This window comes from Megascapheus bottae, chromosome 14 (assembly GCF_031878675.1).
Source record: "Megascapheus bottae isolate mThoBot1 chromosome 14, mThoBot2.hap1, whole genome shotgun sequence".
In the NCBI taxonomy this organism is placed as follows: Eukaryota; Metazoa; Chordata; class Mammalia; order Rodentia; family Geomyidae; genus Megascapheus; species Megascapheus bottae.
Window position 1 is genome coordinate 782,372 of NC_143522.1, and position 144,179 is coordinate 926,550.

Genomic DNA, 144,179 nt, shown 5'->3' on the forward strand with positions numbered 1-144,179 from the left:
GATGATCAGTCCCATGAGCACTTTTTAATAGTAGATATACCCTACAAAGTGCCTGGTCCAGCATCTAATAGGGCTCAGAAATGACAATTAATTGAGAAACAATAACAAAAAAGCCATTATAGTTTCTTTTCCTCTTATGTACAAAGCCAGACATTTAAAAGAGACATTCAGGGTTCTTCTCTTAAGATCACAATGTTGATCTACCATTTGGGAAGAGTAAAGTAGGCTTATTTTACCTAATATTTTGACAGCCTTGACTTGAAATAGTCCTAAACTGATGAACTATTGTTCCTTCTCTCCTTTAATTGTTCTTCCTTTTTATATCATGTGGTTACACCCGCATTTTCATTCCATTATGGAGACAATATATATGATAATGTTTGGAATTTGCACTGCAGAGGAATTTCCAACAAATAGCATGTTTAATGTTAGATTTCACAGAGTGGTGTTTTCTGGTTTTGTTTGTTTGTTTTTGTCTTTTACTTTTTATGGTGGTAGAGGGAAGGGGAAACAAGATTCTTTGGTGTAGGCAAGGCTGGCCTAATTGTTGTTGTGGTCTTCCTGCCTCTGCCTCTCAAATGCTGAGATTGCAGATATGCACTTCTGTACATGGCCCTGTTAATTTTTTCTTTAAAAAAAAAACTGCTTTGGAGCCGGGAGTTTGGCCTAGTGGTAGAGTGCCTAGCATGCACGAAGACCCGGGTTCGATTCCTTGGTACCACATACATAGAAAAAAGCCAGAAATGGTGCTGAGGCTCAAGTGGTAGAGCTCTAACCTTGAGAAAATCCAAGGACAGTGCTCAGGCCCTGAGCTCAAGCCCCCGACTGGCAAAAAAAAAAAACAAAACTGCTTTGTGTTCTTTATTCTCTCTTAATATTTTTGTTCTCCAGTCATACAAAGGAGTTACATTTTTTTTGACCTTCATTTCTTTTTATTGTAATTAGTAAAAGGGTTACATGATATTTGCCAGATAGAGGGTGCATTAATTCACATACATTGATACCCTTTCACATGTCTTGGTACCCATTACCCTCCCCCCCACACCCCCCACCCGTCTTGGTTTTCCCCCAGGAGTTACATTTTTTACAAAGTTTTTCATGTTGACAGGCACTAAAAAAACTAAAAAATAATCCCATTATGTACCTTTATGAAGAGGATAAGAATAAATTAGTTTATATTTTTGTTATGAGTAGTTAATATAATTAGTAAGCTGTATTCATTTTGTACTGTGTATATGCAGAACTTATTTTGGAAAGTTCTATTATGGAAAACTTAACTTACATGTAAATATAACAAGTGATTATTTGTACAAATAACTGGACTTATTTTCAAGGATAATTTAAGGCAATCTTCCCTCTAAGTTGCTAGAGCGAACAAATAAAAATAGAGGAGATCCTATTAAATTTGAAGTTTAGAAATTGTTTTAGTGTAAGCAGGTCCCTTGCAAAGTACTGAGATTTAAAATTCATTAGCTACCCTATATCTGCAAACCCTGTGCCTAACTCTTTTGCTGTATTCTAAAATATGAATGATCTTCCAGGGAACCCTCTTTGGAAACAAACAGCTGAAACTCTTTTTGTGTGCATGTGCGTATGTGTGTACATGTACTCAGACTTGAAATCGGGGCCTAGGCACTGTCACTGAGCACTTTTGCTGAAAGCTAGCACTCTAAGCCTTGAGCCACAGCTCCACTTCCAGCATTTTGTAGTTAGTTAGGGGTAACATCTCAATCTTTTCCTGCCCAGGTTGGCTTCAAATCTCAATCTTCAGATTTCAACCTCCTGAGTAGCTAGGATTACAGATATGAGCCACTGGCACCTGACTCTCTTTTGTTTTTCAATCTCCAAATCTGCTGTCAATTAAAGCATAAATCTTAATACAAAAACATTAAAATGTATGAATAAAGCTACTGCACATACTCTTAATACAGCTCTTTGCATCAATAGAGTCTTTCAGTATTTTGGGGTAAATACCTAGAAATGAGATTACCAGCCAGGATATAGGAGTACTGGTTGAACTATGCCCTCAACAGCATTCTAATTCTCCCATTCTAATAGGTGTTTTAGTGGTATTCCATTATGCTTTCATTCATCTCCTCAATACAATGTCATCACACAAAAGGATTTGAATATAATAAAGCCAAGGTAATATACCTTTTAACAGTTCTATACTCTAAACAGTTCAAGGGATTCCTATTAAACTATTCTTTGCAGCATGGTTTGTACTGTTTGAAAATAGGATTCTCCTTGACCTTGGGGTTTGTGCCCAGGACCTTGTACCTGCTACACACACTTGATGGAACATGAACTACCACCTTAGCCCTCATGTAAGATACTGATAGGTAAGACAAGGTGATCTTGGTGTCACATATCTTACTCCAGAGGCAAAGGCTAGAGGATCTAAAATTCAGGACCAGCCTGGGTTATAAAATGAGACCCTGTCACAAAAATAATGGAAGGATGAAGAGGTGAAGGAGACAATGGGGAAGGAAGAAAAAGAGGCTGGGCACTGGTGGCTCCCACCTGTAATCCTAGCTACTCAGGAGGCTGAGATCTGAGGATCATGTTTCAAAGCCAGCCCAGGTAGGAAAGTCCTTGAGACTCTTCTCTCCAATTAATCACAGAAAAAAGCCAGAAGTGGTGCTGTTACTCAAGTGGTAGTTTCAAACAAAAACAGGAGTCCAGCTTTCTTCCAGGGACAGTGTCTAGAGGACATCAAAATGCTTCAGCGATTGACATACCTCTGTAGGCTTTCCTACAACACAGCCTCTAACAAAACCAAGTTGTCCTGAACTCCTGGCAATAGAATTATTTACCTTTACACCAAAAAGATCAGGAAAGCACCAAAATCTGCCTGTGGTGTGTGCCCAGGCCAAATCCGGGGGGTTCGTGCTGTGAGACCTAAAGTCCTCATGCGATTCTGGAAAATGAAAAAAACATATCAGCAGTGCCTATGATGGTTCCATGTGCGCCAGATGTGTCCAGGACAGGATCAAACACACTTTCCTTATCGAGGAACAGAAAATCATCGTGAAAGTGTGGAAGGCACAAGCATAGAGTCAGAAAGCTAAATAAAAATAGGAACTGCTTATGTGTGCCTAGGATGCAAGAGGTCAATAAACTGCTAGCAAGGAAAGAAACTTTTTGATAAATAAAAAAGCTTTGCATAAAAAAGAAATAAGGGGTATACTGGGAGGAATTCCTCCCCCCTTCCCCATGCCTTGGGGCTTAAACTCAGAACCTGAGCACCCCAAGCTTCTTTGTTTAAGGCGAGAACTCTACCACCTAAGCCACAGGTTTCTTTTGGGCTTTTTGTTCCTCCTCCCTGGTTAACTGGAGTCTTGTGGAATTTTCTGTTCAGGCGGGCTTTGCACCACCATTCTGAAATCTTGGCCATCTGAGTAGCTAGGATTAGAAGTGTGAGCCACTGGTGCGTGGTTCACATGGAATCTTTTAAGGAATGATTATGTCTGCCTTATGAATGACTTAATCCACTCATTAATTAGTCATCCCTGAAGAGGATCTGTTATAACAAATTTTGTTATGTTTTTTTTGTCTCTATCTCCCCTCTCTCCTCTCCTCTCTCTAGTTAGATCTCTCTGTACACCTCTCTAGGAAGATTTCTCTCACCTTCTCAAGTAGCCTAAGATGAACTCAAATTTCTCATTCCTCCTGCCCCAGCCTCTCCAATGGTGAGATTTCAGGTGTGCAAAGTGCTGACTGGAGGTATGGTGGTAGAATGCCAGTCATGAGCAAAAAAGCTAAGAGCACAAAGGCGGGGCATGGTGGCTCACACCTAAAATCCTAGCTACTGGGGAGCCCAAGGTCTGAGGATCAAGGTTTAAAGCCAGCCCAGGCACGAAAGAACCTGAGTCTCTTATCTCCAACTAACCACTAGAAAATGGGAAGTGGGGCTTGTCTCCAGGGTAGGGAAGTAGCCTTGAGTTGAAGAGCTCAGGGACAACATTCCAGCCTAGGGGTAGGGGTAGGGCGATAGCCTTGAGCTGAAGAGCTTGGGGACTGTGCCCAGGATTAGTTCAAGTTCCATGACCCATAAAAAAAAAAAGAAAGGAAAAAAAAAAAGCTAAGAGCACAAGAATCCTGCCTCCCCCCCCCCCCCCACACACACACACTTCAAGCCCTAGTGCCAGTAGCTACAAAAATAAGAAGAACAAATACTGGCTCCGATTCAAAGCCTCAAGGTCCACTGTCACTTGGTCTTGTTGTTTGGGGCTTACAGCACAGTGCATCATGGTGGGAGAGTTTGGCAGAGAAGGTCTTTTCACTTTATGGTAGCTGAAAACCAAGGAATGGCCAAGGGCTCAGAGCTTCATAATGTTTACTTCAAGGTCAGTCCCAAGGACCACTTTCTAGTGCTAATCCCACCTGCCAAAGATGGTTTAATGGCAAAGGAAACCACAAGTATCCTGAGTTAAGCAAGATTTTAAGGTATAAAATCGATTGGTCATAGTAACATTACCAATTGATATTTTCAAAATAACATTTGTACAATGACTCAAAGTTTAGAATGCTGAGAAGTCCAAAAGTAAGGCATTGTGAGAGCCTTGTACTGTTTCAACTCTTGGTTAAAAGTGAAAGGGCAGCTGGGACAGATGAAAAGGATAAAGCCCTCATTCGTGTGGATCTACTTTCACAGGGAAGGATCCAGTACTTCAGAAGTGAGAACTTAACTCATTTGCATGAGACTTAATTCTTAAAAGTCTCCACTTTTATAATTCCAAAGTGAAATTATATTGGGATTCAAACTTCCACATTAGTTTTTGTGTGGACAAACATATCCAAACCAGCTGTTACCTAAAATACATATCAACACTAAGAAAATCTGGCCCAAAGGGGGCTGGGGAGAATGGAAATGACTTGAACAGAGGAGTTATTGAGATGGCAAATATGCATATGGAAAAATGTCAACATCAGATGTCATTTGAGAATTGCAATTAAAACTGAGATACTATTAAATTTATTACAATGCAAAAAAAAAAATCCTTTAGCCAGGCACTGATGGCTCACACTGAGCTTTGTGGCTCCAAGTGGTAGAGAGCTAGCCTTGAGCTGAAGAGCTCAGGGACAGTGCCCAGGCCCAGAGTTCAAGTCCCATGACCCACCAGGAAAAAAAGAAAAAAGCAAGCTAGCAAACAAAAATCTCAAACACAGAGAGGGACAAAGTGTCTCTGAGAAGGGGTTTGGAGTCTGGAGTGCCACCGACCTGGGTTCGAAGCGGACGCTGCAGCTCCGGGCTGTGGGCAGCCGCCCTGGCGTCCCCGGCTCCCTCCAGGCGTCAACGCGCCACCGGGGCGCGCCCGGGAAGCCCGTGGCGGGGAAGGACCGCCGCGCCGGCGCCCCCTGCCGGCCGCCCGCTCCCCGCGGCGCCGGCCCGCGCCCAACGCTCGGCCGGCCGCCCTTCTCCGCGGCCCAATGCCGCGCGTCCGCCCGGTCCTCGGCCTCCTGGCCGCCCTGGCCGCCTGCGGCGCCGTCGCCTTCATGGCCTACTGCGTCTACTTCGATCGGAAGCGGCGCGGCGACCCGGCGTTCAAACGCCACCTGCGGGACAGTGAGTGCGGCGGCGTGGCCGGGGGGCCCGGGCCCCGGGGCGGAGCGGGCCGCGGGATGGGCGGCCCAGGGGACCGCGGGCCCACGAGCCGTGTGTGTTTGCAGAGAGAAGAGCCCGGCAGCCCCCGGCCCAGGCGCGGGGCGCGCAGGTGAGGTGTGGCCCACTCGCTGGGAACTTTCTAGAAGTAGGGCCGCCGCCGGAAGTGCCTGCGGCCCGCGTGCCGCCGCCTTCGGTTTAGTGAAGAGAGCAGCCGGGCGGGCGCGGGGGCTCCCGGGCCGGGGATCCTCGCTACTCAGGGGGCAGGGAAATGAGCAGGTCTGGTTCCAGACGTCCAGCAAAAGCCGGAAGCGGAGCGTGGCCCGGGTGTGGCCCCGGTGTGAGAGGCCGGGGAAGAGCGCGGGGAGCCCCAGGTTCTGGTGCAGGCACTGGCTGTGGCCCATCTGCATCAGATGTCACCTGGGCCTTTGCTCAGGTCAGATCCGCACAGGATCTCATCCCTGGGCCAGCGCTTGTGACTCCGGTAGGCCCAGGGAATAGCCCTGAGTTTTAGGCCTTTGGAGCTTAAAACGTAGATTGTGGACATGAGATTTAACTCTGGGCTCTGTCTCCTCCGAAAGCGTACTCTAGACCCACATTTGACCTACAAGCCAGTGGCGCTGATGGCACCTCAGCTGGGGTGTTCGTGGTTCATAATCTCACTCCCTTTACCAATCTTCTATATCCTATAGGGAATTGCTACCCCCTTGGCTCATCTTGTTTGCTTAACAGACCTATTTTTCCATAAATATTTCCCTGTGTACTAATCCTTTACCCATTCCTTCATTTCTTTACGTATCCACGCTGTGCTATAGGCTTTCTATGCCCAACCAACCTCACTTTGACCCTACTGCCTTACATAACAATACTAACTGCAGAAGGGTTAGAAATGATCTATGTAAAGTTGCTTTCTGCAGCTGGCCTTCAGTAATTATTGTTGATATGTTTACCCTGTCATAATGCAGTTGAGTGTTGGGGACGTGGCTCATGTGGTAAAGCAAGTACAAAACCCTGAGTTCAACCCCCCCAGTATTGCACAAATAAATAAAGATCATTTGATATGTGTCCTGCAAATTTGTGTTGTGTATGCATTCTACATCAAACTTTACCAAACTTCTTCCACTCTCAAGTGCTCTTTTCTAAGAAACCTTTCCAGGATTCTTTATCCAGATGTAAAGTACTGACTTGCCCCCCAAAGACATTGGGGTTCTTGTTATTCCTGTATGTTAGGAATCACTTTCTCAGACTTATGGTGGTTTGGTTGGTTGCCTACTTCTTCCAGCTGCTCCTAGACCACCCTGCTATTTATAGTGCTCACTAAACCTCAATCCACTGAAGGAGACTGACTAGTATTGCTGATAGTTTAAGAGGCTAGAAAGACTCTTGAGTTTACCTGAAGGACCAGTCCTATGCATAGTTCGAAGGATGATGCCATTTTGTGGTCTTGGTTGCCTTTCTGAACCAAAGTGTTCTGATACTTACCAACTGTCAACCTTCCACCATGTCCTTTCTTGCTCTCCTGAGGTTTTCAATATAGAAACCTTACCAGTTTCCTGTCCCACCTAGTAGAGAGGTACCAAGCCCTAGGCCTAGACTATTTTTAATAAAATGATTATCTAGTAGCAGTGTTATAACCAAATGAACAGAGTCCCTGAAGGCCAGAGCTATCTCTGTAGCCCAATCAACAAGGATTGTTAATAACTTAGGCAAGAACATGCCTTTGCAACTTACAAAGCTGCCTTTACAATATTAGGTATAGCAGGATTTCTGCAGCATGTTTAGACTGAGTAAGAGTTATCACAAGCATCTCAACTGCATATACCATACTTTTGCTTTTTTTTTAAAATCTCAAAAACGTTAACTCTATCTTAGAAAACATTATAAAGAGCAATTGCGTTTGTCACTCATTATAGAAACTTGGTTCAAAATGTGCTCTTAACTAAGAATTGACTTTATCTAGAACTAAAGGCACTTCATTCATTACTCATTGTTAATGTCTTACGAATCTTTTAGTTGTGGGATCTAGCAACGAATGAAAAACTGCAAGAATGTTTTCTGCAAGAGGTACAGAAGGCAGAGCTTTGGTTATCTAGAGGTAAGTGTAATAATCATGTTATTGGCAGTAACTTACGTTCAAGAAATATAATTAGTATGTCAGATTTGGTATTTTGCTTCAGTTAAAAAGAAACTCAGTTTTTTCATCCGCCATATTATCCCACTAGAAGGAAATTTTGAATTACAAGACAGAAGTCACATACAACTCTTTCAGTCAAAAATGGACTGTGTTCCTATAGTCTAGGCATGCTATAGGTTATGCTAGATGAATTTAGGCAAGTACATTACTACAGTGTTCACAACACTGATGAAATCATGTAATGGTGTGTTTGAGAACTGATTTTTAAAACCCAAAATGTATCCTTAGTGTTAAAAAAAAAAAAACAAAAAAAACACATGCTTCCTTTTTAGGGGGTTGATCTTGGGGCCTGAATTGCCTTCAGCTCTTCTGTTCAAGGATCGTGCTCTAACACTTTGAGCCACATCTCCACTTTCCATTTTTGAATGGAGGAAAGACTCTTAATGAACTTTTCTGCCCAGGCTGACTTTGAACCTCAATGTTCATATCTCTAAATAGCTAGGATTACAGGAGTTAGCCATGAGTAGCTAACACAAACAACTATTTTAAGATCTACCTTAAGTATTTAAATTTAAATACTGATGCTGCAAGTTTTTAAATTATTAGAATAAAATTAAAATAAAATTTTTTACCTTTCCAACTTGAGCCATTCCCTTCTGCCACTAGCCTCAATTTTCATTACTTTACTGTCTGGTAGATAATGCAGTTTTACCTCTTATCCACAATGCTTGAGACCACAATCTGAAGTTAATTTTTTACAAAATTTTTAGTAGAGTAGTGTCTGGGCTTTGACTTACCATCTGAGGTTAAATGTAAAGTTTTCCTTTCTGGCCTTAGGTTGCCATTCAAATTTTGCGATTTGAAGCATTTTGCATTTTCAGAAGAAGGATGCTCAACCTGTAGTTCTATAGCCAATTTAGTTGTGTTTATGTCTGTGGAACAATAGGGCCAATAATTTTGACTGTAATGTCTGAAAGCCTATGTTGAGCTTATTGGTTAGTTAACCAACCAGCCAGTGCTGGTTCCCTTAGCACTTAGAAATCAAAGTTCACATGTCTTCTTTTAGATTACAATTTATGTTATACTAAATTTTGTTTCAAGCCTATAACACATGCCTGTAATCTCCACATTTGGGAAGTTAAAGCAAGAGCAACTCAAGTTTGAGACTAGTCTGAGCTATTATGCAATGAGATCCTGTCTCAAAAAAAAAAAAATCTAAATCTCTGATAAGAGTCTATCTCTTGTAGCTTAGCACACCAGGTACTTACCTATGAAATACTTCATCTCTAATATTTCACTGTACACAAAGAACAATCATGTTTTTTTAAAAAGACCACATTAAAAATCACAATAAACAACAGGAACATATCCAAGGCAAGTGTATTTCCCTAAACAATGAATACATAACTGTAATTTGCCCCATATGATATTGTTTGTATCAGTACTGGGGCTTGAATGTAAGTCTTCACACTTTCACTAAGGCTTTTTAAGTCTGTCATTCTATCACTTGATCTATACCTATACTTCTGGCTTTTTGATAGCTAATTGGAGAAATAAGAGTCGTACAGACTTTTATGTGCTCATCGGCCCTTATCCTGAGCTACTAGCTCCCAGCATTATATTCATACTACAGATTTGCCACTGAAACTCATTTTCTTTCATACCTATACTCAACTCTTCCTAAGAATTGTCTAGTCTTTAGTAAGATGCTTTAAATATTTAATGTTTTCTTGTAGCATGCAAATTTTGACAAATGCTAAATGTTACTTAAAATGTCCTACTGTTTCAGGCGAGGATGGAATGGGGGTGCAACACCTCAGCAATGCCCTTTCAATCTGTACTCAACCACAGCAGCTTCTCCATGTTTTCAAACGCACACTGCCTCCCCAAGTATTTCAGATGCTATTGCACAAAATCCCCCTTATCTGCCAGGTGAGTACACAGTCATATTTATGAAGTATACTTTGTGAGTTATAACAGTAACTATCATGTTGGGTTACATTACATAGGAATAGCAAAGTATGTTTGTGATTTGCCCAAAGTTCTAAATAACCATTAATAAGCCAATTGAATAAAAGGTATCTTTACCAAACTGCTTGGTATACTTATGCATCAATGAGAATTTCCTATAAATGCATTTGTTTCAGGACTTACTACCCAAAACATATAAATTTAACTCTGGTTTACTTTTAATTCAGCTGATCACACTTCATGGTTGAGAATAAACCATATATTGTTGGTCAGACTCAGAACCATTCATATTGGACTCTCTGATTTTGAACAAAGTGCAAAATAATACAGACTCCACTAGAGTCTAAATAGTCAACTCTTACAACACATCCCCAAGTCAGTCTCAGGTGGGATGTTTCCTGAAGATATAAAAATATAGCTAGGATAAGAATGTGTAATGCCCACTGACAAAAGAAGGGAAACAAGAAAAAGATCGTGAATTGAAATGATTAGCAAGTAACTGTTTTATGTATTTACCAGCAATTTGAGGCAAACATGAATGAACAGGAATGCTTGGAGGATGATTCTGATTGAAAACATTTCAACGTATCCACAGTCCAGTCAGAATACTGTGTCCTATACAGTATAAACAACTAACTGCTCAGTGATACTACCATTTATTTTACTTTTAGTAATAAAAATTCTTCTACCTTATACATGATTGGACACATATTTTACTTTAAAATTAACAGTCACGAATGAAGAAACAATGGTTTATTTTTCTAACCAAAGTGACCAAGCCATGAATCTTAAGGCCTCAACAAATATTGCATCTTATTATTTTTACTGAACAATGGCCCTCTATTTTGATAATTCCTGGGGAACAGTGACTTTGTCTCTCCAGTGGTTTCCATTTGCCAAGTAGCCATGACAGATGGCTTAACAGGGTGCTTACTGCTTTCAGAGGATTCTACGAGATGAATCCTCATTTCCAGTGCAACGGCTGTCGGCAATGTTTCATTGAAGTCCATCCACCGGGACTTCCCTATCGTGGCTGGCCCAGGAGTCCTGCTTTGGCTGCTAGGGCTTCATTCTGCTGAATGTGATATTCCTGAAATCTCATGGATATTCTTTGTGTCATTTTTAAATATTTCTGTAAGCAATGTTCTGAACAGGTGATCTAGAAATAAGGGGAGATCCAAAAGCAACACAAAAGTATCAATCTTTAAAATGCAGTTATTATAAAACCAGTGAGGTATGTTTTAAACACAAGCATATATATACACATAAGCATTATTAAGGGATAGCAAGTTAAGTACTATGGCTTAATTGTTGACAGTTTCATCCATTAGTAAGAATTAGTGTATAATAATTGTCTACCAACTTGAAGGCACTAAGAACAGTGGTAGGTCTTGGCTTTCATAAAGCTTCTGGACTGTAATTTCTCATAAAGCTTCTGGACTGTAATTTCTTCTTTATTTTTTTGGTCAGGTGTGGGGCTTGAACTCTGGGCCTCGATACATCCCTGAGCTCTTCAGCTCAAGGCTAGCGCTCTACCACTTTGAGCCACAGCAGTACTTCCTCTGGACTATATTTTCTACAGGCATGTTTCAATATGAGCTGAGAGCCTACATTATTACCCCCTCACTTCAATGGTTAAAATGTACACCTAGGAGCTGGGTGTCGTGGTACACACCTATGGTCCTAGCCATGCAGGTACTGGAAGTATGAGAATTATGGCCTTAAGTAAAAACACCACATCCTATATTAAAAATGACTAAATATACTACTTACTTTTTACTATTTATTTATTTATTTATTTATTGAGATGAGGTCTTAATTTGGTCTTGACCTTGCCATGTAGCCTAGATTTGCCTGGAACTTATGATCATCCTGTGTCAGCCTCCAGTGCTAAGATTACAGGTATGACCACACCTGACTTCATCTTACTTTCAAGAACATCACATTTAGCTTTTGTCCTATAGTTGTCAATTATTTAAAAAGGACTGATGATGGTTAGATACTAAGTTCTTGGCATAAATGTCACCAACATCTTCTACTGGAGAAGTTTGTCACTTTGAACAAATATACAAATGATGTGATGAGGACATTAAAAGTTAACACTTAAATAGGATTGGGGGGCCAGGAGTCTGGCCTAGTGGTTGAGTACTTGCCTAGCATGCATAAAGACCTGGGTTCAGTTCCTATAGAAAAAAGCCAGAAGTGGTGCTGTGGCTCAAGTGGTAGAGCTCTAGCTTTGAGAAAACCCAAGGACAGTGCTTAGGCCCTGAGCCCAAGCCCAGGACTGGAGAAAAAAGAACCAAAAAAAGATTGGGTTTTAAACTCTACCTATGTAGTTAAGTGCTACCACAATCTTAGCTTCCCCCCCCCCCCGAAATTAATCCAAGTTTTCAGGACCAGATAAAAGGCCACATCAAGTTTCTATAGACAAAACTAGGTTCTAATGGCTCATATCTATAATACTAACTACTCAGGAGGCTGAAAATTCAAAGCCAGTCTGGGCAGTAAAATTCATGAGATTTTTATCTCTAGTTAGCCATCAAAAAGCCAGAATTGGAGCTGTGCTCAAGTGATAGAGCTTTGAGCACAAAAGCTCAGAGACAAGGCCAGGCCCTGAGTTCAAGCCCCAGGCATGATTACACGTGCACGTGCACACACACACAAAGGTTCTTTAGCAGCCAGGAGCAGTGGTTTACACTTGTAATTCTATTTACTCAGAAGGCTAAGATCGAGGATCACTGTTCATAGCCAGCCCAGGCACTAAAGACCATGAGACTCTTATTTCCAATTAACCACCAGAAAACTGAAGTGGCACTGTGGATCATGGGATAGGATGGTAGCCTTGAGCTGAAGAGCTCAGGGACAATGCCCAGGCCCAGAGTTCAAGTCCCATAACTGACACACACACAAAAAGATTCTTTAGCCAGGCTATCATGGTTAGAAGATATTTACTTTTGAACAGTTAACTCAGCTGCCCAAACATTTTCTCTGAAATCTACCTTTATATATTATCATTATCACATCAGATTTGGCATCACTAAAACCAACAGAACAGTATGAGTTTGAAAGTTCCTCTGAAAACTAAGCATAGACATACCTTATAATCTAATAATATCACTGTTGGGTATCTACCCAGAATATTCCAACTAAGGATATAGAAAACTATGACATTTTCACAGCCATGTTCATTGTTGCACTATTCCCAATAGCTAAACTATAAAGGCAGCCCAGATGCCTAAAATGGATGAATAGATCAAGAAAATGCAACACAGACACATACACATACACAATGAAAATATACTCATCAGAAAGAACAATATTATGTCATTTGCAGGGAAATGGATAGATCTAGGAAAAAATGCTAAATGAAGTAACTCAGGCTCAGAGAGAAAAGCAGTTTTCTCTCATAGGTACAAGTTAGATCTAAAATATAAACATACATGAAATTATATACAAGGTTTTACTCAACTATTCATGAAAATTGACTAAAGGATGGTAACTCAAGAGAGAATCCCAATGGTGTAACTCCTTAAACCAACTAACGAACCCTTTAACAAAAGGAACATTAGGAAGCTGAAACATGGTTTGTTTGGGGTGGTGGTGAGGGAAGGACAAGAATAGAGAGAGGAAAAGTTGGCAAATAAAATCATTATATTCAAGGTATTGATAGGATAGGATTGGGAGAGATGAGGGAGAATGATGGAAGGGATGACACTGATCAAGGTACACTGTACACACAATCTGACTTGTTGAATTAACCCTTTGTACAACAATTTATAATAAAAAAAATTAAACCCATACCATGGCTCCTTGAACACCTAGTTACTCCAAGTACCAACACATAGCTGATAGCTTAGTAAGTCAAGTAAGTGCTTGGAGAGTTCTTATTGTGCATGACAAATCTTGGAAATTTTTCAGTGATCAACACTGTTCTTACCTCTTCAGGTTTTACTTCTCTTGTTGTGAAGTCTTTAACACAGTCCAAAAAGCAGGTCTCTGTAAGTTTATTGTAGGTTCCCAGGAATTCTTTAAACTACAAATGAATCAGAAAATATTCAGTTTTGAGAATGATGACTTGTAGCTTGGAAATCATAGTTTTTTCTTGTTTTTGTTTTGATATGGACTTATTATATAACCCAAGCCACGTTTCAACTTCAGGATTCTACTAACTCAGGCTTCTAATAATTACTTTTGAAAGTGATTTATAAATAACCACTAGTTCACATTTTCAGTAGTACCTTATACTTTATTTTTATTTTTCCAAGATTCCCTTAATTGTTATACTTTACCTGTTTTATCTGATCAGATTCTGGTATTTGTGCAGCCATATTCTTTTGATGCTTATTAGTCACCTAATTTAAAAAAGTTAAAAGAAATAAATGTTTACCTTTTAACATAAATTAACATTCATATTTTATAAATTTCTAACTATATAATCATATGCCATTTTTCTTTTTTGCAAGTCCTGGGATTTGAACTCAGGGCCTGAGTACTATCCCCAAGCTTCTATTGCTCAAGACTAGCAATCTACCACTTGAACCACAGTATCAAGTACCACTTTTAGCTTTTTCTGTTTATGTGGTACTGAGGAATTGAAGTCGGGGCTCCAAGCATGTTATGTAAGCACTCTACCACTAAGCTGCATTCCCAGCCCAAAATGGAGAGCCTTAGGCTTTTTTAAAATTTGTTTGTTTTATTTATCAGTCATAGGACTTGAACTCAGTGCCCAAGTACTGTCCCTGAACTTTTCCACTCAAAGCTACTGCTCTACCACTTTTAGCCACAGTGCTACTTCCTACATACAAGTTCCAATCTCAGATTTTTAGTAACAACAGTTTAGATTTTGTGATGGGACTCAGAGGTCCCTGTCTTAATTTGTGTGTGTGGCTTGAACTCAGGATCTGTGTGGTATCCCCTTTTTGATCAAGGCTAATGCTGTACCACTTGAGCCACAAATCTACTACCAGCTTCTTGATAGTTAACTGTAGATAAAAGCATCATGGACTTTTCAAAAACAATAACCACAGAAAATTATCAGGAACTTCTGAACATTTGGTACTTGTGATCTAACTTGTCAATTGAGAAGGGAAGACAAGTCAGAAAAATCTCTCTATATTACTGAGGTTTATACTTGTACATACTAAATGCAGGACTTCAGTTCTAGATATAAGATTGTGTATTACCGGTTTACTTATTCATCCTGGTTAGTTCTAGAAAGGTTGAACATCTCACTTAAAAGGCCCGCACAGGGGCCAAGAGCATGACCTAGCGGTAGCATGTTCCCCTAGCATGCATGAAGCCCTGGGTTCAATTCTCTGGAACCACATACACAGAAAAGGACAGAAGTAGAGCTGTGGCTCAAATGGCAGAGTACTAGCCTTGACCAAAAAGTGTCCAAGGATAGTGTCCAGGCCCCAAGGTCAAGCCCCAGGACTAACAAAAATAAATAAATAAAATAAATGGTTTAAAATAGAAACTAATTAGCATCTTGAAAGAACCTAACACTAACCATATACAATACATACATAGTATGTATTATAGTTTGAACTTGATAAGAAATACATAAAAATTAAACTGATCTGTACATCTTTCTTAATAGCTTGTCAGTTATCTAAAATGACCCTGCAAAGTAAAAACTTTGTGAAATTTATATGGAGTTGGAAACAAACAGAAAATTCAAGTTTAGGGCAATGTGTACAACACTATCATGAAAAATACTATTTAGATAAAACATTTAACCTACTGGTACCTGAATACTGTATACAGTTCTCCTTCCTGTGCATTTTCTCTTACCTTGTTTTTTTGGTCAGTCTTGGGGCTTAAGCTTGGGGCCTGGGTGCCATGAGCTCTTTCTTTAGCTCAAGGCTAGTACTCTGCTACTTCGAGCCACAGTGCTACTTCCAGTTTTCTGGTAGTTAACTGGAGATAAAGAGTCTCAAGAGGACTCTTCCGCTTGGGCTAGCTTTGAACTGTGATCCTCTCAGACCTTAGCCTCCTGAGTAATGAAGACAGCTGGTATGAGCCACCAGTACCCAGCCTCCCTGATCTTTTCTTCCTGTGAGTACACTGGTAGGAATTATTGACATTTTTAAAGAATCGTATGCAAGGGAAAGCATCAGTCCTTTAATTTGATTTGCTTGTCTCATTGTTGATATCATAGCCTATTGTTTTCTTTGAAGTAATGATTAATAAAAAAACTATAATTCATGGAAGTGGCGCTGTGGCTTAAGGGGTAGGGTAGTAGCCTTGAGCTGAATTGCTCAGAGACAGCACCCAGACCCAGAGTTCAAGCCCCATGACCAACAAAAGAAAAAGGAAAGCATAATCCATTTCATAGTAATAGGATACTTCAAAATCATTTATAATTTGAAATCCTAGCAGAATCCTATGATTCTAATTAACTGACAAATAGACATGCTAACTATGAAATAGTCAATGAATAATAATATCTCACTACAGAGGCACAATATTTAGGATTAAGCAGATTTCTGAGCAATTATGGAGTCTACAATAAAGTAGCACCAAGTGTTCAAGCACTAGAAGAAAAGAACTGTTAACCCAGAAATTATATCTACAAAAAATATCCTCATTCCTAAAGAGAAACGCAAGGTGTTTGCAAAGGAAGAAAAACTAAGAGAATCTGTTCTTCACAGACCTATATAAAACAATGGTTATTAAAGTTTTAAATAGAAAAGAAAAACTTGGGACCATCCAGGAGGAAATAAATTAACATGCTTCTTGAGTTTCCTAAATTACGTCAAGCTGTTGGAAAAATTCACACAATCACCTAATGTTATTTTAAATGTATGTAGACAAATTAAGGTAAATGGAACTAAGGTTTCTATATTTCACTTAAATACATTGTCACCTTTCGATTGTGACATACAAGCTGGGCAAGGTGGTTCACACCTATAATCCTAGCTACTCAGAAGGCTGAGATCTGAGGATCATAGTTTAAAGCCAGTCTGGGCACGAAAGTGAGACTCTTTATCTCCAGTTAACCACCAGAAAACCAGAAGTGGCGCTGTGACTCAAGTAGTAGAGTGCTAGAGTTGAGCTGAAGAACTCAGAGACAGTGCCTTGGTGCTAAGTTCAAGCCCCATGACGGACCAAACAAAACAAAGCAAAACTGTAAAATATATAGAATGAAAACTTCTACTTAGAACTGAAAAGAGAGAAAGATCAACAATAATAGCTGGAAATTTCAAAACTGCCCTCTTAACTGATAGAACATGGAAACAGAAAATTAGTACAGATATAGAAAAATCCAACATTATAGACCAATTATACACAAACCACATTTATTGTGTTTTGCACCTAATTCCAGAGTCTACACTTTTTATCAAGTGGCCATAGAATGTCTACCAAGAAAAATCTTTATCCTAGGTCATAAAACTAGACTGGATAAATACGCAAGAGCCAAAATCATCAGGTTCAAACCTTTTCTGATGCATGAGTTTCCTTTCTGTTCTGGAAATGAAGTTGTCCAGCCTTTGCTTGAGTCTCCAGCCAACCCTGATTTCTTGCCTGAAAAATGAGGACATTTAATATGACTGCTAAATAGTCCCTTCGATTTCTAATAGACCTTTTTGATGAAGTTCAAATTTATAGTTTTTTAAAAAAGCATATTCTTTTTAGTTACCAAATATATCAGGATTTTTGTTTTTCTTTCTTGCTAAGAAACAAACTTAGGGGCCTTGAACATAAGCATTCTACTACTGAACCCTTTCTCCTCTTCTGGTAAGGCAAGGTCCTATTATAATCTTATATACAAAATTCTATACTGGGGCTACAATGCCTTTTGTGTTTTTTGCTTCTTTTAAGTATTTCTGTTTAATGTGTTATAAGCTCTTTGGATTTTTCTCTTAAAATTTTAGCATGTCTAAGGACTTATTTATTTTGGGTAGTACTGAGTTGGAACTCACATCCTTGAATCTGCTAGGCAGATTCAACCATACCCACTTCTCTTTTGCTTTAGTTACTTTTTTGGATGTTTTTTGTTTCAAGCCCAGGCTTGAACTCCAGGCCTGGGCACTGTCCCTTTGCTTTTTCACTCAAAGCTGGTATTCAGTTCCACTTTCGGCTTTTTTGGTAGATTTATGGGAAAAAGTCTCATGGACTTTTCTGTCCCAACTGGCTTCAAACGGTAATCTTCCAGTCTCAGCCTCCTAAGTAGCTAGGATTACATGTATAAGCCACCAGTGCATCTCACTTTTCCTTCCAACCAGCTTCAGACCACCCTCTTCTTACTTATGCCTCCCAGGAAGAGATTACAGGTATATGCTACTACGAGGCTTGGCTTTGTTGGTTGCGTCAAGCTTTTGCTAACTGTTGTGCTCTGGCTGGCCTTCAACCACAATCCTCCTGATCTCCACAACCCTACTAGCTGGGCTTATCCACATATATCACATCGTTTTTGCCACTTACACGTATTGCTTCATATTTATTAAGCCAGATATTGTTTGCTCTTTTTTGAAAGAAGGTTTTAAATGACCTAGAACTTTATAGCTCCATCCTCCTGCTTCATAGGCATCTGCCATCATATCTGGCCTTGTATCTATTCTCTAATGCATCTAGTTCTTTTCCTAAATTGTTTTCCTTGAAAAAAGAAAAAAAATTCCATTTGCTGGAAAGGCCAGCAAAGGCCCCTGAAAAGCAATGTTTCCGGTGAATAGTCTCATACAAGGAGAATTTCTAGATATTTTTGAATATTGAAAAAGATGATGAAGAAATGGATATTCTCTGCTGGGCACTGGTGGCTTACACCTGTAATCCTAGCTCCTCAGGAAGCTGAGATCCCAGTTCAAAGCCAGCTTGGGCACAAAAGACTGTGAGGCTCTTAACTCCAATTAACTACCAGAAAACTGGAAGTGGAGCTGTGGATCAAGTGGCAGAGTGCTAGCCTTGAGCTGAAGAGCTCAGGACAATACCCAGGCCCAGAGTTCAAGTCCCATAACTAACAAAATAAAAAAAAAAATGGATGTTCTCCATTTCTTTTTTTTTAAAAAAATCTTATGCAAGGTACCAACTGTAAAGCCAAATTTTAACCGTGCTCAAACTTAGATTATGAGTGATCCTTGATGTTGCTGGCCAGTCCAGCTGCTCCTTTTCCCTTAGGATCAGCATTGTAATTGCTGATCTTGGGGTTCAAGCAAAGATCATGAATGGATGAAGCCACTGAGTGGTAAGTTAGGGAATTGAATACTGTGATAATCAACAAGTATCCCCACAGGTTACTTACCATAGAAAAGACCGAAAAAAGTCAGTTACCCTAAGTGGTTAAACGTGGCATTACACACACTGGGTCCTTCCATTATACAGGATGTATTGAGCTACATAGAATTACTTATATGGCATTCCTGCCAAAAATGCTCAATCTGATTCATCAAAAGTAATGATTGAAAAAAAATCCAAGAATAACCGACGACCACTGGTCTTTAAAATTTTTAAAAACAAAATGGGTTGAGAGTTGATCTAGATTATAAGACTAAAGAGTCAAGACAACTAAATATAAGGTGTAAACCTTGATTGGATCCTAAAGACATTCTGGTGGGAACTGGTGAAATGTAAATGTTGTGTTAGCTGTAATAATCTTAACTGAGGCTGTGTAATTGGAGGTCTTTCCTGCCAGGTCTGGTTTCAAAGGGATCTGGTTTCCTCAGATCTCAGCCTTCTGAGTAGCTAGGCTTATAGACCTGAACCACCAGCACCTGACTTTTTAAAAAATAAATCGTTAACCACCAGGTACAATTAGCAGATCAATAATAAAGAGAAAATATAACTGACATAATAAAAATGATTAGCTAGTAGAAACTTATCAAGATAACAAACAGTAACAATTATTTTTTGAAAGTCCTTTTAAAGTCCCTTGTAGCCCTAGACTTACAAAACAGACAGCTGAGATGTAAAAGAATATTAGTTTAGTTTTAACACCTGACTCCCCCCCACACCCGCTTTATTATTTTTTTAATGCTTTTTAGCGTGTTATAAAGGCAAAACTCCAAGTAGTGAGTTTCCTAAAATGAGCATAGAGAATGTGGGTGTTGGCTCTAGTACTGGAGGAAGGGTCAGAGGTCAGAAAGTGAACAGAGGTCTTCGGTGGAGGGTCCATGTCCGTCAGCTCAAGGTCATGTCTGCCAGCATGGATATCTTATAGTCGGTTACTCGCCATGTCCTAGAGGCTCAACTCCCAAGAGCCAGCGGGAGGTGCCGGAGGGCCTGCAGTCCCTCTCCTCCGCACAGCCTGGCTCCCCAAGGGGACCCGAACCCTCTCCCGGCCTGCACTCCCTCTCCTCCGCACAGCCTGGCTCCCCAAGGGGACCCGAACCCTCTCCCAGCCTGCACTCCCTTTCCTCCGCACAGCCTGGGGGGACCCGAACCCTCTCCCGGCCTGCAGTCCCTCTCCTCCACACAGCCTGGGGGGACCCGAACCCTCTCCCGGCCTGCACTCCCTCTCCTCCGCACAGCCTGGCTCCCCAAGGGGACCCGAACCCTCTCCCGGCCTGCACTCCCTCTCCTCCCCACAGCCTGGGGTGACCCGAACCCTCTCCCGGCCTGCACTCCCTCTCCTCCCCACAGCCTGGGGGGACCCGAACCCTCTCCCCGCCCGCAGCCCTCTTTCCCTCCCCGTTTCCCGGTCCCCCGGTGGATCTGAATCCTCTCCGGGCCTGCAGCCTGCGGTCCCCGACTGGATCCGAACCTTCTCCGGGACGAGCAGCCGCCGGCCCACCACATCCCAAGTGACACACGGTGGCCTTTCCGGGCGCGCCCCCCACCTCCCCGGGCACCCGGAATTCTAGTGCTAAAGGAGGGACCATACTTAAACACAAAGCTCTGGCATCAGCCGCCGGTACGCGGTCGAGAAGTGGCGAAGCCTGTCCAGTCCGGGGCCGACGGCAGGGGTCGGTCGGGCGGAGCTGCAGCCGAGAACACGTGGGTGCCGCGATGTCAAACGGCGCTTAAAACCCGTGCCGCCGATTCGTCAGAACACGGCCAAAATCTAGGGTTGGAGGAGGAGCCAGCACCCCCCCCCCCCCGCCAGTAAATTTAAAAATCCCTTCAGAATTAACTTTTGCGATTGAATGTTACGATAACGTCCTTTAGTCTCCACTACCTGTCGGAGGACGCGACGAATCTGTCGATACCTTCGGAAACCTAACTTACTTAATTCCAAATCGCTAACCGTCAGGGGAGCTGCAGTGTAAATAGTCTTTAATAAACCCGGGTAGTTTTACCGGCCAGAGAGGCAACGTTTACATCCGCGATGGGCTCTCGAGTTTTTATCCAATAATTGTAAGTCTTGCGGCGTGATGCGCTGCCTTTAAAATTAAGAGAGAGAGAGAGAGAGAGGAAAAAAAAGAACCTGACAGCTGCTTTACCTCCCGCATTTGTTTCCACCCGGAGTGGGATCGGAGCACACCCGGAACCGGGGGTCGGGTGAGGGTTTTATCTCGGTGCGCATGCGCGTAGCATCCCAAGGGCGGGCCGTGCGGTGGCGGAGCGGGAGCGGGGGCGGGGGCGGGGGCGGGGGCGGGGGGGGGGAGTGGGTGTGGACCGGCGGGCAACTGAAGCTGTTGTCAAATCAAACTCCCGGAGACGCGGCGGAGCCGGCTGCGGTAGTTCGACCTTTGCCTCTGGGCGCGCGTGTGAGGTCTTGTGGGGGTGGGGGGAGGCACACGGAATGAGCTGCTTGCGTGGGGCATTAAACAGCGTTCGGGCTGCGCCTGCCCGCCTCCCCCTTCCCCACCGCGGGCGCCTCGCCGGCAGGCGGGGCCGACGTCGGGGTTGGGGCGGTCACGTCGAGGTGGTGTGTCTCGCATCCTTCCCCTCTCCTCCCTTCGTAGGTGGGCTTCACCTCGACAGCTGCTTTCAGAGCTAGGTTTTAACGACCGTCGCGGAGCTCCTCTCCGCCCCGCCCCTCCTCCACCTCGTTGGCGGATCGACAGTATGAGAGGCTCCGAGGGCAGCTTCGAAAAGAAGAGGGTCGTGACGCTGCCGTCGAGGAAGCTTCGTGAGGTCGCGTCCCCGAGCCCGAGGGACGAGCTGCCCCGCGCGCCTCCGGCGTCGTCCGCCGGTGAACACCTTCCCGCTGGAACGGGGGCCAGCCTAGATGGAACCTCGGGTGGTACGTGATTCCGCGTTCCGCACTTTCTCACTCCCTTTCAGTGTTGTAAACAGCAGGCTCGCTCCTGCCTCCTTCCGCCCCCCTCTCCCTCCACATCCCGAGGATGGTTACTATTCAAATGTTCCAACCGAAGGTATGGCTCCTTTGCCTGATTCTTCCCTGGGAAAATGGCCAGGCAGTCTGCAGAATCTTGAATGGATGAAGTGAATGGAGCTTTTAAGATTTCCTACTGTACTTTCCTTCGTAGGTTTTTTGCTAATTTTGTTTTTCGTTTGCACCAGTGATAGTCCCATGTATGCAATTTTGTCCAGCAGAGCTTTTAACGAACGATTTTTGTTGTTTAGGGTGGTGTGTGTCTGTATGTGTGTGTGCATGCATGCTAGTACTGGTGCGGTGCTTGAACTCACAGCCTCATGTTCTTGCTTGGCTTTTCACTGAAAGTTGGCACTCTAGCATTTGAACCACACCACCACTTCTGGCTTTTTGCTGGTTAATTGGAGATACAGGTCTCTTGGACTTGGCCGCCCAGAACGACTTCAAACTTCTAGTTCTCAGCCTCCTGAGTTGTGAGGCACTAGCACCATAGTCTACTTTTATTTTCTTTCTTTTTCTTTTTTGATAATTCTATCTAGAGTGGCATAATTGAAAAGCACTATTTATTTGATGACTTCTATATTTCAAGCTACTCATCCTGTCTGAAACTCAGTAAAAATGAAGATGACGTACTTTACCCAATGTGCTGTAGATCATACTAATTATAATTATAGTGTAGAAGGTTCAAATTAATTAGTATGTGTGTAAAACAATTGCTCTAAAATGCTAGTTCTTTTGAGAAACAGTAGTGACATCATAGCAAATGTTAAGTCAGCTTTTTACATCATATATATAGTTTGTTTCTGATAAATTCCTTAGTTTGTCCACATTAAACTGAATTTTATTTTGTTTGCCAGTACTGGGCTTAGGCCCAGAGCCTGAGCTGCCCTTGGGTTTTCTCAAGGATAGAGCTCTACCATTTAAGCCACAGCACCACTTAGGGCTTTTTTTCTATGCATGTAGTATTCAGGAGTTGAACTCTGGTCTTTGTGTATGCCAGGCAAGCACTCTACCACTAGGCCAAACTCCTAGCTTCGGAAACTGAAATATTTTAAAACGTAGTATGTCCTTTTTATTTCCTTCTCCCCCATTCAATTTCTTTTGCATGTAAAATGATTTACAATTTGAATCTCAAATTAATATAGAAGTTTTGAATCATGCCTGTATAGTTCTTGAATCATGCCTAAATAGTTTCTATTTAAAAGAATCTTGTTTTTAAAACTATTCAGATTTATCCCTGTGCTTTCTTAGGTACATCAGATTTAACTTCTGGAAGAAATTATCACCAGCATCTGTTAGAAAATCCCACTGGAACACAAAATGTAAGCAAAGTAATTTTTTTAAATGTAGATAGTATTTATTCACTCATTTATGTAATTTCTTTTATTTTTTTTTTTTAGTATTTATTTTTTTCAGTTTATTTCAGGGCTATGTGATTTCTATGCCGGTATTTCTACCCCCTAGAGGGATATTCTACCCCTCAGTTCTGCAAAAGGATTTTGAACCATGTTAAAATTTTCAGTGTTATCAAATAAGGTGTGTTCTGAAAGTATGCTTGATTAGTAATATACCAATAAAGAAAACTTTATTCTTTTTGTTTACATACTGCATAGAAAGAGAAATATTTTAAATTGTGACTTGAATAGTGTTTATAATATTAAATATGTTTAATTTCGTGTGTGTGTGTATGTATGTGTGTATTCATTCATACTGGGGTTTGAACTCAAAGCGTTTTCTTAGATTTATCACTTGAGCGATATCTTTGCCTTCTTGATAATTAATTACTCAGAAGAATATCTTCAATTTGTCTGCCCAGACTAGCTTCATGATCCATAATTCTCAGATCTCAGCTTCCTGGTAGGTAGGATTACAGGTGTGAGCCACCAGTGCCCAACTCATTGGCTTTTTTTTTTTTTCTAAAGAAAATTGGCCTAGTGGTAGAGTGCTTGCCTGCCATGCACAAAGACTGAGGTTCAATTCCTCAGTACCATAAAAAAGCCAGAAGTGGTGCTGAGGCTCAAGTGGTAGAGCTCTAGCCTTGAGAAAGTCCAAGGACAGTGCTCAGGCCCTGAGCTAAGCCCAGAACTGGCAAAAAAAGAAAAGAATGGAAGAGAAAATAAAATTGGTACCTGTCATCAATGAACATCCTTGAAGAAGTTTCTGTTATGACTCCTTTCCCTCTCCTGCAATAGCAATAAAAGAACTAATGAGGAGTAACATTGAATGACCCCAGTAGGGTAAAAATCATGGTGTCTCATAAAGGCATGATGTCTCAGCAATAAATAGAATGTTCTACTTAAATTACAGTAAGCAGCAAATTGACATTTGAGTTTGAATTTCAGCATCATATTTGTCTACTTGTTTACTTATTCATTCATCTGATGGCACTGTACTCACTCATTGAACTAATCCTGGAGTAACTTCAAGGCAGTAAGCATTATCTAAACTACGAAAAATATAAAGCATACCCTCCCCTCTCAGAACACCAATATTCACATGACTAGTAAATGGTATTCAATGATTCTTGTAATTATAAATGCTTATGAATTTTCTCTCTTTTTCCTTTCATATCCCAAAGGGTTTTTCCAAAAATGCTGTAGTGCATGGGCTACCTTTGGATAAAATAGAAGAGAACAACAGACAAAAAGGTGAAAATAAAATTCATTTATTTGTTTGATTTGATTTTAAAAGTCCTTTGAAAAGTTGTATTCAATCAAGTACTGGTGGCTCATGCATGTAATCTTAGCTACTCAGGAGGCTACGATCTAAGGATCATATTTCGAAGCCAGCCTAGGCAGGAAAATCCATGAGATTCTTATCTCCAGTTAACCACCAAAAAATTGGAAGTGGCACTATGGCTTAAAGTGGTAGAATGCTAGCCGTGAGCACAAAAAGGCTCAAGGACAACGTGTAGACCCTGAGTTCAAGCTCTACAACTGACAAAAAAAGAAAAGGTTTTATTCATTTACAATTTTTAAGGAAATGTGCTTTATTTTGTTCTAAATGGTTTTGTCTAAAGTGTTTGATAAGGGTTTTATTTATTACTTATCTCTTAATGTGTGTATATGCCAGTACTGGCACTTAAACTCAGGGCCCCTTGCTCTAGCTCAGCTTTTTCATTCATGGCTGGTGCTATACCACTTGAGACTTGTCTCTAATTCTCCCTTTTTGATGGTCACCTAGAGATAATGACCTCTTGAGCTAGTCTGCCTGGACTGGTTGCAAATATCAGTCCTAAAGTCACTGGCACCCAACATCAGGGTTTTGTTTTGTTTTCATCATTATTATTTTTTAAGATAGCGTCTAAAAGACTTTCTTACTCTGTAGCCCAGCCAGAACTTCATCTTTAGGTCTTCCTGTCCCAGCCTTCTAAATGTTGAGATTTTAGGTATGTGCTCCTGCAAGATTTTTAAAAATTGTATTTAATTTCTAATGTTTATGGTTATGACTATATATTTTTATTAATTTATTCCTTGCCTTTGTTATTGGTGGTGGGGGTGGTGATGTTGGTGGCCCTGGTGGTCCTGGGGCTTGAACTTAGGCCCTGGACACTGTCTCTGAGCCTCTATGCTCAAGGCTAGCGCTCTACCACTTGAGCCACAGGCCCTCTTCAGATTTTTGAGTGATTAATTAGTCTCGTAGGGATTTTTCTGCCTGGGCTGGCTTCTAACTGTGATCCTTAGATCTTAGCCTATTCCTTGCCTCTTAAAATTGAGGAATAACATTACTAAATCTATAACTATTCTCTTACTTTAAAAAGTTGAGGATTTTGAGTAGCACGTTATAATTTATTTTTAGGAATCTGATATATTATGTCTTGATTTTACAGCAAATGACATCTTTATTTCTCAGTACACAGTGGGACAGAAAGATGCTCTAAGAACAGTTCTAAAGCAAAAGTAAGTTTTTTTTGGGGGGGGGTGGGGGCAGTCCTGGGGCTTGAACTCAGGGCCTGGACACTATCCTTGGACCCTTTTTACTCAAGGCTAGCACTCTGCCACTTGAGCCACAGCACCACGTCTGGCTTTTTCTGTGTATGTGGTTCTGGGGAATCAAACCCAGGGCTTCATGCATGCTAGGTATCCGTGCTAGGTAAGCACTCTACCATTAGGCTACGCTCCCAGCCCCCAAAGTAAGTTTTATTAACAGAAAATAGTGTGATCATAAATTGTGGTTAAGTCAGTCTCGTTTGTACTTCACACACAGGAATACTTCATTGTCACTCTGTGATGCAGTGTGTGGTGATAGGTATAAAGCATTTCTCCCGGGGTTGAGCATGCCTGAAGCGCTCAGTGGCAGTGAATGTTATAGGAGAAGTTCTGTTCTGGGAACTATACTACATTAATTCATCTAACAGAAAACACGATGAAAGAGAATCTATTACTATCTCAATTTTACAGTATATATTATTAGGTCATAGAATACTCAACGTATTGAAAAGATCTGTCACCATCCAAGTTTTGTAGAATTTCTAGAATGTGTGTGTATGTGTGCACGCACAAAATAATCTTTAATGAAGTAGTAAGTACATCATTTTGAAAGTATTATAGTACGAAAAGCTTATAACTGAAAGCTATCATTCCTTAACTACCAGATATAATCTCTAAAGACAGCCAGCCACTTTTAATTCTTTTTCTCTTCTGAGAAGGCTTTCATAATTAATATACCTATATTACTGGGGTTTTTTTTTTAGTTTCTTTTTTTGAGGGGGGAGAGACTTTATTCCTCTTTAATGCTTTTTTTAAAACTTGGCTTGTATTATACAGTAGGAGTTTTTACTGTTTATACTGTGTTCCAGTCAGTTTTACCACTAGTATCACACTCCCTGTCTCCCGGCCCTTAAACTGTTGTTGTTTCTTTTTTTTTTTTTTTTTAATATAAAATGTACTTATCCTACTGGATTTAGCTCTTAAATTACTTCTCCATGCTTCCTTCATTTTAGTTGTATATGTGTGCATGTGTGTGTATACATATACATACATATATAAGTATTTACTTTTTTTTTTTTTTTGCCAGTCCTAGGGCATGAACTAAGGGCCTGAGCTCTGTCCTTAGACTTTCTCAAGGTTAGAGCTCTACCACTTGAGCTAAACAGCTCAGCACCACTTAATAGCTTTTTCTATGTATGTGGTATTGAGGAATGGAACCTGGGTCTTCATGCATGCTAGGCAAGCCTACCACTAGGCCAAAGTCCAGGCTTCTATAAGTATTTGCATACATTAGTTTTGTTTGAGTACTTTTTTTGGAAAAATTTCAGGAACTAGATTATACTTATTCGGCATTCTGCTTCAGCACAAAGAAAAGTGTGAACCCAGTTACCAATGCCTGAAATTAGTTTTTTCAGGGGTATTTTTGTTTGTATTATTAGGGGTTTTTTGTTGTGTGTTTGTTTGTTTCTTGGTGGGTCATGGGGCTTGAACTCGGCCTGGGTGCTGTCCCTGAGCTCTTAAGCTCAAGCCTACTACTCCACCCCTGGGCCTGGGCACTCAAGGCTATCACCCTACCCTTAAGCCATAGCCCCACTTCTTGTTTTCTTAAGGTTAATTGGAGATAAGAGTCTCAGGTCCTTTTGTGCCCAGGCTGACTTTGAACCTAGTAGCTAGGATTACAGGCATGAGCCACCACTCCCGGCTGTATTATTAGGTTTTTTTCTTGGAATAAAATAATTAAGTCCAATATTTTTCAGAAACTTCAAAAAAAGATACAATTGTATTTATGTGTTTATCTTAAATTATTAGCCAAATCCATGTTTACATATATTGAAAGATCTATATACAGTGTTCAAGTATAATTTAGCCTGGGAATGTAGCAATATTCTTGTATAGAACTTACTATGCTCTTTGCATCGGTCCCTTCTTGCTTATTCTTCTGTAACCTGTGTAGTATGTCTAGTAATGTTCCCACTTTACAAATGAGTCCTAGGCAGTCTACTCAACATCCACAGCTCCATTAATAATTCCTGATCTGTTAATAAATTTCTATCCTTGGATCAAATGAAAAATCATGTGAGACCAACATTTAAAAGATCAACCATTTAATGATTTCATATTCATTTTTCACTCTCTTAAATTAACCACTCCTACCAACCACCTATACTTCTTTAATACTAATATAGAATAATAGATTATTAGAATGAAATAAAATGTTCATTGCAAAATAATTAGTCAAGGTGGAAATTGTTATTTAACATTAAAATAATTGTTATACAAGTGATGTAGACAGGGGTTACAGTTACATAACAAAATGCTATTTAACATGACAAAATAGCCATTTCTTTTAAAGCTAATTTGGAAGTCTTAACTGTAGAAGTAGATAAGAAAATGAAATGAATTATAAATATAAGAGAAGAGAAGCAAAGTTATTATGTGTAGAAAATATCCTGCACTTAGGACATTCAAAGTCACTAACTCCGAATTTTGTGGGTGTGTGGGGGGGGTGGGGGTATTGTGTGGCTTGAACTCTGGGTCTGGGCGTTGTCAGCTCAAGGCTACTGCTCTACCCCTTATGCCACAGCGCCACTTCCGATTTTCAAGTAGTTAATTGGAGGTAAGAGGATTTTATTGCCCGAACTGGCTTTGAGCCTTGATCCTACGATCTCAGCCTCCAGAGTAAGTAGGATTACAGACATGAGCCACTGTGCCCAGCTTAACTCAGAAATTTTTGCATAAAGTTTGGGAAGGTCTTTAGATAATCAGAATATTATCTGGTAATAAAACTTTAACAATATCATAATAACTTATCACCAAAAAAGGCATATTCATAACCGGAAATGTATAAACTTGCCAATGAAACTGACCAAGGTTAGGATGCATTAAGAGACTCTGTGTTCTTGGTGGAAAGACAGTGTACCATAAAAATTTAAATCTGTCTAAACTTACCTTAGGAACATGGGTGCTGTAGTGTATATAGTCCCAGCTACTTGGTAGACTGATGCTAAAGGATCATTTGAACCTGAGGATTCTAAGCCGGCCTAGGTGACATAGCATTACCCCATCTCTAAAAACAAACAAAATGAGCTTGTAAGTTTTGCCACAATAAACCTTGATTAAAGGGGTGGGTGGTAAGATAGTGGTGAATTGGAATCTGGCAAAGTGCCAGTCCTTTGTTAATTGCTATTTGGGGGGTTTTCAGCTTAACAGGGGAAAGAATATGTACATATATGCAGGAGTAAGTGACCACAACTGTGACAGGGAACAGGATCACATTCATTGTATTATTGTTCCATTCCAATTTTTAAATGTGGGAATGGCTAATTATCCAGCATCAGTTGTATGTATATAGAGGCAGTGAGTGCAAAAAGATGACACAAAGGAAGAGATCAACAAGAAGTGTTGTTGTTATATGTGTGTCAGTCCTAGGATTTGAACTCAGGGCCTGGGCACTGTCCCAGAGCTTTCTTGCTCCAGGCAAGCACTCTTATCACTAAAGCAACAACTCTAATTCCTATGTTTTTGGGTCTCAAGACTTTCCTGCTTGGGCTGGCTTTAAACCACAATCCTCAGATCTCAGCCTCTTGAGTAGCCAGCATCCAACAACCAGGATAGTGGGTCTTGGAAGAGAAGCTTATTGAATAAAGATTTACATTGCCACCTAGAGAAGTTGTAGTCAGTTGAATAGAAGACAGTTTGGAGGAAAGAGAAAAAGCTTGGAGTCTGCTGTGTGTGCAGCATTAGTCTGTTTATTGTCTCCTGACAGGTTTGGGGAGGGAGTAGGTCTCTACAGGAAGGTAGTACAGGGCTAGAGTATTATGTGTAGAAAAAGCCAAACAAGAAGTTAAACCTATTCAGTTATTTGTAAGAAATAAATTTTTAAATGGTGGAATGTACACTTACAGTGATTTTATGGAAGTGCAAATTGGAATAACACAGAACACAATGGTACAGTTTTGTAGTAGAGAGGAAAAGGTAAGAGAGAGATGCTAATCTGAGAATGTTCTAGTTTCAATGGGACTAAGCTCTAATTGTGTCACTTCAAAAATCTGGACTGAGTAAATCCAACCACCTCTGTAGATCTCTCTTCATGCAAAATTAGGAAATTTGGATGGATAAACTAATTTCCACCTCCATAGGCTATGACACTTCAGTAAATTGTGATGAAATAATTGACAAAACTTGATGACTCCATTAGATGTGAAAAGGGAAGCAAGCAAGTCAAGATAACTTCAGTATTTTGAGATTCACAGAGAAAAACGATGCTGTTAGCAAGAATGGAGAACTATCAAAAAAGGGGTACGTTTAAGAGTTCCATGTGCAATTAAAGATCAAGGAAAGGGGCTTGGTGCTAGTGTTTCATCCCTATAATCCTAGCTGCTTATGAAGCTGAGACCTGCAGGGTTAAGGTTCAAAGCCATCCCAGGCAGAAAAGTCTTGAAGACTCCATTTTCAGTTAACCAGAAAAAAATCTGGACTAGAGGTGTGATTCAAGTGGTTAGAGAGTCAGCTGTGAATAAATAAGCCGTGAGCCAGAGCATGAAGAACTGAGACCCTGGGTTTAGGGTATACATGCACACACACACAAAATCAAAGGAAGGAACCTAACAGAGGAAGATGGAATGTATTTCACTGCTACTTGTTTCATTTAGGCTTATATAGAAATTGTCCAGCTTTTTTGCCATTGGCCAAATAGAGAACAAGATTGGATAGTTTTTGTTGTTTTAAATGTTTAAATGCTTTTTTGTAAATATGTTGCTATTTACTAGACTCATTCCTCAATTTATTTACATGTATTGGTGCCTGAACTCAGGTCCTGATGTTCACTCAGCTTGCTGTTACTCTACCACTTGAGCCACAACTTTAGCCTAGCCTTTTTTTTTTTTTTGGTGGGTCATGGGACTTGAACTCTGCCTGGTCTGTCCCTGAGCACTTCAGCTCAAGGCTACAACCCTACCTTTGAGCCAAGTCCCACTTCCCATTTTCTAGAGGTTAATTGGAGAGAAGAGTCTCAGGTCATTTTGTGCCTGGGCTGGCTTTGAACCTTGATCATCAGATCTCAGCATGAGCCACTGTGTGCTCAGCTAGCCTGGCTTTTTGCTCATTATTTTGGAGTCCACAATATTCTAGATCTCAGCTAGGATTACAGGTGTGCACCAACAATGTGTGGACAGGAACATTTTTAATCAAGGCTGCCTTTTGTTTGTTTGTTTGTTTTGATCTATTGTGGGGCTTGAACTTAGGGCCGGGGTGCTATCTCTGAGAGCTCTTTTGCTCACGGCTGGCAGTCTACCATTTTGAGCCACAGTACCACTTCCAGTTTTCTGGTGGTTAATTGGAGAATAAGTGTCTTATTGCCTTCCCTGCCAGGCTGGTTTTGAACTGCAGTCATCAGATTTCAGCTTGGAGTAGCTAGGATTACTGACACAAGCCACCCACGCCCAGCTTTTCAAGGATTTTTAATGGTTAGTTCAGCGCCCACTTAAATGAACTGGATACCATTTATTAATGAATTCCAAATGAGCTAGAATTCCAACATATTTCTAGTAATCTCTCTTGGGTAACTTTGTGTTAAGCAAGTTATATAATGACAGTTACCACATAATTTTATTCATATCTGGAAAAGCTGAATTCATAGAAGTGGATAAGATTGGTGGTTCAATGGGTGAAGCATAGGTAAGAATGGGGGAGATGTTGACCAAAGGGTGAAATTTCAGTTAAAATGAGTAAGTTCTAGCTCTGTTCCCCAGAATAGTGACTTGTTAATTTCTAAGGGATGGTAAACATTCATCACAGAAGTAACTGGAAGGTGATGGATGTGTTAATTAACCTGATCGTGGTTATTGTTTCACTGTGTATGCATATATCGAAACATGCTATGCTTTACTGTACATGTGCAATTATACCTCTAATGCTGGAAAATGGTAACATTGTTAATGTTAGCCTTTTTGTGTGTGTGCTAAGTATAGATTGGAATGCCTTAATGCTTTCTAAATGAGTGTTCTATCATTGAAAATGCTCCTACCCACTAATTTTGTAATTTTCCTAGAAATATTTAGAGAATAAAGTTATCAGTCCTTTAAAACAAACAGCAATCACTTTTTGGAATAAAACTTGGTACAACTTGCTCATTTTAAATTTGAACATTTTAGCCAGGAGCTGGTAACTCACATCTGTAATCTGAGATTCAGTGCAGGCAGGAAAGGCTGTGAGCCTCTTATCTCCAGTTAACCACCAGAAAATTAGAAGTGGTAGTTGGCTCAAAGTGGAAGAGCAGAAGTACTCAGGGACAGCCATACTGAGTTCAAGCCCCACAACCTACTAAAAAGAAAGAAAGAATTTAAATATATTTGGACACCTTGATTATGATTATGTATCTGTGGCCATACCTTTTTATATCTTATTTTTCAAGGTAGTATCACTGCCTTCAAAGAATTACCATCTTATTTCTTTAGTTCTTAAGGACCCATATCTTAATAATTTGTTAACTAAGTGACCTGAGTCAATAGCAGATGAGCAGTTGTAGGCATTTCTTGAAATGGTTTAATGTAGCTTACTATATATATATATATATATATATATATATATTTCTATTGCTGTTTTATTTATAGAGTTCAAAGCATGCCTGTTTCTAAGGAAGTAAAGGTGCACCTTTTAGAAGATGCAGGCACAGAAAAGGATGCTATTAGTCAGGAAGCTAGAACTTCACCCAGTGGAGTTGATTCAGCTACAACTGTGGCTGCAGCCACTGCTGCTGCCATTGCAACAGCAGCTCCACTCATAAAGGTATGTCTCTCTCCCCAGAAATACCTGATGACATGTCAGCAAAGAGCTGTTCTGCCCAGGTATAGACTGAGAACATTCTAATTGCTCTCAATGTGAAAGGATTTCTGTATTTGTTGTTGTGTGTTACTTGTGAAAATTACCTCCACTGTTGTGATGGCAGTAGTGAATCCAGAACTTTCCTACTTGTAACACTGGAAGCCTACATGCAAGGAAACACCTGGGTTCTGGAGAGCCTCAGGGATTCATTGGTCATTTTTCAAGGGTTAAAAATAGGGTCTTACTCATGCTAGGCAAACTCTTCACCACTGAGCTATATCCTGAGTCTGTCCATCCTTATTTGAGAGCTGCTAGGAACATTAGACAGGAGGAACAGAGATAAAAAGAGAAAGATGAAGACACAGATCTTAGAGGTAATAGGTGACAGAGACAACACTAAAATTTATAGCTGCTGAGCTAATCTGTCTTTCATTGGGAAAAATCAAAAGCTACATCGTTGTCCTCTTTCCTTTTCCTTAATGTCCATGTCAGTGTTTTTAATCTTGGCATTGTAAAATTTTGTGTGACAAATTTGGTTGGTTGGTCTATCTAGCTAGCTAGTCCTGGGGCTTGAACTCAAGGCCTGGATACTGCCCTTAAGCCTTTGTGCTCAAGGCTAGTATGCTACCACTTTGAATTACAATGCTATTTCCAGCCTTTTGGTAGTTAGAGATAAGAGTTTGACACTCTCCTACTTGGGCTGGCTTTGAACTGCAGTCCTCAGATCTCAGCATTAGGATTACAGGGGTGAGACACCAAAGCCCAGTGGTATGTTTATTTTTTATGAAAGAAACACAGGTCGAAAACTTGCAATCTGCTTTTTACTACTATTACTCTAAAAGCAAAGGCACCAGATCGTCAGAGATTTAGTGGATAATTAAAAAAAATTTTATTATCAGAGTGATGCATAGAGGGATTACAGTTACATAAAGTATTGAGTATGTTACTACTTAAACATTGTTACCCCTTCCCGTGTTTTTCTTCCACATTCTCCCTGCCCACTCCCTGACAAAAATTTTTAATTAGATCTTTAATATCAGTTGCTGTAAATAACCTTTCTAGTAATTGAATATAATTTCTGTATTTTTCTATAAATATCATGATGATATTTTTATTGTTTAAGGTACAGAGTGATTTGGAAGCCAAAGTTAATTCTGTTACAGAATTACTTAATAAGTTACAAGAGACTGATAAAAACTTGCAGCGGGTTACAGAGCAGCAAACAAGCATTCAGAATAATCAAGAGAAATTACACTGTCATGATCATGAAAAACAAATGAATGTGTTAATGGAGCAGCACATAAAGCACCTTGAAAAATTACAGCAACAACAAATAGATATTCAGGTAAATATATAAAGAAGGTATGCATTCCATGATGTGTCTCTAGGTTATTACCCAGTAGCTACTGCAGTGATTTATAGGTTGTAGCAGCTTTATTTCTTCAATTGTGATTTGTTTCTTCATCATTCTTCCTCTATATGAAGATTGCATGGTGTAGATCAAATGTCACTAGTTTTGTGAGATCTTTCCTAATAGCTGATGTTTTCTGACCTTTTTCAGTATTTTGTTCACACCACTTGAGTTTCTTTGTTTTTCATTTACTGCAGTTTGATTTTAGCTTTGCACTTGGTAGGCAGAAAGTCTGCCACTAGATCCATGCCCCCAGCCCTTTGTGCTTCAGAAGTTTTAATTTTTCTTCTTGTCAGTCATGGGGCTTGAACTCAGGGCCTGGGTACTGATCTTGAGCTCTTCTGCTCAAGGTTAATGCTCTACCATTTCTTCCTTATACTTCTGATGTCACTTGGATTATAGGTACACCATGTTTAGTTTTCTGTTGTTTGAGATGGGATTTTTCAATTTGCTATTCAGACTGTGATTCTCTCAGTCTCATCCTCCCAAGGAAATAGTATTATAGGCATGAATCTTCATTCTTGGTTTGTCCATACTTTATTTACTTATTTTTTTCCAGTCCTGGGCTTGAACTCAGATCCTGAGCACTGTCCTTGGGCTTTCTCAAGGCTAGACCTCTACTACTTGAGCCACAGTACCACTTCTAGCTTTTTCTATGTATGTGGTACATACATAGGAATGGAACCCAGGGCTTGGTTCATGCTAGGCAGGCACTCTACCACTAAGCCACACTCCTGGCCTAGCATAAATTCTTATTGTTTATTAAATGTAACTATTTTCAAGTCTGCTAATCTTAATAGCTTTTTAGCATCTGACTCAGAATGATATTTGAAATTAACAAAATAATTTCATCTCTTCTAGACTCATCTTATTAGTGCTGCTCTGAAGTCCAATAACTTTCAGCCTGCTAGCATGCCCTTCTCCAGAGCAATAGAAAAGCAGTCTGACATTCCTGAACACCCTCATCTTAGCAGCAGCAATCTATCTTCACATAAGACCTTTGCTTCCAAACAAGGTAAAAGTATTTACTTCCTCTTGAGTAAAAACCGTCAGCTAGGAATGTCCTTCATGCTGTATATGCTAAGCTCTTACTAAAGATTAGAAATTTATTTATAGAAGTCTTTTATAAAAAATGATTTTTTTTTTTTTGCCAGTCCTAGGGCTAGAACTCAGGGTATAGGCACTGTCCTTGGACACTTTTTGGATCAAGGCTAGTGCTCTGCCACTTGATCGTAGTGCCACTTCTGGCTTTTTCTGTGTAGGTGGTACTGAGGAATGAAACCCAGGGCTTCATCCATGCTAGGTGAGCACTCTACCATTAGGCTATGCTCTCGGCTCTAAGATCAAATATATTTTTAGGTTGTTGGGAACTTGTTCAAATTATGGCTCACGTCCAAATTTATGGTTTTAATTAATAGCTAGGATTATAAGCATGAACCATGAGTGCTCAGCTTATTTATTTATGTATTTATTTATTTATTTATTTTAAAGGAGGGTTAACTTACCTTGGCTCATGAATTTAGAAGTATCAGCCTGTTAGGATGGGGAGGACATGATGGGAAAAAAGGCCAACTTGAGTTTCATTTTTAAAATTTTATTTATTTCTTTATTTGTTTGCCTGTCCTGACCTTGAACTTAGCCTGCATAGTGTCCTTAAGCTTTCTCAAAGCTAGAGCTTTACCACTTGGGCCACAGCATCACTTCTGGGTTTTTCTATCTATATGGTCACCATGGAATTGAACCCAGGTCTTTGTGCATGATGCGAAAGCACTCTACCACTAGGCCAAACTCCCAGCCCAACTTGAGTTTTAAAAGATAAAATACCTTTTATGTATTTGTACTCTGAATTAATTTCATTTGTATTACTTAACATATGTAAAGAAAACTAAGTATGTTAAAATTTTCAACAGATTACCTGTGCATAGTGGGCTTAGACTTTAATACTAGCTAATCAGGAAACTGAGATTGAGAGAATTGAGTTTTGAAGCCAACTAGGTAAAAAAAATTTACAAGACCTTGTCTTCACTAATAAAAACTTGGATGCAGTGATGTGCACCTGTCACCTCTGTAACATAGGAGGCATAAATAGAAAGATCATGGTCCAGGCAAGCTGGGCAAAAAGATGAGACTTAAAAAAAAAAAAAAATCATGAAGGCAGAAAGGGCTAGCGACATTGTCCCCATGGTAGAGAACCTGCTTAGCAAACTCAAGACCATGAGTTCACACCCTAGGACAAACCCAGAAGTCTTTTGCGTTCATTTCAGCATGTGTATTATTTTATATAAATGTAAAAAGGCACTTAGGCATTGTACCTTTGTGTTTCTCTGCTAAGAGCATCCTCTTTTGGTCTTGCTGTGTATGAGTATATAGAATCCTATGTAATTTGTCATACCCCAGTGCATTTTAGATCTAATTTAGCCTGACTTTTTACTGGTTATTTTGAAGATTGAGTCTCTTTTCTACTCAGGCTGGCCTTGAGCTTCATTCCTATGCATCTCAAGCCCATGAATAACTAAGATTACGAATGTGAACCACTGGAGCCTGGCTAGTTTTAATTTTAAAAATAAAAGAATAGTGTGTTATTATTTAAAACTTAAAGAAATAAGTTAAATGTATTATTTTTTTCCTCCATATTAGTATACATTAGTTGTACCTTCTTTTGTACTCTCCCCTATTCCTGTATTCCTTTACAAAACAATTTCATCAGGTTTGGTTTTTTTTGTATATGCAAATAAACTAAATTGATCATATTTAATCTTCACCTTTGTTGTTTTCTTTTTTTCTATTAAAGTACCTTTAAAAGAAGTTGAAGATATGGGCTTTGAGGAACAGAAATCTCCTTTAGAAACACCAGCACCTCGCAGGTTTGCTCCTATACCTGTGTCAAGGGATGAAGAAATATCAAAGAGGGAAAATCCTATGGAAGAAAAAGAAAATATGGCAATGTCAGATCATAAAGGTAATAAACCAATTTTTACTATAGCCATTCAGATTAGGGACATTGTCCTGAAATTTTTCTTACTCCTGATTTAGAATTTTCTATGTGCCTAGTAATAACTAAATTAGAATCTCTCACTATGTTTCTGTCTTTCTCTTTCAATGTCTCTCTGTCTCTTTGTCTCTGTCACTTACATACCACATACATACATACACATTGGCAGTGCTAGTATTTGAACTCAGAACCTTGCATTTGCTTGGCTTCTACCTCATGAGCCATTTCCCCTGCTTTTGATAGTTATTTTGGAGACAGAACTTGGGCTGGCTTTAAAGTCCTCCTGATGTTAGCCTCATGAGGAGCTTAGATTATCAAGGAGATGCTCATCTTAAAAAAAAACTAAGGTAAGCCAGGCGTGGTGGTTTATACCTGTAATCCTAGGAACTCAGAAGGCTGAGATCTGAGGATTGAGGTTGAAAACTAGCCTGGGCACTAAAATCCATGAGACTCTTATCTCCAATTAACCACTAGAAAACTGGAAGTGGAGCTGTGCTCAACGGGTAAGGTAAGTAGCCTTGAGCTGAAGAGCTCAGGAACAGTACTCAGGCCCAGTTCAAGCCCTGAACCTAACACATTAAAAAAAAAAAAAGCTAAGTTAGGCCAGAGTGTAAATAAATGTAAGATGTTAAATGAAGGAGAAACAATGCTGTACTTTTTATATTTCAGGACATGGAACATTATTAGAACAAATATTGAATAATGATTTTTGTACAAGAAAAAGTGAGTCATCAGAAAAGTCTTCACTAAGTAGGTCAAATTTGGGATGGAATCCTGAGCAAAGAGACAGGTAAAAACAAGTGATTAAAAATGGAACCTAGGGGGCCGGAAGTTTGGCCCAAAGATAGAATGTTTGCCTCACATGCACAAAGACACATGTTTGATTCCTTGGTACCAAATACATAGAAAAAGTGGGAAGTGGTGCTGGTGCTCAAGTGGTAGAGCCTTGAGAAAGCCCAAGGACAGTGCTCAGGCCCTGAGTTCAAGCCCCAGGACTGGCAAAAAACAACCTAGACTGGAAAGAATTTTCTTCAGTATCTTTTTTTGATGGAGTGAGGTGTATGCCTTGTATTTGCTAAGCAGGTGGTCTACCATTTAGGCTGCCACGCTGCCAACATTTTGATTTTTAAATATTTTTCCAATAAGGATTCTTGTCCTTTTTTTTTTTTTGGTTGGGCTGGCTTGATACTTTGACTTACACCTCTTACATAATGAGGATTGCAGGCATATATAGCACCAGTCCCAGAATTTTATTGAGATAATCTCATTGCTTTTTACCCAGTCTGATCTTAATCTGCTGTCCTCACGTTTTTTGCTTCTGAGTAGCTGAGCTAAAGACATGAGCTAACTACTGCCTTGGCCCTTGGCTCACATTTCTATAGTTTATTTAGGAATTTTATTGTTGCTTGTAAAAAAATTTTTTTTATTTAATTAGAGGGTTTTTTTGGTTGGTTGTGGGACTTGAACTCCGGGCCTGGATACTATCCCTAAGCTTTTCAGCTCAAGGCTAGCGTTCTACCACTGCACCACAATGCCACTTCTAGTTTTTTAGTGGGTAATTGGACATAAGAGTCTCACAGTCATTTGTGCCCAGACTGGCTTTGAACCGCAATTCTCAGATCTCAGCCTCCTCAGTAGCTAAGATTACAGATGTGAGCTACTGTCATCCAGCTTTTGACAATAGCATATCTTCCATTTATTTTTTTGAACTGCTTTCTCTAATAATAGCTATCTTATCATCTTTAATATCAGATTTCTCAAGAACAGTTTCTATTACTAGGCTTTATTTGTTTGGGGGAATGGATTGTCTTTTGAAAACTGAATATTTTAAACAATATGGAGAGGGTACACTAGAAGTCACATTCTTCCACCAATCAGAATTTGTTGTCTGCCGATTACTACTGTTTTTCTTGATGCTAGCGTAATTGGTTTCCTATAAAGCCTGTTGTCACATGTACATATTGATTGTTATTATAGAGATAATTGTAACTGTAGAGGTTATTATTATTGTTACCTTAGTCTGCTAATGATTGGAGAAGCTTTCCTTACCTTGAATTAAGTGTCCATTGCCTCTGGGTTTGTGTGTGTTTGGGGAGGGTAGAAAACAGGGATTGTGTATTAGAGCAGTTTATAAATTTGTGCTAACCTTCATTTCCTCCCTGCACAGAGCATGGAGGTCAGCAGATTTGAATGATACAGACTTCTCTGGGCATACACATAGCCCTGTATATGTGCATGACCTTCTGGATTCCAGGAACATGGTGTAACTTACCAGTTTTTAAAACTTACTGGGCATAATCTTCTTTGCCTCAACTGGCATCACTAACTCAGGGGGCTGAAAGTTTAAACAGCTGCCAGTGTTTGAAACCTGTGAGATTCCTTACTGAGCTCACTTGAGTTAGGTCAAATAGTGACAAACACTTTGTATGGGATTGTGGGGGGGGGGGGGGCGCGCGCGCATGCGTGCGTGTGCATGTGTGTGCATGCATGCCAGTTTGCTTCACTCCTGGAGCTTAAACTTGGGGATTGGGAGTTATCCCTGAGCTTTTTTGGTCCTTAATTTGAGAAGAGACTCTTACAGACTTTTCTGCCAGAGCTGGATTCAAGATCTTCAGATCTCAGCCTCCTGAGTAGCTAGGGTTACAGGCATAAGCCCCTGGCACCCAGCTTAGGAATGGATTTTTAGAGAACTCTAACCCTGTTCTATCCTTTTTAATGATTATTGGTTTTGAAGATTACAAAGTTGAGGGAAGGGTCCTAAAAATGAGGCAAGTTTTGTTTTCAAATGCTATAATCAGAATCAGAGTAGATGCATTTTTCTTGAGTAAAATTCTCTTTGAGTTGTTAAAAATAGTTTTTGATTAGTTTGCTATTGTTTTTGTTATAGATTTTATGAAGTTTTTGGTCTGCTAACTTGAACGTGATCCTGAGTGTTAGCTTCTTGAACGCAAAGCCTTTTCTGCTCTTTCCTGTTGGATTTAAACATTTCTGGTCTGATTTGTCCCTTAGGATTTTTCTGTGATTTATGTTTATCACGTAACTGATTAATTCCATGACAATTTTAATAGGATACCATTTAGTAATATTATACTTAAAATATTTAAATGACTTGTGTACTAAATTGTTTCTTAGGTTTTCAACAACTTTGGAACTTTTTCTTTCTTTCTATAGCACGGAAATTCTACCTTCTCAAAGATTTCCATCCTGTGAAGAGCTAAGAACAGCTAAAGTGACTACACAGAAGTATAATGATGTTCTTCATAATCTTGGCCAAAAAAAGAAAGAAACAAATGGCAAATCCCTGGTAAAGTGAAAATAGAATTAAAATTGATGATCAGTAAGATAAAAATTATGAAAGAATAAAAAGTTTTCAGGTCAGAAATCTGAAAAAGATAGGTCAGCCAAGTCTCTTTCCTTTACAGAAAAATTTTAGAACCCTTCACCAAGTGATTTCTACTCACTTACCATCTTTCCTTTATCAGAACTGAGGCACATGGCCATCTCTGGTTTTCCATATTCTGACAGAAAGAGGCAAGGGAGAAAGTGAGCTGTGATTGGCCCCTTTCATCCAGCCCACATGTTTGTCACACCAACCTAGAGTCAACTTGCTTTTATTTTGTTTAGCACTCTTCAGAAGTAGAGATTTTATTGCAAACTGCTGCCTAGATTCTGTGATCTACAGATTTCCCCACCTTTGTTGTGCTTAACACTCATATTAATATTCTAAGTGGGGGAAAAATAATTGCCAACAATTCTTTTGTAACAGTTTAAACAAATCTAGTCCTTGTTATTATATTGGTATAAGAAAAGTATATTAGATTGACACCATTTATTACCACAACCATCATAATAGGCCTTATTTATTTACTTATTTGTTCCTAGTCTTGGGCTTGAACTCAGGGCCTGAGCACTGTCCTTGGGCTTTCTCAAGGCTAGCACTCTATCACTTGAGCCACAGCACTACTTCCATCTTTTTCTGTGTATGTGGTGCTAAGGAATTGAACCCAGAGCTCTGTACATGCTAAGGCGAGCACTCTACCACTAGGCCATACTTCTGGCCCCAGGCCTTATTTAAATTAAAATAATGAGTTTAATGTAGTAACTTTTTCCCTTTTTTTACTGTCTTTTCTTTTAAGCCAAAAGAATCTCAAATTCCATTGAGATTAGCTGATGTTCCACAGAATTCTGTTAAGCTTCCAACAACCAGTGCAACAAGATCTATATTGAAAGATGCTGAGAAGATTTTGAGAGGAGTACAGAACAATAAGAAAGTACTTGAAGAAAACTTGGAAGCTATCATTCGTGCAAAGGATGGAGCTGCTATGTATTCGTTTATCAATTCTTTATCTACCAACAGGTAGGACACCATTGGTGGCATCCAGGGGTGTATATGAAGCTGCTAGCTCTGCTTCCTTTTTTCCCCCTAAGCACTTCGCTTTGCTTACTGTATTTTCATACTCAGAAGTTGTTCTTCATTGCTTTGGAAGATGTGGATCATGATAGTTGGAAATAGGATATATAGGTGATAGTTTTCCTTTCCTTTTTGTTTTTCATATTGCTCCATATCTATAGCTCTTTTTAACCATTTTGATATTTGATGAAAACTTATAACCACTTTTTTCTTTTTAAGATGAAGCCTCTTGGCCTACACAGTCCATTTAAAGCAGAAGATAGATCTAAGTCCTGTCCTGTTCGCAGGAAATTAAGACTAATTTAAGAAAAGCTCTTTTTCTCTTTTGTAGAGAGATGTCAGATAAAATTAGGATCAAAAAGAAAGTGGACGAATGGATTAAAACCATTTCTGCAGAAATTCAGGTATGTCTTGGAAAATCCCGGAAATGAAATGAATTCTCAAAATGTTACAGTGATACCAATTTATAAGTCTCATTTTGTTCTCTAAATATTTCTCTGTTTTTCTTTTTTTTTTTTTTTTGCCAGTCTTGGGACTTGAACTCAGTGCCTTGGCTGGCACTGTCCCTGAGCTTCTTTTGGAATAGAATTCAGGACTTTGTGCATACTAGGGAAACACTCTACCACTAGGCCATGCTCCAGACCCATCTAAATATTTCTTACATTTAAGTCTACTTATAATTCTTCATTTCACTGTCACTCAGTAATGAGTATAACACTATTTAATAATAAGGGCATATGTTATGGTTCTTTCCTAGCTGACTTGTAGAAAATATCTTAAGTTATGAGCAATTTGAAAGAAAACTTACTAAAGCATTAGAAAAGAAATGTTTGTTCATGGATGTTTCAAGATAGCAGATACAGAAACATAGGCTTGCTAAAGTAAACACACCAATGTTACTTAGGAAAACAACAACAATATCATCTAGACGTTTGATTATCAAGGTGCAGAAGATAGTTTCAGATGGAAAACACCTGCTCCCACAGCCATAAGGGGTAGGGTATATCTTCACCCCTCAGTGTTGCAAGAGTCTGGGAGTTATTAGGGGAAGTTCTTAATTTTTTGTGTTTGGAGGAACAAAATAGACAGAGTAGCATGTCATTTTATCTTGGAGTGCAGGGTGTTTTCCCTGATTTAGCATATGGACTCACAATGGTGGCAAGTGGAAGTGACTGTTTGCTTCCCGCAATAGTAAACAAGCAAACATACTGTTTAAATCTGTTACTCGAGAATATATAGTGATATGATTCCACCTGAATAGAAGCTGACCTATGAGCCAGAAGCTGCCCTATGAGCCAGGCTCCGGCCTCTGCTATCAGTTAATATGTCCTATATTGATGAATTCTATATAATATATGTTCAAATAATTGTTTCAGATAATCATCTTAATATTAGTTATTTGGTTTTTTAAACCTTTTTAATTTTAGTTTCCTAAAGTTATGAAATTCACGAGGATTAAATGCTAACTATAAAAAGTTCATGATGAAGAGTTACTCTCCTATTCCCGTTCTTCACCCACTATTTCCAATTCCTCCTGTTCTGTAAGAATACTAGTCTTTTTAGTGTTAGATTTACTTTGAGTATTTATGTGTTTGTGGGGTTTTTTTGTTTTTTTTTTTTGTGAGTCATGGGGCTTGAACTCGGCCTGGGCGCTGTCCCTGCGCTCTTCAGCTCAAGGTTACTGCCCTACCCTTGAGCCAAGCCCCACTTCCCATTTTCTAGAGATTAATTGGAGATAAAGAGTCTCAGGTCGTTTGTTCCGGGCTGGCTTTGAACCTTGATCCTCAGATCTCAACCTCCTGAGTAGCTTACAGGTGTGGGCTGCCTCTGGTTCTGTGATTTTGAAGCAGTTTTTCTATGGATCCTACCTGCTGGCTTTAAACTTTAAAACTCATGCCTTAGCCATCCACATAATGGATTTGTCTGGCTTCTTTTTACTCATGTTTATTTTTCCAAAGAAGAATAACTTTTATTTTTAAAACATTTTAAAATGCTTAAATATATTTACATAATAGCAAAAATAAAATATGATACTTTCTACTATGAAACTATCATTTAGATAGGTCTTAAGTAATTTTCTAGTGGTATGGGGGATTTGAACTCAGGACCTTATACTGATTAGGGTAGTGTTTTACCACAGGAACCATGCCTCTAGCCCTGCTTTTCTGCTGGTTATTTTGGAGATGGAGTCTTTCTACCTGGGTTGACCCTAAATCGAGATCATCTAGATCTCAGCTCCTGGATAGTTAGAATTAAAGGTGTGAGCCACCGGCACTCAGTAATTTTAATTTTGTTTACCTTAGGAAGAACTCTCAAGAAAAGATTGTGAACAAAAGAGATTTGATCAGAAGAATCAAAAGATCAAGACTACTCAGAATGTGAACAGAGATATTAAAATGAGTATACAAGACAGAACTTTGAGCAAATCTGTAATTCCACGAAAGCATTTTCAAAAACAAGTAGAAGAGTATTTTAGAAGCCCACCTACGAGGAACGTGCCTGCTTCAAGCTTATTGAAAGAGAGAAAAGAAGTAAGATACGAACTTTTCTGAAGTAATAATTGTATTGAAAACAATCATTTGGGCGGCCAGAAATTTGGCCTAATGGTAGTGTGCTTGCTTAGGATGCATGAAGACATGGATTTGATTTCTCGGTACCACATACATAGAAAAAGCTGGAAATGGTGCTGTGGTTCAAGTGGTAGAGCTCTAGCCTTGAGAAAGCCAAGGACAGTGCTCAGGCCCTGAGTTTAAGCCCCAGGACAGCCAAAAGAAGAAAAGAAAAAGTAACCAAGTGCTGGTGGCTCTTGCCTGTATTCTTAGCTACTCAAGAGGCTGAGATCTGAGGCTCACAGTTTGAAGCCAGCCCAAGTAGAGAAGTCTGTGAGACTCTTTTCTCCAGTTAACCAGCCAAAAGTCAAAAGTAGAGGTGTCTCTCAAGTGGTAGAGCACCAACCTTGGGCAAAAAGTGAACCAAGAATGTGAAGCCCCGAGTTGAATCCCCAGTATAGGCACAAAAATATTAAATATATACATATATATCATGCAATTATAAAACAATAAGAAAAGCAAAAACAATCATTGAGAACAGGAGTTTGGTCTAGCAATAGAATGCTTGCCTAGCATACACAAAGCTCTAAGTTCATTTCCTTGGTACTACATACTCAGAAAAAGCCAGAAGAGGAGCTGGGTGTTTGGTGTAGTGGTAAAGTGCTTACCTAGCATGCACGAAGACCTGGGTTCGATTCTTCAGTACCACATATATAGAAAAAAAGCCAGAAGTGGTACTGTGGCTCAAGTGGTAGAGCTCTAGCCTTGAGAAAGCTCAAGGACAGTGCCCAGGCCCAGAGTTCAAGGTCCGGGACTGGCAAGCAAAAAAAAAGAGAAAAAGCCAAAAATAGCTCAATTGGTAAGAGTGCTAGCCTTGAGAAAGCTCAAGGACAGTCCCCAGGCTCTGAGTTCAAGCCCCAGGACTGGCCAAAAAAACACAGTTATTTCCTTTTAATTATAAATGATACGTGAATATGAAGGTGTTTTTTAAATATGCAAATATAGGCTGTTTACATTATTGGTATTTAAGGCTTTGGATGCATAATGTGGATAGCACTATATCAAATCTGTAGTTCTTTCCTTCTGAGATCTCATGCTGCAGCTTCCTCCTCTTCCTCCTCCTTCCCCTCCTCTTCCCCCCTGTACTTGGGCTTTCTCAAGGCTAAAGCTCTACCATTTGAGCCACATTGCTACTTCCAGCTTTTTCTGTGTATGGTACTGAGGAATCAAACCCTGGTCTTTGAGCATGCTCGGCAAGCACTCTACCACTGGGCTATACTCCCAGTTCCCCCACTGCCTCTCCATCTCCCCCCCTCTTTTTTTAAATTAAGACAGTGCCCAGGCTAGCCCCAGCCTTAAATTCTGCGCTCAAGCTAGGACTTCAGGTTCTATACTGCTGCTCTCAGCTTCAGATCTCATAAGTAGCATCACAGTGTTATAAGTGGTGTAATTAGAAAGCGTGTGTGTGTGTGTGTGTAGATATCTAGGTACCTTATTATCTAGGCAGTCAGGATTAATAGAACTCAAAAATATGTTTCACCAATATGAATATAGCATTATATTACAAATGCATGCTAACTTAAAAAGAAGCTTTTTTAGCTGGGAGTGGTAGCTCACACCTATAATCCTAGCTACTCAGGAGGCTAAGATCTGAGGATTTCAAAGCCAGCCTGGGCACTAAAGTCCAAGTAACCACCAGAAAAACCAGAAGTAGTGCTGTGGCTCAAGGGATAGGGTGGTAGCCTTGAGCTGAAGAGATCAGGGACAAAGCCCAGGCCCAGAGTTCAAGTCCCACAACCAACCAAAAGAGAAAAACTTGTTTAGGAAAAAAGGGGTTTCATATTTCTGTATCTATGTGTATATTTGTTTATATTTTAGAAAGTTAAGTTTAGTGCCCAGTAAGTGCAACACAAAATATTAGATAGTTGGGAGAAATATTTTTTTTCCATTGATCTAACTAGACTTGTTTTCTTTATGCCTATTATGGATTCTTTTTATTTAAAAAAAATGAACTTGGCTTTCTTAAGGAAATTAAGGGGAAATAAACAAAAGAGCACATCCCAGTAGGAAGATAAGAAGAAATCCAGAGGGGCCGGGAGTTTGGCCTTGTGGTAGAGTGCTTGCCTACCATGCACGAAGGCCTGGGTTCGATTCCTTGGTACCACATACTTGGAAAAAACCCAGAAGTGGTGCTGAGGCTCAAGTGGTAGAGTTCTAGCCTTGAGAAAAATCCAAGGACAGTGCTCAGGCCCTGAGCTCAAGCCCAGAACTGGCAAAAAAAAAAAAAAAAAAGAAGAAATGCAGAAGTACTGAGATAGACAGGAACAGATCTACGATGCTAGAAGTCCCAGAGGGACTCTTCCTGCCTTTTGACAAGATTACTGAAGATCAAACAGGAATAGGTTCAACGTGATTTTCCCTGGGTATCATTTAGATCTCCTGGGCTAGTCACAACCCCCACAGGACTTCAGGCTTCACATAATTATTTTTAATGTAGGGTCTCACTTTAGACCCACACTAGTCTGGGCTGTGATCTTTGTGTTTGTGCTTCCTTTTGTCACTAAGGATGACAGATGGGCACCACTGCACCCAGCTATTAGTTGAGATGGAGTCTCATGAATCTCTTTTTGCCTGGAATGAACTCAGACCATAATTATCCACTCTGCCTCCCAAGTAGCTATGGTTACAATTTAAGTGCATTTTTATTATACTTGTTTTTTGTTGTTGTAGTTAGTTTTTGTAGTCTGGGATGTAAACTTAGAGCCTGGTACTTAAATGAGTCATACTCGCAATCCTTTTTGCTTTGGACTGTTTTTTAGATAAGATCTAATTTTCTTCCCTGGCCATCCTAGAACCTTGATCTTCAGATTTATGTCTCCCATGTAGCTAGGATTATAGACATTTACCTCCATGTCCATGTAATTCTGCTGAGATGGCATCTCACTAACTTTTTGCTCTGGTTGACCTTAAGCAGCTATCTTCCTCATCTCCACCTCTCTCCTAGTTAAGCTTATTATCTTGCATATAAAAAGTGTAAGATCTGTCTAAATGTTATTTTTTGTGCTGAAATACACTTAATATTTTAAGAAAATTTCCTGTGTTATATAGGTGAATGTTTTTTTTGGGTTTTTTTTGACTTTTTATTTTTTTTCATTGTAATTAGTAAAAGGGTTACATGATATTTGCCAGATAGAAGGCGCATTAATTCACATACATTGATACGCTTTCACATGTCTTGGTTCCCATTACTCTCCAACTCATACCCCACACCCACCTTGGTTTTCCCCCCTTCCCTATCAAATTTCAAATAACCAAATACAAATAAATTCAATATATCAGATAACAAAGTGAGATACTGTAACAATATGAGATACCCAAGGGACAGCAAAGGAGATGAGAGACAACATAGTACACTAAGGACAACAATCATTCATTATATGGCTTTTGTTTCAATATCCTGGGGGTCCTTTCAATTAGCTTCATACTATATGGCCTTATGTATCAAGATTTTGCTCTATTGCAGATCTCTGCTAGTAGAGCCCAAGGTTTCTACTGATTATGACGAATGAGGGAAACCATTGAGCTGATGTTCCTTTGAGTCTGGCTTACTTCACTTAATATGATTTTTTCTAAGTCTTTCCATTTCCTAACAAATGGGGCTATGTCATTCTTTCTGACAGCAGCATAGAATTCCATTGTGTACAAATACCACAACTTGTTGATCCACTCATCAACTGAGGGACATCTAGGTTGGTTCCATATCTTTGCTATGGTGAATAGTGCTGCAATGAACATTGTTGTGCTAGTGGATTTAGTATGCCCTTGTTTCTGGATGGTTGGGTAAACGCCAAGTGGTGGAATTGCTGGGTCATAGGGGAGTCCTATGTTTAGCCTTTTGAGGCACTGCCATACTGCTTTCCATAGTGGTTGAACGAGTTTGCACTCCCACCAACAGTGTAGTAGTGATCCCTCCTGGCCACATCCCCTCCAGCATCTGTTATTATTCGTTTTCCTGATCCTGGCCATTCTAACTGGAGTGAGGTGGAATCTTAGAGTTGTTTTGATTTGCATTTCTTTTATGACCAGAGATGTTGAGCATTTCTTCATGTGTCTATAGGCCATTTTTGTTTCTTCTTCAGAGAAGACTCTCTTTAAGTCTTTGGCCCATTTTTTAATGGGATGGTTGTTACTTTGGAGATTAGTTTTGGAGTTATTCAATATTTTGAGTTGTTGATATATTTTAGATATGAGGCCTTTGTCCGTTGTTTGGTTGGTGAAGATCTTCTCCCACTCTGTAGGCTTCCTAATTAATTTACTAGCCATGTCCTTTGCCATACAAAAGCTCTGCAGTTTAATGCAGTCCCACTTATCCAGCCTTTCTCTGATTTGTTGTGATTCTTGGTCCTTATTAAGAAAGTTTCTACCTGTGCCAAGGAGGCCTAGTGTATCTCCTATTCCTTCCTGTAAAGTTTTCAGTGTGTCAGCTTTTACCTCCAGGTCTTTGATCCATTTGGAGTTAATTGTAGTGCAAGGTGACAAAGAAGGATCTAACTTTAGTTTTCTGCAGGTGCTTAACCAGTTCTGCCAGCACAACTTGTTGAAGAGGCTGTCTTTTTTCCATTCTATTTTTTTGGCTCCCTTGTCAAAGATTAGGTGGCCATAGGTCTGTGGTTTAGTATCTGGGTCCTCAGTTCTATTCCATTGGTCTTCAGGCCTGTTCCTGTGCCAGTACCAAGCTGTTTTGAGAATTATAGCTCTGTAATAGAGTCTAAAGTTTGGAATTGAAATTCCTCCAGCGCTGTTCTTTCTGCTAAGAGGTGTTTTTGCTATACGGGGTCTTTATTATTCCATATGAAATTTTGAATTGCCTCTTCTATTTCTTTAAAGAATGCCATTGGAATATTGATGGGTATTGTGTTGAATTTGTAGATAGCCCTTGGCAAGATTGTCATTTTCACAATGTTGATTCTTCCAATCCAGGAGCATGGGAGGTTTTTCCATTTCCTTAGTTCTGCTTTAATTTCCTTTTTTAGGGTTTTAAAGTTTTCATCAAAAAGGTCCTTTACATTCTTAGTTAAGCTAATTCCTAGGTACTTTATTTTCTTTGAGGCTATTGTGAAAGGAGTTTCTTTCCTGATTATTGCCTCGTTCCTCTCACTATTGGCGTAAAGGAAGGCAGTTGATTTTTGAGGGTTGATTTTATAGCCTGCTACTCTTCCAAAGTTTTGAATCAGCTCAAGGAGCTTGGGAGTAGAGCCTATAGGATTCTTTAAATAGCCAATATTAGCTACCCACACTGAACCAAGAAGAACTAACCCAACTCAACAGGCCTATTTCAAGCTCTGAAATAGAAATAGCAATTAGAGAACTTCCACCTAAGAAAAGCCCAGGGCCAGATGGATTCACAGCTGAATTCTATAAGGTCTTCAAAGCAGAGCTCACACCAATACTCCTCAAGCTCTTCAACGAAATTGAGAATGAAGGTTCTTTACCAAACTCATTCTATGAAGCCAGTATAACCCTCATCCCCAAACCAGAGATTCATCAAAGAAAGAGAACTATAGACCTATTTCTTTGATGAACATCGATGCAAAACTTCTCAACAAAATACTGGCCAACCGTCTACAACAACTCATCAAAAAAATTATACACTATGATCAAACTGGATTCATCACAGGGAGGCAAAGCTGGTTCAACATACGCAAATCAATTAATATAATTCAACACATCAACAGGAGCAAGGACAAAAATCACATGATTGTCTCAATAGAAGCGGAAAAGGCATTTGACAAGATCCAACACCCCTTTATGTTAAAAGCTCTGGAGAAACTAGGAATCCATGGAAGATTCCTCAATGTAATAAAGGCTGTGTATAAAAAACCCACTGCTAGTATTCCATTTAATGGTGAAAATCTAAAGCCATTCCCTCTAAAATCAGGAACGAGACAAGGATGCCCACTCTCTCCACTACTCTTTAACATAGTACTAGAATTCCTAGCCAGTGCAATAAGGCAAGAAGCAAGCCTAAAGGGGATCCAAGTAGGGAAAGAGGAAATAAAACTATCCCTCTTTGTAGGTGAATGGTTTTTGTACTTAAACTGAATACATCTTAAACTCATGATTGCAAACTGTAGGCAGTATTTAAGAGCTCTTTAAAATGTTAAAATGTAGGACTTTTCTAACATAATCATTTATATTATAGTACTTAAAGTGGCTAAAGGAAACTTTAGAAAAATAAAGTGATGTCTGTTTTCATAGCGAGTTTTTATTTTTATATTCATAGGAGCTTTTGAAATCAACCACAATTTTACAAGATGAGGATTACGTGTTACAAATATATGGAAAGCCCGTTTATCAGGGCCATCGTAGCACTCTTAAAAAAGGACCTTATCTGAGATTTAATTCTCCATCTCCTAGGTCCAAACCACAGAGACCAAAAGTAATAGAACGAGTTAAAGGTAAGCATCCTCACGTTTTGCTTTGCCTTGTTTTATCATCAATTTAAAATCCAAAGTTGCCTTTTGTTTGCTTAAACATATACTTCAGCTTATATAATGCTTAGAGATGGAAAAATAATTTCTTCTGAGTTCAGATATCCACATACATTGTTTATTATTAGAAAGTGTTTATGGGCACTTTTGTAGTTCTGTTATTAAAAGGCCTTAGCAAACATGAATTTTTTTGTTGCTTTTGTGTACAAATAAAAATAGCTTGATCTCAAATCCCTAATACAAACACAAAAATTTTTCATTTGGATATTAACTATGAAAATGGAACAGTAGAACCTGTCAGAAGTGATCTTGGGGGGAAGGTGAGACGAGGAAAGCAATAGAGGGGATGAGGCCGGTTGAAATACGGTATAAACATAACAATGAAATCCTCCCAGATATAACTATGTAAATTAAATAAAATAATGGGGATATAAACTTTTATGTGGTTATAAAATTTTATACTCATTGTTTATTTACTGTTTATAGCTGTTTTAATGGCATATCCACAGAATTAAGTAGTTGTAACTGAAACCATATGTCTAACAAGAAATAAGTATTTACTAATTGGCCATTTAAGAACAGACCTCTGGTCTGTATGCTACATGATATAATTTCTGTGAAGATATTTTGTTGTATTTCTATGCAGAAATCGATTCTTTTTATTTAAAGAATGACTACATCATAGATATTCAAATAATATGTAAATAGTAAATATAAATATATTTGCATGTGTGTGTAAATATTTAATAGCATGTAACTAATAATGTGTAGAGTAAAATATATGTTATTGATGATTATTGCAGGTACTAAAGTCAAGTCAATAAGGACACAAACTGACTTTAATGCAACAAGACCCATGAAGGTAGGCTCTAGAATGAACTATCTCAAACCTACACTACCTCATGGTGATCAGCAATATTTATTCAGCCCAAGCAGAGAAGGGCCTCCTGTTTCAGGCACCCTGGAAGGCCATCTCATTCCTATGGCAATTCTTCTAGGTGAGAACCAAAAACGTGTGTGAGGTGTGAATTTTAATTTTTTAGGAGCAGAACAGAACTTTAATTTCATAACCTACATGTTAATTTTTTTATGTGGGGAGGGCCCCAGAATGTCTCTTAGGTTAAGTAGTACTATCTTTTTTTTCCCCTGTCGGTCATAGTGCTTGAACTCTGGGCCTGGGCGATGTCCCTGAGCTCTTCAGCTCAAGACTACCTGCTCTGCCCCTTTGAGCCACAGCAACAGTTCTGGTTTTCTAGTGATTAGTTGGAGATGAGTCTCACAGACTTTTTAGTGCCCAGGCTGGCTTTGAACCACAATCCTCAGATCCCAGCCTCCTGAGTAGCTAGGATTATAAGCATGAGCCACTGCTGATAGTACTAATTTTTGAAATGATGAGTTCCTGCTGAAATTTCACTTCCCAGAAACATTCTTTTCCTATTCCATAGTACATTGCTATAGATGAAGTTATTAGGCATGCAGTGACATAATAATTCAAGAATTCAGGTTTGGCTGGCTAGTTAATATTGTCATGCCTCAAGGAACATTGTTTAAAACATTCTCAAATGCTTTTTGAACTAGGCTGCAATATGTAAAATTTATATGTAAAATTTATGTGGTTGTATGTTCTAAGCCATTACTCTCCCAAGTCATCAATTTCGCAATCATACTAGCTTTTAAAATCTACTTTTTTGAGATGCACACTTTTTTTTCTTAATTTGTTTGATATCATGGAGGTTCTATCTCTGGGCCTCATGCTTGTTAGGTGCTCTGCCTCCTATTTTTCAGAAAGAATTTTATATTTTTGTCCAAGATTGGCCTGAGACTCTGCTCATTCTACCTATAGCCTCCACCTCTGGTTTATTAGTTGAAAAGAGGTCTCGCTAATTCCTCCCCCATAAGCTAGCCTAAAATTTTAATTGTTCTAATCTCTACCTCCTAAGTAGTTTGTCCTGCACTCATGAGGCACTGTAGTCAAAACTTTTTTCTTGGATTTTGATGGATGGTTTACATGTATAATAATTTTAATGTATAATAACTTTTGTATTTTGACACCAGTGGTTAATGGCATGGTTAATGGCCATTTTTGGTAGCTAATATCTTTTTAAACATGATTTCTGGAATTACATTAGGTAATATATATATGTATGTCTATATACATAGCTATATACATATATGTGTGTGTGGGTTTTTTTGTGGGTCATGGGGCTTGAACTCTGGGCCTGGGTGCTGTCCCTGAACTCTTCAGCTCAAGGCTACTACCCTAACCCTTGAGCCACAACCCCACTTCCCATTTTCTAGTAATTAACTAGAGATAAGAATCTCATGTTCTTTAGGTTCTTTAGTGGTCTGGCTGGCTTTGAACAGTAATCCTCAGATCTCAGCCTCTGAGTAGCTAGGATTATAGGCATGAGCTACTGTCCTGGCCAGTAATACTTTTTTGTAGTGCTGATCTTGGGGCTTGAACTCAGAGGGCCTGGGCACTGTCCCTGAAGGTTTTGGTGTTTTGTTTTGGCATTTGTTTTTGGTTTCCAAAAACAAATTGGCTAGCAATCTACTACATGAGCTACAACTCCACTTGTGGTGTTTTAGTGGTTAATTGGAGATAAGAGTCTATAGGACTTTTCCTGCTCAGGCTGGCTTTAAGCTACAATCCTCAGATCTGTCTCCTAAGTTACTAGCATTACAGGTAAAAGACACTGACACCAGCTGGCAATACTTTTAAAGCCCAAGCATTTTACATATATTCATTTAGTTGATATATAAAAAGTACTTGATAATATAGCAATTTTTTTTAAGACAACAAAAGGAGTTTATTGCCAGCCAAAGAGTGTCCTCTCCTGGTCTCCCAAGAAAGTTTCAGAGAAAAGAGCAGCCCTATTCTCTTGTAGGACATGATTTATAAAAGCAGAAACCACATGAAGGTGGCAAGGCAGTTTCGCAAGCAAGCAAACTGATTCACAGAAGTGAAATTTGCATTTAGCCTTATGATGAGCAATTTCATAGGCAATATTCATAAGGAATTTTCATAAACAATTTCATGAGGTCACTTGTTGGAGCCATTAGAGGTGTGGGGGGGGGGGCGGGGGAGCAGGGCACTTCTGCAGCTGTCCCTGGACATCAGAAAAAACACATAGCCCAGGGGGTCAATAATTATGATTAGATCTGGGCAACAGCATTCCACGGATGCCACTGGAGGCTGAAACTTTAGGACCAGGACTGGAGTCTAACACAGGCTACATCATCTAATTTGTGGAAAGGGGTGAGGTTCTAAGATTAAAAAAAACTATATAATATAGCAATTTTTAACAAGTGTTTTGTTTTCTTTCAGTGCTGGGACTTCACCCAGGGTCTTGTGCATGCTAGGACAAGTATTCCACCATGTCATATTACATCCTAATATGCTCTAATATGACAATTTTTTAGACTAAAAAATTAAGATACAAAACAGGGGCCAGGAGTTTGGCCTAGTGGTAGAGTGCTTGCACTCGAGCATGCACAAATGCCTGGGTTTGATTCCTTGGTACCACATACATAGAAAAAAGCCAGAAGTAGTGCTGTGGCTCAAGTGGTAGAGTTCTAGCTTTGATAAAGCCCAAGGACAGTGCTCAAGGCCCAGGACTGGCAAAAAGAAAAAAAGAAAAAGAAATAGGTAGTAATTTGTCACAGCAGGAGTGATCTGTAATTTCAACCTAAGCAGTTTGGCTTTAGAGTCTGTCTTTCTAATGAGTACATTAGAAATGTACTTTGAAATATAGAAATGAAACCTGACAGGGTTTTTGCATCTTTTAAAATATGGATATTGCTAGGTATTGGTGGTCACATATACATTCCTAACTACTCAGAAGGCCAAGATCTAAGAATTGGGTTTGAAGCCAGCTCAGGCAAGAAAGTCCATGAGACTGTTATCTTCAATTAATACAGAAAAAGTTGGAAATGGAGTTGAGGTTCAAGTGGTAGAGTGCTAGCTTTGAGCAAAAGCAGCTCAGAGACAGTGCCCAGGCCCTGAGTTCAACCCTCAGGATCAGGAAAAAAAAACTTGTAATATTAGAAGCCCATAGCATTCATTTTGAAAACAACTTTAGATAATGTGATTGATGTTGATGACTCATACAGAAGCCTAAAAGCTGTGCCAATGCTAAAAAGGAGGGTGTAGTACATATATTGGCCATTCTGATGATGGAGAAAGAATGTTCTCCTTTTGTATGAAGAAACATCACAAGATCCAGGCAATAGATTAGATTTTTCTTACTCTTTTGGAAATAATTGGTTCATTTTTCTTTCCTCAATTTTGTAGGACAAACCCAAAGTAATAGTGATTTCCTGCCACCTGCTGGAGTAATTATAAAGAAGCCACACCCTGTAACAGTGACTACTTCTATTCCTCCTTCATGTCGGAAAGGAGAAGCTAGAGTCAAGAAACCTAACATTGCAGTTGTCGAAATGAAGTCAGAAAAAAAAGATCCTCCTCAGCTTGCTGTGCAGGTGTGCTAGGGCGCATGAATGGAAAGTCTGAAGGCAAAAACATCTTAGGCTCAAAATTAATGACTATAATGCACAAAAATTTTGCTTTGATTATGGTTTAAAAAGACTTAAAGTGTGTGACTTATATACTAATGCTACAAACTTACATAAACACATATAAAAAGACTTGATAAATATAGAGAACATTTTTATATTTAAAAGGCTACTCAAGTTATCAATTTGCCTCAATTTAATCTATATTTCAGTGAATTTCTAATTTTAAAAAGCAACCATGTTCTTGGTTTTGCTTTTGTTTTTGTGGGTCATGGGGCGCCTGGGTGCTGTCTCTGAGCTCTTCAGCTCAAGGCTACCGCCCTACCCCTTGATCCACAGCTCCAGCCACTTCCCGTTTTCTAGTGATTAATTGGAGATAAGAGTCTCACGTCTTTAGTGACTGGATTAGCTTTGAACCAAGATCCTGAGATCTCAGTCTTCTGAGTAGCTAGGATTACAAGTATGAGCCACTGAGCCCAGCATAACCATGTTCTTTTATCTTAAAAAACTTAAGGATCACTTGATATCTGAAAGGATAAAGGGCTTAGAAAAGCAAAGAGTTTGTGTGTTAGTCCAGTATAACAGGTTTTCAGAATTAGCCCTGGTTAATTAAATGGTATATGTTGTAAGATGTTAGTGGTAAACAAAATTTATGGAAATAAAATTATGTTTATTATAATTGGTTTGACAATGTGAATAAAAGATCCATTATATAACAAACGAGTCCCATAAAGGCGGTAGGTTGAACTGTACTAGGCCGGGAGTTTGGCCTACTGGTTAAAGTGCTTGCCTAGCATGCATGAAGACCCGGGTTCGATTCCTCGGTACCACATACATAGAAAAAAAAAAGCCGGAAGTGGTGCTGAGGCTCAAGTGGTAGAGCTCTAGCCTTGAGAAAGTCCAAGGCCAGTGCTCAGGCCCTGAGCTCAAGCCCAGGACTGGCAAAAAAAAAAAACAAAAAACAAAAAAACAAATATTAGAAGGCAGTTACATGGAATGTTTATATAACTGAGGCCAAGCCTTAATAGGACAGAAGAAAACTTAGATATGATTGAAAAAGACTTTAAAGTCTAAAAGTTACTTGTATAAGAAACACAATATAAAAAGAGAATGCTGGGCCAAGAGTTTGGCCTAGTGGTAGAGTGCTTGCCTAGCATGCACAAAGACCCAGGTTCAATTCCTTGGTACCACATACATAGAAAAAAATGCCAGAACTGGTGCTGTGGCTCTAGAACTCTAGCTTTGAGAAAAACCCAAGGACAAAGCTCAGGCCCTGAGCCCAAGCTCAGGACTGACAAAAACAAAACAAAAATACTAAGCCAGGCATGGTGGCTCACGCCTGTAATCCTAGCCTCTCAGGAGACTGAGATCTGAGGATCAAGGTTCAAAGCCAGTCTGGTCAAGCTCCATGACCCACCCCCCCAAAAAGGAAAATGGTAGTAAAGAGTTAACTTTTTTTTTTCCAGTTCTGGGGTTTGAACTCAGGGCCTGGGCACTGTCCTTGTGCTTTCCTCAGGGCCAGCGCTCCACCGCTTGAGTCACAACACCACTTCCGGCTTTTTCTGTGTATATGGTACCAAGTAATCAAACCCAGAACTTTGTGAATGCTAGGCGAGCACTCTACCACTAGGCCACACTCCCAGCCCCTATTTATTTTTACTGAGTAGTTGTAGTTGAACAAAGAAGTTTCAGTTCTGTATGTCAGTGCATCTTGATCTGTGTATCTCTTCTACCCTTCTATTATTCTTTTAATAACTTAGAGATTATATAGATGTAATTTGCTAATAATTAATATCTTCAATATTCATGCCCATGTGGCCTAAGAAGTTAATCTAATATATACATAGTAGAATGAAATAATTCAAAGTTTAGGTAGAAAGCTCTGTAGATATAAACAAGATTTTTTATATTATAAACAAGATTTTATACTTATAAACAAGATTTTTATATTGTTTTACATGTAATGATAGTAAACTTGGAAATACTCCAAATGCTGATCGATAGGCCCCTAGTGAAATGTTACTTACTTTAAAATATGAAGCCTGTGTAGAAGCATGGTAAGGTGTTTATGGTCTGTTAATAATAAAATACCATAATGAGAACTAAGTAATTACACGTCTCAGTAATTATCTACATGCCTAAGTACTTAGTACAAAGGAAAAGAGAATACAGTAATGAAAAAGTTACCTTAAGATAGGATTTTATGTTTCCCTCTTTTTATATTTTATAAAAGAACTTACATAATTAAAAAAATTACCAGCTATTAACTTCATAAGTAAAACTTAAGAATCATGTTTTGTCAGAATGATCAGTAGAAAGCTGGATGTTGTCTTCTGTTGCAGGTATTGCCAAGTGTAGATATTGACAGCATTTCCTACAGCAGTGTGGATGCTGAGTCTCCTTTATCTCTTTCTCCACCATACACCGGGATACAGGTAGATAATGGCGTTCTGTCAATTGCTTTACCTAGTGTCTGACCACAGATGTTAACTGTCATTGCCCACTAAGCCTTCTATCAAATCATAATCTATTATAATAGTGGCTTACAGTAATGATGCATTTAAAATTATTTATAACTTTGAAAAAGTAAGTTTAAGATCTTTATGTTTATATGTATACAGAAGGTAATAATCCCTAGGTAATATTTTGGTGTACAGTTTTGAGAATGACACATCTGAAGAATTTCTGTCTCTTTGGTAAGCAATCTCTGATTTACATGGGAATTAAGTTTCTGAGTGTGAATTTCCTAGGGACATTTTGAGTTTATACCTGGGGATATTACATAGTCATACTATTGACATGATTGGCATTTATGACTTTTGCTGCAGTAAAATATCACTGTAATTTACCTCAATTCCAAGTTTTATTATTGAAAGCATATTTGATCATTGAAGGTAACAAAGGAAACACCAAAAATCTCTAATTTAATTTACATCAATAATTTTGCTTTTATTGAAAACGTATTGAAATATTTAATTACAGATAATACATTTTTTGGACTTTTAATCATCTTACTCTTAACAAAAAGACTGATGTAGATTTTGGTGACTCAATTTTATATAGCAAAGTCCATATATTAGATTTCTGAAATGACTGTCTTTTTGTGAGTGTGCATATACTTCTGTAGATACATAACTTAGCTTAGCTATATCTTAGCTATAGAAAAAAATCATAACCATGTCAACCTATTGACATTGACTATTAATCAATGACTTGTTACACTTATTGACAATTCTTTTTTTTTTTTTGCCAGTCCTGGGCTTGAGCTCAGGGCCTGAGCACTGTCCTTAGACTTTCTCAAGGCTAGAGCTCTGCCACTTGAGCCTCAGCACCACTTCTGGCTTTTTTCTATGTGTGTGGTACCGAGGAATCGAACCCTGGTCTTCATGCATGCTAGGCAAGCACTTTAACCACTAGGCCAAACTCCCGGCCCCATTGACAATTCTTTAAATGTTAAAATTTAATGCTAGAATGATATTTATACAGCTTTGAAATGATGGTCTAAAGGCTTACAGACTAGTTTACATTTTAAGTAAATGAAACATTAAAATTTCAAAAATACAAATGCAAAATATAAAATACAAAAAACTAGAGCCATTTGAAAATATGATAAATTATATATAAACTTTTACAACTTGAGCATAACTTTCTGAAAATCTTTTCTTAGACTCCAGAATTTATAAAGGTAGATGAAGACTTGAAATTGCCTGGAACTAACTTTGATAAAGTAATTGATGTTACACAGGTAATAAAGCTTAGTCTATGAGGAATTAGTTTTGTCTTAGTACTTGTGCAAATAATTAAATACCTTTCTTTGACTTTCGTCATCACTTTACAGTGCTTTAGAGAAGTTCATTTTTACTTTGTGCTAAATCTATTACTTCTTGTTATTGTTGTTGTTGTTCTTCTCCCCCTCCCTCTCCCTCTCTCTCTCCCTCTTCCTCTCTCTATTTCTTTTGTAGCTCAATTTTTTTTGTTGTTGTTTTTGCCATTCCTGGCTTTGAACTCAGGGCCTGGGCACTGTCTCTGGGCTTTATCAAGGCTAGAGCTCTGCCACTTGAGCCACTGCACCACTTCTGGCGTTTTCTATGTATGTGGTACCAAGGAATTGAACCTGGGTCTGTGCATGCTAGGCAAGCACTCTACCACTAGGCCAAACTCCCAGCCTTGAATATTGATATTTTGTTTTGGTTTTTGTGGTGATGGAGATCAAATCCAGAACCTCACAAATGCTAGGCAAGTACTCTACTACTGAGCTACAGCTTCAGCTCAAATATTTGGTTTCAAAAGAACAAACTAATTATTCAATTAAGTATTCTTCAATTGTGGTATGTGTATAGTCAATAAATACTTTTTTCATATATTTTTAATTGTAATTAATAGAAGGGTTACATGATATTTGCCAGATAGATGGTGCATTAATTCCCATACATTGATACCCTTTCACATGTCTTGGTCCCCATTTCCCTCCCCCCCACCTCCACCCTTAATAAATATTTTATACCCAAAATGCAACATAATTTAAATGTTAATCTTAAAAGTGGTTCATTTGTGTAGTTTAGTTCCCTACCTAAACCGATGTTTGACAATGTAGAAAAATACATGAATGTCATAATTGTGTCTTTTTATTGTTACTAGGAAGAAGACACACGTGATGAAATTCCAGAATGTTCTGAACCGGTGCTGGAGTTTAGCAGAAGTATTAAAGTTGTTTCTACAAAATATGATGGTCCTCCTTTTCCACCAGTTGTTTCTACATTTCAACCAACTACTGATATTCTGGAGAAAGTAATAGAGAGAAAAGAAGCATTGGAAAATAGCTTAGTTCAGTGGTGAGTTTACAATGATATTGATTTGGTTAGAATCATAGTAGCAAATATGACTGTAAAGTATTAAACTTTAGTTGAGAAACTTCCTTGTCTTTTTTTATTAAATTCTTCCTTTGTGAATGCCACTGAAAATTATTTGATATAATGCTTTAAAATTATTTTTGCTCTTGAATGTTTTTTTCTGGGCTGTCTTCTAGAACAAAAGAAGCTGTTAGTTCAGTAACAGAAGTATTAAAAATGAACATGTTCTAGCCAGGCTTGGTGGAATACACCTGTAATCCCAGCTACTCTTTTATTTCCCCAGGGTAGAACAAGAAATAATGTCAAGAATTATCTCTAGGCTCTTTCCAATTCAGCAGCACACCAACTTTAATGCCAGTGTCTCAGCTAGTGAGGCAAGTGAGTCGTTGACTTCTGACATTGGTGAGTGAGATGGAATGTTTTCTTTGTTTTGTTATCAAAAGTGAAAACCTTTAATTTATTATGGAGCTATGTATCCCAAATGTACCTTCACCCCCTTATTCCATACTTTAGATAAAGGTGCTTCTCTCATCTCTCTACCCCAAACTCTCTATTATTCTATCATAATAAATAATAAATATATGTGTATATATACATATATTATGTGATAATATAATTTATATATACAATTTCATGTATTATAATAATTAGATTACATTATGTCTCATTCAGATTTACATGACATATGTCTTATTCACTAGACTAAATTACTCAAGATTAAAAATGTTTCTTTTTGTTTTGGTTTTGGGGGTTTTGGTTTTTTGTTTTTGTTTTGCCAGTCCTGGGACTTGAGCTCAAGGCCTGGGTACTGTCCTTGAGCTTCTCTTGCTCAGGGCTATCACTCTAGTACAGTAGCTACCTCTGGCTTTTTCTGATTTTGTCATACTGAGAAATCTACCCAGAGCATCTTGCGTACTAGGCAGGCACTCTACCATTGAGGCACCTTCCCAGCCCCAGGTTGTTTCTTCTTTACTCCTAGCCCTTCACTGATACCTAATATAAACATCTTCACTAAATAATTAAAGGAGTTTTCCTCCTCTTCTCCTCTTCCTCCTCCTCCTCTTCTTTTATGGTATTGGGTTTTGAAATTAGGATTTTATTCTTGCTTAGGCAAGTGTTCTACTACTAGAGCACTACTAGAGCACTTGTAGAGCAGCTAGGATGATAGTCATGCCACTCTTCTACTTGTTGTTGCCATTCTACTCGTTCTACTGGTACCCTACATTTAACAGGGCCATCTACTGGTACCCTACATTTAACAGGGCCAATATCTATTTCATTTTTCTGCCTGAACCAACTCTTCCTTTGTTCTTTTACTAAGAGTCTCACAACTTTCTTGCCTGGGCTGGCTTCTTAAACTGATTCTCAGACATCAGCCTCCTGGATAGCTAGGATTACAGGTGTGAGCCATTAGTGACAGACATTTATTCAGTTCTTTAGTGGTGGGAAAAGGCAATATATCTGTATGTTTTCCTCCCTCTTTTGGCTTGTTGAGCTAGAATGTTCATATTTATTATCTTAATCTTTGTCATGGTAAATGAAGTATGTTTGTATTTTCACTTTTATTCCTTCTTCCACTCCCACATGTGTTGGCATAGTAACACATATTGGGATCTCTAAAAGTTGAGGAATCAAGAGTTAGGTTACACCTGTTTCTTGCTTCACTTTTTAGTGGAAGGAACAAGTGGCAGTGCCCTACAGCTCTTTGTGGATGCGGGAGTTCCGGTCAATTCAGACATGATTAGCCATTTTGTGAATGAAGCTCTTGCTGAGACCATTGCTGTCATGCTGGGCGACCGGGAAACAAAGAAGCCAGGTTCTGCTGCTGCAAGTGCTTCTGGTGATATCTCCCCAAATGAAACAAGCTTGCCGGTAGGAGTCACTCTCCTTTCATGACTTAAGAGTTCTGGGTATTTTTTGATAGGTTTAAATAAATTTTAAACTACATATGATGTGATGATAGTTTGTGGCAGAATTTTAATCCTTATTATGATTTGAAGCACATTGTTAGAGTAGATTAATTGTAGAAAGGGGTTTCTTTGTGATAGCTACATAATGTACTTTGATCAAACTCACCTCATTTTTGTTATTCTTTCTTAACCTGCTTCTTTCCCCATTCTTGTTGTTATAATCAAGTTTTTCCTTAGCACTTTTTTTTTGCCTGTTGTGGGGCTTGAACTGTAGGCCTGGGCCTTGTCCCTGAGCTCTTTCAACTCAAGGCCTTTCAACCCCTTGAGCCACAGCCCCACTTCCCATTTTCTTGTGATTAATTGGAGATGAGGCTCAAGTTCTTTAGTGCCAGCTGGCTTTAAACCTTGATCCTCAAATCTCAGCCTCCTGAGTAGGTAGGATTACAGACATGAGCCACTGTGCCCAGCGTTATCTTTTTTTTTTTTTAAGATTTTATTAACATTGATTTTTTAGCCTGGTGTTATTTTTAAAAGTTTTAAATCTACAGAAAAGTTGAAAGTACATTAGTTACACTGAACATCTGTGTATCTTTTATCTGTATTTCACAATTGACAACATAATTGGCCTATTTTTAAAATCATTGTATCTACTGTCCTTTAAAAGTGACTTAAAAGTTGTAGATACCACTATAAGCTAATTCACAGCATCAGCAGTATCACATGAACAAGTTGCTTTCTTTCTAAAAGAAAAATTTAATGTTTTAAAATATATTTTTATTACTGATGGATTAGACTTATTTATAAAATAATAAAATTCTGTTATAGCAGCATGAAATTATACAAATTCGGAATTTATTCCGAAGATTATTTGATAACTCTGAGGAAGGGAATTGTGCAAAAAGGATACAAGTAGGAAACTTACTGTCATGCTTTTGTATCTTAAATATGTGAGCCCTTTGAGTAATTGTATATTAACAGATCATTATTACAATGTTTCCTTTTTTTCCACAAGTACTTTCCATCTCTCTATTGTCTTCATCTCTCCTATTCTCCCACTTCTACTTTATCTTTTCATTATTTTTTGCACACTGTTCCTTTTGTGCTTAAAGTCTGTTTTGTTTTTATTTTTGAGGTCTTGTCAGTTAAAATTCTTTCTGATGCAGGGCCTCTCAATGTAGTTCGGTTTGGACCTTAGCTCTATGTGTTTTGTCTTCCTCTCTGTGTTAAAAGTACTTAAACTGGGTGCCAGTGGCTCACTCCTGCTCAGGAGGCTAAGATCTGAGGATGGAGGTTTGATTTCTACCCTGGGCAGGAAACTCTGTGAGACTCTTAACCTCCAATAAACTATTGAACAAAAGTGGGAAGTGGTACTGTGACTCAAGTGGTAGAGCTCCCGCCTTGAACAAAACAAGGTCAGGTAAATCACCTAAGCCCAGAGTTCAACCCTCAGGACCAGCAAAAAACAAACAAACACTACTTAAAAATTTTAAGGGGTGGAGGAAGGGAAAGGGGGACAAAAACATGAGAAGGGGTATCAGGGTTTGAGAAGTAATGTACCTATTACCTGACAAATGTAACTGTGGCCCCTCTATACATTATCCCTGAAATAAAATACAATTTTAAAATTTTTTTTGAGGGTCTAATTCAGAGGTATTTGCCAAAGAGCTTTTTTTGTTGTTGTTTTTGCCAGTCCTGGAGCTTAAACTCAATGTGGGCACTGTCCTTGGGCTTTCTTAAAGCTAGTGCTTCACCATTTGAGCCACTTCAGGCTTTTTTCTGTGTATGTGGTACTGAGGAATTAAACCCTGGACTTCCTGCATGCTATGCAAGCACTCTACTACTAGGCCACATTCCTGGCCTGTCAAAAAGAGTTTCTTTAGGTCATTTTTACACTAAAAATTTTGGATCCAAGAACCTTGAGACTTCTTTTTATTATTTTGCCTATCTATTTAGGTTCTATATGGTGTATGGATGATTGGCTATTTTTAATTTGATAGTGATAGAGACGCTTGGTGTCTTGTTTTACTGATTTATTTTAGGAAAGAGTGTGTACCCCAGTGGCTACCCCACAGCCTACTCCTCCTGGCTCACCTCCATCATCCCCTGAGGAGCTTGTGTTATTAAAAACTCCAGAGTCCTCTCCCTATGACTCGGATCATGATACAGCTTTTTCTATGAAAGAAATATTTGCTGAAAAAGGTATGACCTTTATTTCTTTTCTTTCTTTCTTTTTTTGCCATTGGAACTTGAACTCAGGGCCTGAGCACTGTCCTTAAATACTTTTTGCTTAAGGCCACACTCTACCACTTGAGCCACAGTGCCACTTCTGGCTTTTTCTGTATATGTGGTACTAAGGAATCAAACCCAGGGCTTTGTGTATGCTAGGCAAACACTCTATTACTAGGTCATAGTCCCAACCCACAACCTTTATTTCTGTAACTTAGTTTAAATTTGATCAACTATTAACTAAAATTTTGTGATGTTTTCTAAGATGCTTTTGATTATACATAGTCATTATTTACCAGGTTTTAAAACATTTCTTCTGCAAGGAAATTAAATAATTAGTTGTCACTTGACCAATTTACATTTCTGTAACAGAATATCACATACTGAGTAGTTTATAAAGAAAAGCAATTAATTTCTTACAGTTCTGGAGTCTGGAAAGTCTAAGACTAAGGGACTGCATTTGGTAAGGGCTTCCTTGCTGTATGATGTGTCAGAAGGAACTACTACATGATGAAAAGGCTTGGAACCCCTGCATATGCCTCTGGGAAATAAATTTCTTTCAGTCCTAGGAGATATTTAAACCATATTAGCGCTGCTTTTTTTTTTTTTTTGGTCAGTCATGGGTCTTGAACTCTGGGGCTGGGGGCTGTCCCTGAGTTCTCCAGCTCAAGGCTACTGCCCTACCCCTGGGCCTGGGCATTGTCCCTGCGCTCTTCAGCTCAAGGCTACCACCTTACCCCTTGAGCCATAGCACCACATCTGGTTTTCTAGTGGTTAATTGGAGATAAGAGTTTCAAGGTCTTTGTGCCTGGACTGGCTATGAACTATGATCCTCAGATCTCAGCCTCCTGAGTAACTAGGAGATCAGGCGTGAGCTACTGCACCCAGCATTCCCCACCCCCCCAGGGCTTGAACTCAGGGCCTGGTCACTGTCCTTGGACACTTTATGCTCAAGGCCTAGTGTTTTACCACTTGAGCCACAGAGCCTCTTGTAGCTTTTTATGTGTATATAGTACTGAGGAATTAAACCCAAAGCTATTTTTTTTTTACCAGTCCTGGAGCTTGAACTCAGGACCTGGACACTGTCCTTTTCTTATATACTTATACTATACTAAATTAATTCTGAAGATCTCTAACAGCTACAACTTTCACCATTGTTATTGTTATTGTTACTTGTATGCCATAATATTAAGGGATATCTGAAGCAGTATATATTGCCTTCCTGTACTGACCTTTATTTTTTTTTCTCTTTTTAAGAAAAATCTTTAGGAAATGATATGCCTGCCATCACACTTAATACTCCAACAGTTACTCCTACTTCTACACCTCCCCCAGCAGCAGCTCTTACCCCAACTTTGTCAGAGACTTCCATTGATAAATTGAAGATACTAAGCCCAAAAATGAAGATTCCTAAGCCATGGGGAGATGGAGACCTGCCATTGGATGAAGAGAATCCTAACTCATTTCAAGAGGACATTAACCCAAGAGCTATGTAAGAAAGAACATACAATTGTCCCTGTATCTCTTTTGTTTTTGCCAGTACTAGGCATTGAACTCAGAAACTTGGACTTGTTCTGTAGGTGTTCTGCCACTTGAACATACCTCCTGCCTTTTTTGCTGTTGTTCTTTCTTTTTTTTTTTTTTTTTTTTGTAAGTTGTCATGTTTTGGCCACTGGCAGGTCTTTGAGTCTATTTTTTTTCCTTACATATAAATGATTATAGTTGGGCATGGTGCCTTATGCCTGTATTCCTAGCTACTCGGGAAGCTGAGATCTGAGGATCGTGATTCAAAGCCAGCCAGGCACTAAAAACCTAAAAACCATGAGACTCTTGTCTCCAATTAACCACTAGAAACCCGGAAATTGTGCTATGGGCGGTAACCTTGAGCTGAAGAGCTCAGGGACAGCGCCCAGAGTTCAAGACCCACGACCAAGAAAAGAAAAAAAAGATTGTAGACTTTGTGACATAATAAATCTGTTTTCATCTTCTTAGTGTAATGTCTGTGGCTAAAGATGAAGAACCTGAGAGCATGATCTTCCCCACTCAGCCTGCACCTCCAGAGTCAGTTCCCTGCACAGCACTTCCTGAAGCTCCCGTGATTCCTTTCCCCATAAATATGCCAAGCTCCCGTTCATCCACACAGGAAAGCACGTTGAGTGCTACTGTAACTGAGACGGCAACTTTAGATAGACCTATTTCTGAAGGAGAAATTTTATTTAGCTATGGTCAAAAAGTGGCTTCCCAGAGTAAGTTACCTATGTTAATTGATTTTACTTGTTACATTATGATAATTTTTCCCAGTAATGCTTATCTTTTTTTTTTTTTTTTTTTTGCTAGTCCTGAGGTTTGAACTTAGGGCCTGAGCACTGTCCGTGGACTTTCCTCAAGGCTAGAGCTCTACCACTTGAGCCACAGCACCACTTCCAGCTTTTTCTCTGTATGTGGTACTGAGGAATCCAACCTGGGTTCTCGTGCATACTAAGCAAGCACTCTACCACTAGGCCATACTCCAGGTCCAGTAATGCTTATCATTTTTCTTTTTTTTTTTGCCAGTCCTGGGCTTGAGCTCAGGGCCTGATCACTGTCCTTGGACTTTCTCAAGGCTAGAGCTCTACCACTTGAGCCTCAGCACCACTTCTGGCTTTTTTCTATGTATGTGGTACCAAGGAATCGAACCCGGGTCTTCATGCATGCTAGGCAAGCACTTTAACCACTAGGCCAAACTCCCGGCCCAAACTCTTTTTTTTTTTTTTTGCCAGTCCTGGGCTTGAGCTCAGGGCCTGAACACTGTCCTTGGACTTTCTCAAGGCTAGAGCTCTACCACTTGAGCCTCAGCACCACTTCTGGCTTTTTTCTATGTATGTGGTACCAAGGAATCGAACCTGGGTCTTCGCGCATGCTAGGCAAGCACTTTAACCACTCGGCCAAACTCCCGGCCCTGCTTATCTTTTAAAAGTGTTTTTACTGCCAGATACTGGTGGCTCACCCTTATAATTCTAGCTGCTAAGGAAGCTGAGATCTGAAGATTGTGATTGGAAGCCAGCCTGGGTAGCAAAGTCTGTGAGACTCTAATCTCCACTTAACCAAAAAGCTGTGGCTCAAGTTGTACCATGCTAGCCTTGAGAAAAAAAAAAAAAAGTTCAAGTCCCAGGCACCAGAAGTTTTTACTTACTTTTCATAATTTAACATGATATAGTGGAAAGAATAGAGTGTCGGTGAAACTTTTCTGAGCTCCACTTATAGAAGATAAAATCTCCCTCATACTCCCACCCCATAAAGTTTCAGGTATATCTTTCTAGGTTTTACTTGTGTACACTTAGACACCTAAATACATACAAAAATATGTGTATGTACCTTTTAAAAAGGTCTATGTAAAGACTTTTGCATATTGATTTTTTTTACCATATACATACATGTGTGTATATTATACCTAATATATATAAAAGATTGTTTTCAGTGTTTCTTGACTAAACAAATCTCTCTAATGACAATACTTGCACATGTCTCTATGTACTCACCTGATAACTTCCTAGGATACATACCCAGTAGGGAGTTGTGGAGTTAAGAGTAGGCACCTTTAAAATACCAGTACATTGACAATGTGCCTTTGGAAAGACTTAATCCATTCTTAATGATAGTATGAATTTAAAGGAGCACCTGTTTTTAAATTTTATATCTACAGTGTTGTAATTCTTTTGAATTTCTGACTAGTTGATAAGTAAAATAACAATCATCTTTGTTATAAATTGTGATGTTTGTGAATTATTTTTTCTAAACTTTCTCAGTATTTCTGTTGCTGTACAAATTAACACGTAATGTTATATGGCTCTTTGATTAGATTACTTAATAGTTTTATGTATCTTTTCTAAATTGTTACATGTTAATTTCCAGTTTTAAGAGATGGAGGATTGTATCATACAAACCTAAATGATAGCTTATCCAGCACTCTGCAGGATGCCCTTGAAATGGTAAGAAATGGTGGTAAGAAATCCAGTATTGCATTTCCCCAGGAAGAGTAGCCTGATTAATTTGTTGCTGTGGATCAGAATTCTTTTCTCAATTATTTGAGATATAAATACAAAATTTAGTAAGATACTCTTCATGAAGCTGGACACCGTGGTAAATTTCAGTAATCACAGCTGCTCCAGAGGCTGAGGCAGGAAAATTCTGAGGCCAGCCTCATGGCCCTAGATAAACCACTAACAATCATTGTGCTTCAGTTGCTTGTGACAGAATGTTCAATATTCATGTTTTTCACAATTATTCTTATAATTGAATGTTTCCAAATTATAATGTATAGTTGAAAGAAAAGTAGAATGTTTTTATTGTAGTGAAGTGGAAAACTAAATGAATGAGATCTTCTTTCCAAAAATTACTGATATTCTCCCTTAATGACTGAGTTTCTATTGGTCATAATTGAGGAAAATGTAGTTGTTTGACTTGCTAACTGTGTTCGTGATTCTTTCAGGAAGATGATCCTCCCAGTGAAGGACAGGTGATTAAGATGCCCCCTACAAAACCTCATGCCGATGCATCTCATTTTCTTCTTCCTAAACAAAACCAGGAGTTAGGGTCACAACAAGCAGTCTGTCATTCAGAGGTACTTTTGAATCTTAATGATTCTCTTGACTAGATATAAATGCAGAAAAAATATTCCTACTTTTTATTAATATAAGCTAATGTTTCGAATACTTACAAGTTAGTATGTAGAAATTTTAACCTGGATTCATTGACTTTTTTGTTTTGGAGTTTTTGTTATTGATGGTGGTGATAGTTGTATTGCGATTTGAATTAAGGAGTTGCTAAGCTATTAATATAAGCTAAACACTTAATATAAGCACTGTGAAATATTTGTAATGGTTAACTTAATAAAAATAAGATAATAAAACTAAAACCTGGGACCAGGAGCATGGCCTCATAGTAGAGTGTTTGCCTAGCATGCACGAAGCCCTGGGCTCAATTCCATGGTACCACATACATAGGAAAAGCCAAAAATGGTACTATGGCTCAAGTGGTAGAGCACTAGCCTTGAAAAAAACTAAGAATAGTGCTCAGGTCCTGAGTTCAAGCCCCAGGACTGGCAAAAATAAAATAAAAATAAATAAAACCTAACTCTAGATGTCTTTCATGTAATGTAGATGTGTCATAATAAGCCCTTCTTAGACTGCAAGTGGGTGAAATATTCAGCAATTATTTTTGTTTCGGTTTGATTTTAATCTGCAGGTATTAACCATCTTTTCTCCTTTTTAAAGGACGTGGATGCCAGTGTGGGTGAACTTAGTGAAGGGCAGAGGCCCCGGCTGACAGCTGCCGTGGAAAACATCTTGATGGGCCAGTCTTTCTATATGCCGTTGCCCATGCTCAGTGCAGAGTCTGTGGATCAGCAGTGTGACCTGAGGCCATTATTTCAGCAGTCCCACACAGTTTCAGGTATATTTTCTGTGATGTTTCATCTATGACACACTCATCATGCTTCCTTTATACTCTTTCTATAACGAGTGCTATCTTCTATTTTGTATTAGAATCTATTGGTAGTGTCCCTAATGTAAATTGGGAAGATATAACTATTTTCAGATGGAGGCTTGAAAAATTTCTGTGTTAAATGTAATAACTTCTTCTGTGACACATGTAGCCGTGCTTTCCTGAGTGTGACCCATGAGTCAGTGTTGGTACATACACCAACACTGGGTGGTACAGGAGATAATTTTCGTAATGTACATACATATGCTTTAAAATTTTAATGCAGGTCTATTTATTTTACTATATACTGGAATATGTAACAACTCAAAACTACTAACATTTTGGGTCTTCTTCCTTTTTTTTTTTTTTTTTTTGGTCGGTCATGGGGCTTATACTCTGGGCCTGGCCATTGTCACTGAGCTCTTCAGCTCAAGTCTACCATCCTACCCCTTGAGCCACAACACCACTTCTAGTTTTCTAGTGGTTAATTGGAGATAAGAGTCTCTTGGACTTTAGTGCCTGGGCTGGCTTTGAGCTCTGATCCTCAGATCTCAGCCTCCTAAGTAGCTAGGATTACAGGCATGAGCCACTGTGCCCAGATGGCCTTCCTCCTTTTTTATTTATTTGTTTGTTTGTTTGTTTATTTTGCCAGTCCTGGGCTTGAGCTCAGGGTCTGAGCACTGTCCTTGAACTTTCTCAAGGCTAGAGCTCTGTCACTTGAGCCTCAGCACCACTTCTGGGTTTTTTTTTTCTATGTATGTGATACCGAGGAATCAAACTTGGGTCTTAGTGCATGCTAGGCAAGCACCCTACCACTAGGCCAAACTCCCGGCCCCGTCTTCCTCCTTGTAATGTATGATTTTCAGATGCAGTGTATTTGGTATTTAGTGCCCTAGAAGTGACTTTTAGGGTGGAACTAAATTTTCTGTTGTAGCACTTTGGAAAGAGTATAACATAGAACATGGAGAGTATAACATGGAATACCTAACATTCACATATGCAGTTAATTCTCATTGTAGGCAATATTACCTCCTATGAAGTCACCATGAACATGTTAGCAAATACAGAACTACAAGAAATACAGAATACTACAGAAATACAAGTTTTAGGTTTCTGCCAGCAGTGTTAGCAAAATTGCTAAGCTTCTGAGAACATAACTTGATTTTTTTTTTTTTTGCCAGTCCTGGGTTTGGGCTCAGGGCCTGAGCACTGTCCTTGGACTTTCTCAAGGCTAGAGCTCTACCACTTGAGCCTCAGCACCACTTCCGGCTTTTTTCTATGTATGTGGTACCGAGGAATCGAACCCGGGTCTTCATGCATGCTAGGCAAGCACTTTAACCACTAGGCCAAACTCCTGGCCCCCATAACTTGATTTTTTAAATGTATATTTCTGTTTAAAGACACCATACATAATATGTATTGTTGATTCACTAATACTGGAGTCACAGTCATCAGCCCTTAACTCATGCCTGAAATGCTAGACAGTAGTGCCTTAGTACCTTTACTTTTGTTGTTTGCCATACTTTTAGAATAGCTTGGTGGGGAGGTCATTTTCAGTAACAAAATCATACATCATACATGCACAGAGAACTGAAATAAAAGTATGGTATTAACTATACTGTAAAGGGCTGGGAGTTTGGCCTAGTGGTAGTTTGCTTGCCTAGCATGCATGAAGACCCGGGTTCGATTCCTCGGTACCACATACCTAGAAAAAAAAGCTGGAAATAGTGTTGTTGCTCAAGTGGTAGAGCACTAGCCTTGAGAAGAGTTCAAGTACAGTGCTCAGGCCCTGAGTTCAAGCCCTAGGACTGGCGGAAAAAAAACCAAAAACATAAAATAACTATACTGTGAAAAGGGGCACATATTTTAATAGTTCATAGTGGGCAATTCCAGCTTTTCACCACTCTGCCCAAATTTACAAAAACTACAAAGATACTGTGAATATTTTTCTTTGATATACATATAAATTTTAGTAAGTAGACCAAGTAAATAAATTTGCAAAATAATGAGGCTTGACTGGATTCTTGTTATTGGCTTTTTCCATTCCCATTGTCACATTCTAATAAGTGAAAAGAAACTGTATGTTCAGATTTGTCAGAAAGCAAAAGAAATTTCCTGAGGTTAGAAAATGATTGATAGGGGGCTGGGAGTTTAGCCTACTGGTAGAGTGCTTGTCTACTATGCATAAAGATCTGGGTTCAATTCTGCGGTACCACATATGAAAAGCCAAAAGTGGTGCTGTGGTGCAGAGCCTTTAGCCTTGAGAAAGCCCAAGGACAGTGCTTAGGCTCTGAGTTCAAGCCCCAGGACTGGCCACAAAAAAAAGCAAGCAAGAAAGAAAATTATTGATATAGAATAGTTAAGGTTGAAGACATGGTTCAATTGGAAGATCCACCTGCGCAGCAAACACAAGGGTCTGAGTTCAAAGTCTTATAGTGCCCCAGACCAAATTAGAGTTTTGGTTTTACATTTAGTGAATACCTTATATCATTGAGAATTAAGAGAAATTCAGGGGCTAAGAGCCTGGCTTAGTGGTAGAGTGCTTGCCTAGCATGCACAAAGTCCTGGATTCAATTCCTCGGTACCACATACACAGAAAAAGCCAAAAATGGGGCTGTGGTTCAAGTGGTAGAGCTCTGGTCTTGCGAACACCCTAGGACAGTGCTCAGGCCTGGAGTTCTAACCGCAGGACTGGGGAAAAAAAGAGAGAGAAAGAGAAAAATTCAAGACTGAAATTTCCATGGGAGTATATATAAAGATTGGGATTATTTCTCATTTTGTGCATATAATGAGAGTATTACATTCTTTCTTATTTCTGTGTTTTTGTTTTGTTTTGACTTACTGAACTAAGGGCCCTGTGTTTAATAGGGGTGGGGAGTCCTACCACTTGAGCCATAACCCTACCCTTTCAAATCTGTGGGTGTTATTGATAACTTTTTTTTTTTTTTTTTGGTCAGTCATAGGGCTTGAACTCTGGGCTGGGGCATTGTCCCTAAGCTCTTTAGTTCAAGGCTACTGCCGTACCCCTTGAACCACAGAGCCACTTCCGGTTTTCTGGTGGTTAATTAGCAATAAGAGCCTCATGGATTTTAGTACCCGGCTGGCTTTGAACCGCAGTCCTCAGATCTCAGCCTCCTGAATAGCTGGGAGCCAACGAGCTCCACTTGAGTAATTTATCTTTTAATGCAGCTTGCAATAAACAAGATTTACACTAGATGGCTCTCACAGATCACTTGTAAGCTGCTAGGAACTTGAGAACTATCTGACTTGTTAAATCACTGTACATAGTAAAATTCACAAGAAATTCCCTGAGGTTAGAAAATGATTGATAGAGGGCTGGGAGTTTGGCCTAGTGGCAGAGTGCTCACCTAGCATGCATGAAGCCCTGGATTTAATTCCTTGGTACCACATGCACAGAAAAAGCCAGAAGTGGCACTGTGGCTCAAGTGTCTTTCAGAAAGCCCAAGGACAATGCCTAGGCTCTGAGTTCAAACCTCAGGACTGGCAAAAAAGAAGGAAGGAAGGAAGGAAGGAAGGAGGAAGGAAGGAAGGAAGGAAGGAAGGAAGGAAGATAATTCACAAGAATATAACCATCTAGACTTTTTTTATGTCTCTGGTGGCACCCAGAAAATTACTTATGATGTAGAGTGCATTTTCATAGTAGATCTATTGTATTTAACAAATATATTGTTTAATTTAATTGAAAAAATAAGTCATCTTGCGTAAACTATATAGATAGATAGGGGTGTGTGTGCATAGCTGAATGACTAAAAGTTTAGACTTTAAATTTTAATAGGTTTGAATTCCATCTCCTTTTGCACTTTCAGTCAAGTAACTTAATGTTCCAAACTTATATTTATTCATCAAGATGATAAGGGAAGCATGTTATAAATTTTCAGCAATCTTTAGAGCTAAAGGCAAGAAACATTCTTAGCTTCCCCCATCTCTGAAAATCATAAATCCAGAAATGGCGTAGCTAGTGTCCTCAAGGGTAGATATATTTTTAATTTCAATTTTAATTTCAAGTGGTTTTCTTCAAAGTTTAAATCAATTTTTTAAAAGTGTAAATCAATTTATTAGATTTCTTTCCTTGCTTCTCTTCTAGAAGTTGTATATACCTTTTTTATTTTTAACATTCATGAGTTGAGAGATAAAAAGTTCTATTGGTCTGCAGAGAGATGGAATCTTAGTGTAGGTTTTTTTAAATAATTTTTTTATTGTTATTAATAGAAGAATTATATTCACAAAAGGTGCATTACTTCACAAACATTGATACCCCTTTCTCATGACATGGTCCCCATTTCCCTCTCACCCTCCCCCCACTTATCTTCATTTCCCCCCTTCCCTATCCAATTTCAAATAACCAATTAAGCAAATATAAAATATATCAGATAACAAGGTGAAAAATTGTGACAATATGAGATAACCAAGGGATGGCAAAAGAGATGAGCGGTAACATAGTACATTAAGGACAACAATCACTCATTATATAGCTTTTGTTTGCTTATCCTGGAGGTCCTTACATTTAGTGTTATACTATTTGGCCTAATGTCTCTAGATTTTGTTCTATTGTAAATCTCTGCTAGGAGAGCCAAGGGAGGCTATTGGGCCTATGTTCCTTTGAATCTGGCTTACTTCACTTAATATGATTTTTCTACATCTTTCCATTTCATTACAAATGGAGCGATGTCGTTCTTTCTGACGGTTTTTTTTTGTTTTGTTTTGTTTTGTTTTACAGTCCTGTACCTTGAACTCGGGATCTGGGCCCTATCCTTGGACACTTTTTACTCAAGGCTAGTGCTCTGCTACTTGAGCCACAGTACCACTTCTGGCTTTTTCTGTATATGTGGTACTGAGGAATAGAATCCAGGGCTTCATGCACTCTACCACTAGGCTAAGCTCCCAGTCCCTCAGTGTAGTTTTGATTTTGCATTTTCTTTATGGCATCTCTTAAGCACTGTTGGCTCAGTTCATTTGACCATTTTGGGTTATTGTTCTTTTGGTGTTTAATTTTCTTTTTTTTTTTTTTTTTTTTTACCAGTCCTGGGGTTTGAACTCAGCACCTGAGCACTGTCCTTATTCTTTTTACAAGGCTAATGCTCTTCCACTTGAGCCACAGCACCACTTCTGGCTTTTCTGTGTATGTGGTACCAAAGACTCAAACCTAGGTTTTCGTGCATGCTAGGCAAGCACTCTACGTCTAGGCCAAACTCCTGATCCTGGTGTTTAATTTTCTGTGTGTGTGTGTCTGTGCACCAGTACTGAAACTTTAACCTGTGATGTCCCTGAGTTTCATTTTTGTTTGTTTTTTAATCTCCTAGGGCATTTTAATTTATTTTTTGCTGGCATAGGGTTTGAACTCAGGAGCTAGGTGCTGTCCCTTAGGTTTTTTTGCTCAAGTTTGGTACTCTACCGCTTGAAACACACCTCTACTTATGACATTTTGGGGGAGATAAACATCTCAGGGACTTTTCTGCTGTGGCTGGCTTGGAATTGTGCTCCTTAGATCTCAGCCTCCTGAGTATTGCTAGGACTTTAGAAATGAGCCACTAGTACCTGGAAATTTTTTCTCTTTAAATATTGTGGATATTAATTCCTTATGCTTTGATAGGAATAGAAAATGCCATATCACAATGTAAATAAATTTAAAGCTAGGAACATTTGTTACTCTGAATATTAGAGTATTACTGCCATTATCTAAATTATTCTTGTGTTATGCTAGACAATTGGATGATAATTAATCAGGTAATAATTTGGTAAATTACTTTGTATAGATTAAATACTAAATAAGAAAATGAAAAATGAACAGATGTATTTTGCTTATCCTAAGTCCCCCTAAACCTGAATTAATATGAAATATTATTTTCTTTTGTTTTTTTCTTACTTTTTTTTTTTATCAGTCTGGGGCTTGAACTCAGGGCCTAAGTACTGTCCTTGGGCTGTCTCAAGACTAGCACCCTACCACTTAAGCCACAGAACCTCTTCTAGCTTTTTCTGTATATGTGGTACCAAGGAATCAAACCTAGGGCTTTATGCATATTAGTCAAGTAATCCACCACTAGGCCATGCTCCCAGCCCAACATAATTATTTTCTATATTTAGGAAATTATTGTGCAATGTCACCTAGAATGATTACCTTTGAATGGTTTTAGTCTACGTGTTCTTTTTCTGAGTTAAATTTATAATGTTGCTGTTCATCTACGTGTTTGTTAACAGGTGGTATTTATGAAGATTCATGTGCCAGTCATGGTCCAATGAGTTTAGGAGAATTGGAATTGCAGCCAGATTCTAACATGGTTCTTCCCACAACTCATCCCACAACACAAGAAAATGAGAAGTTACCAGAAGCAACAGCAAATCTTTCTCAGGTACCAAACCAGATCATTTGCACTTAAAATGAGAATGAGAATGCTGTAGTTCCTGTGTGATATCCTGCCAAAAATATCATCTTTGGAGGCAGATAGCCTCTTTTAATTACTAACACAAGCTTGGATATAAATTCTAGCTTAAGCATTATCTAGTGGTATCATTAAACATGTTATTTAGCCTTTCTCTAAACCTAACTTGCTTCATCTTTAAGTTTAAAATATACTTGTTTTCAGTTTTGAATTTTATGTATTGGCAATTTATTTCTCATTGTGAGTTAATTTCCTAATATTTATTATATGGTATTATGTAATATTGCATGATATTCAGGAGGAAAATAAAATTAGCCAGGCCCTGTGGCTCATGCCTGTAATCCTAGCTACTCAGAAGGCTAAGATCTGAGGATCACAGTTCAAAGCCAGACTGGGCACTAATGTCTGTGAAACTCTTATCTCCAATTAATCACCAGAAAAGTGGAAAGTGGGGCTATGGCTCAGGGGTAGGGTGGTAAGCCTTGAGCTGAAGAGCTCAGGGACAACGCCCAAGCCCAGAGTTCAAGTTCCATGACTTGACAAAAAACAAACAAACAAAAATTGTATGTGTGTATGCTGATATGTGTTTGAACCCAAGACCATATTCTTTAGGTTTTTTTGCTTAAGGCTTATGCTGTACATCTTGATCCATACATTTATTTCTGGACTTTTGCTAATTAATTGGAGATAAGAATCTCATGGACTTTTCTGCCTGGGCTGCGATCCTCAGTTCTCAGCCTCCTACATACCCAGGATCATACACATGAACCATTGGAACTTGGCGAGAAAAATATTTGTGACAATAATTTCCTGGATATGGTACCAGAAGTCTGAAGAAGAAAATTTAAAAATTACTTTTACTAAAAATGAAAACTTCTGTTCAACATAAGATCTTAACATACCAACTGAGCTGATTATTAAGAAAACAAAGTCCAGAGGCTGGGAGTTCAGCGTAGTGGTGGAGTTCTTGCCTAGCATATACAAAGACCGGGGCTCGAGTCCTCTGTACCACATACATAGAAAAAAGCCGAAAGTGGTGCTGGGCTCAAGTGGTAGAGTTCTAGCCTTGAGAAAGGCCAACGACAGTGCTCAGGCCCTGAGCTCTTGCCCAGGACTGGCAAAAAAAAAAAAAACAAAGTCCGATTAAAATGGAGTTTGGCCTAGTGGTTAAAGTGCTTGCCTAGCATGCATGAAGACGCGGGTTCGATTCCTCGGTATCACATACATAGAAAAAAGCCAGAAGTGGTGCTGAGGCTCAAGTGGTAGAGCTCTAGCCTTGAGAAAGTCCAAGGACAGTGATCAGGCCCTGAGCTCAAGCCCAGGACTGGCAAAAAATAAAAATAAAAATAAAAATAAAATAAAATAAAATGGACAAAATATGTGGACATGTATTCTAGCCAAAAAAAATACATGAATGGCAAATAAGTATATAGAAAGATTCTCATTGTTAATTATTAGGAAAATAAAAACCACAATGAGATACCACCATGCACATATTCAAAATAAATATTGCCAGTGGAGCAAGGGCACTCTCATCTTCAACTGTCAGGAATGTGAAATGATCCAGCCATTGGGGTAAGCTTGGCAATTTCCAACTTAAAAATGAATACATTTAAGCCAAGTGCTGTTGACTCAGACCTATAATCCTAGCTTCTCAGGAAGCTGAGATCTGAGGATTACATTTGTAAGTCATCCCAAGGAAGACAGTCTATAAGAGACATATCTAATCACCAAAGCCAGAACTGAAGCAATAGTTCAAGTTACAACGTGCTAGCCTTCAGCAAATGTAAGAAGCTCAGACTCGGTATCTAGACCCTAGTTCAAGCTCCAGGCTGCCAAAAAAATAAAAAAGAATCCAACTAAAGTGTATACCGAATATATGACCTCAACACTTTATTCCTGGTTTCCTGGTAGAAGCTAAAACATGTCTACACAGTCTTGTATATCAATGTTAATAGCAACTTATAGTAGCCCTAAACTGGAAATCACATCAGTGTCCATCAAATGGTAAATGAACAGATTATGTCATGTTCTATGCACTGGAATACTACTCAGCCAGAAAAATACATGAACTCTTAATATATACAATGACTCAATATTTTTTTTTGGTCAGTCATGGGACTTGAACTCTGGGCGTGGGTGTTGTCCCTGAAATATTACAGCTCAAGGCTACCACCCTGCCCCTTGAGCCACAGTGCCACTTCTGGTTTTCGGGTGGTTAATTAGAGATAAGAATCTCATGAACTTTAGTGCCCTGGCTGGTTTGGACCATGATCCTCAGATCTCTGCCTCCTAAGTAGGATTACAGGTGTGAGCCACCGTGCCTGGCTCGATGTGTTTTTTTATAAAAGTTCTTGAGTAAAAAAAGCTAGAGCCATGTGCTCTGATTTCAACTATTCTGGAGGTTGGTAGAGATCAAGAAATTTTAGGTTCAAGGCCAACTCAGGCATTCCCTTCTAAAAAATGCATAGTCTGTGGCTCTATTTTAATAAAATTCTGAAAAATGCAATCCGATCTATAGGAACAGAAAATGTGTTTAGCTCTTGGCTGAGTCTGGTGGAAGATGACAGTGGAGAGGGTGACAAGAGTGAATACCAAGGGTGTGAGAAAAGTTGAGGTTGATAGATGTATCATAGCTTGTTGTCACTGGGATGACAGGCATTCATCACTGTGTCCAGCCATTCATTAATTTTTGTTTTTTTTTTTTTTTTTTAGTCAGTCGTAGGGCTTGAACTCCAGACCTGGGCGCTGTCCCCAAGCTCTTCAGCTGAAGGCTAGGACTCTACCCTTCTGCCATAGTGCCACTTCTGGTTTTCTGGTGGTTCATTGGAGATGAATGTCATGGACTTTCGTGCCCATGCTGAGTTTGAACCACTGTACTCAGATCTCAGCCTCCTGAGTAGCTGGGATTACAGGCATAAGCCATCGGTGCCCTGCGCTTATTAACTTTTATGTTCTAGTTCTTCTGGAACCATGATCCACCCAAATAGCTACCTCTCAAGTAATTGGTATTACAAGCTCAGTCTGCCATGCTTGGCTCTATTGATAAAGTTCCAGAGCTTTTTTAGGTTCCTATTTTTAGGACTTGCTCATAATTAACCTAATAAAAGAGGGAAGGAAAAAAAGAAAATGGCTCATCATCATATTTTTTCATACCTGATGAAATTTGAGACTTGTAAATTTCAAGTTTGGTTATGTACTACAGAGATGATGGGACTTAGGGTACGAAGTGCATCTGGTAAGTGGCAACTAGATGCTAACAATATGCGTCTCACTTGTGAGAAGTAAATTATGGTACTATATATGAAAAGTGCAGCTCATTATGAAATGTTTATTTCATGTGAAAATGTGCATAGGAATGAGCTTATAGCAAAATTAAGTTCTTATTTTGCCTGACTCCATAATGTATATGTAAATCTAGAATAGATTGACTTGTAAATGCTCTGAATTCTTTAGTAAAAATTGAAATAAATAACTTAAATATTTGAAACTTAAATGTATTTTTGAAATCTTAAAGGTATTTCTGTATTCCTTTTTAAAAGTATGTACTTCATTACCTACTCATTGGCAGAAGTGCTAATAATCAAATGACAAAGACAATTAGAAAATGTTAAATTTTCATCTTAAGCATATATATTAATACATAAAGCACATATATTTTATAAGCATACACATACTTAAATGTATTATTTATACATAAAATGTATTATTAAATTTCCAAATAATTTAACCACTGAAATTTTTTTAGCATAATAAAAATATGGCTTCATGTCTTACATTCTTTAGTACCAACAAAGAAAGCAAGACCAGGATGGTAAACAAGTTGAACGCAAGCCAGTACAATGTCGTGTAATACATGTCAAAAGTAAATCTGATGTTTCACTTTCACAACAACCAGGTAAGACTTGTTTTTATAACAAGTAAAAATATTCTATTTCAAATATTCTATTTCTTTAACATTTATCACATATAAGTTGATGCATGTCCTATATTGAACAAATGATGATGAGAATGTTTTCTCTAAAGCCTTTTGGTTAGTTACCATTTCTCTCATCTACATTTGAATAAAGAACTTTGTATTTGATTATAAACTTATTCTTGGGCCAGGAGTTTCGCCTAGTGGTAGAGTGCTTGCCTAGCATGCACGAAGACCTGGGTTCGGTTCCTCAGTACTACATACATAGAAAAAAGTCGGAAGTAGTGCTGAGGCTCAAGTGGTAGAGCTCTAGCTTTGAGAAAGTCCAAGCACAGTGCTCAGGCCCTGAGCTCAAGCCCTGGACTGTCAAAAAAACAAAACAAAACCCCTATTCTTTTCATTAATAAACTATTGGTAATTGAGCTAGTGTTTTTCTTCCTTTTTTTGTGGTTGTGGGGCTTGAGTTTGGGCCGGACACTGTCCCTCAGCTCTCCTGCTCAAGGCTAGTGCTCTACCACTTTTGAGCCACAGTGCCATTTCTGGGTTTCTTATGGTTTATTGGAGATAAGTGTCTCATGGACTTTCTTGTGCAGGCTGATTCTGAACCATGATCCTCAGGTCTCAGCCTCCTAAGTAGCTAGGATTACAGATGGGAGCCACATCAGCTTAGTGATGTTGCCTCTTAGCTATGGTATAATTGAATGTCTTTTATCTGTACATAGATTATATCTGTGTCATAGTTGTCTATGTGTACAAATCAGAATATGCTAAGGCAGGCATTATAACTGTCACCATGCTTTGTTAAAGCTATTTCCTGCTGTATTGTAGTGTTGAACAACAAAGTATAACTTAAAAACAAAAAATTCAGGCCTAGAGCATGGCCTGGTGGTAGTGCTTGCCTAGAATGCACAAAGCCCTGGGTTCAATTCCTTGATACCACATACACAGAAAAAAGCCGGAAATGGTATTGTAGTTCCAGTGGTAGAATGCTAGCCTTAAGAAAGCTCAGGGACAGTGCTCAGGCCCTGAGTTCCAGCCCCAGGACTAGCCAAAAAAAAATTTTTTTTCACACTACTTGTTGCTATATGAAATCTCTTTGCTATTATATTTTCAACACTGGGCAATCATTTTGATATTTGCTTTGTCTTTCTACAGGGCTGTCAGCCTTGTGCTTCTTGCAAGTTAGTCATTTACTATTCAGTTTTGTTTTGGTACTATCAGAATTTGAACTCAGGACCTTTTACTTGCTCAGTTGCTTGCTTACTCGGCTGGTGCTCTAACACATGAATCTCTTGGGTTTTTCTGCCAGTATTTATCTTCAATCTTCCATATCTCAGCCTCTCAAGTAGCTAGGATTACAAGTGTGAGCCTCAGTGCCCAGTCGTCAATTACATTTTAAATCATCAAAGTTTGGAAATTTGGCAATAGAAATTAAGAGTTTTTTTATTAAAGAATTTATTAACATTGATTTTTTTACATCATATTTCAAATGACATGTTTAACAAATAAATATTCAAGAAAGGAATCTACATACAATCACTGGCACTAAGATTTTAGAATACAGTTAAAATTAGGCTGAGGGTTTATGTCATAGGTGCATATCAATCCATGTAATAAAACATTATGTCTGTAGACTTAATATTTGCATGCCCAATGCTATGGACATAGTATTGGAAATATAAACACAACGACATAGACATAAAAATTTATGACTATAGAAATTAAGATCTCTTTCATTTAAACTTTCTGTCCACAGTTCAGGAAGAAATATTAAGAATATTTTGAATAATAGTGTATTTTTCTTTGCTTTTGTCACTGATTTTTACTTAATTGTGATGTTTGGATGATTGTATATTATTAAATGCCAGTGTAACTGCAAGCACTATATAAACCTATAAAAGTAGGGTCAAGATAATTACCAAGATTTTAACTTTTTATTTTATTTTATTTTTTTATTTTTACCAGTGCTAGCTTGAACTCAGAGCCTTAGCACTCTCCTTGGGCTTTCTAAGGCTAGAGCTCTACCACTTGAGCCACAGCATCACTTCTGGCTTTTTTCTATGTATATGGTACCGAGGAATCAAACCCGAGTCTTCATGCATGCCAGGCAAGCACTCTACCACAAGGCCAAATTCCCAGCCCCAAGATTTTAACACTTCCATGTGTTTTCTGTTACTCCAATTTTTCAATTCAATTCTTTTCCCTCTTGGCCTTTTTTTCTTTTTCTTTTTTCTTTTCTTCTTTTTTTTTTTTTTTTTTGTGCCAGTTTTGGGCTTGAATGGCCTCTTTCCCTGAGCTTCTTCAGCTCAAGACTAGCACTTTATACTTTACCACTTGAACTAGTTCTCATTGCAGCCTTTTTTTCGGGGGGGGAGGAGTCATGGGGCTTGAACTCTGCCTGCGCTGTCCCTGAGCTCTTTAGCTCTAGTTCTCATTGCAGCCTCTTTTTTTTGGGGGGGGGGGGAGTCATGGGGCTTGAACTCTGCCTGCGCTGTCCCTGAGCTCTTTAGCTCAGGGCTATTGCCTTGCCCTTGAGCCAAATTGGAGATAAGTATCAGGTCTCTTTGTGCCCAGGCTGGCTTTGAAACTTGATCCTCCTATCTCAGCCTCCTGAGTAGCTAGGATTACAGGCGTGAGCCGCCAGGCCAGCTCGGCTCAGTTGCAGCTTTTTGGTGATTAATTGGAGATATGAGTCTTGCAGACTTTCTTGCCCTGGCTGACATCAAATTGCGATTATCATATCTCAGCCTCCTGAATAGCTAGGATTGTAGGTGTGAGCCATTGGTACCTGGCTCTCTTGACAGTTTTTTAGCCCTTAACTATAGTACATTAAATTACATTTTAGAATTCTAAATATAAGGAAAATTGCTTATCAAACTTTGTTCATGGCAGTATAGCGATCTGAGCAAGTTAATGTTCCCAAAATAATATTGGGCTGACTTTAATGTCCTTCTATTGACTGCATTGACTGCAATTGCTTTTCATGGTCAATATGGTTCATTTGGTTTAGCTTTTTAAAATAGTAATGGCATTATATATATATATATATAAAACATATATATATATACATATATATAATATATATGTATATAGGGATGCTAATCTAATGAAACAGTTATTTCTCTCAGCTCATATCCATGTAAGATTTTAAGACTGAATATTTCTCTTTAGGAAGGTGATGCATAGTTTTCTTTTCCTATATATGAGTGTCTAACCACAGGATGGCAATAGCACAGCTTTGATGACTATAACAGTGCTCTTATAAGTGTTGTCCAGTTGTCAGTATGTCAGCTTACAAGAAAATGAATCATAAGAAAAAGAAAAGAAACCAAGATTACTTGTAGGAAGAGGTTTATTTAGAAAGGCTTTTAGAACAGTTGGACTCTATATGCTTGTAGGTTTTACATTTAGTTTTACATCTACTGTGAAAGTTAGGGAACCAACCTATTTTAGCACTGAGTGAGATCAAAGCCCAGTGAGTATAAAGAGAACATTTTTAAATTGATGCTAAGTCTTTTACTCTGTCACTGACACATTTCTCTGTAGTGATTGTTCTTGAATGATTTGCAAATAGAGGTTTGGGTTTGTTTTTTGTTTTTTGTTTTTTTTTAATGAGCTAATCCAAGGTCTAAGAACTAGATGTGTACTACAAATTCAAGGCAAGAGAATTGATTTCATCTGTTTTGTTGTTTCATTTTGGTTTTTGTTTTGTATTTTTTTTTTTGCCAGTCCTGGGGCTTGAATTCATGGTCTGAGCACTGTCCTTGGGTTTTTCTCAATGCTAGAGCTCTACCACTTGAGCCACAGCACCACTTCAGGCTTTTTCCATGTATATGGTATCGAGGAATCAAACCCCAGTCTTCATGTGTGCTAGACAAGCACTCTACCACTAGGCCAAACTCCTAGCTCCTTTGTTCTTTATGCTAGTACTAGGGCTTGAACTCAGGGCTTTGTGTTCAACTTGAGGTATTTTGGACAAGACTGGCTCTTTACTATTTATTGAACAGCATCTTCACTAATGACTTTTTTCGTGTTTAATTGGAGATGAGAGTCTCAGACAAATGGGGATCCTGTTGAGTAGCTAGTATTACAGGCATGCTTAGCCTAATACGTTAAAAAAATTTTTTTGATGGAAGTGACACTGAGGCTCCAGGGGTAGGGTGGTAGCCTTGAGCTGAAGAGCTGAGGGACAGCACCCAGGTCTAGAGTTCAAGCCTCACAACTAACTAAAAAATAAAATAAAATAAATTTTACACATTTAGAAAAACTGATTGGCTCATTGATGAATGGTGTATTTACCTGTGGTTCTTCTTTCATATAAGATTGAACACATTTTTCTTAGTTTTTCCTTTCCTACTTTACACATTGGAATTCAGTTTATGGTGATATAAGCATCAAATGATTTCTTGGATTTGATAATTAGACATACTCAAAATGCCCAGTTAGTACTGTTGTACAAGCTAATTTTGACTTTCAAAAAGGGTGATACATTAGTAAAATGTACACAGCAGAATGCAGAAGAAAATAACAGTAGTGGGAATAGCTCACACACCTTACTTTTTACATTCCCTCTTCTTTGGTTTCCCATTGCCTTACCTGGGGTGACACAGCTGGCAGAGCAGGGGAGGTGTTTTCAATATGTGGCTCAGTGCAATAATACTGCCTGTGCAGCTAAGGTGAGTGGAAATCCCAATCCAGCCACACATACACCAGCACTTCTCACCATCGTTTTCAAAGGCGAATGTCTTCCAAGAGAACTCATTATTTCTTCTTATAAAAGCCCCAAGCAAGCAGATCACTTAGTTATAAAGTATTTTCAAATATGCATATAGTAAATGTTGTAAAAACACACGTCATTACAGCTTCCCTGTTGAGCCCCGTAGCCTTCACCTAAGAATGGTGATTCCAGATTTATTCATTGTTTTTTTGGTGGTGCTGAGCATTGACCCCAAGGCCTTACACATACTAAACACAGGCTTTACCACTGTGCTACTACCCCAGTCTTTAGGTGTTATGTGCAGAGGTTGAAGTTGGGCTGTGATTTCTAGTATATGAAACAAACTTCTTGTAAAAAAATTTTTTTGAATTATTTTAACCTAGAACCTGAATGAATCTTTAAAATTGAAAAATAATTAGGTACATCAATAAAACATGCATAATGAGTATGTAGAATACAATACATTTTTAATAAAAGTGTTCAGATGAAATGTTATTGCAAAAAAGTATCTTAAAACCTAATTGTCAGCCCAGACTAGACAGGTGAACAGGGAACATTTCTTTTGTAAATGTCATTGCAATAATACCATACCCCTGATGATGTCAGAAGCAATTGTTTAGGTAGAAATATAGGTCTGAGACCTTGTGATCATTGACTTTTCTGTCATCCTGCCTCCATTAACACAAACCACGGCTTAGGAAGTCCTGGAAATATTATGTGGGATATTTCCAATTACTGTGTCAATGTGATCAATCATTTTCTAAATATACCACTTTCCTGGAATAGTTCAGCTTGGGTTCATACCATTTTACAGGAAGCAACACAAAATTAGTTTCTGAGTCCCCCATGTATTTCTTTCAATGTCACCAAAGTGTATACTGGGGAAATGAAAGATTTGTCTTTGGCAGAAAGACCACTTACACCAAACTACAATGAATGGATACAAGAATTAGAAATCAAAACTTTGTTTAGTCTGAGGAAAAATAATTCTTTCAACTGTAACCACATGGCTGTTTCTTGTTTGCATCCACTCTGGGGTGACTGTTATTGTCTTCTGTGAATTCTCTAGGGCCAGAGCCTGACTTTGTTGAATGAGCCAATTGTTTTTCTTTGTGTTGCCCATCTAGTAAGTTCCCATCTGGTTTGTATCAGACTGTTTTCACAGCCAACGACTGCTGCCTTCTCTATATCCTGACACTTTGGGCCCCATGCTATCAAAGCCCTGCTGTGATGGCCTGGCTGGCAGGGCTTACGCAGCTGGGCTTCACAGCTTGGAACTATTACCCTGAGTAGTGGGAACAGAGGTAGCAGAGAACTTGGACTGGGCCTCATCCCCACTCTGTGTGTGTGTGTGTGTGTGTGTGTGTGTGTGTGTGTGTGTGTGTGTGTACAGTGAGCAAAAGCCCTCCCCACCCCCCTCACCCTGGAACTTAAAAAACCTTTAAAGCTCTTGTTTTACTACATGGAATGTTGTTCTTCTTATTTTCCAGGGGCTTCCTGCATTTGAAAGCTCATTTTTCATTCTTTCACTCTGTTAGAAGTTACCAAGTCTGACCTTGGGGAAAGTGAACTAATCTGTATGTCAGATTTAATTTTTTGTTTCCAAATTCAGTTATGAGTGGCTAGATACGGCAAACCCCATTTTCAAGAGTGCGTGTATTTTTAGTGATAATTAGAGGTCATAAAGTTTTCATATTTAGAAATGATCTCCATCTCAGAAAAATAAGCTAGGTCATAAAGGCATTCATTGAGCCTCAGCTTGCTTAGTAAATATTAGGGGGTTTTCTTGCCTTCAGCCTTGTCGCTATCACATGGCATTTACTTGGTTGGGACAAAGTCTCTCAATGTAACCCAGGCTGACCTCAAACTCATGATTCTTCTACCTTAGCTTCCTGAATGCTGGGATTATAGGCATGTGCATCCAAACTCAGCTCTTTAACGTCATTTATAGAAAGATTTTTGAGCTGGGCATGGTGGCTCACGCCTGTAATCCTAGCTATTCAAGAAACTGACTGAAATCTCAGGATCACAGTTCAAAGTCAGCTTGAGCACTAAAGTCCTTGAGACTCTTATCTCCAAGTAACCACCAGAAAACAGGAAGTGGTGCTGTGGCTCAAGGGATAGAGTACTAGCCTTGAGCTGAAGAGCCCAGGGCCAATGCCCAGGCCCCGAGTTCAAGTGCCACAACTGACAAAAGAAAAAAAAAGAAAGAAAAAGAAAAAAAGAGGTGAGGGCATTCAAGTGTCCATTTTAGTATCTTTACTTTTTTTTTTTCCCCCAGTCCTGGGGGCTGAACTCAAGGCCTGCATGTTATCCTTGGGCTTTCTCAAGACTAGAGCTTTACCACTTGAACCACAACACCACTTCCAGCTTTTTCTATGTATGTGGTACTAAGGAATCAAACTGAGGTCTTCATGCATGCTAGGCAAGCACTCTACCACTAGCTCAAACTCGTGGCCCCCATTTTATTTTATGTACTCCAATTTACACATCTGGAGAAAAATAGCACAGTGGAATAAAACCAAGAATGGTTAAGCTCCAAGGACAAAGTTGATGTCATTGAGCACCACTGAGTGGTTTTTTGGGACAAGTTTTCCTTTACCTAAGAATCCATTCTTCATTAAGGGTCAAGTATAACATTTATATACTGAATGAATAGCACAGAGATGGGTTCAAGGGTTGTTGCCTGCATATATAGAAAGTTAATATTAGTCTTTCTCTGATATACAATCATCAATTAAGAGTTATAGTAATTATCATTGAGTAAGAGTTTTAAATAAATTCAAATGTAGTTATAGAGGTATTGCTTTATAAACCTATTATGCACCAAAAAAGGAACTGAAATGTGCATTTAGAAAATATTGATGAATTTAGATTTCACACATGTTTTCAAGACTAGTTAAAGTTGAGTTATAGTCAGTGCTTATGACTCACAGATATTTAACAAGCTGAGACTTGGAGGATCATGATTTGAAGCCATCCAGGACAGAAGTAGTTCTGGAGACCCTTTCTCAATGGCGAGCTCTGTGTGGTGGCTCAGGCCTGTCATCTTAACGATCTTGGGAAGACTAAAATGGGTAGAGCATGACTTAAGCATGTACCAGGGCATAAAACCAGACCCTATCTCAAAAATAACAATTACAAAATAGATGAAGTATGGCTGGGAGATAGTGAGCAGAAGGCTCAGTTCAAACCCCAGGTTGGGGGGCAGGGGTGATTGGCAGAGAATTGCAGTTTACTTTCAATTAAATTAAGTAGCTAAGGGGCTGAGAGTTTGGCCTAGTGGTAGAGTGCTTGCCTAGTATTCACGAAGACCTGGGTTCAATTCCTCGGTACCACATACATAGAAAAAAAGCCAGAAGTGGTGCTAAGGCTCAAGTGGTAGAGCGCTAGCCTTGAGAAAGTCCAAGGATAGTGCTCAGGCCTTGAATTCAAGCCCAGGACTGGCAAAAAAAAAAAAATTAAATAGCTAGTTGTCATAGACCATTAAAAAGTAATAATCCTAGGGCCGGAGTTTGGCCTAGTGATAGAGTGCTTGCTTAGATTTGGGTTTGATTCCTCGGTACCACATACATAGAAAAAGCCGGAAATGGTACTGCAGCTCAAGTGGTAGAGTTCTAGACTGAGAAAGCCCAAGGACAGTGTTCAGATCCTGAGTTCAAGCACCAGGACTGGCAAAAAATAAAAGACACAGTACTAATCCTTGATAGTAATCAGTGTGAAAAAATAGAGCAACATTAACAAAAATTCACCATCTGTTTTAGAATAGATTTAGCTCACTAAACTGTAAATTTATGTCAGATTTTAAGAGAATTCACCTTCAAGGTCAGAGCTACAAGGTTGTGGAGCAGGTGCTTAACGCCTTGATGTTAATCATTTGACTGTTTCACTGGCAAAACAGTTTAAAGTGGGTATAGTATCTCATACCTGTAATCTCAGCTAATCAAGAAGCTAAAATCAGGAGACTCACAACACAAAGCCAGCCTGGACTAAAAGTTAGTGAGACTTCCATCTCTGTAACTAACTTGGTGTTGTGGTTCCCAAGAGTAATCCTAGATGTACAGGAGGTACACATTCAAGGATTGGGATATGAGTACATAGGAGGTATAGTAGGATTGTGGTTTGAGACTAGCCCGGGGTATAAAGCACAAGAGCCTATCTGAAAACCTAAAGCAAAAAGAGCTGGAGGCATGAGTGAAGTGCTGGAGTGCTTACCTAGCAAGTAAAAGGCCCTCAATTCAAATCCCAATCCCACCAAAATAATAATAATTATTATTATTATATAACTACCTTTTCATTGTTAACATATTGTGGCATTTTTTCAATTTTAACTTTTAACTTTCTGCATGGATGTGCATATATACACATATATGTGTGTGTCTCTGTGTGTATCTCTGTGTATGTGTCTGTGTATACACAGAAATTGTACACGCAGCATATACATACAACTGAAAGAACTGTCACAAACTGGACACATTTGTACAATCATTTTGTACACAATTGCCCGGCTCAAGAAACAAGACTATGGGCTGGTAGCTTGGTGGCTCAAGTGGTAGTACATGGTCTAGCATACACAAGGCCCTGGGTTCTGTTGCCAGCACTGTAAAAGAAAAGAAAAAAAATCAGCATTTCCAAAAGCTAATGTTGTTTTTTTAGTCACAGTCTCCTCCTCCCCCACAAGGGTGAAAGTGCTATTCTGATAGTTTTCTTGTTTCTGTGCTTGAGATGAATGAAATCATGCAGTATGTCTGGGCTTCTTTCACAAGCAGACCTGTGATGATTTTCAAGATTCTGTTAGTTTTAAAACCATTATGGCATGCTTTTCATAAAAAATTGTCTTAGAGGAATCTGTTTTAGTAGCTGTTTCATAGGCCGCTGAACCAACAGGAAGTATATAGGAGATAAAGTTGTCTACTAAAACATACAATCTCGTTCTCTACCAGATTTTCATGTTGGAATGTCCCTCCAGACATTCTTGCCCCTAAAAGGCAAGCACTCTGTCAGAACACTACTGTAACACATTTAAGTATTTGAGTGCTTCTTAATGAGTTTTAATTATTCAAATAAATCATAGTGTGCATTCAGAATAGGTAGCCCATCTATTTGCTGAATTAATAATCAACTTCTCCACTGCTAGATATAAGGGTTTTTTGTTTGTTTTTTGCTAGTCCTGAGGCTTGAACTCAGGGCCTGGACACTGTCCTTAGATACTTTTTGCTCAAGGCTAGTACTCTGCCACTTAAGCCACAGTACCACTTCTGGCTTTTTCTATGTATGTAGTACTGAGGAATTGAACCCGAGTCTTTGTGCATGCTAGGCAAGTACTCTACCCGTAGGCCAAACTTCTGGCTCCATGGATATAAGTTTTTAATGCTCTTAAGATATCATTTTCTAAAAATACTATTGTTTGAGAGAGTTGACATACCTCTAGATATGCAGCCAGCAGCTAGCTTAATTTGGAAGATTACTGGTTTAAAAGTACTAACCTCAAGCCAGGCGCCAGTGGATCACACCTGTAATCCTAGCTACTCAGAAGACTGAGATCTGAGTGAGGATTATGGTTCAAAACCATCCCGGGCACCAAAAATCTGTGAAACTTTTATCTCTATAAAACTACCAGAAAACTAAGTGGCACAAGTGATACAGCACTAACCTTGAGCTGAAGAGCTCAGGGACAGCACCCAGGCCCAGAGTCCAAGCCCCAGGACTGACTGGTGCTCTACGACTTAAGCCACAGTGCCACTTCTGCCAATTATTCTTACTAAAGACATTACTAAAAAGTCAGCAGATAAACTTTCAGGCCCAAATTATAATTGTGTGTGTGTGTGTGTGTGCACACGCGCGCGTGTGTATGTACATGTACGTGGTCATGAGTGTACATGCCTTCTGATAGTGAGGCTTGACTTCAGTGCCTTGTGCTGTTGCTTGGTTTTTTCCACTCAAGGCTGCTATTCTGTCACTCGATCTCTCTTCTGACTTTTTCAACAGTCAATTTGTAATTAATTTGGTAGTTAATTTCTGCCTTGGCAGGCTTTGGCTCAGAGTTCTCAGTACTCAGCTTCTTGAGTAGCGAGGATTACAGTCATGAATCGCTTGTGTACAACTACTTTTAAGAAACATTTTAAAATCGTTTAGAAAATCCATTATATCATTAACAGTACCTAGCTTAAATTATTCAAATTCTAAATACGAGTGTACAAACATTATAAAGCACAGATTTCTTTCTTTCCCTCCCCCCACCTCTTTCCCTCTCTCTCCTTACCCTTTCTTCCTGTCTCCCCCACCTCTCTCTTCCTTCCTTCCTTCCATCCATCCATCCATCCATCCATCCCCATGGGGCATGAACTCAGGGCCTGAGCCTGTCCCTGAGCTCTTTTTGTTTATAGCTCCATTTCGAGTTTTCTGGTCATTAGTGATAAGAGTCTCACAGACTCTCTGGCTTGGACTGGCTTTAAATTGTAATCCTCAGATCTCAGATTGCCTCCTTCATAGCTAGGATTATAGGTGTGAGCCACCAGTACCTGGCTAGATTTCTTTTTCTTCTTTCTTTCTTTCTTTCTTTCTTTCTTTCTTTCTTTCTTTCTTTCTTTTTTTCTTTCTTCCTGTCTTCCTGTCCGTCCTCCCTCCCTCCCTCCCTCCCTCCCTCCCTCCCTCCCTCCCTCCCTCCCTCCCTCCCTCCCTCCCTCTCTCTCTCTCTCTCTCTCTCTTTCTTTCTTTCTTTCTTTCTTTCTCCAGTCAGGCTTGAACTCAAGTCTTGGGCACTGTCATTGGACACTTTTTGCTAAAGGCTGGCGCTGGGCCTGGACACCGTTCCTGAGCTCTTCAGCTCAAGGCTACCACCCTACCCTTGAGCCAAGCCCCACTTCCTGTTTTCTAGGGGTTAATTGGAGATGAGTGTCTCAGGTTCTTTTGTGCTTTGGCTGGTTTTGAACCTTGATCCTTAGATCTCTGCCACTTGAGCCACATCTCCACTTCCAGCTTTGTCTGAGTATATGGTACCAAGGAATTGAACCCAAGGCTTTGTGTATGCTCTTTAGCTCTAGGCTATCACCCTACCCCTGGGCCTGGGCATTATCCCTGAGCTCTTCAGCTCAAGACTACTGCCCTACTCTTGAGCCAAGACCCATTTCCCATTTTCTAGAGGTTAATTGGAGATAAGAGTCTCAGGTTCTTTTGTGCCTGGGCTGGCTTTGAACCTTGATCCTCAGATCTCAGCCTCCTCAGTAGCTAGGATTATAGGCATGAGTCACCTCACCCCTCTGGTTGAGAAGAATTTTATTCAGCAACAACAATTGTAATACACAAGTCCACCTTATTCTCAGATTTGTTGCATAAAATTTTGATGAGTTTTGGCAAAAAGAGAAACCAAAAGAAATTTCAGAAATAAAAAATTTCGATTTCCAGGTATGCATTTGTACAGCCCACTAGATAGGAAGAAGCACCTGGCCCCACATTCTCATCAGTTATGTTTAAATCACTGTAGAATCTGCTTTTTGTGAAACTCTGCCTCCCCAAAGCAAATGGTGCCCAAAAAGTAAGACAAAAGTTAATGGGGTTTTTTTTGTTGTTGTTTTTGGGGTTTTTTTTGCCAGTCCTGGGCTTGAGCTCAGGGCCTGAGCACTGTCCTTGGACTTTCTCAAGGCGAGAGCCCTACCACTTGAGCCTCAGCACCACTTCCGGCTTTTTTTTTTTTTGTATGTATGTGGTACCGAGGAATCGAACCCAGGTCTTTGTGCATGCTAGGCAAGCACTTTAACCACTAGGCCAAACTCCTGGCCCAGTAGTTAATGTTCTTAATTGAGGTGATTAGGTGAAAGTTTGAGATTTGTCAGAAGGCAGCGTGTATTTAGTGTTAGGCTGTGTATCCTCAGCACAGAACGCATTTCCCCAACCTTGGTCTTCTTGGAAGCACACCCCCACATACCAAGGGTCTATTGTAGCTGTTTCTGTACTTCGCCTGTATGTATATTATACTTGTAAGATCTTTAAGCCCCAGTTACATAGGCAATGTTTACATTTATATTGAGAGAACCTATGACTCAGAAAAGACTATCATTTTATTTGATTTGATACAAACAAACAATTCTTCAGTGGAAGGATCTCTGTGTGCCATGGTGCCAACACATTTGTTTTCATGTTTGTACTGACTGTGGTCTGTCCTGTGTAGACTCTGAAAGGCAACTAACTCTGTTAAAATGGAGGATCCAAGCAGTAACATCTCTTTTTCTCCAACTCTGGGAAGTGTAAGGGCAGAACAAGAAGTGAAAAAGAAGCATCTAATACTTCGGATCACTATAAATATTGTTCATGCATTTAAAAATTTTGTAAAAACTATCAAGAGTTTCATGGACAATTGTGATCTAGTTCTAGATTTTAAGTATACAAGTATCTTGTATTTACCATATTCTTATAAAATTACATTTTAAAACATTTTCATTGATCTTATTGTATCATATTTTAATATTTTTAATTTTAGAACTTTCCTACAGTATAATAGTTGAATGCTTATCCATAGTGAGAATATATTGCTCAGTGTGATGAAATGTGAAATGCTTATAATCTTGTTCATTGAAATATCTTACCTTCTTTAAAATCTATCTGAAATTTATATGACATGAAACCTTTAGTTATAATTCCTTTATTTTGTTTTTTTGTCACTTGTGGGACTTGAACTCAGGACCTAGGCACTGTCTTTGAACTCTTTCACTGAAGGCTAGTGCTCTGCCACTTTGATTCACAGTTCCACTTTTGGTTTTTGTTGGTTAATTGGAGATAATAGTCTCATGCACTTTCCTGCCTGGGCTGACTTTGAACCATGACCCTCACATCTCAGCCTTCTGAGTAGCTAGGGTTACAGGTGTGAATTGTCCAGAACTTGGCTGATTTTTTTTAAAAATTAGAAAAAAGATACTAATTGTACTACATTATTATAAACTTTTTTTTTGGCTAGTCCTGGGCTTGGGCTCAGGGACTGAGCACTGTCCTTGGGTTTTCTCAAAGCTATAGCTCTACCACTTGAGCCACAGCACCACTTCTGGCTTTTTTCTATGTATGTGGTTCTGAGGAATTGAACCTAGGTCTTCATGCATGCTAGGCAAGCACTCTACCACTAGGCCAAACTCCCAGCCCCAAGAATTTGAGGCTGGATGCTGCTGGTTTATTTCTGTAAGCCAGCTACTCAGAAGGTTGAGATTCCTAGTATTGCAGTCCCAGCAGACAAGTCATGAGATTTTATCTCCAAATAATCAGCAGAAGGGCAAAACAGGAAGTGTGGTTCAAATAGGAGAGCACAGCCCAAGCAAGCAGAGCATCGGGGAAAAAAATACTTCTGAGAAATAACAAATAAAGAGTTTGTTGTTTGTCTGTGTTTCCAAACACAAATTAACAAGAGTTCCAGGCCCTAAGAATCCAGTTTCTTCGTTTCTTCAGACCAAAAAAATTAAGTATCCATTCTTTTCAATTTTCTTGGTGTATGGGTCCAGAAATGTTGCAGATTTAAAAATTTTTAAATTTTGGAATAGTTGCATATAAAATAATATCTCTGGAGAATAGGATCCAAGTCTACATAAAATTCATTTGTTTCGTGTATACCTCATGTACATGACCTAAAAATAATTTCATACAGTTTTTAATGTGCCTGAGTTTTGACTATGACTTTCATGTGAGTTTAGGTATGGAATTTTACACCTGTGGAATCATGTTAGTAGTCTTCAACAAGTTTCAGATTTTGGAATATTTTTAAAATTTTTATTGTTAATGTGAAGGTGATGTACAAACCAGGTTCAGTTACGTAAGACAGTTAATAAGTACATTTCGTTTTGGACAATGTCACCCCTCTCCCTTGCTCTCTCCCGTTTTCCCTTCCATCCACTCACAGGTTATATAGTTCATTTTCAGCATACTGTCTAGTGAGTACCAATATGTTTATCCCTTGTTCCTCCATTTCTGTGCCCTTCCTTTACTCACTCATGGATAGATAAATGAACAAACAACACAGGAAAGAAAGCAAAGACAAAAAAAATCCTCTTGTTTCCATTTCCTAGAGTTAATTTAATAAATATTATTATTATTATTATTATTTTTGCCACTCCTGGGCTTGGGCGCAGAGCCTGAGCACTGTCCCTGGATTTTCTCAAGGCTAGGGCTCCACTACTTTAGCCACAGCACCACTTCCGGCTTTTTGCTATGTATGTGGTACCGAGGAATCGAACCCAGGTCTTTGTGCATGCTAGGCAAGCACTCTATCACTAGGCCAAACTCCCGGCCCAATAAATATTATTTTTATGTGATCGGATAGATAGGTATTGTGCCTTTGTGTTCCTTTCCTGAGTGAATGCCTAGTGTCCTGTCTCTGTATTTTAGATTTAGCTTCCATATATGAGAGAAAACATGAAACTTTTGCCTTTGAGCTTGGTTTATCTCACTTAACATCATTTGTTCTAGGTCTATTCTTTGGACCTTTTTTTTTTTCTTGGTCAGTTATAGTGCTTGAACCGTGATCTTCAGATCTCAGCCTCCTGGATAGCTAAGCTTACAGGTGTGAGCCACCAGTGCCTGGCTCATTGGAGCATTTTTGTTTTTAGATTTTTTTTTTCCTTTCCTTTTTTTTTGTGGGTCATGGGGCTTAAACTTGGCCTCGGCACTGTCCCTGAACTCTTCAGCTCAAGGCTACCACCCTACCCTTGAGCCAAGCCCCACGCCCCATTTTCTAGTGGTTAATTGGAGATAAAAGTTTCAGGTTCTTTTGTGCCTAGGCTGGTTTTGAACCTTGGTCCTCAGATCTCAGCCTCCTGAGTAGCTAGGATTAACGGTGTGAGCCACCTCGCCAGGCTATTTTTCAGATTTTTTGTTTAGGGATGCTCAACCTTTATACATGCTAGTGTTTCTCTTCATTGAACTTTTTTTTGTACTAATTCTTTAGCCATGGAAAGAGATGTGGTGTTTGTTCATTGTTGTTTTTTTTCATAGTTTTTCATTTTAGTAGTAAAATTTTACTTTAGCTTAAAATAGTATGTTGCTTTTCTTTGCTCCCTGACAACTTTATTGGTGGTTTTGTATAGATTATTTTGAGCAGTATGTCCCAGGCTGATCTAGGGTGAGGGAAGTTGTAAACTACTTTTTGTAGTGATTAAATCTTTAAGAGAATCTATGAAAAAGAAATTTCACATTGGAAGAAGCAGAGTTTTTCTTTAATTTTTAAAAAAATTATTTTATTTACATTTTTTTTAAATTACACATTTACTCATCTCCGTTATTTCTTCTTTCCTAAATTCTCGTCTTCCTCTCAAGAATAGATAACTGTTCCTTAGGTAGTTACTTTTCTGTTGACAGTCACATATTTAACTGTTTAACTTCCTTCTGTACTTGAAGGTCACTAGATCAGGCTTGTGTTTACATGGTTTTATGGGGTGTAACTATCAGAGTGTCTTTAGTTTGTGTTATTTTTTTTAAATAGAATGCATCATAGTTATTTGTATACTTAACTGATTTACTCTGAAAAAAAAATTTTTAATGTAACTTCACCAGATGATACTGACTGGACACAAATTGAGCCTAGTTTGTACCTTGCATCTGTATTTAAAGATAAGATTTTCTTTTAACCTTAAAAGTCCTTGAACTTGAAGCTGTTCAGTCTTACTGATTTCTTTCACTGATAATCATCATCTGCACAATGAAAATACTAATTTTCACTTTTTAGATGAACTTTTAATTATTCTGAAATGTATATGAGGTCACTGAGGTCTGGAACTTCCTTCATGGACTAATCTCAATTTTCCAAAAGGCATAAGTTAGGGGACAGCAGAAGAAAAAAAAACTAAAAACCTTTCCCTTTGGACAGTTTATAAAATGTTGAATTAAATTAAAAGGCTGCAGGTGTGGTATTCAGAGCACTGAGGATAGTACTTGAGATAATTCCATCCAAGAGAAGTTATTTGTTGGGACAGGATAGTGTTTAAACTTTGAAGTCAGTTTTAAACAAAGTGAAGCAGCTGGAACCTGGCATAAGAAGAAACACATCTTCCACATTAACTATTGCTTTTTTAAAAAAGAAAAAAGAATAGAAGTTGTTTTTACAGGTGCTGGTACACTTATTCCTCCTATAGGAACTACTTTTATTTTTATCTTAAATTGTAAATTTTAAAATAAGCATTTGTCAACTCATTTGAAAAACAGAAGCAATAGCAACCTCAAAAAAAGAAGTGCAATGGGATTTATGTGTCTGAAACATGTTTTAGGATAAGACTGTTACAACATTTTGAAACACCCTTTTAAACATGAAAGAAAGAAATGTTTAACTGAGGTGATGGAAAGCAGAGGCAAATAAAACATTACCCATGATACTTAACATCACAGTGACCAGGCACCTTCCTCCTTGGGACCTGTAGTATTCGTTCTCAGTTGATAGGATGTTGCGAAATGTGTAGGCTGGCCTAAGTATGTGAGGGGAACTGAATCCAGCAGGGGAGTCTAGCAGCTTGCTTACACAAGGAATTGAAGTAAGAGCAGATGAGACGAAGGTGGACATGAAAAATGCTTCAAGAACCCAATAAAACACAGCTGACACACTAACTTTCACAGACAGCTGGGAAGCAACTGCATTGCTGGAGCTAATAGCTAACTTTAAAGACAAGTCAGTGTGGCTGCAAGCAAGCTGTTAGCAAGAAGAGCCATAGACTCTCTAGGAAGAAACAGTTTATTTGACTCCACAATCATTTCAGTGCCCAGGATAGGCCCAGTGTCACACCACAGCTCTACAGACTAAGAAGCAAATGGTCTCTGGATATGTGGAGTATGTATTTAACAAATGGTAGACAACAGGGTGTACCAGTGGTGCCCAATAGGTGCTCTGAAACAAAGGCTCTCAATCCCTGTCCATATTCCAAAGAACGCTGTTGTCCAGAAGAAATGACACATGAATAAAGATATAATTGCTGTGCAATTTGGTAAGTGCTGCAATCAAGTTGCCTTTAGAAAATAAAGCATCTACAATTAATGAAAGAAGAACTGCTGGGAAAACAATGCAGAACATGATTTGCTTGCGTATGGGACTTGGATGTTAGCCAAAGATTCTTACAAACTGGGGAGTCACAGACCCCTTTAATACACTGAAAGCTGGGACCATGTTTCTCCATCCAAAACTGCCTACATGAAAATAATTACTATAAAATTTCAACCTATGCATAGATTTCTAGTCAGTTGTCTGTGGACCCTGTGTTAATATCCATCCCAAACTTTAAAATGCTTACTTTCTTAATTGTGGTGTGTGTATGTGTGTGTGCATGTGCATATGTATGCCTGGCTTGACCTGAGCCTGTTCTGGGCATCAAAATCATTGGGCTTGACCTCAGCATCTGGGTGCTGTACCTGAGCTTTTTTGCTGAAGGCTAGTGCTTTACCACTTGATCCACAGTTCAGTTTGTGGCTTTTTTTTTTTTTTGTCAGTCATGGGGCTTGAACTCTATCTGAGTCTGCTCAAGGCCCCTGGGCCTTAGGCATTGTCCCTGAGCTCTTCAGCTTAAAGTGGTAGCCACATCCCCACTTTGAGTTTTTTAGTGGTTGATTAGAGATAAGAGTCAGTCTTTAGTGCCTGGGTTGGCTTTGGACTGTGTTCTTCAGATCTCAGCCTCCTGAATAGCTAGGATTACAGGTGTGAGCCACCGTGTCTGCATTTCTTTTCTTGGAGGGGGGAGGTAATTTAATAGAGATAAGATTCTCATAGACTTTCCTTCTCTGGCTGGCTTCAAACAGTGATCTCAGCCTCTAGCAAGGACTATAGGTGTGAGCCTAGATGCCTGGTTTAATTATATTTTTAAGTACAGAGTTTATAAGAAACTGCGCGTATAGGAAGACAATCAGGAAGGCAGTCATAGGTAAAAGGCCTTCTTCCCATGGCATGTTTATACCACATGCTCTCTTTCTCTTCTATCTTCCTAATAAGCTTTTCTGTCACCTTTAGAAAGAGAGAGTGAAAACTATAAGTCAAGGAAAGAAAAGAAACTATACATGGGGAAAAAAAAAAAAAACAGATGCAATCAAAATTCATTCCACCATAGCTAGCTGGGCTCTAGTGGCTGGCTCATGCCTGTATTTCTAGGTACTCTGGAGACTGAAGCCCAGACAGGAAAGTTCTTGAGACTCTTATCTCCAATTAATCACAGCAAAAGCTGGAAGTAGAGTTGTGGCTCAAATGGTGGAGCACTTGCCTTCAGCAAATAATGCTCAGGGACAACATGCCGGCCCAGAGTTCAATCCCCAGGACCGGCAAAAAAATCCATTCCGCTGTCTAGTCATCTCTATAAATTCCTGCATATGGCTTGTGCCACTTGATTGGAGTAAGTTTGAGATGGAGCTTCAGAGGAACCATATGCTTATGCATGTATCCGATAGCTTTAAAACAATACTTTGTTGTAAATAACAGAGATATTATAATGGTGACTCATTGTTTAAGGAGTAGAGTCAGAATCTAAAACCTGTTGAATTGTATTGTCTAATCTGAAAGGCTTCTAGAAAACTTATAGTTTAAAAATGTATGTAAACAACACCTTTAATGTTACAAATCTATGTAATTACCTATGTTATGTAGAATAATTGCTTTTAGCTTTTCTGTTCCTTAGTTTTAGAAACCCACCAGCAAAGAACAGAAAACTTAATTCTTATGGTTTTCAGTATTTTTACAGCAAAATGTCCAATGTCTAAAAAGTGTGTTATAGCATGCATTTGGAAATGTCAAACACATGGTCTGATGGTGGCATCCCCAGCTCATTTCATCCAGTGACATGACCTCTGGTAAACTCAGGGAATGGACAAATCATTTTTAGGTCTGAAAACAGCTGTTGAAACAATTACATCATAGAGTAATAACTTGACTCTGGAACTTTTAAAAGTCAAACTTTTAAGAGCATCAAAATAATGTAGGTGGAAGATTTATACTTGCTTTTCTGGTGGTTTATTATAAGTATTAAAAATATTATGTCTTTTTTTTTTAAAGAAATAAGAACCTAAACTCTGACAAGTGTAACTCAATATGACGGTTACCCTTTTTGTCTGTTAACAATAAACAAAGTAATAGTTTTGCTTTTTTAAAGTTCCCAGTCTTAAAAAAGTTCTCTTTGAAAGTTCTAAAACTGTGGTCATTTAATGAATTCTTCTTAAAATTTACTAAAGTATGGGATAGCAAACACATTTAAATAAGATGATAAATCTTAAGTGATATAGCTTGTTGATTAAAATAAGTCAAGGGAAGGGATGACGTTGTCCAAAAAGAAATTTACTCTTTACCTGACCACTTATGAAACTGTAACCCATTTGTACATACCTTGATAATAACAATAGAAAAATAAAAGTTACTTACAGTGGAGGTCTTCCAAAAATGCTCTCTTTTATTTTTTATTTTATTTCTTTTTAGCATTTATTTAGTTAGTTAGTTATTTTGCCAGTCCTGGAACTTGAACTCAGGGACTGGCACTGTTCTTGAGCACTTTTGCTCAGGAAGAGTGCTTTACCATTTGAGTCACACCACTACTTCCGGTTTTTTTCTGTGTATATGGTACTGAGGAATCAAACCCAGGACTTCATGTATGCTAGGCAAGCACTCTGCCACTAGGCCACAATCCTGGCCAGAAACTGCTTTTCTTTGTAGCACCTGTCATATTCCAACATTTGTCAACTTTCTTGTTTGTTATCCTTGTTCTACACCCAACTAACATGTGAAATCAGTGTGATGAAAGCCTTTGTTTTCTTCTGTGTTGTGTTCTCTGTAGTCCCAAGCAATGCCTGGAACATTAAGTGACTTATCCAGCTCTACCGTGTTCCATCATCAATGCCCTTATCCTTCTTACTTGTTCCTCCACCCTGCAGAAGCCTTACACTGACAGTCTGGAATGGACTAGACAGGACAGCAGACTCCATTTGTTCCCTAGCCCTGATCTATCATAGTGAACTGTTCATGAAAGTTTGTCACTGCTTTTCCCTTAGCTGCCCTGTCACTGTGTACTACTTCCTTCATTTGCCTTTAACAACCTGAATTTGAATTACAGGTAATGAAAGCATTTATTATAGGGCAATGATAGTGAGTTACAGAATCATATGTACCAATTATAAATTAAACTGTAATAAACAATGTATGGCTCTACTTCTGTAAGTTTCTTCCCACTCATCTTTCTGCCTGTCCACTTTGTTCCTTTATGTTCTCTTTATTCACTTCTCTAAGCCACATTTCTGTTCTCATCTTCTTTTCACACATTCTATTTTCATTCCCTAGTGACTGTAGCTCCCATTATTCTAATGATGACTTTCATGTAGATATCTGCAAATTCTGTCCTTAAAATTGTCTGACTAAACTCTTTGAACACAGTTGGCTGCTGGAAAGTCCATTTACACTTACTGTCAACTGACATTTGTGCTTACCAGAGAAATAAATTGTCCCAGTGTCTCCCCACCTCAGTATCCTTCCAAACTATTTAGACTGTACTTCTGCTGATGAAGTTCACCAATATTATAGCTTATTGCCATATATCCTTGTCCTCCCTCCTTATTTTCTGCAGAAATGTAAGAGTCACACCTCCATTCCAGCTGTTTGTTTGCTAGTTAATTGTAGATAAGAATCTCACCAATTAGTCTGCCTACGCCAGCTTCAACCCTCATCCTCAGATCTCAGCCTTCTAAGTAGCTAGGATTATAGTTGTGTATCCCCAGTGCCCGGCTTTACATTTGCTCATATTATTGTCTTCTGTTCAAAATTTTTTTGTGAAGCCAGATGCTGTGGCTCATACCTATAATCCTAGCTACTCAGAAGGCTGAGTAGCTGAGAATCAAGGTTCAAAGCCAGCACGGGCACAAAAAGACCTGAGACTCTTATCTCCAATTAACCTCTAGAAAATGGGAAGTGGGACTTGGCTCAAGGATAGGGTTGGTAGCTTTGAGCTGAAGAGCTCAAGGACAACACCCAGGCCAAGACCAAGACCCATAACCCACACACAAAAAAAATCTTTTGTGATTCCCCATTATTTATGAGATTTGTCCTTGATTGTCTTTAGAACCTCACCTATCATCATTCCTTCAGTCTGTATTTGAGGCTTTCGTTGTTTTGTTTTTGCTTATGGTGTTGAGGATGGGAACCAGTGTCTTGTGCATGCTGGACAATTGCTCTACCATTGAACTATGTCTTACTCTTTTCTAGTTTATCTTTGGTGTCAGTACTGAGAGGTGTGTGTGTGCACGTGTGTGTGGGTATATGTGTGCTGGTCATGGGACTGCTCAAAATCCATGGGGCCTGGGCATTGTCCCCTGAACTTCATTGGTCAAGGTTAGATCTCGATCACTTACAGCTCAACTTCCAGCTGTATTTATTTGTTTATTTGTTTATTTTTGTGGTTAATTGGAAATGAATCTCACAGGCTCTGCTGCCAGGGCTGGCTTCTTAGATCCTTAGTGCTCAGAATAGCTAAGATTACAGGTATGAGCCACCATTTCTCAGTTCTGAGAGCTCTGACTTTATCTCATTGTTGCCTTCTCAACATCTTTAAAGTCCCCACTCAACTGCTGGTTGAACCTAAACCAGGCATCCCTGTATTTGAGATAATGAGTGTTGAGGATGGAGACTGTTTCTTGACATCTATATTGAGGATGGAGACATCTCCGGTCTTGAGCATGGAAACTATATTCTTGGCATATCTGAGCTCTGTACATATAGTAACCTCCATATCATAGTGCTTAATGAATCGGTACCTAATATTATTTGGTTTTTATTGTTATTTTGAGGATTGAACTCAGGCCTAGTGTCTGCCTCCTAGCCCCAACATGTACCTTTTTCGAGCCCACTTCTGTTTTGATTACCTTGTCTAGTTCGAAAAATTACTGCTAGAGTCAAATAAGATGACGGGAGAAAGATATTTATAAAATTTGGGATTGCTGAACACATTCAAGGCAATAATTACAAGAAATTAAAACTTTTCAATGACTGAATTGAGTCTATTTCTTGTGACTTGTGATTTCTTCAAAATTTAAAAAACAAAAACCATAGGCATATAATAGAAAAAGTATACATAAAGTAGTTTTATGAGATTAGAAGATAGAAAATTATTTGGCATCAATTTAGTTTTGACAGATAAATACCTTTAGGAATGATGTTTGTCTTTGGAATACTGGGGAAAGTAACATTATATAGTGGCTGGGTGCCAGTAGCTCATACCTGTAATCCTAGGTACTCAGTGTTAGGTCTTCCCAGAGAATAGCCCCCTCTCTCCTTCCTCTTTGACAAAGACAGCATGTAGCCTGAGCAGTAATCACCCAACTGTCCATCATCTGACTGAGTCAACAAAGGACTTCATCTCCTGAGGTCACTTCCTGAACCGCCTCAGTCACGCCTCCTTTGGACCCTGAGAGGTTCCCCAGGCTCTGAGATCACTTCCCCATCAGCTGTGGTCACACCTTCCTGCCTTTCCCTATATAATCCCTCTCAACCACAAGTTCCCTTTCTTCTCTATTCTCTTCATCTCTTTTTCCCCCAACTTCTCTCCTTCCTCTATTCCCCTCCATCTCCTGTGGGCCAGCAGTTCATTCTCCTCCTAATAAACTTTTCTCCCTGAACCACATGGCAATCCCCTTCAGGCAAACCTTACATATGATGCCAAAACCCAGGAGAGGATAGTGTCAGGAGTAGCTGGATCCCCTCCTCTCTCCCAGAGAGAGGGTCAATCCTGGCTGCCCCTCTTCAGTCTGTCTCTGTCTCTGTCTCTGTCTCTCTGTCTCTGTCTCTCTGTCTCTCTCTCTCTGTCTCTCTCTCTCTCTCTCTCTCTCTCTCTCTCTCTCTCTCTCCCTCCCTCCCTCCCTCCCTCCTCCCTCTCCCTCTCCCCCTCCCTCTCCCCCTCCCTCCCTCCCTCCCTCCCTCCCTCTCTCTCTCTCTCATTGTAACTACTAAAGTTACAAAAAGTTTAAAAAGATGGGTGGTGTTAAACTTGAACTACAAATAAGGTTAACAGGTTTCGGTGGTACCAAACCGTTCTAAGGATTATTCTATTGCTTTGGAGAGGAACTTTAAGAGGTTTTCTAAGGGTTATTCTAAATACAAGTAAATGCATGTGAGTATAAAGCAAAAAAAGGAAAGAAGGGTTATTCTCCTAGGCAGACCTAATACTCAGAAGGCTGATATCTGAGAATCATGGTTCAAAGCCAGCCTGAGCAGGAAAAAATCCCTATGAGACTCTTACCTTTCAGTTGACCAGAAAACTGGAAGCAGCACTCTGTCTCAAAGTAGTAGAGTGCTAGCCTTGAACAAAAGAACGCAGGGAAGAACCAGGCTGAGTTCAAGCCCCATAACCAACTAAAAATAAAATAATAATTGGATGAATGGAATATTCACTTCTTATAAGCTTTTGTAATAATAGTATGTTACTTTTTTTTAACAAAGTAAGTTCTGATAATGGATACTTCCCTTGATGGTTTTTGTACTCTATCATAGCTCTGTAAAATATAAGACTTTTTTTTTTTTTTTGCCAGTCCTGGGCTTGAGCTCAGGGCCTGAGCACTGTTCTTGGGCTTTTCTCAAGGCTAGCACTCTGCCACTTGAGCCACAGCACCACTTCCAGCCCTTTTCTATGCATGTGGTACCGAATAATTGAACCTGGGTCTTTGTGCATGCTAGGCAGGTACTCTACCACTAGGCCAAACTCCCGCCCCAAAATATAAGACTTTTAATAATATATATGTCTATAAAAACTTAATGTAGTTTTTATTGTTTTTTTCTACTGAAAGCTCGCACTCTATCACTTGAGCCATACCTCTGCTTCCACAATTAGTGTTTATAAATTAGATTTATCATATCTTACAAGAGCTTTCATTTTCCCTTTTTAGAATATTGTTCTAAGTCTTATTGACAAAAGTACCGCCTTCTTGAATGTGTCACTGTAGTTTCTGATATTACTAAGTAACTCGCAATCTTATCTTTTTCCTTTCTTTTTATTTAAAAATTGATACAAATAACGGGAATGGTAAAATGTTTAAAACAATCTTTGTCAGACTTCCTAATATGAAAGGAATTTTCTGTTTATAAGTATCTTGATCATCTTAGACAGCTGTGATTGAGTCATCACTAGAATCTTCAAAACGATCTGCTTTTACTGTGGCCCTATAAAAAGTTAATGGAAAGTTCCCTTTTATTACTGTGAAAACTGCTTGACAAACATAAAAGAATTTTAGAAAGATTGCTGTAACTCAGAAATAGCTTAAAATTGATAAAAGTCATTTGTTTTTTAGCTGCTCCTTATTGTCTGTGGTCAACACAGGAAATTTAAAATGAGAATTTTTATATTTTTAAATAATCAAAGTTGACATTCTTTGCATTCTTAGGTAATGTTCTGTAAACTTAGTCACTTAAGGGATGGGCAGGGTTTTTAAAAATGTGTTCATTCTTCATCCAAATTGTCACTTCTCTGCCCACCCTCCAGCTTCTATAACAGGTAGTACATTGTACTCATTCCATGGAGTGGATTTTTTTTTTTTTTAGTATTTAATTAAATGTAAAGATACCAAAGGAAAAAACCCATTTTACAGAAAACGCTAAGTCAAATGTCAGTATTTAAATAACCATGTCAATGCTTTTCAGTATTTTTTCCCTTTGACATCACCTTCTTTATATAAGTTCTGTTATAGGGTCTCTATCACTCTTGTACACTGAATAGTCAGAATTATTAATGACATACTCCTGAGTTTATTTTTTAATTAAGAGGAAAAGCAAAATGCCTTAGCAGCCTTGACTTCCATTGCTTCCTCTACTCTCACATACCCCAGAGCCTTATGCATGCTACCGAGCTACAACTCACTTTTTTGTTTTATTATAGTAGAGTCTCTCTGTATAGCCCACAATGCCCTCAGACTGAATCCTCCTGTCTCAGCCTTCTGAGTGCTGGAATTACAGGCATGTCTTACCATGCCAAGCTTCAAATGCTTTTACTACGTGGCTCATATCTTACTTCTTTCAAAAAATAAAAGTTCTTCCTATGACTAGTAATAGCAAGCTCTTTCTTTAGAGTAGATCCATTTTTTAAATTGGACTCTTGGCTTAATGGTAAAATAGTGATAATAGTAAGCTTTTATGATAACCGTAGCTAGTTTTTGAGCAGGTACCAAATGCTAAGTTTTGTTAGCTTTTTAAAAAAAATCAATATTTTTTTTTGTATTCTCTGAAAAGCAGATATTATTATCCCAATTAACACAGAAGGGACATAAATAATTATGTATTTAAGTATTATTTATTTTTCATAGTAATGGGGATTAAACCCAGGGCCTTATGCATGAAAGGTAAAATTTTGAATAGCAAAATAATTTACCCAAAGCCCCAGACAGCCAGTCAGAGGGTAGGTCAGGATTTCAGAGATTAGACGCTTAACCCTACCTGATCTTACCTAACATTTATCATTTGTATGACAACTGATAGCACTGTGTATTTTTTAAATGTTGTCTGTGACCCATGAGGAGTGCAGGTGGGCAGAGGGAAAGGTGATTTATCTGCCTGAAGACAGAACGTTCCCATCCGCGAAGGCAGGCAGCTCCTAGGCAGGGCCAGCGGGCTCTACTGATGGAGTTTCTCCTCTGTGCAGGTGTGGAGGCAGTACCACTCTTCACGTCACAGACAGCACCTACCAAGATGACGGTGACGCTGCCCTCCGCCAGCCTGGAGAATGACTCTCTGTGCAGGGACACCGAGTCCTCCATATCGGACACCTTCTGAGTGGGAGGGAGAGCCCGCACTGTGTGCACGATGCCTTTCATTTTGGCTTAAAATCATCTCTCAGACTATTTTCTGGTCTTCAAACACATTCAAGAAAGCCACGTCTTAATTTTTTTGTCAAAATGGAAAACATAATTTAGGTAATGTTTCTGAATAAAATAAATGTAAATCATCACGATTCTGGCTGAGAGTTGTTTCTTGGAAGCCTGCGGTAATATGGAGCACGGGAAGGACATGGCTTTGATATCTAAAAATTCATTTTGTTTTTTGTTTTTTGTTTTTTTTTTTTTTTGCCAGTCCTGGGCTTGAGCTCAGGGCCTGAGCGCTGTCCTTGGACTTTCTCAAGGCTAGAGCTCTACCACTTGAGCCTCAGCACCACTTCCGGCTTTTTTCTATGTATGTGGTACCAAGGAATCGAACCCGGGTCTTCATGCATGCTAGGCAAGCACTTTAACCACTAGGCCAAACTCCCGGCCTAAAAATTCATTTTACCAGTGCAATTATATATCTTATATACTTCAGAAATGATGTCGCCAAAGGTTATTTATTCTGACATTTTGTATCAGGAAATAATTAGAATTAATCTAATATCTCTAAGGAATTTATTTTTAAAAACTAATTATACATGGTACAGCAGAATAATGTGTAGTACAGAAATTGATTTAAAATGTATATATAGACCAAAAAGAAAAAGAAAAAAGAGTTGGGCGTGGTGGCTCACACCTGTAATCCTAGCTACTCAGGAGACTGAAATCTGAGGATTGCGATTCAAAGCCAGTCCAGGCACTAAAGTCTGTGAGACTCTTCTCTCTGTTAACCACTAGAAAACCAGAAGTGGCACTGTGGCTCAAGGGGTAGGGCAGTAACCTTGAGCTGAAAAGCTCAAGGACAATGCCCAGGCCCAGAGTTCAAGCTCCACAATCGACCCCACCCGCCAAAAAAAAAGATGTATATACAGGCAGGCATGGTAGCACATACTTGTAGTCCCAGGAGATGGAGGTAAGAGGATATGATCCGAGGCTGGCCCAGGCAGAAGTATAAGACCCTGTGTAAAAACGAAGTAGGTGGCTCATGCCTGTAATCCTAGGTACTCAGGAGATGAAGTAGTTAGGATCATGTTCAGGAGCCAGCTGTGGCAGGAAAATCTGTGAGACTTTCCAGTTACCTCCAAAAAGCTAGAAGTGCACTGGCCTTGAGTGAGTGAAAAAGCTCAGGGGCAAGCCCCATGTGTTCTCTCTGTCTGTGTCACACACACACACACACACACACACACACACACACACACACACACACACACACACACACACACACACACCACTAGAGATGTGGCTCAAGTTGAAGACCCTTATTTCAAATCTTTGTACCTCCAAAAAAAGTAGATATTGAAAGGAATTATCTCTAAGTTGCACTGTTAACTTGGAGGGTTTTTTTTTTTTAAAGCCATGTGAAAATGTGTGAAGTATGCTACCATTAGAATGAAGTAGGGAGAGGAGAGACCCAGACATAAGATATCTGCACATGGTATTGTCACTTGAAACATAGCTAAAGATACTAACTTAGTAACCAGACATGGAAACGCATGGCTAAATGATAGTTACTCATAAATTTGTACTTTAGAAACCCGTGAAGCATGTGAGTATTACTGTTTCAAACATAAATACATATCACTAAAAGCCAAAGAACATGGCTTTGCTAGACACACATAGGTTCTAATTTGAGTTTCAGTGCCTACTTGTACTATGATGGGCAAACATGTCTTTGTCAAATGTCTTCAATGAATTGCTCTTCAGAATAAAAAGATTCATAATAATTTGTTTATGGAGACACTTAGTAGAGGAGAGTGAGATGGAGGTTTGCCCAGCTCAGTGCTTGGCACCAAGTAAGTGCTGAGTAAATAGCGTTCTTATTATCTTGATACGGGTTTTTGGCATTATTCATTGCAGGCTAAGCAACTAAAAAAAGCAGCCTGACTTTAATAAAGTAATTTTCTCCCCCAAATAATTTTATTTTCTGTCACCATTGACTTTCAAGCACATGGTACTTAGTCATTCTTGATGTGGAGGGACATTTTTGTAGGTTATCTCATGGGTCTCAACCCACTGAATAACCTAACTAAATGCTTTTTAGAGTTCCCATAGAACCTCTGGGAACTCTTAAAAAAAAAAAAACATTAATACTTGGGCTACATACCAGGGATTCTAATTTAATTGATCTTGGGTAGGATCCAGGCAGTCGTATGAGAAATAAAGAACTTTCCAGGAGGCTTTCTTGTGTCCTCAAGGTTGAGAATTACTGAAAAACAATTTGTAATTTCTTTAGCTCCTAGAATGGCCTGTGGCCTACAGATTTCTTTTTACCAAAGGTTAAAAAAAAATGCTGAGGAAACTCAGCAATATCAACCTCCCTTGTGTATTTCTACTTCTGTCATAGCTCATCAAGCTTTTTTCTGAAGCACTTAAAAATAATTTCTATGAGAAATAATTCCTCTTTATCTAGTGAAAGAATACTCTTCTGTGGATCTTGATTTGTTTTCCATGTTCATTGACAAGTCTCTAATTAGGGTAAAAACTAGGAAGGCTGCCTAAGTGCAGCTCTGGTTAAAAGTGTTGTGTTTAAAGGGCTCCTCTTGTTCCTGGTTCTCAGTGTGTGTGTGTGTGTGTATGTGTGTGTGTTTTGGTCAGTCCTGGGGCTTGAACTCAGGGCCTGGGCACTGTCCTTGGACACGTTTTGCTCAAGGCTAGCGCTCTGCCACTTGAGCCACAGCACCAGTTCTGGCTTTGTATATGTGGTCCCAGGGAATTGAACCCAAGGCTCTGTGCATGCTAGGTGAGCACTCTACCACTAGGCCATACTCCCAGCCCTCTATTTTTGTGTTTTGTATAAGATGTTCCATTAGTATATAAGTTGTAGTCTAAAAGATAATTCTGCCAGTAGAATAGTTTAAGGTCTCTAGGCATTCATGCAGAGTGAGACCGAAGGAGGATAGTCTTAGGAGAGGATCCAAAGGCTCAATATGTATATCTAATCATATAAATAGCTATTGAAATGAATTCCAAGAAGTAGAAACAAGAAGTCTTTTTTCTTTACTGCTGTTTTGGTTTTCTTTTTCTTTTTATTAACTTATGTGTTGTTGGAAAGGTAAAAGTGGGGCACAGAAATGTTGGGACCAAGGGTGAACAAATAGAGCAGTGGTACTCCCTAGACACTCTGTTGAAAATGAACTGTACAACTGTGGGTAGGGTGGAGGTGGAGGAAGAGTTGGGAGAGAGTGAGGGAATAGATGACATTGTGCAGAAAGAAAGGTACTCTTTTCCTGAGTTATGTCAGTGTGACCTCGCTGTACATCACCTTTACAAGAACAATTTTTATTTTATTTTTTTGCCAGTCTTGGGGCTTGAACTCAGGGCCTAAGCACTGTCCTTGGGCTTTTTCTCAAAGCTAACTCTCTGCCACTTGAGCCACAGCACACTTTGGCTTTGTCTATGTATATGGTACCAAGGAATTGAACCCTGGTCTTTGTGCATGTTTGGCAAGCACTCTACCACTAGGCCAAACTCCCAGCCCCCAATAACAATGTTTAAAAGCAGAATAGTTGTGTAGAATTTCTTGGTAAGGTTGTCAAGTGTATTTCCTTAAAGCATATTACCCAATGGTTACATGTATAGTCAAAGTACCATAGAATCTCAGAATAAGTTTTAGGATTGATTGAAATTCTTTTAACATTGACAGAATTCTTCCTCTGGGTAAACATTAACTGTATGTAATTCTGTATAATTATAATGACCAGGCTGAGTAAGCCTAGAGATAATTTTATGTTCTAAAGCATAGAAAAGATTTTCAAGTTATCTACTTTGACAATGTTGTTTGCTAATATTAAGCAAAGCTATTCTCGCTATTTTGTTGTTCCTGTTGTAGGAGATGAACCCAGGACCTTACACATCCTAAGTCAGTGCTTATCTCTGAGCTACCCTGCAATCCTACTCCTATAATTTGAATGATACCTAGAGTTCAATGGGTAAAATGTTTTGCAAAGTCTGGTTAGCAGCAGAGACTATAGTTTCATTTTTACCAAGGTACAAAAACTGTACTTGTTTAAATAATAATAATAATAATAAAGAAAATTAGACCTAGAGAAGGAACGTAGTCGGAGTTGTGCCTTATCAATCTTATAAAGAAGTAAATCTCTGAACATAACCAAAAAGCTCTGGTTTCAATCATTGTGTTGAGTAGAATTCTGACTTCTGAGGTTGTTTGTTCGGAAGGTCTCAGGTCAGTTATTTGTGCCTTGAAGCCATCGATGTCTGGAAACTTTCTTAACCTCCACTTGGGATGACTCATAAGAATGGAATCCATTGGCCCCCATTGGAAATTCATTTCTGTTATGACACATAAACTCATGGATTCATTATCTCTATTGTCAAGAGAATCTGAAATGACTTCTTCCAATGCATTGTAAAGCATTCTTGCACATGGATTATTTAGCATTTTCCATAAACTACATAGCTTACTACCTGCATAACCATTTCCTTACATCTAAGCATGGTGGGATGGACCCAGCTGGGTCAGCTTGCTTTGCACCACATCATGTTGCCTGGCCTCCCACAGGAATGTGTAGTTAGATAGTAGTTGACGGTATCCCCTCTATGTCCATCTCCACTGGCTGTTGGTAGGGCAGCGCATGTCATTATCCAAGAGGCCACTCATGCGATGTTGATCATGCGATGTTGATCTGAGGATTCCTATGAGCAATGAAAGTAGGCAAGCTCTAATATATAAGCAGTTGTCAAGCCTCTGCTAGTGTCATGTTGTTAATACGTCACATTGTCCAAAACTGACACTCAAGGGAGCTGAAAATTAGAATCTTATCTCTTGATGGGCAGATCTGTAAAGTCACATGCAGGCCATGGAACATATGTATGAGATAGAGGAATCTGTTACCATTTGACAGTAAACTGATTTCTAGTAGACTTTTCACTGAGCTAAAAGTCATAGGAAGGTGAGGATGGTGTATCCTTTGCAAGGTTAGCCCGTGTAAGTAAGTAGAACATAAAACAATGTACTTAAGGGGCCTGGAGTTTGGCCTACTGGTAGAGTGCTTGCCTAGGATGCACAAAGACCCAGGTTCGATTCCTCGGTACCACATACACAGAAAAAAAAAAAAAAAAAAAGCCAGAAGTGGTGCTGTGGCTCAAATGGTAGAGCTCTAGCCTTGAGAAAACCCAAGGACAAAGCTCAGGCCCTGGGGCCCAAGCCCAGGACTGTCACAAAAAAAATTTTTTTTTAAAGTGTACTTAATTAGCTTCTGAACAATATTTAGCTAGATCACATGTGACAAAATATATTTCTTGATGGGGTTACTCCTAATCCATATACATATACAGCATTCTATAAAAGATGACTAGAGAGAAAATCTATACGATCTGAGGTAATTAACACTGTAGACATTAACACCAGTGGTAAAACATTAGATTGATACAGATGAACAGTTTTTGCAGTTTAGACCTAGAGTCAGCAAATTTTCTCAGTAAAGGATCAGATAGTAAATATTCTTAGTTTTACAGGCCACACATGGTCTCTGTCATGTATTCTATATTCCATGTCTTTTTCTACATGATTCCCTAATAATGTTTCTTGCTATAGCTGGAATGTTGAGCACATACCTCTGGCCAGCTTTTTCTGTTGAGATGGGGTCATACAATTGTTTATTTTTTCTGACTGGCCTGAAATCACAATCCTCTCACTCTCAGCATCCCATATAGGCCCAGGCCAGTACATTCAACTGTTGGATCATGTGGGATGTCACAGTTTTTGCCTGGGCAGGCCTCAAACTGTGATCCTCAAATCTCCAACTCCTGAATAGCTGGGATTAACAGGTGTAACCCCCCACCATTGACTGTCTTTGCCTTTCTGCTCAGGTTACCTTTGTTTCCAGAGGATCTCAAAGTTACAGATGATTGCACACACATACTGTCTGTGTAATGTTTACCATTTCTTCCTTTACCAGGTCAAGTCAGAGCAATGAGCTCACACACTGTGTAGACTCAACAGTTATCCATGCAGCAGCTCAGATAGCTAACCTAGCGAACACCGTGGGTTGGTCTTGCCTACCCTCAGTGTGCTCAGAACACTTAACCATTAGCCTACAGTTAAGTAAAGTCTGCCCACTAGCATGAAGCCTATTTTACTTTTTTTTTTGCCAGTCCTGGGCCTTGAACTCAGGGCCTGAACACTCTCCTTGGGCTTCCTCAAGTCTATAGCTCTACCACTTGAGCCACAGCAGCACTATTTCCAACTTTTTTTTTCTTTTCTTTTTTCTTTTTTCCAGTCCTGGGTCATAAATTCAGGGCCTGAGCACTGTCCTTGGGCTTTCTCAAGGTTAGAGTTTTATCACTTGAGTCACAGCACCAGTTCCTGCTTTTCTATGTATGTGGTACCAAGGAATCGAACCCCGGTCTACACGCATGCTAGGCAAGCACTCTACCATTAGGCCAAACTCCTGGCCCTACAAAGCCTATTTTATAAAGTATTGAATATCTCATGCAATTTATTGAAAACTATATGGAAAGTGAAAAATGGAATGGTTTTATGGCTACACATGCACATCATCATAAATTTGAGAACTCCTACGTGGAACCATTGAAACTTGGGATCCATCTATATTTTATTATTGCTGGAAGCTGGAATAGAAGCAACAGTAAAATAGTAAGGAAGCAGTCATCGTTCTTTCATTCTTTTGTGTATGTTCCACTACTGGGGCTTAACGTTGGGGCCTGTGCTCATTTTTGCCCAGGCTAACACTTTCCCTCTAGAGCCACCTCTCCATTTCTGGCTTTTTGCTTTTCCGTTAATGATAAAGAGTTTCACAAATTTTCTGCCCAGGATGGCTTTAAACCATGATTCTTACATTTCTGCCTCCTGAGTAGCTAGGATTACAGATGTGAGCCACTGGTGCCTGTCTTCATGCTTTCAACCTTAAACTTTCTTTTTGTTCTCTTCTACTGACCATGCATCTTTTTTCCACTGATACCAGATTAGAAACATAAGAAGTCAGCAAGAAGAAAGGAAGCAAGTGTGATGTTGAGATGCAGATGTAGCCCAAGAATGTGGAGGACATGTTCTCTCCATGTAATCTTTCCTTCACCATGAACTCATAAAATCCCAAACAAATGGCACCAAACCAGACTGGGAGCTATGAAAAAGATGGACTAAGATAGTCTTTACCCCTTACCAGATCAGCAGCTAGTACAAGAGCCCAGGTGATTGAGAGAGTTAGACAAAAAACCTTTCCAATAGAACAAGAAAGCATTTCTTGAATGAGTGAATGAATGAACGAATGAATGAATGGAAACATACATACAGCTGACCACAGTGAGGTCATTCACACAGGTTAAAATTACTTCCTCTTTGATAGGCTGGTTCTCCCCTAGACTGAGTTGTTGAAGACTTGTCAGAGGACTGTGGTAAGTATCAGCCAGTGTGTTTTGACACTGATATACGATACCTTGCCTCATAGGAAATAGTTCAGGAACAGCCAGGAAGTCTGAAGCCCATAGAGAATGTGTTAAATGTGAGATGTCCTGTTAGGTTTCTCAATCTCTCAACAGTCTTGAAATTTGTTTGTCGTTGTTCCAGTTTATATGCTCCTGGAAAAGGCCTTTTATTGTCTTGCATCTGTCACTTCAAGATATCCTTAGCTCAGGAAGCAAACCTCACTTATCTTTAGGAGTGTTTTACTTGGATCGAAAAGCAGCTGAATTCTAATGCTTTATGATGCCTGAAAACTAATACCCAGAGGTACAGTTCTAAGGTGACTTTGAAATCCTCTCCCCTTTAATAAAGAATCTTTCTCCTCTGGGAGGATAATTTTTTAAGAGGCAATAATCTGGTTCTTGGCATCAACTAAGACTCTTGCCACTAAATGTTGTAAACAAAGCTCTTTCTTGTAAGATGAACATGTGCCAAGTAATAGGGGCTTTAAACTCCCCCCCCCAAAAAAAAAGGCCCTGTGCTTCACAATGGATAGATTGCCTCATTCTGTGACCCACTGCACTGAAGGCTTTTGGTTCCTGCAGAAAGACCCTTTGCACTGGGCTGGGCTTCTGTGGGGGGGAGGGGGTGACAGGATGTGGTCCCCACTCGGCAAATGCTGAGGATAACAAGTTGTCCCCTAAACAATTTTGAAATGTACACCAGTGTATCTTGGCCTTCATTATGTTTATTGCAGTATTTTTTTCTTTTCAGTAAACTAGTTTTGTTTTTATTTGGTTCTCTTTTTTCACTTTCTTTCCTTTCTCTCTTTCTCTCTTGGTTCTTCTTCTTTTTTTTTTTTTTTTTTTTGCCTGTCCTGGGCTTGAGCTCAAGGCCTGAGCACTGTCCTTGGACTTTCTCAAGGCTAGAACTTTAACACTTGAGTCTTAGCGCCACTTCCGGCTTTTTTCTATGTATGTGGTACCAAGGAATTGAATCCAGGTCTTCGTGCATGCTAGGCAAGCACTCTACCACTAGGCCAAACTCCTGGCCCTTGGTTCTTCTTTTTCTTGCTGCATATTCACATCTGGATTTTCTCTTTTAGAAGTAACCATGATTGTGCCTAGTGATAGAGTGCTTGTCTAATATGTACGAAGCCCGGGCTTAGATTCCCTGTACTACATAAACAGAAAAGGCCAGAAGTAGCTGGGTGCTGTGGCTTATGCCTGTAGTTCTAGCTACTCAGGAGGCTGAGATCTGAGGATCACCGTTCCAAGCCAGCCCAGACACCAAAGACAGTGAGATTCTTATCTCCAATTAACCATTAGAAAACTGGAAGTTTCAAGGGGTAGGGCAGTAGCCTGAGCTGAAGAGCTCAGGGACAGTGCCCAGCCCAGAGCTCAAGCTCCATGACCCACAACAAAAAAAGAAAAGAAAAAGAAAAAGCCAAAAGTAATGCTATGGCTCAAGTGGTAGAGCTTGAGAAAGCCCAAGGACAGTGCTCAGGTGTTGAGTTCAAGCCTCAGAACTGGCAGGGGAAAAAAAAGCCATGATTATTTTAAGGGAAAAAAAAGAATGATGAGGCATTTAGCACAAGACAATAGCACAAAGATTTTTTTGATAATTATTAATGATAATTATATGCACCAGTCTGAAACCTTGTGAAATCATAGATTCTTATGAGAGGGCCTTATATAGCATTTGTACTTTTTTTATTTTTGGTCATGGAGCTTGAACTCGGTCTGGGTGCTGTCCCTGAGCTCTTCAGCTGAAGGCTAGCACTGTTACCACTTGAGCCACAGCACCACTCCCAATTTTCTGGTAGTTAACTGGAGATAAGAATCTCACTGACTTTAATGCTCAGACTGGCTTTGAACCTTGATCCTCGGATATCAGTCTCCTGAGTAGCTAGGATTACAGGCATAAGCCACCAGCACCCAGCTATGTTTTCTTTTCTCATGTGAGAGTAGTCTAATGCTTTTGTTTCACATTACTGTTTTCTTTAATCACCCACCTAGAATGGACAATTAATTAAAAAGGATAGGAGCAGAAGAGTAGAGTTAAAATGTGTTTGGGGTGATAGAAGAATCTTTTTTTTTTTTTTCCTGCCAGTCCTGGGCTTGAGCTCAGAGCCTGAGCACTGTCCTTGGGCTTTCTCAAGGCTAGATAGAGCTTTTGAGCCACAGCACCACTTCCGGCTTTTTTCTATGTATGTAGTACCCAGGAATGGAACCCGGGTCTTCGTGCATGCTAGGCAAGCACTTTACCACTAGGCAAAACTCCCAGCCCTTAGAAGAATCTTAAATACATACTTTAACTCAAAAGTGCATTGTTCATTTTTTTTTGAGTTTCATATTACACTGGTCTCCTTATTAATTCTTGGGGGTCTTTTTGCATTTTTTATTGTAATTAGTAAAAGGGTTACATGATATTTGCCAGATAGAAGGTGCATTAATTCACATACATTGATACCCTTTCACATGTCTTGGTACCCATTTCCCTCCCCCCCCACACCCCCCACCCATCTTGTTGCATTGTTCATTTTTAATATCTACTTGAACATAACATTTCATGATGGGGCCTCACAATTCCCTGGTCAGTTTTTTTCTTTCTTTTTTTCTTTTTTATCTTTCCCTTTAGAATGCTAACTATCCTCCTTCTCTAGAGACTAAATTAGGTGTGTCTTGAATGTATTTCTTAGGACATAAGAAATCTTTCTCTCCTCCATAAGCTGTCAGTACCATTTATATTTTAAATGAAAGGCAACCCTCTTCCTGAAGGAGCAACTCCAGCTTTCTTGGGGATTATCTAAACAATGTCACGTGTCCCCTTTTCTCTGTTCCATCTTCACATGAGGAAGCATAAATCATGTAACCCAGCAAATAAACACAACTGACATGTTATTTCTCTTTCTATAGAGCCTTCAGTTCTTTAATCTCCTATTTCTTGTAAGCAAGTCTACTCTAGAAGACTGAAATTCTAATGTATACACAATGGTATTCTGTAAGTAAGAAAGGAAACTAATGGAACTATATGCTAGAGAAATGTAATGTAACATGACTACAAGAATACCTCTTGCTGCTTTGCTTCTCTCATTCTATTTGGCTATAAAAACCAGATAGCATTCCTGTTGAAGGGAAAAGAACAGCTAGCTCAGAGGAAAAAAATCTAACCATGAAGGGCTGGCAGTACTCCATGCCAAGAACCTGAGATCCTCTCGCAAGCACATTTTATCCTGAAGGTTTTATAAGAAGTCAGTCTTAACCTATTAAGAAAAGGGTCATTTAGAAATAGAGGGAAAGGAGCAGTTTTGCTCCATTCATTCTTCTCTAGTATAAACATGGTATTGGGCTAATGCTTTCTTGGCATACCATGAAGCTCTGGACTAACAAAAGAGGTGCCATTAAAGCTCACCTGGCCTCAGAGGTCTTTTTTACATACAAGGTAAACTGTAATAGCTGGCACTTGATGGCCAAAATTGGCCCAGGGTATTGAGGAGGACTTTTAATTGATCTAGAGTAGCTCTACCAAAATAGAAATCATTAAAGTAACTAGAGGAAGACAAGCTTGTTACTATGTCAGGGAGTTCTGTGAATAGCAAGCTGCGTGTGTGAATGAACTGTGAGCAGCTGGAGGTCTGTGAGCAGGGGTTAGTTATCTTTTGGACTCTGAGAAAGCCCAAAAGTGAACCTTGCTCCCAAAGAAAATGGGCTTTGCCAGGTGCTGGTGACTCATGCCTGTAATTGTGGCTCTAAGATCTCAGGATTGTGGTTCAGAGCCAACCTAGGCAGAAAAATCGAGAGGCTTATCTTCAATTAGCTAGTAAAACAAACAACAAAGAAAAGCTAGACTAGTGGTCGACTTAGGTAGTCGATTGCCAGATGTAAGAGAGAAAAGCTGAAATGAGAATATGAAAACCTGAATTATAGCCCCAGTACTGGCAAGAGGGAAGAGAAGGGAGGGAAAAGGGAGGAAGGAGATCTGACCCAAAAAGAAAAGAAGGAGGGGAGGAGAGAGAAGAGGAAAGGAAGGAGAGCAGAGATAGGAGGCGGGGAAGGGAGGAGAGGAGTTGGATTTTTGTGGAATAAGTGCATCCTCAGCCATAGACAGACAACATGAACCCCCAGTTAAAAGCCAAGGCAATTGGTGCTAAGTAGACAGCCATTCCAAAGTGAGGTGCTAGATGTTACAACTTCCTAGTGAACTGGGGAGAGAAGAAAGAGAAGCAGACAAGCACAGAGGAATTTTTCCCTCTCTCCTGACATCTAAAGGAGGAGACGATTGGACTTTAAATGTAGTTCAGAATGCTCCCTTCCATACAACCCTGGAAAAATGTATTTTGTGATGTTGTGATCGTCATGCATCTGAGGACTCTGTTAACTAAGAACAAGTAGATAGCTGTGTGGCCTCCCCATGTTGTTTATTACGAGCCTGTTGATGTAAGAACTAAGGATAACAGAATGTGGTTATGATGCTAGCACTAAAAAGAAAGGAGACACTTGTGGTTGCATCCAGGGGTCAAGAAATGATTAGCCCCATGAGGCAGTTCTCCTCAATATTCCTGGGAAAAGTGAGATGTTCGTTCACAAAAGAAGATATTTAACTCCCTCCTCCTGTGCATAACATAGACATTCTCTGGTCTTGAAGAACAGTTGGGTAGCAAATAAATGATTTCCAGAGTAGCTGAAAGGGTAGAGAATTTAGTCTACCTGAAAACAAACAGAACGTACGAAGCATCTTCATGATTCTCAGATTGCGTGCTAAATGTTACATTGTGCAGGATACAGACATATTTCCCAATGACCCTCCCACTAGAGTCTTGATCTCTAGAAGTAAAAGTTACTATGACCACTTTTTGAAATACATCCTTATTATCTTTATATCATTTCACAAAGTAGTTGCTATGAATACAATGCATCTTGATGAATGTTGCCTCTTTCCTCACTTTCTCCCCTATCTCATACTCACATCCCATCCCTCAATTTCCTTAATTCTGTAATTTTTTTTCAGTCATGGGACTCCAATTCTGGGCCTGAGCACTGTCCCTGAGTTCTTCAGATCAAGGCTACTGCCCTACCCCTTGAGCCACAGCATCACTTCCAGTTTTCTGGTATTTAATTGGAAGTAAGAGTCTCGTGGACTTTAGTGCCCAGGCTTTCCTTGAACCTTGATCCTCACATTTCAGCCACCTGAGTAGCTAGGGTTACAGACGTGAGCTACCACGCCGGGCTTATGCAGTAGAAAAGACATTATGTGTAGAGCTTTTGATGACAAGCACACTGCTACTTTAAGAGTCACATCTTAAACAGTCTCTAACACTTTATAGGGTCATTTGTTTTGTTGAATGATGTTTTAGGTCCTAAAATATTCAGTTGCCCGTTCCTGAAGGAGATTTTCTCAGAAGTACTGGTGGTCAGCGCTGACCAGCAGCTGTACTGGTGAGAGGCGCTCTCTGAGGTGGGGTGGGACATCACACTGGAAGTGCACACTGGAAAAATAAATTACAAATGAAGTTGCCTATACAGGAGGAGCAGGGAGACTAAGAAACTACAGAACACTGGAAAAGAGTCATTTCCTTATGTGGTCTAGATAATCCTCTTAAGGGACTAGTGACTAATTCAAAAGGTACAGGGTATTTGATGATTTTGTTTTGTTTTACTGTTTGTTGTTATTTTTTCTTTTTCTTTACTTTTTTTTTTGTACTTGGGATCAAACCTAGAATATTCTACTTGCTAGGCAAGTGTTTGCCACTGAGCTACACCCCAGCCCACTACAGGATATTTAGTGTTTTATTTATTTATTTATTTTTGTAGCAGTCCTGGGGCATGAACTCAGGACTCAGGCATTGTCTCTTAGCTTGCTTTGCTCAAGGCTAAATGCACCTGAGCCACAGCTCCACTTCCAGCTTTTTGCTGACGAATTGCAGCTAAAAGTCTTATAGACTTTCCCATTCCAATTGGCTTGGATCCTCATATCTCAGTCACCTTAGTAGCTGGGATTACAGATATGAGGCGCTGGCACCTAGCTTTTACTTGTGTTTTGTTCAACCAGTGCCTATTCATCCACCCAGCTTTAGGAGAACAGGGGCCCCTTATCTACTATTTAAAATATTACCCAGGTCTACAGGCATTTGATCGCTTCTCTTTCCCTTTCAGTGGCTGGGCAAGGGTATGAGGTGAGCCTGGACTGCCGTGCTGCAGAGGGAGGGAGCTGGGACAATACTGGTCCTTGGGAGCTTTGGAAACCCCACATCTTTTAAGCCCAAAAGAGCCATACTTCCCTTCTCAGCAAATCAAAAGGAGTAGCTGAACTCTAGTCAATAACACTCTAAGTTTCGTTGACAAATTTTGCTGGTCAGAGCATGCTTCAAGTTACAAACCAATGTGACCATATTTATAGTAGTACCAAAACTGACTGCTACATTTGAGAAAATAGAATGCAGAAGTAATCTCTATTATGGGACCTTTTTGCCTTCTTGTCAATGTTACCAGTTCTGCCAAGCTAACTTCTAGCTTGTAGGGTGATGGTGGTGGTGGTGGTTTTGTTCTGTAGTAAGGAATAGTTAATAAGGAGACAGAATTCACAGAAGAGAAACAGAGCACACACTCATAGATTGTTTCTGAATCTGGTGTTCACAGATTCCCCTTCTGCAACTGCCTTTATCAGTTTCCTTAACCAACAGTTTTATATTTTTCAACTATCATTCTAGCAAGTGATAGCAAAATGATTTTGAAATGTGAGTGGTTTCTGTTTACATTTTGTTCTTGTGGTTGGCAACTAGAGTAGGATGTGAGAGGAAGCCCCCCTCCCTACAGTGCATATCCAGGAAGTGGCCTTTCTTCCTCAGAGACTTCCCAGTCATCTAGCGTGCCAGACAGGCTAAAATGTGCAAGGAACTTGTCTATAATCACAGAGTGGGCGGGAGGGGTAGGGAGGGAAGGGAGAGAGGTTTTTCCCAACAGAAAGGCAGCTTTAAAAGGCAACAAGATCTTTTTATTCCTTCTAGACTGTGGTCCAAGGTGAAAACATTAAATGAAAAACTTGGTATTTACCTCATGGTTTTTAGAAACCAAAAGCTATGGCTCTGATTAATTCTGCCACCTAATGCCAATGAGGTGTACCCCAGTAAATCATCAAGACATGCTCCCTTTGGCAGCGAATTACTGCCATACATTACAGGCTACTGTGGCTCAGGTGTTAGATTACATGGGGGAAAACACAACAGCAGCCTGAAGGCCTTGTGCACACTTGGGTTGGTTTAAGCCTGCCTACTCTTCTGAAGAATCGTACACAGCAATGAGTGTTTAATGAACTCTGCCTCCTCAACCCCTACTATATCAACAAAGTACTCCTCAATTTATATGTTTCCTTCATTCCAAGTGCAAATGCCTGGGAATATTGTTGAACATAGGGCTAAAAGAATAGATTTTAGAGTCAAGCCTAAACATAGCTTTCTCACTTGATGGACTATGTGGTTTTGAGCAAATCACTGATTTGGATTTTCAGTAAAGTGGTGTGTGTGTGGGGGGGGGGTGTATTGTAATTTGAAGTGGTTAGTTTAGTGCTTGGTAGGTAGTGAATAAGTGGTAGATAATTGTGACTTGGGATAATCATGTACTACATAGACCAAGCCAAAGGTAGCCATGAAATCTGCAGGGATAACTTGACCAATATTTCTATGCCTAGCTTGGGAATCTTCCCATAACTGTTTTATTCTGAACTGCTTTGAGTGACTGAGTTTATACAGAGTCAGAGTTGATGACCCAAATAATGTCCTCTCATTTGGAAATCATAAAGCAGAGTTACAGGACAGTGCTAAGTACTCTGCTCAGCAGGCTCTGCCCTCTTGTATCCACCCCCTTGCCTGTCATTGAAGGTCAGTTTTGCATAAAATTCCAGAACAGAACACCATGTGAGAAGGATGGCTTCTCAGGAAGAAAGGAATAACTGATTTTCCTAGTTCTGCCCTTTTGTATCCACCCCCTTGCCTGTCATTGAAGGTCAGTTTTGCATAAAATTCCAAAACAGAACACCATGTGAGAAAGATGGATTCTCAGGGAGAATTGGTATTTATTAATACCAATCAGTTATCCAAGAGAGTTTATATGCATATACTATAACCTTGATCACACTCCCTCCCTACCTCATTCTCTCTCACTCCCCATCTCCCTTCCCAAACCGGTCTCAACAAGCTTCCCTGTTCCATTTTCACACATGCACATAAGGTATTTTGACCATATTTCATCCTTGTTCTTGACCCTGTGCTTTCGGCTGTCAATGCAGAAGGTAAAAGAAAAACATGAAATTGGAAAGACAGACCTTCCCACCAAGTTTAGCTAAAATAACTTGGTTTCAGGTATCCAAGATAATCTCTGCCAGACTTTGGTCCCAACTGACACTCCACTGGAATGATCTCTTAGCAAAACCCTTGGTTACTGTCGTTAACCCATCTGTTTTGCTGTAACAAAATACCACAGTCTGGGAAATTTATAAGACACACACAGACACACACACACACACACACACACACACACACACACACACACACACACAGAAAGAAGGAGGGTCAGAAGGAAAAGAGAAAGATAAGGGGAGGAAGAAAGAGAAAAGGGAGAGAGGGAAGAAGAGACCAAAAGAGAGAAGAAAGAGAAGCAGCGAGTGAGAAGGAAAGAAAACATGCACAGAAAAGAGATTCAACTTTTATAAATTCTACCCTTATGATAAGCCCACTGCCAGCCACCAAGAGCAGCTGTCTATTCATAACGGTCTAGTAATCAATACAGTCATCTCGTAATGACCCCGCTTCTCAGCACTGGTGTTAGGAAATAGGACTGTAATACTTTGGAAGCACAGCCATAACACGGTGTGTATGTGTGCTGGTCCAAGTTCTCTCGGGGCTTGAGCTCTGTCCCTGAGGATTTTGCTCAAGACTAGTGTTCTACCACTTTGAGTCACAGCTCTACTTCTGGCTTTTTGGTGCTTAATTAGAGATGAGTCTCATAGACTTTCCTGCTCTAGTTGGGTTTGAACCACCATCCCCATATCTCAGCCTCCTGAGTAGCTAGGATTACAGGTATGAACCACTAGCATCCAGCCCAGATATCTTTTTAAGCTTGTTTTATTTATATTTAACAAATATAAATAACTGTAAACAGTTTATTGTACCTATGACTTAACACACAAAAATAACTTTTCTTTGATTTTTTTTTTTTTTTGTGGGTCATGGGGCTTGAACTCGGCCTGGGTGCTGTCCCTGAGCACATCAGCTCAAGGTTACCACTCTACCCTTGAGCCAAGTCTCACTTCCCATTTTCTAGAGGTTAATTGCAGAGAAGAGTCTCAGGTCTTTTTGTGCCCTGCCTGGCTTTGAACCTTGATCCTCAGATCTCAGCCTCCTGAGTAGCTAGGATTACAGGTGTGAGCTACCATGCCCAGCCTTTTCTATGATTTTAACAACATGACACACAGTTTCATTTTTCAGGGTTCTCTGTATATACATAATTTTATGTGATTATGTTATCATATAGGTATGAATTAATTCAGGCTATTAGATAAAGAATATGTTAATATGTATATATATGCTGTAAAGTTCAAAACAATGTAAGCCTATAGAATTAAAAGTAATTATAGAATTAAAAGTATCTCATCCAAATCAGTTTTTGCTATTATAACTGGTGTCTGTGTATGTGTGTGTGTGTGTCAGTACTAGGGCTTGAACTCAGGCCTGTGTGGTGGTGCCTTTTAGCTTTATCTCTTAAAGCTGCCACTCTATCTCTTCTGGGTTTTTAGTACTTATTTGGAGATAAGAATCTCCCAAACTTTCCTGCTTGGGCCGGCTTTGACCAGGGATCCTCAGATCTCAGCCTCCTGAGTAGCTAGGATTAAAGGTGTGAGCCACCAACACCCAGCTTATCATCTTCTTTAAAAAATGACACCATCCGGAAGTGTTGTCTGTGATCTCCTTTTATTTACTTATTATACTGTACTTTCCCTATACCTAAATCAACCTTCTAATGTAAACTCATTATTATAAATAATTTTCATCTACAAGTATTGTTTTTCATGTTCCCAAATATTTTCATAATTCTTTTAAAAAATAGGCATGAGGAGCATTGAATCCTAAGTGGCTTTTTAATGGGATATAAAACAATCTAGCCACAAAAGGCATTATTCTAAAATTGGGTGTGATTATTACTTGCCTGTACTTCCAGCACTTGGGAAGCTGAGACAGGAGGATCAGGGGTTCAAGGCCAATTTGGATTACAAAGCAAGTCCTAGGCCAAGCTGAGCTACTTAAGTGAGATGCTGTCTCATAAAATCAAATGAAACAAAAGAAAAACAAGAACAAAAAGCATTGCCCAACTGATGAGAATGCCTATCAGATGCTATGATGAATTATAGCATGCAATCACAGGAAACCAACCTGTTGGCCTTCTACAAGGAAGTCCTTTCTGCTTGCTCCTAAATATCACACAAGGAGTAGAGTGTGTTGTAAATCTGAGAATGAGTACTACCTGGTTGGAAGGGCCCTGAGTCCTTGAGCAGGTGTTTCCCTTCTGGGTTGACCACATCTAGACTTGTGGATACACTATGACCATTTGTTGGTCTCTGTGGAGACCAAGCACACTCCTAACTCACAGAGTTATATTTAATCATTTACTCATTTGCTAATTGTTTAGTTCTAATTATGTGCCTGCAGTGTACAAACAATAATAACCATAAGTAGCATTTATGGAATTCTCTCTGCACACAGTGCTTCTGCCATGAGCTTTATACATCTTCTTAGTATTCACAACAACCCTCCAAAGTAGATATTATGTTCCTTATTTTACAGATGAAGAAACTACAGAATAACTTATAGAATAAGCTACAAAGTCTCTCTGATAATTCAAGACATTGTACTCCTTTTGTCCTTTAGGGAATAGTACCCAAAAGATTTTCTTTTCTCCTTAGAAGAAGCCAGACAATATGATTAAATAACACTCCTTCACACTCACACAGGAGGATGAGGTAAGTATGATCACAGACATTTTCAAATGAGATTCAGACAGACCTAGTGACTTTACTACAATTAATCCATGTGCCATTTATCTGGTATTGGATTCAGAATATTTTGTTAGTACTATGCTACACCATCTGAAGGGATGAGTCCTAGCTGCTGGACCTCCACATGGCTAGCAAAGAAAGGCAGCTCTGGAGCTGAAGCTTCAGGGAGGGTGTGCTTTCTCTGACTGGCATTAATTACTGAATTTCTGTCAGCAGAACATTCCAGATGGGCTGGTTTCTATAAAATCCCTAGGGGGAATCCCAGGGTTTCAGTTGGGGGGATGAAAGGAAATTAGCAAAAGAAGCAGTCTGAAAAGGTTGTTTTTCAGTCTCCCCGAACCAGGTACAAAATAGTGATTATCACAGAATACTTGCTAATTGTTCATTTTCCCCCAGTTCAGAGAAGAGAGTGAGAGGACAGCAACCTTTGCCACAGGATTGGAGGCAAACTTGTTTACTGGATCAAAGCCCAGGGGAATGGAAACTGGAGGTAGAAAAGTGGGTGCCCTAGAACAGACCCGAAAATCTACTTAGCTGAGTGTAATTTTTATATGTTCTGGAGCTTGAACCACACCACTGAAATGTCGAATCTTCTCACCCTTTATCACAGAGGTTGCTAAAACTACTCAGGCACTGGAAGAATGCTGACAGAGTAAAGCTACTAGATCTGGATCATATTCCTCTGGTACACTGAAGACACCTCCCGTTCCTAGGCAGAAAATACCCATAGGACTCTTATTTCCAGTTAACCACTCAAAAACTGTGGATCACATGGTAGAGTGCTAGCCTTGAGCACAAAGAGGATCAAGGACAGCACCCAAGCCCTGAGTTCAAGCCTCACAACCAACAAAAAAAAGAAAGAAAAACCATGATGATGATGATGATGATGATGATGATGATGATGATGATGATAGCCAGAACAACAAATAAATGTAAAATTGAGGGGAAAGAAGCATCACAAAATTACACCTCTTCTCCCCCAAGGAGGGAAGCAAGATGAGAAGAGAACCAACAAGACTTGTACTCTAAAAGTATCACCTGAAGTTTTGTTTATGATTTCATACTAATGTGTTACTTCTACAGTCAAAACCACTTTTTTTCTAAAATGCACTGACTTCTAGAACTACTTTTCATATGTAGTTCTAGAAGTCAGTGATTCCAAATTATGAGATTCTCATTTATCTTTTCAAAGACCAACACAATATAATGGCACATCTTGAAATGAAAATCTTATGTGACAAGATTGTTTGGGGTAAGAATCTTCTGTAATATTGGGGTTATTTTCACTAGGAACAGCCAGGGACTATTTGGCAAACAGTCTATAATTGCTAAGTGCCCAGTGGATAAGAAGCCCCCAGCCCACCTGTATTGTTTAATATCTCTTTCCTCTTCTGCCTGCTCTGCAAATGTTAACTAGTTTATCCTCATAAATAGAATGAGCATGGTTCTTGTTGCAGCTGGAACCTGAGGTATAGAGAAAGTTAAAGGGGCCTTTTCTCTGTAGTTGTTTGTGGGGATTGATTGAGTAGTCAATGGAATCATGAGGAACTAAAAGACAAGAATTGTGTTCAGTCCCCAGCAAGATGTGCCTTGTGATGTATGTCCAGTATTGCTGTTTATAGGCCATTTCTGGGCAGGAAGGTCTTTGGTGAGGCTGAATCCAGGTGCATGGGGTCCTGTTGCCCGCTGTGGGTCATGGGTTTTACCAGCCTCTTCCCTTCTACATCAGAATATCCTCTCCTTTTCACTTCAAAGTACTCTTTCCATTAGTCTCCTCCTCCAAATGTTTCTACCACCTCTCAATAGTACTGAAGCCTCAAGCTAGAGACTTTAATGGACACTCTAGATCTAAATAAAAACATGCGGGAAGCCAAAGAGAAGAGGCCATGTTTGCAAGGAGTCTATGAGCTGTCATTCAGCAGCAACTGTGCAGTAAATAGGCTGACACTCAATAGTAACAACTATTGTAAGCTTTATCTTCTGTCCTTCTGACCAGGGTTTGTCTTCCCCCTCTTCCTTACCACCCCCTACCCCCCAGTGACTAGTTCTCAATCCTTGCCATTCATACTCTAACCTGGGTAACACCTCTTTTGAGCTGATCCAGGCTATTCAAGAGTGCCTGTCTGGAGCACCTGTCTCGCACATGGCATTCCTGCTCAGATCCTACCCTCTGCTCTTTGACCCTGCTTATTCTCAAAGTGAGGACATGTAGGAATGCATTTTTTCACTCAGTTTCAGCCTCATCACTTTACCAATTCTCCCCAGAGCCTTCTTTGATTTTTATAACATACTGAAGCACATTTTGGTCTGGTATTTCTAAATAATTTAACGGCAACCCAGAAAGGTCGTCTTTTAAGTAGTATTTATATGTGTGCATGTGTGTATTTATTCAAGTTGGTTCACTTTTCTCTTGTTTACTGACCCCTTGAGATCTGTGAAAAGCAGTTACTTCTTGGTTTGGAAAGAATTACCTATATAATTTTTGAGTTCTAAACCAGTGAGTTTCTGGAAGCCAATTATATTTGGCTCAAAGAATGTTTTTGTATTTTTTTTAAACAGAATATGGAAAAGACAGCTTTGTGGTAACTTCTGTCCTGGAAGTAAATGAACAAAGACAGAATTTCTGTCTTTACTAGGCTCTCATATCTGAAGTTTGTTTTTCTCAGTCCCGGGGTTTGAACTCAGAACGTATGTGCTGTCCCTGAGCCTCTTTTTGCTCAAGGCTAGCTTGAGCCACAGTGCCCCTTCCAACTTTTTCTGAGTAGTTTATTGAAGATAAAGATTTCACAGACTTTCCTGTCTGGGCTGGCTTCACCCTGCAATCTGATCTCAGCGTCCTGAGTAGCTAGGATTACAGGCATGAACCATCAGTGCCTGATATATCCAAAATTTTATTTAATTGCTATAATTACTCAGGATTACAGAAAAGATATTAGAAAATTGAGCATTATTATGTATTTCTCAGAAGAGCTGAATACCCTTTTAATTTTTTTGAGGATTATTTGAAGGGTAATACATACTCCAATTCAAACAATATGGAATATTAAGGTATAATAACACTGTTAGCAGTTACAGAGCCCTCTAGTTGATCTTTTGTGCCTATAGTTAACATATATACTGTGAAGAACGTGCGTGTGTGTGTGTGTATACATCTCTGAAACACTTTTCTGAGTAAATTCTCATTTCTGTGTAAATAAAGTTTTGGTTAACGGCTTTGCCATTAAGCAGAGATACAATTTAAAGTAAACTTATTTTCATTCTTTCCAACCACATAATGTCTGTTTTTTACAAGATTTGACTGAATAATATCTAATTACTTAAGTAGAAAAGTCTTCTTGCCTGGGAATTCATCAATTGCTAGTTCATTAGCAACTAGAGGCCACCATGAATCTTTTTTTTTTTTCTTTTTGCCAGTCCTGGGCTTGAGCTCAGGGCCTGAGCACTGTCCTTGGACTTTCTCAAAGCTAGAGCTCTACCACTTGAGCCTCAGCACCACTTCTGGCCTTTTTCGATGTATGTGGTACCAAAGAATCGAACCCGGGTCTTCATGCATGCGAGGCAAGCACTTTAACCACTAGGCCAAACTCCTGGCCCCCACCATGAATCTTTTATTTCTAGCAAGGAAGGGGCTACTTTAGAAGAATTTTTACACTTCTGTGGAAATAGATCTTGAATTCCAGATTTTTTTTTCCTGTTGGATAATCAACAATATCGTGGAGACTCAGCAACTTCCTAAAGATGAGAATATCTGCTGCTGAGATGAAATGTTCCTATCAGGAGATGAATGCTATTGATGAGATGTGTTGTACTCATAATCTGATGTATTGAATTGAAATTCTTTTGTACATGTACTTAAAGATAATATTTTTTTAAAAAAATTAGCTGGGCATGCTCATGCCTATAATCCTCAGGAGGCTGAGACCTGAGGATCACGGTTCAAAGCCAGCCTGGGTACTAAAGTCCATGAGACTCTTATCCCCAATTAACCACTAGAAAACTGGAAGTGGTGCTGTAGCCTTGAGCTAAAGAGCTCAGGGACAACACCCAGACCCGGAGTTCAAGCCCCGCGACTGGCAAAGAAAAAAAAAAAAATGGGGCCAGGAGAATGGCCTAGTAGTAGAGTGCTTGCCCACCATGCTTGAATCCTTGGGTTTGATTCCTCAACACCATATGCTCAGAAAAGGCCAGAAGTGGCACTGTGGCCCAAGGGGCAAAGCTCTAGCCTTGAGCAAAATGTGTCCAAAGACAGTTCCCAGGCCCTGAGCTCAAGCCCCAGTTCTGGCATGAATATATATATATATGTATATATATAAATATATACATATATATATACATACATACATACATACATACATATTTTTAAAAATGGTCAACATAGTGCATGACTATAATCTGAGCACTGTACTAAGACTCTGTCTTTAAAAAAAAAATTATAGTCAGGTGCTGCTGGCTCACCTGGAATCATACTCAGGAGGCTGAGATCTGAGAATTTCATTTTGAAGCCAGCCTAGGCAGGAAAGTCGATGAGACTTTTTATTTCCAATTAACTACTAAAAATCCAGAAGTGGCACTGTGGCTCAAGTTGAAGAGTGTTGGCCCTGAACAAAAGAAGTTCAGGGACAGTGTCCAGGCCCTGAGTTTAAGCTCCAGGACAAGAAAAACAAAATCTGTTAGTGTTATATAAGATGAAATATCTGTGTGTACTTGAAAACTAACAGTTCCACAGGTAAGTGACAATAATGGTTTTAAAAGGCTTGATTAATGTTAGTAACTTGGCAGTTGGCAGTTTGTACTACTATGGGAGATTTCTTGGCCTCACATTCTTTATTATAACTCCCATTGAGTTTTGACAGTTAAAATGCAGTAGAAATGCTGTTCTTCAATTACTTTCAATTGCAGGTCATAAGAAGTTGTATAACTTCTGCTTTGGTCTCTTGAAAACCTTGCTGTAGGTGAATCCAGCCAACATATGGAATCAAGTACTTTGAGATCACCATGCTATGAGGATGGAGAAGCTGTGAAGAAAGAGATGCCTGTCCTGTCTCAGCTCTTCCAGCCTCCCCAGGTTGGGTTCCAGACACATGAATGTAAAAAGCCACCTTGGATGGTTCAGCTTTGACAAACAGCTAGAACATAACACAGAGTCCTTGTAACTATTGTGACAAGATACTTGTCTCTAATCTGTAAGTAACTTTCACAACTCAGTAATATAAAATCTAACTAAAGTGGTGAAAGTAAGAAGCTGGTCCATAATAGAAGATCAGTGAATGAGCCAGGCGTGGTGGCTCATGCTTGTAATCCTAGCTACTCAGTAGGCTGAGATGTGAAGATCACAGTTCAGAGCTAGCCGGGGCACTGAAGTCTGTGAGACTCTTACCTCTAATTAATCACTAGAAAACTGGAAGTGGTGCTGTGGCTCAAGGGTGGTAGCCTTGAGCTGAAGAGCTCAGAGACAACACCCAGGCCCAGGGGTAGGGCTGTAGCCTTGAGCTGAAGAGTTTAGGGACAGTGCCCAGGCCCAGAGTTCAAGTTTCACGACAAAAAAAAAGATCAATGAATGGTCAGTGGAGACATGAAAAAATGTTCATTACTAGTCGTAAGAGAAGAGCAAATTAACTCAAGGAAGGTATACTATTTCACACCCATATATTAGTTAAAATAATAAACACTGAACTTACCAGTGCTGCTAAAAACATTGAATTCTGGTGGGAATGTAAAGTGATATAGTAACTTTGGCAGTTTGTTAAACACACACACACACACACACACACACACACACACATTGATAGTGAACCCAGCCATTCCACTCTTAGGCATTTAGTCAAGAGAAATGAGAACATATGTCCACATGGAAATGTACGCATCAATGTTCACAGCAGCCTTATTCATAATACCCACAAGCTGGGACCAACTCAATGTCCATCAGCAGATGAATATGTAAACAACGCTGATAGAACTGGACAATGGAATGCTGCACAGCTAGGGAAAGCTATGAACTACTGGAACACCCCATAATATGTTTGAATTTCAAAATAATCATGCTGAGTGAAAGAAGCCAGACAGGGGAGTACATTCACACGACTCTGTTTATAGAAAATTATAGAGGATGCCAACTAACACACAGTAATAGAAGGGGAGTTCGTGGCTATATAGGGACAGGATAGAGTGATGAATTGCTAAGCTTTGGCAATTGGGAGGATGAAAAGCACAATAGACTTTTGGGAGGCAACTGAAATTTTAATCTTTACAGTAGCTATGGTTTCATGAGTGTATACATATGTCACATAAAATCTAAGGTAATACCAACCATTTCTGCCTCTTGTTCAAGTCTCTGTATTGTCTCCTTCCCTTGGGGAAAGGTGGCAGTCGTGACCTACTCCTAACCAATGTAATTCAGCAGAAGTAGTTAGTTTATACATTACAGCATTTTAAATTCCACCTTTGCAGACTACATCTAGAGTCTTTCTGTGCTTGATGAAATACATATCCAAGAAAGATAAAAGAACAGCTGGGATGATATGTGCTTGTCACCCTAGCTAAGATAGGAAAGGTAAATAGAGTAGTTAGGTTAACTCCAGCAAGAAACAAAATGACATCATATTCAAAAAATAACAAAAGCAACAAGGGCCAGAAGTATGACTTAAGTGGTAGATCACTTACTTGCCTAGCAAAGCACAGGGCTCAAACCCCTGTACTATACACACTCACACAAACACACACACACACACACACACACACACACACACACACACAGTCAGGGAGAATGAAGAAAGGCAAGAACTTAAAAAAAGAAATAAAATGTTAGAGGTGGAAAAATAGGAATGGAACATAGAGCATGTTCTTTTAGTGGTGGCTTTTATGCAGGGTTGTGTTTTGTTTTTGAGTCTTTCTGAGTTGCCCAAGCTGGCTTTTACCATGCAGTCCTTCTGCCTCAGTCTCCTTAAGAGCTGGGAGTAAAGGTATGTGCAACCAAGCATTTCTTTGAGTTGGAAGTAAACTTATTAAGACCATGATAAAAAGATATTAACGTTATCAGTTCTAAAAATGTTTTTGTAATACTTATGGTGGGACTACCAGTTATGTGAAGATTTTATAGGCCTGACATTTTAGGGCTAAGGGTAGAGATCAGGGGTAGAGATCATGCTTAGCAAATGGTAGATCCTCCATTTAATCTTCTGAACAACAAAAGGTGAGGGGGTGGGGGGGAGTATGTTCTCAGGGGAATATATTCCCAAACTGAGGTTTGTTTTATCTGCCTACTCAGCTGTCGTACACGCAGCTCTACCTTAATATTCAAATGTGGCCATATTTCCAGTGGAGGCTATGATAGGATACATAGTGGGCAAGAGCAGGGATCCAACCCTAGAGGCTCAGAAGAGGTCAGCAAGTAGACAAGGAGGAACATCAGGATATTACCGAGAGCCGGAAGTCCAGTTAGCCAAGGTCACAGGTGAATATGGCTCTGAGGAACCAGAAAAGAGCAAAATGGGAGGGGTGTTCAGTTTATAACTTCACGTAGAGCCTAAAGATGTCCTGATACCATGGTGAATATAGTATAGCTGGTATCTATACCTTCCAACCCCTCTGCCTGCATCAAAGTTAACATGGCCTAGACATGTGTGTGCTAGTATATGGAAGAAATTGGAATGGCCACTTCATAAGAGGAGGAAAATGGCCCAGAAGGGAAGTTGGAAAGATTTTGGTAAAAGGTGCAGATTAACAGTTCAGCCAGTTGTAGCCTGCTTTTAGGAACTCAGGTGCCTATCACCTGAGAAATGGGATGGGAGTGTGGCTTTCACATTTAGATTAAGATTTCTGGCCTGAAATTAGCTGGAGAATTTCTAGAAGTTTCCTCCAGGGGGAAGGTAGTCAGTGGGGCCAAGCCTTAGGAGAAATGTTGAGTTCTGAGAACAAAGTAGATTTCCATCAGAAAGGATCATTGTTCTTGTAGCTGTCCAGAGCAGAAGCCAACCACTGGATGGAGACTCTCTTCCCATGATGGAGTCTGAAAAGGAGTGCAGGTACCCGGCAAAACCATAGCATACCGTGTGCTTTCTCAAGGCTTCTGATGTCCAGAGTGGAGAGGCAGCTGGGACTCAGGCTTCAGGACAGCAGCACCTCTCTGCCCCTGCTCCAGCCATGATGGGACCTGGCTGTGCTTTCTACTGCCTGGCCTGGAGTTCTGGCCATCTTCCTAGCCAGATTCTTCAGCTTTTCCAGATTATTCTGTGAGTCACCTGGTCATATTCCAATCAGTTCTAGAGTGTGTTTTGTAGTGTCTCGTCTTTAAAACGCCTTCGCTGCAATGTCTCCAATGGCATCTGACTGTGGATCAGGACACAGTCAAGTTAATACCAAGTTAACCATCACATGTAGACTATAGACATAAGCAGATCGGGCTGCCAGGTGCCCCTGTGTCTCATGAATTCAGTGGAGGTGAAAGGCCCACACTCGTGCAGGAGAACCCTGTCCAGGTCAGAAGAGCCAGAGATCTGGCTCACTGCCTTCTTCGACATCTCAGGCTGGCATTATGGAGGAGGCATGGAAGGCACTAGTACTCAGGGACATTCTGTTACCATGGGAGCAGTTCTTGCATCACAGTTTCAGAACTCAGCTCCTTCTACTGTGTCTTTACTACTGACTCCTAAGGCTATGCGCAGTTTTCATGCCACAGGCCTATGTGGGCTCACTGCAGAGTATTGCAGTAATTTTTGATGAATTCCTTTGCACACATATATATATATATATATATATATATTTCCATTTCCTTAGAAATATATGACAGCGCTCATGTCCATTTATATGTTCTTCTAAACATTTCTGGCTTTAGTCTCCTCCCTTTGTAGATTGAATTATCTTGCTATTTGCGAAAAGGAGAAATGAAAATGTGTCTGAGCACCTTTGCATTTTAACACATGTGAGTGAGCAATGTAAGGGAGTATTTTCTTAAAACAGAGACATGGTGTACATGACTGGAATACTGAACACTGGCCCAGCCCTGTGTTCACATCTGGAGCCTTTCCCTCAAGGCAGTGTGTTTCCTTCAAGGCTGTGTGGCTCTAGCACACCTCTTTTGGGTCTGAGACGGCAACAGGTCATTTTACATGCAACACAAATGGGGAACTATCAGGCCAGAGAGAAGGGGGGAGGCACGGACTTTCCTAAGAAGTTTGTGTTGAGCTGATGGTATTAGAATATAAAGAGATTAAAATGTGATGTGCTTACAGTTATGTAAGCTGATTTCTTCTACCTAATTTTTTTTTTTACTTATGCCAAATCGGTTTTATCTTCATGGAGAAAAAAAATAGTAAGATTAGAGAATGCCATTCAAAGCTTAAAAGGAAATAGACACACACACACACACACACATGCACGCACGCACGCACGCACGCACACACACACGTATAAATATACATCCATTTCTTCAATTTGAGACTTCCCTTGGTTTCCAGAGCCCAGCTGTGGAAGGCCACCCAATTCGTTAAAAAGAAAAGGGGGCTGACATCACGGCTGCTTATTTCATGTGTGCTAAAATAGAGGAGATGCTCTACTGGCGTTGCCAGGAGTGCCTCCACCCCTCCCCTATTAGACTAAAAAAGGAATCTTACAGCATCAGACAACTTAAAAAGATGTATGAAGGGAACTGCCTTGTTTGCGCATCTGTGAAGAACATCTGGCTCTGGCCTAAGCCCGGGTGGCTTTGGCAGGTCTCCGGTCCCAAGTTGAAAAGGCGGTAAAGCCACATGTCAGCTGTCTATAGAGTTTCCTGGCAGCACAACCACCAGGCACAAGAGGAAGGGGATCTGGGATATTGTTGCAGCTGCCATATAACCTGTGATGAATTCAGTCCTCATTCCCTGATTTAAGAGACAGCAGATATGGGAGACTGAGCAAAACATTCACACTGGGCCTAGATGGCTTCTGCTCCAGAGCACGATGAAGTGTTGGGACCCAAGGCCTCCATCCCTGCTTCCTGTCTCTTGTGGCACAAGGCTATTGAAGCATACGCCGCAGGGCAGATTGCATTTTCTGAAGACAGCCCACCTCCATTAAGAGACAGTCACATTTCTGTCCCCTGGAGGACAAGTTGGCCACCACGACTCATTTGTAACCTTTGAAATGTGGAGACATGAGCAAGGCTGCTCATGAACCAACTCTACAGAGTTCCCTTCCCTCCCCTGAAGGGGTGCATCCAGACCTTGTTCCTGAGATGCTATGCTGAAGTATCTGCAGGAGCCCTAGGCTGGGAAGCCTCAGGCACATGGGCCGCCACAGGGTTCTGTTCTGTCTATGGACATTGCAGTCTGACCTTTGAGCGGGTTTGGCCCAGGAATCAGGCATGTGAGGGAAGCCCTCCCCAGGGGATTCCAGTCTCCATAGAATTTTATTTTATTTATTTATTTATTTATTTATTTATTTTTGCCAGCCCTGGAGCTTGAACTCAGGCCTGAACACAATCCTTGGGCTTTCTCAAGGCTCACGCTTTACCACCTGAGCCACAGCAACACTTCTGGTATGTGGTACCAATGAATCAAACCCCAGTCTTCATGCATGCTAAGCAAGTACTCTACCAATTAGGCCAAACTCCTGGCCCTTGAGCTGAATGAAGTCTTAAGAGAAGATAGAGAAAATTCACTTAAGTTATGCCCCATCCAGGTGCGTGACCTGCAGAATTTGTACAGTGGCAGTTGTGTTACATAAGTTTGAAGTGGTTTGTCAGTCACACTGCCATAGATAATCAGAATGTGTTTGCAGAGGAAAATTGGAAAAAAAAATCTAAAGGCAGATGCTTGAATCACAGTGTCTTATTCCTCCAATCCAGGACCTCTTTTTGAGTATCCAGAATCTACAAAATCACTCAGTGCTCTACTTTTAAGGGGCACAATGCCACCCTCAGCCTTTCATTTATAGGCATCGGAAAATAGTACCTGCTACCCTGGGACAATGAAGCTCTACCTCACATCATTCAGCTGGGCAAGTCAAGTGCAGGCTCCTACTCAGGACCCCCCCAACCTAGCCACAGTTTGTACAGTATATGAACTGAACAATCATACACAATAGTAAATGTCATCTTTCTTCCCAAGGAATTTACATATATATCATCAATAAGAATGTTAATATGTATACATATGTGCATAAATTGGTATGTGTATATATCATATATACACATATACATGTATATATACATACACATTTATTGGTGATATATGTCTATCACCAATAAGAATGTAAATATAAATGTGTATATATAAAAATGTGTAGGTATCACCATATATGCATATATTTATGTGTGTATATGTAGTTTAAAATGCTGAAATCATGTGTTAACTGATGTCAGAAAGAAGGTTTTCTTGTTGGTTTTGATTTGCTTCTTGGTTTTTCTTTTACCGGGACTTGAACTCAAGGTGTCACTCTTGCTTGGCCTTTTTTGCTCAAGGCTGCTGCTCTACCACATGAGCCACAGGTCCACTTCTGGCTTTTTGCTTGTTAATGGGAGATAAGAGTCTGTTGGATTTGTCTGCCTAAGCTGGTTCTAAACCTCAACTGTCAGATCTCACCGCCCCCCCCCCCCCCAGTAGCTAGAATTATAGGTGTAGGCCAAGGGTACCTGGCAAGAATTTTATCAAAAGAAGAAAAAGCAGCACTATAGAAAAAGCAGTGAGGCTGGGAGTTTGGCCTAGTGGTAGAGTGCTTACCTAGTTGCACGAAGACCCGGGGTCAATTCCTCGGTACCACATACATTGAAAAAATGGTGCTGAGGCTCAAGTGGTAGAGCTCTAGCCTTGAAAAGTCCAAGGCCAGTGCTCAGGCCCTGAGCTCAAGCTCAAGACTGGCAAAAAAAAGAAAAAAGAAAAAAGCACTGAAGTTTTCAGTAGGTAATTTGTGTAGAAGACCTGAGCTCAAGCACTATTTTGATAACAAGTAGCCTAGAGCTTGTTTGATTAACTTCAGTTCCTTGTCTGCAGAATGAACTTGGTCTAATCCTTGCTTCTGAAATGTTTCCATTATGATATCCTTATAATGAGCAGGATGAGGGATAGACAGGGTGCATCCTAAGGGATTCTTCTGAATCTGAGCCCCAAACCTGAATGATATGTTTGATTTGTTTATGTGGCTCATTTTTCACTACGTTTAGTTTTCAGAAAAAAGAATGTATAAACTTAGTGGAGACCTTTTCCTCCACCACCATATTTAAATTAATACAGTTCTTCCTCTTCTCTATCAGAAGCACATTAAAGATGGCCACATTTGTTTTTTTATACAACTCTTACAGGCTCAGTGGCTGCTTTAAACAGTAGCATATAGCACAGATGGCTCTGGGTCAGGCTTTAGCCTAGGTGGGTTACATCTTCCAGCCCCACCTCTCAGAACAGGCACTGTTTTTGGTTTCTTGAGCTCTCCACCTGAGGTAAGTCATTCTCATCAAGGAACCTGGGTGAGCAAAACCATCTTGGGCTCTCACAGTGAGCCCATCTGCTAGTCAGTAGCACAGAGGAGATGACAGCCCTGCTAGAACATCTGGCCCACAAAACTGTGAGGCAGATACAGTGGTTCTTGTGTGTGTGTGTGTGTGTGTGTGTGTGTGTGTGTGTGTGTGTGTGTGTGGTGGGCGGGGGAAGGGCTTGAACTCAGGGCTGGGTAACACATCCCTAATCTTTTTTGTTCAAGGCTATTGCTCTACCACTTGGCTACACAGCTGAAGCCAGATAAGGCAGGAAACCCTGTGAGACTGTTATCTCTGGGTTCAGCCTCCTGAATAGTTAGGATTGCAGTCGTAAGTCACTGGTGCCCAGCTCCTTGTTCTATTTTTATGCCTGTATATAGAATACTTGGACCACATTTAAGCAGCCTATACCTTTTGCCCTTTCCCCCTCATTGGCACCTACCTGCAAACAGAACCTGACTTTTATTTCTGAGATTCATTTTTAAAAGACTAGATTCTGTATATGAGAAAGAACTTGGCAGTATTTAGTCACCTCAATTTACCCTATTTCACTTAACATCAAATTCCATCCATCTTCCTGAAAATGGTAGTTTCATTTTTATTCATAGCTAAGCAATTTTCCATTGTTTATTCATTCTTTCTTTGTTCTGCACTTGACAGACACCTAGGCTTATTCCACATCTTAGCTATTGTAAATAGTGCTGCTGTAAATATGGGTGGGTAGGCATCTCAACTCTATACAGACTTATATTCCTTCAGATATATGATATTTGTTTTCTCTTTTTTTTTTGCCAGTCCTGGGCTTGGGCTCAGGGCTTAAGCACTGTCCTTGGACTTTCTGAAGGCTAGCACTCTACCACTTGAGCCTTACCACCACTTCTGGCTTTTTTTTTGCTATGTATGTGGTACTGAGGAATGGAACCCGGGTCTTCGTGCATGCTAGGCAAGCACTCTACCACTAGGCCAAACTCCCGGCCCCATGATGTTTGTTTTCTTGATGATGGCCATACTAACTGGTATGCAATGAAATCTGAGAAGTTTTGAGTTACTACTAAGGAGGTTGAGATCCGAGGATCATAGTTCAAAGCCAGCCTTGGCAGGAAAGTTTAGGAGACTCTACAATTAACCACCAGAAAACAGGAAGTGGTGCTGTGGCCCAAAGTGGTAGAGTGCTAGATAAATGAAGAAAAGTTGCAGATTACCTGCCATGGAAATTAGTTCTCCTGAGGCACAGTCTGTCTACCCTGATTCTCTAACTACAAAGTAGGCAAAGCACGTGGGAAATAGGTGAGCTCATTCAGTGAGTGGCACATATCCCACATGCCAACATTTCCAAAACAGAGCTCCATTTCCTCTAGGGTGGAAAGTTGGACTTGACTTACTTTCTGCCTTCATGACATGATAAGGTGGCTTCTACGTCCAGACATGTCTGCAAGGGCCATTCACTTGTCATCTGAGTGGTTCTGGCCCACACAGGCAGACAAGGTGCCAGCCCTGCAGTGGGGCCAAGCTGGAGAAAGTCACAACTCTAGCAGCCAGCTAGAGCACTGGGCATGTGCCTGGCACTGCCCAGTCCTTGAGGAGTTCTATTTCTTGTCATTCCCATAACAACCCTATTAGGCAGTTACTATTACTCTTCCAGATGCCCGGCACGTGTGATTAGGGTCCTGGGACAGAGGCCTGGTAGTACTGTGTTCTTTCTCACTCAGCTCTAGTCCAATTACCATAAAACTACCTGAGCATCCAGATACTTCTAATAGCTAACTGTCTAGCAAAGACAGTCTTTGGAGCTTTTAATTGGAATTGCTTCCTAATTCAGCTTCATATATCTTCTCTCCCATCACACAAAAGAATTCATTGTGTGGGTCTCAGGAACAAGTTGGAGGCTCCTTTGATATGCTTTGCATGTAAATGTAAGGAACAAGACTCATTTGATTTCATTATATCCTTCATTGATGTGCCTGTAGCATTTTATTGAAGGTTTTTGTGACTAGAATTCCTAACAAAGTGAGCCAAGGGCTCTTCTAAGCTTGGCAGCTCAGAGAGAGGATTTGCCATGTCAGGCTGTAAAGGGATGCACACTGACTGCTATTGTAGTTTCAGGCTTTTAAGAGGGCTGGGCGATTGTGGTGTGATGGTGGAAGTGTTAACCACACATGAGAAGGGATCCTGGCTGCATCGTCTATTGCATGCTCTGTAATAAGTTGGTACATAGTCCTCTATTCCTCTATGAGATTTTATCCTGGTAAGCTCATCTGGAACTCTGGAACTGAAAGTGTGTGTGTGTGTGTGTGTGTGTGTGTGTGTGTGTGTGTGTGTGTGTGTGTTGGTGCTGGAGCTTGAACTCAGGGCCTTATACTCTCACTTGGCTTTTATCACTCGAAGCTAGTGCTTAACCACTTGAGATACACCTCCATTGTCAGATTTATTGATTCTGGTGATTTGGGGATAAGTCTCATGGAGTTTTCTGCTCAGGCTGCCTTTGAACTTTGATTCTCAGATCTTAGCCTCTTGAGTTGCTGACATTACAGACATGAGCCACCAGTACTTGATTTGAAAATGTCTCTGAACGGGAAAGGTAATTCATACATTTGACCTATAACATTGCATAGCTTAGCAGAATGGATGTTGTAGAGTTTCAGTTGCTTCTCTTTCAGTCGCTCAGTAGCTAACTGGGAGCTGTGGTTTCTGGCCCCTGCCCAGATCCTGAGAGAGGAACTACATATTGATAGTTAAAATGCAAAACTGGAAGCATGGGTTCCATCATTTTCACATTGTGGTTAAGTCAACCCATTGTAAGTCAAGGACCATCTATAATTCTAAATGTGATAAAGATGAAAAATGGTATGAAGTCATTGAAGTCAAAATGTGCCAAAAGTTCTGCAGCTAAAGAATTTTTCCTATGGCCTGCTAGTTTTCTTCTGCATTAGCTCTTTTTTTTTTCAAGTTTAGTCGGTCTTTTCAAAAACTGGAATCTCTTCAGCTCTTTTGGACTAAGTAGTAATAGCCAACAAAATCTAACACACACTTAGTAAGCAAACACTGAGTATTTTTTTTTTTTTTTGCCAGTCCTGGAGACTGAACTCAGGGCCTGAGAGCTGTCCTTGGGCTGTCTCAAGGCTAGTGCTCTACCATTTGAGCCACAGCGCCACTTCCAGCTTTTCTATGCATGTGGTACTGAAGAATCGAACCCAGGTCTTCGTGCATGCTAGACAAACATTCTACCATGAGGCCAAACTCCCAGTCCTCAGTATTTATTTAATTAACTTTAAGTAGTTGTACAAAGGGGTTTCAATTCAACATGCCCGCTTATAAGTACAAGACATCGTGATCAATGTCACCCTTCCATCATTTAGCACTGAGTATTGTATTGCATTTAAATCTTTGAAACAACCTAGTGAAATCAAGATTTTACTTTAGACATAGGAAGAGTTAGGGTGGGGTATATAAATGAAGAGGAGAGGATGGAGAAGAGGAAAGATGCAGTAATGAATTCAATGTATATCCTACAAAATTAAAAAATGGAAGGGAAAGAATGCGTTGGGAGGAGGGATAAGAATGTTGGAAGGGGTGACACTGATTAAAATGCATTGTATGGGGCCAGGAGTTTGGTCTAGTGGTAAGAGTGCTTGCCTAGAATGCATGAAGACCCAGGTTCGATTCCTTGATACCACATTCATAGCAAAAAGCTGGAAGTGGTGCTGTGGCTCAAGTGGTAGAGTGCTAGCCTTGAGAAAGCCCAAGGACAGTGCTCAGACCCTGAGTTCAGTCCCTATGGCTGGTAAAAAAGCAATATATATATATATATATATATATATGCATCGTATTCATAAACGGTTCTGTTAAATGGCACTCCTTGTATAACAAGCCCAGGACTGGCAAAAAAAAAAAAAAAGAATAAAAAGAAATTAGATAGTCAAGGACTTGGATTCTGATTACAAAATGTAGGATCCAGAATTCAAGCTACAGCTCAGTAGTAGAGCATTTACCTGGAGCTAGAAATATGGCTCAGTGGTAGAGTGCTTGCTTGGCATACATAAAGCCCTGGGTTCAATTCCTCAGTGCCACATAAACAGGAAAGGCCAGAAGTAGCACTGTGGCTCAAGTGGTAGCGTACTAACCTTCAGCACAGATTGAATCAGGGACAAAGCCTAGGCCCTGGGTTCAAGGCCCAGGACTGACAAGAAAGTAAGAAAGAAAGAAGAAAAAAGATAAGAAAAGAAAAGGGGCTGAGGGTTTGGCTATGTGTATATATACACAGAGTTGCTAGTAACCCAAAGCCAGCCTGGGCAGAAAGTCCACGAAACTCTTATTTCCGATTAACTACTAAAGAAGACTGGAAGTAGAACTGTGGCTCAAGTTGGTAGAGAGCTAGACTTGAGCTAAAAAAACAAAACAAAACAAAACAAAATAGCTCAGGAACAGAACCCAGACTGAAAAAAGAAGAAAAAACAAAAACAAAAACAGCCGGGCACAGTAGATTGCTTACCTAGCATGCATGAAGCCCTGGGTTCAATTCCTTGGTACCACATACACAGAAAAAGCCAGAAGTGGCACTGTGGCTCAAGTGGCAGGGCATTAGCCTTGAGCAAAAAGTGTCCAAGGACAGTGCCCAAGCCCTGAGTTCAAGCCCCAGGATTGGCCAAAAAAGAAAAGAAAAACAAACATGATTTCTCACACTGGGCTTTCCTTTTCTCTTAGTGGACATAGCTTTCCAGTCTCCCTCATGCCCTTTTTCAAATGTTCTAGATCAGTCTGTGCTCATGGTGCTGCCTTCCAGCAAGTACTTTCCATCCAGTACTATCCCACATCAGAGAAAGTCTATGAAAACCCACACTCCTTGGAGACTAGTAGAGTGTCATTCTTGATTACCAATTCTCCACTTTAAGAAACTGTGATATGAATCTATACCACTAGAAGAGAAGCCTTTGGTTGCCTAATTAAACAAACCACAAACAGCTCATTTGCTTTATTGCAAAGTTTTTCCAAATGCTATGCTCCCTGATGCATGAAAATGAGGTTCCGCTGATGACAAAATTGATTCAGTCTTTCACGAACATGAACACCAAGTACATAGCAGCCTGCTCTAAGTAAAATTTTCCATATATGTTCATATATTTCCTATAAACCAGGTATTCCACACATCAGTGGAGCCCAGTGCTTTCCTATTCTGTTTCTAAATGAAGTAAAAATCAATGATCAGATAAGGTTCTCTGTGATCCCAAGACTCACACAATGCTGTCTTTATTGAAAAGAAGGTCTTCAAATTTTCTGCCTGATTACATGTGGACCTTTCTACTCTCCCCTCCCTTCCCCTGTCTTCCCCTCCCCTTCTCCCCTCCCCCCTTCTATTTTCTCCTCTCATTCCCTCTCTCCTCTCCCCTTCTCCCATTCTCTCCCTTCCCCTTCCCTCCCCTCCCTTCTTTCTTCCCTCTCCCTCCCCCTTCTTCCCTCTCCCTCCCCTTCTCTCTCCTTCTCTCCCATTCTCACCTCTCCTCTTTTCCCTCCTCTACCATTCTCTCCACTCCCCTCCTCTCCTCTCCCATTCCTTCTCTTTCTCCATTCTTCCTTTTGTCCCTTTCTCTCCTTTTCTTTCTTTTCTGTTTTTTTTCTTTCTCTTTCCTTTTTTTTCTTTTTGTCCCTGAGCTCTTCATCTCAAGGATATCAATCTACCACTTGAGCCACAGAACCACTTCCTCTTTCTCTTTTCTTACCTACCTTCCTTCCTTCTTTCCTTCCTTCCTTCTTTCCTTCCTTCCTTCCTTATTTGATAGAGTACCATTCTTTAACCCAGGCTGGCCTCAAATTCATAATCTTCTACCTCTGATTCCTAAATGCTAGGATTACATGCATGTGCCACCAGGTCTGGCAGTATTATCTTTCAAAGATATTGCAAAAAGAAAACCAGTGTTGCCTACTAATGCACATAGACACCGTGAAGGTAATCAGTGACTTGATGATTACATTTCTGTTTTGGTTTTGCTCTGCAACAAAGAACTGTGACTCAAATGGTAAATTAGCTATGACTATAGATGTGTATCAGTTGACCATCAAATGAGAGATGCATTTTATTTCTGACATAAAATGGCAGTTTGCTTTATTGAAGAATTTCTCCAAACTATTGTTGTCTTTCTTGGTTCTCTGTCACATGGCAAACTCCTATCAGCTCAATATTTCCAGTTAATTTAATTTCACCACTTTCTTGGTAGGTTGGTAGGATCCCTTTGTGGTCCGCACTCTTCATTGTCTGACCCTCTCTATGAAGCTTCTCTAAGCCGGGTATGGGAGGCTCACACCTCTAATCCTAGCTACTCAGGAGGCTGAGATCTGACAATCACAGTCCCTGACCTCCAATTAACTACTCAAAATCCGGAAGTGGAGCTGTGGCTCAAGTGGTAGCCTTGACCTAAAGAAGCTCAGGAACAATGTCCAGACCCTGAATTCAAGCCCCAAGACTGGCAAAAGAAAAAAAGGAAGAGATGAGCTGAAGGACAATCATGGAAAGCTGAAGAGCAGTGTCTAGGTCAGTGCTGAACCAAGAAGGCTTCATCCTAGCAGAAGGTATTTGTTTTGGAGCAGATGCATTTTCCCCTTTGAGAATTAATAGATGCTGGCGCAGTCTTCTGTGACCAGTGGGTCAGCAGCTTATAGAGAGAAAACAAGGGGATGTTTTGCTTCCTCCCACACATCCTTTTCTTGTTCCTGCCTTAACTGGGCTGTGGAGCTAAACTCAGAAAGAGCCTTGAAGCTCTTGGGCCAAGGATACATATCCATTTGAACATCCATTGAAGTCAAGGTCCCAAATACCCGGATTACCATGGAAACATTGGAGCACTTGGCTTTCCAGGTGGCACTGTTATCCCTTTGTTTCCTAAAAGAATGGTATTCTATCCTCTTTCCTTCTTCCAAAAAGAACTTCCCAAAGAGGATACTTTCATGGTAAAGTGCTTGCCTCTGGGTTTGGTCCCCA

The 144,179-nt window shown here is 39.6% G+C and overlaps 3 protein-coding genes and 1 pseudogene across 9 annotated transcripts; 3 read left to right on the forward strand and 1 right to left on the reverse strand.

Moving 5' to 3' along the window:
• The first annotated feature begins 2,720 nt into the window (after positions 1-2,720).
• LOC150054491 (large ribosomal subunit protein eL34 pseudogene) lies at positions 2,721-3,286 on the forward strand (annotated as a pseudogene).
• Positions 3,287-5,380: 2,094 nt separating this feature from the next.
• Tomm20l (translocase of outer mitochondrial membrane 20 like) lies at positions 5,381-11,605 on the forward strand. Of its 2 annotated transcripts, none has more exons than XM_090344195.1 (5): positions 5,381-5,569; positions 5,674-5,717; positions 7,619-7,700; positions 9,529-9,671; positions 11,181-11,605. In XM_090344195.1, exons 1-5 carry the CDS (start codon positions 5,434-5,436, stop codon positions 11,418-11,420), a joined length of 645 nt encoding a protein of 214 aa, XP_090200321.1. In that variant the 5' UTR covers positions 5,381-5,433; the 3' UTR covers positions 11,421-11,605. The 2 variants fall into 2 exon arrangements, with proteins under 2 accessions (XP_090200321.1, XP_090200322.1); XM_090344196.1 differs by lacking the exon at positions 11,181-11,605 and adding an exon at positions 10,230-10,355.
• Positions 10,449-21,129, reverse strand: Timm9 (translocase of inner mitochondrial membrane 9). 3 transcript variants are annotated; one of them, XM_090344197.1, is made up of 5 exons: positions 21,089-21,129; positions 17,151-17,237; positions 14,000-14,062; positions 13,648-13,743; positions 10,449-10,869 (listed from the first exon to the last, which is right to left on the reverse strand). In XM_090344197.1, the coding sequence occupies exons 1-5, from the start codon at positions 21,095-21,097 to the stop codon at positions 10,735-10,737; spliced, it is 390 nt and encodes a 129-aa protein (XP_090200323.1). In that variant the 5' UTR covers positions 21,098-21,129; the 3' UTR covers positions 10,449-10,734. The 3 variants fall into 3 exon arrangements, with proteins under 3 accessions (XP_090200323.1, XP_090200324.1, XP_090200325.1); XM_090344198.1 differs by lacking the exon at positions 21,089-21,129 and adding an exon at positions 20,945-21,081; XM_090344199.1 differs by lacking the exon at positions 21,089-21,129 and adding an exon at positions 20,530-20,541.
• Kiaa0586 (KIAA0586 ortholog) lies at positions 20,925-106,429 on the forward strand. Of its 4 annotated transcripts, none has more exons than XM_090344192.1 (31): positions 20,925-21,002; positions 21,554-21,834; positions 23,179-23,249; positions 24,506-24,575; positions 25,757-25,826; positions 32,468-32,642; positions 33,802-34,023; positions 34,951-35,104; positions 36,881-37,048; positions 37,751-37,871; positions 40,253-40,385; positions 41,218-41,438; positions 41,824-41,896; positions 43,796-44,023; positions 50,325-50,499; positions 51,336-51,530; positions 54,827-55,014; positions 57,390-57,482; positions 58,715-58,792; positions 59,686-59,879; positions 60,181-60,299; positions 61,570-61,769; positions 63,847-64,006; positions 65,291-65,525; positions 66,026-66,279; positions 67,925-68,001; positions 68,502-68,633; positions 69,286-69,463; positions 75,710-75,861; positions 79,678-79,789; positions 106,121-106,429. In XM_090344192.1, the coding sequence occupies exons 2-31, from the start codon at positions 21,657-21,659 to the stop codon at positions 106,249-106,251; spliced, it is 4,557 nt and encodes a 1,518-aa protein (XP_090200318.1). In that variant the 5' UTR covers positions 20,925-21,002; positions 21,554-21,656; the 3' UTR covers positions 106,252-106,429. The 4 variants fall into 4 exon arrangements, with proteins under 4 accessions (XP_090200318.1, XP_090200316.1, XP_090200317.1 ...); XM_090344190.1 differs by lacking the exon at positions 20,925-21,002 and adding an exon at positions 21,243-21,325; XM_090344191.1 differs by lacking the exon at positions 20,925-21,002 and adding an exon at positions 21,264-21,360.
• Positions 106,430-144,179: the final 37,750 nt, after the last annotated feature.

Excerpts from the sequence above, each read along its gene's own strand:
- Timm9 (XM_090344197.1), bottom strand. Across the intron at positions 13,744-13,999 it reads AATCTGATCAGATAAAACAG|TTTAAAGAATTCCTGGGAAC; the intron begins GTAAAGTATAAC and ends ATTCATTTGTAG. Across the intron at positions 10,870-13,647 it reads GAGAAGTAAAACCTGAAGAG|ATCACCTGTTCAGAACATTG; the intron begins GTAAGAACAGTG and ends CCTTATTTCTAG.
- Tomm20l (XM_090344195.1), top strand. The coding sequence starts at position 5,434 with ATGCCGCGCGTCCGCCCGGTCCTCGGCCTCCTGGCCGCCCTGGCCGCC. Across the intron at positions 5,570-5,673 it reads CAAACGCCACCTGCGGGACA|AGAGAAGAGCCCGGCAGCCC; the intron begins GTGAGTGCGGCG and ends GTGTGTTTGCAG. Across the intron at positions 5,718-7,618 it reads CCCAGGCGCGGGGCGCGCAG|TTGTGGGATCTAGCAACGAA; the intron begins GTGAGGTGTGGC and ends CGAATCTTTTAG.
- Kiaa0586 (XM_090344192.1), top strand. The coding sequence starts at position 21,657 with ATGAGAGGCTCCGAGGGCAGCTTCGAAAAGAAGAGGGTCGTGACGCTG. Across the intron at positions 32,643-33,801 it reads CAGCAGCTCCACTCATAAAG|GTACAGAGTGATTTGGAAGC; the intron begins GTATGTCTCTCT and ends TTATTGTTTAAG. Across the intron at positions 41,439-41,823 it reads AATTCTTTATCTACCAACAG|AGAGATGTCAGATAAAATTA; the intron begins GTAGGACACCAT and ends TCTCTTTTGTAG.